The sequence below is a fragment of the Cervus canadensis genome, chromosome 2 (assembly GCF_019320065.1).
Source record: "Cervus canadensis isolate Bull #8, Minnesota chromosome 2, ASM1932006v1, whole genome shotgun sequence".
NCBI lineage: Eukaryota > Metazoa > Chordata > Mammalia > Artiodactyla > Cervidae > Cervus > Cervus canadensis.
The window spans coordinates 1,730,437-1,860,420 of NC_057387.1; the positions used below are offsets into that span (position 1 = coordinate 1,730,437).

At 42.7% G+C, this 129,984-nt stretch overlaps 1 protein-coding gene and 1 pseudogene across 6 annotated transcripts; both read left to right on the forward strand.

Annotated features, from left to right (window-relative positions):
• The first annotated feature begins 19,263 nt into the window (after positions 1-19,263).
• On the forward strand, positions 19,264-87,722 carry ILDR2 (immunoglobulin like domain containing receptor 2). Of its 6 annotated transcripts, XR_006266112.1 has the most exons (11): positions 19,264-19,398; positions 39,302-39,634; positions 40,881-41,000; positions 61,705-61,761; positions 64,811-64,957; positions 66,003-66,179; positions 74,452-74,565; positions 78,404-78,620; positions 79,751-80,426; positions 81,670-82,466; positions 84,966-87,722. XR_006266112.1 is itself a non-coding variant. In XM_043450273.1 (10 exons), the coding sequence occupies exons 1-10, from the start codon at positions 19,353-19,355 to the stop codon at positions 81,703-81,705; spliced, it is 1,923 nt and encodes a 640-aa protein (XP_043306208.1). In that variant the 5' UTR covers positions 19,264-19,352; the 3' UTR covers positions 81,706-87,722. The 6 variants fall into 6 exon arrangements, 5 of the variants coding, with proteins under 5 accessions (XP_043306208.1, XP_043306230.1, XP_043306223.1 ...); XM_043450273.1 differs by having other exon boundaries at positions 81,670-87,722; XM_043450295.1 differs by lacking the exon at positions 74,452-74,565 and having other exon boundaries at positions 81,670-87,722.
• A 22,855-nt stretch (positions 87,723-110,577) lies between these two features.
• On the forward strand, positions 110,578-111,675 carry LOC122426852 (annotated as a pseudogene).
• Positions 111,676-129,984: the final 18,309 nt, after the last annotated feature.

The following is a 129,984-nucleotide window of genomic DNA, read 5'->3' on the forward strand; positions in this document are numbered from 1 at the left end:
GGCCAGCCAGTGCTTCAGGTTCTTCCGTGCTCTACGGTTCGGTTCAGTTCGGTTCAGTCGCTCAGTCGTGTCCGACTCTTTTTCGACCCCATGGACTGCAGCACGCCAGGCCTGCCTGTCCATCACCAACTCCCAGAGTTTACTCAAACCCATGTCTACTGAGTTGGTGATGCCATCCAACCATCTCATCCTCCGTCGTCCTCTTTTCCTCCTACCTTGAGTCTTTCCCAGCATCAGGGTCTTTCCCAATGAGTCAGTTCTTCGCATCCGGTGGCCAAAGTATTGGAGCTTCAGCTTCTAAATCAGTCCTTCCAGTGAATATTCAGGACTGATTTCATTTAGGATGCACTGGTTGGATCTCCTTGCAGTCCAAGGGACTCTCAAGAGTCTTCTCCAACACCACAGTTCAAAAGCATCAATTCTTCCATGCTCCACTTTCTCTATAGTTTAACTCTCACATCCCTATAGACTACTGGAAAAACCATAACCTTGACTAGGCGGACCTTAGTTGGCAAAATAATGTCTCTGCTTTTTAATATGCTGTCTAGGTTGGTCATAACTTTTCTTCTGAGGAGTAAGCGTCTTTAAATTTCATGGCTGCAGTCACCATCTGCAGTGATTTTGGAGCCCAAGAAAATAAAATCTGTCACTGTTTCCACTGTTTTCCCATCTATTTGCCATGAAGTGATGGGACTGGATGCCATGACCTTAGTTTTCTGAATGTTGCGCTTTAAACCAACTTTTTCACTCTCCTCTCTCACTTTCATCAAGAGGCTCTTTAATTCTTCACTTTCTGCCCTAAGGGTGGTGTCATCTGCATATATGGAGAAGGCAATGGCATCCCACTCGGGTACTCTTGCCTGGAAAATCCCATGGGTGGAGGAGCCTGGTAGTCTGCGGTCCTTGGGGTCGCTAAGAGTGGGACATGACTGAGTGACTTCACTTTCACTTTTATGCATTGGAAAAGGAAATGGCAACCCACTTCAGTGTTCTTCCCTGGAGAATCCCAGGGACTGGGGAACCTGGTGGGCTGCCGTCTATGGGGTCGCACAGATTCGGACACGGCTGAAGTGACTTAGCAGCAGCAGCAGCATCTGTATATTTGAGGTTATTGTTATTTCTCCTGGCAGTCTTGATTCCAGGTTGTGCTTCCTCCAGCCCAGCATTTCTCATGATGTACTCTGCATATAAGTTAAATAAGCAGGGTGACAATATACAGCCTTGACATACTCCTTTTCCTATTTGGAACCAGTCTGTTGTTCCATGTCCAGGTCTAACTGTTGCTTCCTGACCTGCATACAGGTTTCTCAAGAGGCAGGTCAGGTGGTCTGGTATTCCCATCTCTTTCAGAATTTTCCACAGTTTGTGGTGATTCACACAGTCAGAGGCTTTGGCATAGTCAATAAAGCAGAAATAGATGCTTTACAGTTGTAAGGGGCCAACTCTGTGCCAAGATTGTGGAAGGTCTTGGGTGGAGGGGGACAGAGGGAGGAACACCACAAATGAGATCATTTCCCTCAAAAAGTTTACACTCTGATGGGGGGAGGGGCAGGTAAGATGGCAAAAGAGAACCAACCAGAATGATTTGATTTGGTTTCTGCCCTGATTCTTAAACATTATTTAAGAATATGGTTTTTTAAAACACGGTTTTTCATAAGTATTGTAAAGGAAACACTTACAGTTAAAAGGCTGAGATTTTAAATACTGCCCTTGAATAAAGTTTTATAGATTTCCTTATACAGGTCTGATTCATTTTATTCCTTTGTTAGTTTTATTCCTAGAATGTATATAGAAGTATTATATTTGTTTCTTTTTTCCATTATGTTTTCTAATTAGTTACTCCTGATGTGTAGAGAAAGGTATTGATTTTAGTGTTAATCTTGTGTATTTAGACACTGCTGAATTCTCAAACTGATTCAAATAGTGACAGTCAATTTTCTTGGATTTTCTTGGATATGTGCTTCCCAGAGAAACATCCATCTGTGTTCAGTTTGTTAAGTATGTGTATGCATGTTGTATATATATGTTTTAAAAGCAAGAACAAGATTTTAAAAATTTTTTAATGCTTTTTGTGTATCTTCTCAGATGACCATATGGTTTTATCCTTTGATTGTTTAGTATAGTAAATGATGTTGCTAGATTTTTCTGTTAAAGTATCCTACCATTACTACTACTATAACCTCTTCTCAATCATGCTTGGCATTGCTTATTTTTTAAAGTATACCCAATGTGGGATTGTTGCCTCCTTGATTGAAGTGATATTAAATGGTGGGTTTTTTTCATGCTATCCTTACAAAATGTTGGCATAAGCATTGTAATAGCCTCGTAAAATGAACTGCCATCTTTTTCTCTGTTCACATTGAAGAACAATGGCATTATCTATTCCTGGACAATTTGATAGAACTTTACTAATGAAACACTTTGATCCTAGTATATCTATGGAGAATGTTGTTGACCTTTGATTGCCATTTCAGTATTTTGCATGGTTATTACTCTTCAGGTTTCCTTACTTTCCTTCAGCTAATTTTGGTAATATTCCTCTTTAGAAAGTTGTTACATTTTGGTTTTCACTTATATTGCTATAAAATGTAGGCAAGGATGTGACACAACTAGAATTTTCACACAGTGACAGTCTCTTATATAGATAAACTTACATTTACCATCAGACCCAGAACTTCCACTCATTTAGGAGGAATTAAAAAAAAATAAACACTTGGAAATGAATTTTCATAGCAGCTCTATTTGTAAGAGCCTCAAACTGGACAACCATATGTTCATTAAAAGAGGAACTGATTTTAAAATTGTGATATATCCTTATTAGCTACCCTGGTGGCTCAGATGGTGAAGAGTCTGCCTACAATGCAAGAGACCTGAGTTTGATCCCTGAGTTGGAAAGAGCCCTTGGAGTAAAGAAAGGCTACCCACTCCAGTATTCTTGCCTGGAGAATCCCATGGACAGAGGAGCCTAATGGGCTACAGTCCATGGGGTCACAAAGAATCAGACACAACTGAGTGACACACACACTTATTAGGCTGCTATTCAGGAAAGAAATGCAATAAACTGTTGGTATTTAACATGGATGAATTTCAGGATAATTTTGTTGAGTGAAAAAAGGAATATATAAAAGGGTAGATAGATATCTTGATTCCATTTATACAAAACTCAAGAAAAGGCAAACTATCGTATAGAAATAAGATGAACAGTTGTTGTTTAGTTACCAAGTCATGTCCAACTCTTTGCAACACTGCCCCTGCCCACCCCCCACCCTCCACACCTGCCCCAGGGATTTCCCAGGCAAGAATCCTGGAGTGGGTTGCCATTTCCTTCTCCAGGGAATCTTCCCAGACCCTGATGGAACCTGTGTCTCCTGCAATGACAGGCAGATTCTTTACCACTGAGCCACCGAGCTGCTCAAATCAGCAGTTACCTAGGGCTAAGAGGCAGAGGAAGGGGATTGACTGAGGACTGACAAGAGAAGCCCTGGGTTGTCAGAAATATTTTATACCTTGATTATGGTGGTAGTAGTTACAAGTGGCATATAGTTATCAAAACTTCTCAAATAATACATTTAAAAGGTGTGCATTTTATTGTGTGTAAATTATACTTCAATAAAGTTGATTTAAAAAACAAAACTTATTGGCATAAAATAATTACAATTTTTTTATAATTTAAAACATATTTTAATATTGCTTTCCCTTTTCATTCCTAATGTTATTACTACCTCCTGTCTTTTTTTCCTCTTGCAAATGTTTATTTTACTGATCTTAAAAAAAAAAAAAAACAGGTTTGGGTTTTATTGATGAACCTTACAGTTTTCCTGTTCCTTTTTATTTCTGCTTTAAGTTTATGGAGTTCCTCTGTCTTATTTCCTTCAGGCTATTTTGTGGTTCTTTTTCTAGTTTCTTGAATAAAAAGCTTCATTCAAGTATTTTCAATTTCTGTTTACTATCGTTCTAGGTTTCTTATTTTTCCTTTTCCTGCTTTAGATGGACTGATCACTATTTTTTACTCTGCTTTTTCTTACACTGGTCTCAAGTCATGCTTTCTATTTTGCTTCATTCAGTAGCTATCTATATTTTTAAGATACTTGTTTTAAAACAAATTTTTATAACAACTTATACAGTTAGTAGGTATCCATACCCATTCTTCTCAAACAGACAAGAAGCTTAGAAAACTATTGCTTCCCCTCACTTAGTATCCCAACTCACTGCTACACCATTCCACTTGTTATTATCTGGGATTTTAGTTTTTCAGATTTTTTTTTTATACCAATGTTGAGACATGATGGAAGTATAGTAAATTAAATACATATATCTAAAGCATACAACCAGATGTTTTAACATATGTGTACAGCTGTGAATCCGTCGCCACCATCAAGATAATAAACATATCCACCCCCAAAAGTTCTCTTACTACCCCCTTAGGCTCCTTGAAGTTGCCCCACAATTAATCGATATTCTGTTCACTTGTTTTTCCTTCTGTCTTTGTTCTCTGTGTTTCATTTTGCAGTTTCTACTGTTTCTTCATGTTTACTAACCTTTTCTTTTGCCAGATCTAATTTGCTACTAAACTCATCCAGTGTATTTTTTTGTATCAGATCATTTAGTTTTCACCTCTAGAATTTTATTTAAATCTTTCTTATGTCTTCCATATTTCTACTTAACATGGTGTATCCGTCTTCTACCTTTAACATGGAATGTAGTTATAGTAACTACTGACTGTCCACTCATTCCATCATCTGTGTCATTTCTGGGTCTGTTTCTACTGGTTGATTTTTCTTATTATTACGGCTTTTATTTTGTCCTGCTTCTTTGTAAGCTTGGCAATATTTGGTTGGGTGACCATTGTAAATTTTACCCTATTGGATGCTGCATATTTTTCTAATAAATATTCCTGTGTTTTGTGTTATGTTTTTGGACACCATTTGAGTCTGGTTTTACCTCCTTTTGAGGTTTGCTTTTATGCTTAGTTATTCAGATTTAGAGCAACCTTTACGACTAATTTTCTCCTCTGCTGATATAACACGCTTCTGAATACTGTGTCTGAGAACCCATGAATTTGCAGGTTTTTCCACTTTGGCTAATGGAAACAGACTATTTCTGGCCCTGTGTGAATTTCAAGGATTGTTCCTTCCAGTCCTTTCAGGTTGTTCTTTCCCTGGCACTGTATAGTTTCCTCCCACACACGCACTGATCAGCATTCAGCTGCAGCTCCAAGGGAGATCCTCAGCAGATTTCCAGAGCTCTTCTTCGCGCTGCTCTCTTTGGCTGGTACTCTGCCCTGTGAGCTCTAACCGCCTTGGCCTGCCTAGACAACACACTCCATCTCTCAAGGAGACCACAGTGCCCTGCCTAGGTTACTACTCTTGATTCTGCATTCTGGATACTCTCTCGGAGCAGCAACCTGGGGCAATCACAGGGCTCACTCTGTTTGCTTCTGTTCTTTCAGGGATTATTCGCCTCTGCGCCCTGATGTCCAGTTTCTGAAAAGATTGTTTCATATATTTTGACCAGTTGATAAATTCATTTCCTGTTACTCCATCTTGGCTCAGATTGCTTTATCTTAAACACTTAAAATAATACGTGGATTTAACTGTTAAATGTTTAGATAGGTGATCAGAGGCAAATCTTTCTGAGATGTCATTTAAAATGAGAAAGAATGCAAAGGTATGGAGCTAGTCACGTTAAGAGTTGAAGAAGTGCATTCCAGACAGAGGGAACAGTGTGTGAAAAAGCCTCACACAATAAAGAGCTTGGTGAATCCTCAGAACAAACAGAAGATTGGTTGGTGTTGCCGAAGTGTATCCAGTCAGGTGGAGTGTGGTGCTTACTGAGGATGGAGTGACCAGCAAGGACTTGGACATGGCCAGCATCAGGGGTTCAAGTATTATCCTAAGGACGTTGGTGGTCACTTAAGAGATTTTTTAAGTGTCACATGGTTTAGAGTTTAAGAAGGTCACTCTTGATGCTAGCCGGAGAACAGTTTCAAATCAAGAATGGGCATGAGGAGATGAGTTAAAAGCTTCCTTCAGGAGTCCATGTGAAATGACGATGACCTAGAACAGAGACAAGGAGCAGACATGGAGAGGTGACCATGGTTTTAATTGTACTTTGTAGAAAAATAGAACTAGCCAATGGATTGGTTATAGAAGTGAGAGAAAGGGAGGAATACTAGGATTTTGATTTGAGTAACACAGTGGCAAGTGGTGTCTTTTTCTAAAACAGCAAGGACTGTACTAGTACCAAAGAGGGTCTGCTCCTCATAATAGCATTATTTGCTCCTCTCCTTCTTTGTTACAACTGATTTTTTTCTGGTTTTACTTAAGTAAGGTCCTACGTAAACAGGATAGTGCTCCCCTCTGAGCAGCCACATGGATCTTCCTATTCAGAAATTCTACAGGGTGGCAGGCTTTTGTTTGGGACACGCAAGGCAAGGGCAGGGGAGTCAAGAACCCAGTTGTGCGTGTGTTCACTTTGAAATGCCTATTACACATTCGAGTGCAGATGCCAAGCAGCCAATCAGCTATCTATCTGGAGTTCTGGGCTAGCACAGAATCTGGAAGTAAGCCACGCAGAGCGGGACACAGACTCATGGAAACGGATGAGATCACTAGGCTGAGAGTGAAGACAGAAAAAAGGACCCATGATGGAGTCCTGAGGAACACCAGCATTTAGAAGTCAGCTGGGCATCCGGTCCCATCACTTCATGGCAAATAGATGGGGAAACAGTGGAAGCAGTGGCTGACTTTATTTTTTTAGGCTCCAAAATCACTGCAGGTGGTGACTGCAGTCATGAAATTAAAAGACGCTTGCTCCTTGGAAGAAAAGTTATGACCAACCTAGATAGCATATTAAAAAGCAGAAACATTACTTTGTCAACAAAGGTCCATCTAGTCAAAGCTATGGTTTTTCCAGTAGTCATGTATGGATGTGAGAGTTGGGCTAGAGAAAGCTGAGTGCCAAAGAACTGATGCTTTTGAACTGTGGTGTTGGAGAAGACTCTTGAGAGTCCCTTGGACAGCAAGGAGATCTAACCAGTCCATCCTAAAGGAAATCAGTCCTGAATATTCATTGGAAGGACTGATGCTAAAGCTGAAACTCCAATACTTTGGCCACCTGATGCAAAGAACTGACTCACTGGAAAAGACACTCATGCTGGGAAAGACTGAGGGCAGGAGGAGAAGGGGATGACAGAGGATGAGATGGTTGGATGGCATCACCAACTCAATGGACATGAGTCTGAGTAAATTCCAGGAGTTGGTGATAGACAGGGAGGCCTGGCATGCTACAGTCCATGGGGTTGCAAAGAATTGGACATGACTGAGCGACTGAACTAGAAAAAGAATGGGGCTTCCCTGGTAGCTTAGCTGGAAAAGAATCCCCTGCAAAAGAGGAGACCCCGGTTCGATTCCTGGGTCAGGAAGATCCGCTGGAGAAGGGATAGGCTACCCACTCCAGTATTCTTGGGCTTCCCTGGTGACTCAGCTGGTAGAGAACCCGCCTGCAATGTGGGAGACTTGGGTTTGATCCCTGGGTTGGGAAGATCCCCTGGAGAAGAGAAAGGTTACCCACTCCAGTATTCTGGCCTGGGAAATTCCATGGACTGAATAGTCCATGGGGTCTCAAAGAGTCGGACAAGACTGAGCGACTTTCACTAGAAAAAGAAAACTTAGTGAAAGTAAGGAAGACGGGATGTCTGAGGAAGCAGGGAGAAAACTAGGGAAACTAAGAGTTTCCAAGAGGAAGTGCTTCATTCACTTAATAAATGTTTGTTCCAAGTCTATGCAGTGCCAGGCTCTACTTCAGGCACAATAATAAGAAGAACAGAACAAAGTTTATAACATAATGAGGAAGGCAGAAAATAAAGATAAATAATAACTATGTATATAATATGTTATCTGAACATTTTATTGGACAATAAGTCCAATGAAGAAAGACAATGCAGGATAAGGAAATAGGGATTGATGGAGGGTATAACTTTAGCGTGGTCAGAAAAGGCCCTATTTGAGGAAATGACATTTAAGTAAACTCTGGAAGTGAGGAAGCAAACCATGAAGATACCAGGCAAAGATCACTCCCAATCAAGGGAATAGCAAGTGCAAAGACTCCAAGGTGGACACGTGTCAGGGATGTCTGAGGAGTAGCTAAATTAGTCTGTAGTTGGAGTGAAGTGACCAAGGCGGGGGAGGGGCTCAGAGAGGATATTGCAGAGGGAGCTTGGGCCAAATCATACAGGGCTTACAAAGTCAGTCTAAGAATTTTGGATTTCAGTCTAAATGGGAGAGAAGCCATTAGAAATATGGATGGCTTCTACTTTTTAAAACTATTAATTATGAGGTGTGATTTTCAGCCAAGTGAGTATGAAACCACCCCCAAAAACATAGCATTTTAAGAGAACTTTTTCTTATGCTATTTTTTCCTGATGCTAATTTAAATTAAGGCCCTGATAGTATAGAGTGCATCCTCCAACCTGTGCTAATAATAGTAATAATAGCTAACATTCATTGAAAGCTATTGTGTCAGACTCCCTGCTAAACACTGCACAAGGGTTATCTGATCTCTCCCCTCCATAACAACCCCATGAAATGGATTCTATGATCTTCTGCATTTTGCAGAATGGGAAATTGGGGCTTCCCGAGGTCACACAGCCCATGAATGGCTCTGACCTCTGTGAGATCCCTGCTTCTTTAACACGAGTAGTCCAAGCTGTTCATTATAGATACTCAAGGATGTTTATTATACAATGCTTTGCCAAAGCAAAAAAGGGGAATTTCCAAGTTCCCCACCCTCCCTAGATGTTGCCTGAATTCACACCACATTCCTGAGTCACTCAGCCTTAAGTCTGGTTGATTTCTCACCTTGCTCAGTCTGTACACATACAACCTCTTGTCAGGTCATGTGCCTCCACCTCCTGTGTCTCCCTGTAGTGTCTCTCTCACGTACAGTTTCCTTCCCATTCCTGCCACCCTAGAGCTGAGTTCTGGTGCTTGTTCCTTCTTGGGTTCTTATGATGAGCTCTCCCCCTGAAGAGGCCTCTGCCTGTTGTCTCTCTTTCCACCAATATATCCTACATCCTGTGGCCACAATGACTTGGGTGAAATATACATCTGATCTTGTTTTTCTGCTTAGATATCCTTATGGTGGTCCATTGCCTACAGAGTCAAGTCCAGGCCTGTAGCCTGGCTCCCCTTGTTCTGACCTCAGCCTGCCTTTCCAGCCTCATTGCTGACTCACACTCCTGGCAGTAGGCCCCACTCTCACCTCAGCCCATTGCTTGTGCATCTGCTCTACCTTTTGCTCCATTTCTGCTTTTAGAAACTCTGCCCAGATCATGTTTAGGACTTAGCTCAGGGGTCACCTTTTCACGATGACACCTCTGCCTGGCACCCCCACAGGTAACTGACCCCTCTCCCTTTGTGCTCCCATCATACCCACAAATGTCCCTATGTCGGTCCTGCCACACTATCACATTCAAAGGCCATGTGTCTGTCTCACCCGCCCCAACACACACACACAGCCACACCCACATACGGCTACAGCTCAATTGAAAGCTCTTTGACAGAAGAGGCTGTGACTCATCCATCTTAGAATACCTACTCATCTTGAATTTCTGGGCAGCATAGTGTCTAAAATATAGTATGTGCTCAATGAATGTGTATGGAATAAATAAATGAATGAATTCAAGAAAGAGAGAAGATGAGGAAAAGGGACATAGGCCTTGGAACAGGTTGAAATCAGACAGAAAACATCTTGATCATCTTTGTGTATGGGGAACTCACTCAGGATTGGGAAAGGAGTACAGAATTAACAGTCTATGAGACAGCCTCATGCTATAACTCCAACACAGAAGTCAAGGCTGCTGTTTCTTAACACTAGTTTTCAAGAGCCCACAAATGACCCTTCCGTTGTTTGAGCAGCTTCCTTTCATGATGTTCAGTGTTCTGGTTCTGTTTTCCCAATTGCCTTACCTGCCTGTTTTCTGGGGGTGAGGTCATTGGACGACATACTTATTCACTTCCTTCCCTTAGGGTCCATCTTAGACCTGTGCCAGGTGAGAAGGCCTCCAGGAGAATGTTTAGGGCTGAGAAGCAATAATCTTCTAGCTTAATCACCAAGACCTAGAACCCAAAGAATTGATAAAATACAAGAAGACAGGCTCCCTTCATCATTCCCCCTTTGGGCTAAAGGATGCTGCTTGATTACTGGAATCTGCTCTGCTGCTAATTTGGGGGTCTGTCAATGCCGTTCTGATTTCCAAAGGATGCTAACACTGAAACAAAAACAGAAACAAAAGCAAAAACCAAAGATAGGGCTCATAAAAGAGCAGCAGACTTACTTCATCTTTGGCTTTTGTTACTCAGAAAAATTATAGGTTGAACTGTCAGTCAGTAAGGGCTCCCAGGGCTTCAACCACTCATAATTAACTGGATTAACAGCTCATGATTGAGACAGAATGAGAGCAGGTATACACTGGGCGCTTTTATCTGGCTAAAGATACAGGCCTGACAAAACCCCTCATCTCTTCTTGCTGGCTCTCTCCTTCCTCCAGGGATGTCCCAGAGACTGAGTAAATTGTGGCATAGCTGTACCTACTGTCTAAGCAACAGTTTCTACATTGTAGAACTATTAGGGCATACAGAAAATCTAAAGAAGAAAATACAAAGGAATGACTGTACTCCCTGATATAACCACTATTACTCTTTTGTCGTTTCCATTGACTCCTTTAAATGCATTTTCCATATTTGGGACCATGCTCTAAATATAATTTGATGTTCTGCTCTTTTTCCCTGCACATTATCCTTGGATGGACCTCTATGGGGAAAACAGAGAGAGCTAACCCAGGTGGGGGGTGCCTACTGTTGGTGGGGTCTGGCCTCAGGATGAGGCAAGCTGACATCATCTAATTCTGTACCACCCTGCCCCGAGAACCACTGCAGTTTTATTTGAAGCCTGAGACAGCAGGTTCTTGGGTTAAATCTGCTTCAAGTTCATGAAATTTTCAGTATGTTCCCCCAATCTTTTACTGTTCTTGGCAGTACAGCTTTTTAAAATTCTTTGGCATCATGCACTTTATATTTGCATTTCCTTTCTTTAAAGCATTTTCTTAATGAAACAATCTATTCTTCAATATGAAAGGGCTTTGAGATTGAAAATGTTTCCAGTTTCTAGTACAGGGTGCTTAGAGTCTTCAGCATTTGTTTGATCATATTTATTTATTTATTTAGTTTCTCACACTAATTTAGACTTTTTTAAAAAAATTATAATTCATTGAAGGTGGTTTTGAAGAGATGAGGGATGGGAAAGATAAACTGAAAAGGCAGCACAAGGGAAGGAAGAGAAACAAAACTCAGATAAGAAACACGGTATCTGTTTGAAGGTCACACCTCATAGATTCCTCCTGGAAGACCAGATCGGACAGAAGTAAGAAATGCGATATTATCTGTGTGCTTTAAAAAGACCTACATTTCTCAGAATTCATGTGCATACATGCCTATGTGCCTGCAATGAAATCATGTTTTAAAGAGGATTCAGCTGCATTATATTTATAACTATGTGGTTGCTACCGGCTACCAGCCTGTCTCCTTGCGGTGGTTCACTTCTCTTTTCTCCATGTCCTAATTCTGTTCTAAAGGGTGCAGCTTTGCTGAAGCCACCGGTCAGTCCACACCCTCTTCCCATCATACACAATTCCAGCTGTGGCTTCCTAGGAATCCTGATCTGGTCCCACACGGGCCTATGTTCTGACATTTTTGTCTCTGGGTTGCAGGAGAAAGTTTGAAGTGTTGGGGATCCAGACCCTTCCTTTGGTGGTGAAAGATGCATCTCTATGGGAGTCCTGTCCTATTTGACCAGGATAAATAATTAGAGATTAACTGGATCTGAATCTGAGGCTCATTGGCAAACATCACGTCAACATCTTCCCCAGAAAACAAAGAAAGTGATTAAGTAGGGCTTCTTAAACATTAGTGAGCTTTAGAAGCATGTGAGGAAGGTGGTTAAAATGCAGATTTCCAGGTCCCACCCAAAGTTTCTGATCTCAAAGTTTTTCGTAGAGCCTGGGAACCTGCATGTAAGCAAACACTTTCATGTGATTCTGACACTGGAAGTTCAAAAACCACGCTTGGAAGAGTATCAGGGTTCTAGTGGCATATCCTGCTATGAACACCAATTCAGCAAAATAATGCCATTGTCCCAACCTCCTCTTACCTCTGTCTTTAGGTTGCATGTTGCTAATCATTGGGTGTACCTAAAGTTCCTCGTAACCCTCCATTACCTTGGTAATAATATGTGTATTGGGGAGGGGCACACACTGTAACTTAGTCCAGTTTAGCAGTTCTTCCTGGAGAAGAAAATGGCAACCCATTCCAGTATTCTTACCTGGGAAATCCCTTGGACAGAGGAGCCTGGGATTGCAAAGAGTCAGACATGACTTAGTGACTAAACAACAGCAGTAGAATCCCCTTAGGGATAGCCCAGACCACATCCATTCAGGCACTTCCTGAACAGCTGTACCTCCCTACTTAGAAGACAGACAAGCAGGGCCCTACACAGAAAACAAATTCCCAGGAAGGTGGACAAAGTCCCTGTGTTCTGTGATAAACCCTGGCACAAGCTCTTTTCCCAGTGTCCAGACTCCTTGCTGATGTACAAACTATAAGCACACATTCAAAGCTCACTTTTATGGGCTTTCACTTTCCACTGTACATGCAAATCCAGGTTTCCTTCATCCAGTCCACCTCCCATTTGCAATTTCTCAGCTCTTATGCCCAGTTCACTTCAGTTCAGTCGCTCAGTCATGTCCGACTCTTTGTGACCCCATGAACCTCAGCATGCCAGGCCTCCCTGTCCAAAACCAACTCCTAGAGTCCACCCAAACCCATGCCCATTGAGTCAATGATGCCATCCAACCATCTCATCCTCTGTCGTCTCCTCCTCCTGCCCTCAATCTTTCCCAGCATCAGGGTCTTTTCCAATGAGTCAGCTCTTCGCATCAGGTGGCCAAAGTATTGGAGTTTCAGCTTCAACATCAGTCCTTCCAATGAACACCCAGGACTGATCTCCTTTAGGATGGACTGGCTGGATCTGCTTGCAGGCCAAGGGACTCTCAAGAGTCTTCTTCAACACCACAGTTCAAAAGCATTAATTCCTCGGTGCTCAGCTTTCTTTATAGTCCAACTCTCACATCCGTACATGACTACTGGAAAAACCATAGCCTTGACTAGACACACCTTTGCTGGGAAAGTAATGTCTCTGCTTTTTAATATGCTGTCTAGGTTGGTCATAACTTTCCTTCCAAGGAGTAAGCGTCTTTTAATTTCATGGCTGCAATCACCATCTGCAGTGATTTTGGAGCCCCCATAAATAAAGTCAGCCACTGTTTCTACTGTTTCCCCATCTATTTGCCATGAAGTGATGGGACCAGATGCCATGATCTTAGTTTTCTGAATGTTGAGCTTTAAGCCAACTTTTTCACTCTCCTCTTTCACTTTCATCAAGAGGCTTTTTAGTTCTTCTTCACTTTCTGCCATAAGGGTGGTGTCATCTGCATATCTGAGGTTATTGATATTTCTCCCGGCAAACTTGATTCCAGCTTGTACTTCCTCCAGCCCAGACTTTCTCATGATGTATTCTGCATATAAGTTAAATAAGCAGGGTGACAATATACACCTTGACGTACTCCTTTTCCTATTTGGAACCAGTGTGTTGTTTCATGTCCAGTTCTAACTGTGGCTTCCTGACCTGCATACAGGTTTCTCAGGAGGCAGATCAGGTGGTCTGGTATTCCCATCTCTTTCAGAATTTTCCACAGTTTATTGTGAGCCACACAGCCAAAGGCTTTGGCATAGTCAATAAAGCAGAAATAGATGTTTTTCTGGAACTCTCTTGCTTTTTCAATGAGCCAGCAGATGTTGGCAATTTGATCTCTGGTTCCTCTGCCTTTTCTAAAACCAGCTTGAACATCTGGAAGTTCAGAGGTTCACGTATTGCTGAGGCCTGGCTTGGAGAATTTTGAGCTTTACTTTATTAGTGTGTGAGATGAGTGCAATTGTGTGGTAGTTTGAGCATTCTTTGGCATTGCCTTTCTTTGGGATTGGAATGAAAACTGACCTTTTCCAGTCCCGTAGCAACTGCTGAGGTTTCCAAATTTGCTGACATATTGAATGCAGCACTTTCACAGCATCATCTTTCAAGTTTTGCATAAAATATCCTTGTTATGTATGCTTAGATACTAAACATTATTCAGACTCTCTTTCATGCTTTGTGTGCACATGCCCACCAGTGCACAGACACATACTCAGTATGCATACATAAATAACTTGTAGACAATAAACATACCTTGTTATATCAACCCTCTGGTCTAGATGTCCCTGTCATAATGCATAGGGCATATGCTTTGGCGTTAATAGATCTCAGTTCAAATCTACATGGAAGCAACCTAGATGTCCATTGAAAGATGAATGGATAAAGAAGCTGTGGTATAGATGCACAATGGAATATTACTCAACCATAAAAAGGAACACTTCTAAGTTCTAATGAGGTGGATGAACCTAGAGTCTATTATATAGAGCGACATAAGTCAGAAAGATATTAAGCAGAAGCTATTAAGAAGAGATGGCAAGAAAACACAGAAGAACTGTACAAAAAAGATCTTCATGACCCAGATAATCATGATGGTGTGATCACTCACCTAGAGCCAGACATCCTGGAATGTGAAGTCAAGTGGGCCTTAGGAAACATCACTATGAACAAAGCTAGTGAATATGATGGAATTCCAGTTGAGTGATTTCAAATCCTGAAAGATGATGCTGTGAAAGTGCTGCATTCAATATGTCAGCAAATTTGGAAAACTCAGCAGTCGCCACAGGACTGGAAAAGGTCAGTTTTGATTCCAAACCCAAAGAAAGGCAATGCCAAAGAATGCTCAAACTACCACACAATTGCACTCATCTCACACACTACTAAAGTAATGCTCAAAATTCCCCAAGCCAGGCTTTAACAATACGTGAACCTCTGAACTTCCAGATGTTCAAGCTGGTTTTAGAAAAGGCAGAGGAACCAGAGATCAAATTGCCAACATCTGCTGGATCATTGAAAAAGCAAGAGAGTTCCACAAAAACATTTATTTCTGCTTTATTGACTATGCCAAAGCCTTCGACTGTCTGGATCACAACGAACTGTGGAAAATTCTGAAAGAGATGGGAATACCAGACCAGCTGACCTGCCTCCTGAGAAACCTGTATGCAGGTCAGGAAGCCACAGTTAGAACTGGACATGGAACAACACACTGGTTCCAAATAGGAAAAGGAGTATGTCAAGGCTGTATATTGTCACCCTGCTTATTTAACTTATATGCAGAATTCATCATGAGAAAGTCTGGGCTGGAGGAAGCACAAGCTGGAATCAAGATTGCCGGGAGAAATATCAATAACCTCAGATATGCAGATGACACCACCCTTATGGCAGAAAGTGAAGAAGAACTAAAAAGCCTCTTGATGAAAGTGAAAGAGGAGAGTGAAAAAGTTGGCTTAAAGCTCAACATTCAGAAAACTAAGATCATGGCATCTGGTCCCATCACTTCATGGCAAATAGATGGGGAAACAGTAGAAACAGTGGCTGACTTTATTTATGGGGGCTCCAAAATCACTGCAGATGGTGACTGCAGCCATGAAATTAAAAGACGCTTACTCCTTGGAAGGAAAGTTATGACCAACCTAGACAGCATATTAAAAAGCAGAGACATTACTTTCCCAGCAAAGGTGTGTCTAGTCAAGGCTATGGTTTTTCCAGTAGTCATGTACGGATGTGAGAGTTGGACTATAAAGAAAGCTGAGCACCGAGGAATTAATGCTTTTGAACTGTGGTGTTGAAGAAGACTCTTGAGAGTCCCTTGGCCTGCAAGCAGATCCAGCCAGTCCATCCTAAAGGAGATCAGTCCTGGGTGTTCATTGGAAGGACTGATATTGAAGCTGAAACTCCAATACTTTGGCCACCTGATGCAAAGAGCTGACTCATTGGAAAAGACCCTGATGCTGGGAAAGATTGAGGGCAGGAGGAGAAAGGAGACGACAGAGGATGAGATGGTTGGATGGCATCATTGACTCAATGGGCATGGGTTTGGGTGGACTCTAGGAGTTGGTTTTGGACAGGGAGGCCTGGCGTGCTGAGGTTCATGGGGTCACAAAGAGTCGGACATGACTGAGCGACTGAACTGAAGTGAACTGAAGTCAGAAAGAGAAAGATATATATTGTATACTCATGCATATATATAGAATCTAGAAAGATGCTACCAATGAATTTATTTACAAGGCAGCCTTGGAGAAACACACATAGATAACGGACTTATGAACTCAGGGTGTGGTGGAGGAGAGGGTGAGAGAGTAACTTGGCAACTCACATTACCATATGTAAAATACATAGCCAACGGGAATTTGCTCTATGATTCAGGGAACTCAAGCTGGGGCTCTGTAAGAACCCAAAAGGGTGGGATGGGGAGGAAGACAGCAGGGAGGTTCAAGAGGGAGAGGACATATGTGTACGTATGGCTGACTCATGCTGATGTTTGACAGAAAACAGCAAAATTCTCTAAAGCAATATCCTTCCATTTTAAAAGTAAATTAATTTTTAAAAATCTTAGTTCAAATCTAACCACTGCCATTAAGGTAGCTGATCTTAGAGAAGTTAAATTCTCTATGCCCGAGTTTCCTTATTTGGATTAATTGAGATAGCTTGTAAAACATCTAGGACTATGTCTAGAACCTAATGGAACTGCAAATCCCATGGACAGAGTAGCCTGGCAGGCTACAGTTCATGGGGTCACAAGAGTTGGACACAACTGAGCATCTAAACCAATAATTGTCACGTATCTCCTTTATTTCTATTTTCTTTCTTAATTTTTGTATCTGAAAGAAAACAATCCCTCACATTTCTCTCACACAGCATCTTAGTTAGGGTTCTTAATTGCAAACTTCAGAAATCATCTCTGGCTAAATCAAGCAAAGAGGGAATGTACAAGGGCACATTGCATAGCTCACAGAATTGCTGAAAAGCCTGAAGAACCAGGTGCAGAAAATGAACTGGAACTCAGAGAGGCTTTACAACCAAGAAAACAGCCAAGATCTCACCTCAGAGTAGTCTGATGGCCTGCTATCTGCCACCGTTGACCTGTGAACACTGGAGGCTGCTGTCCCCTCAGTGGCAAAACCGATTCTCCGCTGATTCTGCCTCTTGCCTCACGTGCTCCTGGTTCAGAAAGCTCTGAGTGATCAAGGAAAGACAGGATAAATTCTACTCTGGGTTGTACCAGCATCACATCTGGGTGTACATTCTCCTTGTTTCCCATCAATTCCTCAGCAATTCCAGTATAGGCTTCCAAGCAGCCTGCCCTTCGCTTAATCAGATGATCCACCATGTTGTAGTCTGACTTGTCCGCTTGGGCTTGGGAGGCCTGCTTCAAAAAAAAAGAAGCTCTGAGTGAGAAGATTCCTGGTTGGTGAGACTGCTCTAGAGTTTTTGGCTTTCAAGCTCTAGTTCAGCTTCCATCCTTTACAATAAGAAGGGAATTGAGATGTCTGGAAGCCATGAAAGACCAGAGTAAATCCTCACCATTTCTGATATTCACATCTCATCCTCATTTCATGTATACGTACATTCATTCCTAAGGTTGTAGAGTCTCTCTCCAGGAACTCTCCTCAAGCCTAGAACCACTCTGTTTTCAGAGCAATTTTACACCTTTCTGCCTCATCTCCTTTCTTTCCTCTGCCCAGTACTTCCCTGTCCTGTCCCCTTTCCACCACCAATCCCTCAACATAACAAATCCTGCCCATTCTATAAACACCAATTGAGACATTAATTCATTTTTACTGGTGTTGCTCACTCCCCCCACTCCCCACCCCCACTGAATGGCTCCTTCCTTCATGTTCCAGGGGCACTTTCTCCATATCTCCACCATCAATATATGCTCTGCTTTACCACCAGTATTTGTTTTGTGTTTAATGGTCTGATTTTCCTTCCTCTCCTGGACCCAAGATGAGGCCCCTTAATGGCAGAAAATCTGCCTTCCTCATCTTTGTAGCTTTTGCTCTTAGCACCTAGTAGATGCTTGATACATGTTTGTTAATGTATATATTTCTTGGTCGTCTCGAAACACGTACATTTAGGATCCTTTCCTACACACACAGACAAATCCTTTTTAAGACTGAAGTGATCCATCTAAATACGCCCTGCAAACTGTAAGTGAAATTCGCTCAGACATGGCCGACTCTTCGTGACCCCATGGACTATAGCCCGCCACGCTCCCCTGTCCATGGAATTCTCCAGGCAAGAATACTGGAGTGGGTACCTATTTCTTACTCCAGGGGATCTTCCCTGCCCAGGGATCGAACGCCGATTCTTTACCATCTGAGCCACAAGTGCACCCTTTTGTAGACAGAAGGCCGAGAAGTGATTAAATGCTGGACAAATGTGAGCCGTATAATTGTTCAGTTCATTCTATATTTACATATTTTCTGTTAAAGAGCTGCATGCCCTTATGTCATAATGTTTTAACCTCATAACGTTTTAAAAGAAGAAAGTTTGGATGCAGATTCTCGCGTACCTTTTCCAATTCTGCGGAGCCCCTTGGTTTTTGGCATTGTTAATAAGGGATCAGGATGGGGGGGGGGGGGCAAGGGGGTTCAGTGAAAGCCCACACCCTCGCCAACAAGTTATGCCAAGTCGCCGCAGGTCCCTCTCTCCCAGTTAGAATGGCCCTGGCCACGTGCGTACCCAGACTCCCTCCTCGAGTCCACAACCCCGCTTCTGGCTCTGGTCCCGAACGCTGGCTTCGCTAGGAGCTGCCGGCGCTGATCGCTCCCAGCTCGGCGCAGCCCGCCCAGCCGCCTCCTCCGCACCTTCTCCCCCTTGTACTTTGTCTCTCGGCCCTGACCTCCCGGCCGCAGGGGCGTGCACGTGACGGAGAAACTTTGGCAGGCCCGGGGCGGCGGGGCGGCGGGGCGGCGGGGCTGGGGGCCGGCGGCTGAGCTCCCCCGCGCGGCGTGCGCTGCGGCGGGAAGGCACTCGGCGGGCTGCGCTGCCTGAGCGTGCGGGTGCGCTAGCGGGCTGGGAAGGCGCCGCCGAGCGCGGGGCGGACTCCGGGAGCCCGCGGCAACGCGCGTGCAGCCTGCGGCGCTGTCGGCCCGGGGCCCCGCCTGCGCTGCCGGGCCGGCGGGAGGCTGCACCCAGGGACGCCGGGGCCCCGCTCGCACCCGGCGCCGCGGCTCCGCCGCCGCCTCCGCCACTCGGTTACATAGATCCTCCATCTCAGCCGCTTCCTACTTCCCTCACTCCTTAATCTGGATGGGAAGTTGGGGGAAATGGACAGAGTCGTGATGGCTTGGGTTGCTCTCCTCTGGCTAACAGGTAAGAGACATTTTCAACCGAGACGGATAACTTGACATGTATTCCGGTACTGGTACATTCTCACCCTCCTCCCCACCCCATCCCCAGTTCCCCCCAGACTGTGTTTAAAGCTGCTTAACAGAATGGTGGTAAGTGGGGGAGGGGGCTGTGTGTGTGTGTGTGTGTGTGTGTGTGTGTATTAGAATGATGGGAGAGGCCGAGAGAAGCCCGAGTGTGTGTGTGTCTGGGTCTGTGTGTGTGTGTATTAGAATGATGGGGGAGGCCGAGAGAAGCCCGATAATCAAGTGAGCCGGCCAGAGATGCAGGTGTTTTGACTCATTCGAGATATGAGATTGTTCTTGCCAATGTGCATTTCCCTTTCCATTCCACGGTTCTCCTCAGTCTTATCCGGAGTTTGTATTATGTGAGTCCTGGGGAAAACCTGGTTGGGAAAAAAAATGAAAGCTCAGGGGAGACTGATTAATTAAGAGAACTAGTTTTCTGGAGGTTGGAGGTACACGAGTGTCTCCTTGATTCCTTCCCTGGCGAACCCGGAGCCCCAGGGGCATTCTTCTGTGGCTCCCAGGGGTGCAGGGGAGCTGGAATGAGGAAGGAGACTGGGATGGAGGCTTGATTGGTTGTGGAGTTGGGGGCCTTGCGCTCACTCATTTGGTAGCATTTGGGGAGTGGTTCCATAGAGAAGAGCCTTCCTCCGATAAACAAGTGGGAACGCCTCCTAATAAAGATAATTTGCAGAGATATTCAGAAGGTAGGGTTTCTCTTTAGCGTTTGAGTCACTTCATCGAGCTTGGACCTCCATATTTCCCCCTCCCTTTTGGTGAACTTTCTTGTCACCCTCCTGGGATCTGGAAAGGCTCGAGTTCCAAACGTGTGTTCCCACAGGATAATCTGGGAGGTTGAGAGACAGGTGGCCAGGCAGGGTGGGCAGCCCTGCCTGGGGATGGAGGGGTTAGGAAGGCTTGGATAGTCAGAGGCTGGGTCTGAGGCAGCAATTCAAAGCAAACTGGAAACCAGGTGATGGAGCAGAAAGGTGAGGACAAGAGGGGGCAGTGAAGGGCAAGAGAGAAAATGTAAAATAGCACCAGAAATAAAGTTGTGTCCCCTCTCCGGGCATTGAAGACTGGGAAAAATCAAGTCAGCAGGAAAAGAGGAACAAGATTAAAAATCTAAGGCAAGTGATTGAAAGAGGGTCAATAATACAGTTAAGAAGAAAGACAAAACCACTATTTCCCTTACACTATTTCAGAGTAAGATTATAGATTACTTCAGTTTTTTTCCTATTCCTAATGAAGGGTCCCTAACACTGGCTCTTGCCCCCTGCCAGGTTTAGGTTTGGGGGAGCATTTAGCAGAGTTAGCCACTTCTCTTGGCTGCTCTGAGTTCATCCCTCCCACATTATTCAAATCTGAATCATCTCTAATTTCAGGGTTTGGCTGATCCATGCCTCCCCACTCCTCTGGCCTCCCAGTGCCTTCCACTTCTACCCTTACTGATTCTGAATGTCCTTAATTTGCCTCTGCTTCTCAGTTATCATATTTGAGGGGAACTTTGGCCTTGAACCTCTATCACCTCCCTAAAGTCCGCTAGGCATCTGCGGAGGGGTCCTTGATTCAGAGATGCTCTTCTAGACACCCTGGGGTGTACCCTAGAAAAGCTCTCTAAGACTTGTAGGGCATGGGCAGAGGGGAAGGTATAGCCCACGCTAGAGGGTTGAAAGCTTTTTAATGCAATGGTCCCTGGAAGGAACAGTCTAGTTCAGTCCTCTCAATTTATACAAATGGAGACCCAGAAAAGCAATATTCACAGAGCAAGTTTGTGTTGGAGCAGGTGCCAGAACCCAGTTCTCTCGAGCCCCGGGCCCGTTCTTCTCCCATCGGCACCTGGAGATATTGCTCCTGCCTGGAAACAGGCAACAGGTTATCAGGGCCATCCCAGCTGTCAGAGGGCCAGAACTTCCAGGCTCTGCAAGTGAGGTGGCTCCAGAGATCCCACTGATCTCCCACTGGCACCCCCTGGTCCTAGCTTCCGCTTCCCTTTCATCCCACGGTGGACAAGCCTTTCAGTCTCAGCCAAGAGCAGGAGCTAACAATGGCGGCTGGGGAGGGGCGGGGAGGAGAGAGGAGCAGTCAAGGATGAGATGGATTCAGACTCTTCGTCCACAGAGCAACCAGGAGAGGAAAGGTAAGACATTTTAGTCCAGCCCAATCAATGAATTTTCTCTTGAGGGGGTGGTGGAAAGGGAGGGAAAAAGGAAAGGACAGATTAAAAATGAGTCAGAGAGCCAGAGGGGAAAAAAACACATTCATTCTCCCCCTCCCTCCCTTTCTCTCTCCTCCCGCTTCTCACTTCTCTCCTTTTCTCCTACTCTCCTCCCATCCACCCTCCCCCCGCCCCCCACCAGTTTCTCTGTTTTAATGCAGGCTGAGCAATTTCTAATCAACACTTCAGGTTTTTTTCCCTCAGGCTCTAGCAGCTTCTTCCTGGTCTTTCAATGCAAAAATTCTGTATTTCTTTCTGCTGTATATTTAGCCTCCTGATTTCCCATTGTCCGTGTGAGGGAGCTTCCTGCAATAGACTGTTTTGTTGTTGTTATTGTCCTTGTTGTTTTGCACAAAATAAAATGCTTACCAGCTGCTATTTTAGCAACAGGTGCCATCTAGCAATAAGACTTGAGGGTTCACTATGTCTTTGTTCCTGAATATGGGTGGCATTTCAACCTTTCTGGCAGCAGCGGTTGTGAGAAACGCCAGAACTGTGGTGACACTCTGGAAACATACTCCAGGAGCAGGCAGTGCATTTTCCTGGAGACTCTTTTGGGTCTCTCTGTGATAAAGAGTGCTTCTTCTATTAGCGTTTCTTTTGGCACCTTTTTGGTGATATTGATTCATTTATTCATCCATTCTCCAGGCATGTACCAAATACCTGTGGTTTCTAAGTATTTTGATAGGTGCTGAGAATACAGAGAGAAAAGACATAGTCTTTGCCCTTGAAGAGTGGTCAGTCTAATCAGTGACTCAAATGAGTTTTCAGATAATTTTGATATGGAGGTAAAAAGTCCTACAATGAGACCCATGAGAGCCACACCGGTGCTGTAAGGGCATGGATGAGGCACACCCACCTCAAACCTGGGGTGGGAGTCGAGCAACTCAGAAACCAACTCCTGGAAGAGGTGATGGCTGAGTTAACATGTTTACTCATGCACAACTGCTGAGTTCCTGTCACATCCAGGCATTGTGCATTGTGTAAGACAGTCGTGCATTCCAGCAACTTGCAGTGTGGTGGTGGTGACCTCAGTGAGGGAACTGAACAGTTAGGGAGTACCTCTTGCAAAGACCTCCTGGTCTTTCAATGCAAAAATTCTGTATTTCTTTCTGCTTGCAAAGGCGACCGTGGAGATATGCACCAAGTGTTGTGGGTGCTACATACAGCAGGAAGGGAAGTATCCAGGAAGGGTTGTTACCTGGTTTGTTTGCATTCAGGTAGTATGAGAATGGGCTTGCGTATAGAGAATTAAAATGTTATTAGTCCTAGAGAGGCAGGGGTTTCTTTTTTTTTTTTGTATTGATAATATATATTTTTTCTTTTTTTATAATTTTTTAATTAATTTATTTTACTTTACAATATTGTATTGGTTTTGCCATACATTGACTTGAGTCCTCCATGGGTGTACATGTGTTTCCCCATCCTGAACTCCCCTCCCACCTCCCTCCCCATCCCATCCCTCTGGGTCATCCCAGTGCACCAGCCCTGAGCACCCTTTTAAAGATTGCTGACACCTCAGCAGCTGGCGTGCTGCAGTCCATGCGGTCACAGAGTTGGACATGACTGAGCAAGTGAACTGAACTGTTACCTCAACTTCCATTATCTCCTTTTTCCATCCTTTCAACTCCCTTCCCTCCAATGTCCATTTTTCCGCATAGAAGAGACCTTTTTTGTACTGGAGCATCTTTCAGCACTTGATTACAACTCTCTCCACTTCCTACCATGAGCCTGGATGCTTTTCTCCGGACTAGGAAAGGGAGCTTGTTTCAGTATCCCATTTACGCCTTAGATTTTAGACTCATAATTCTGCTGAGTGTCTAGCTTATACAGACTTGGGTATTAGTGCTAGTAGTCCTAGTGTAACTCCATGCTAGTACTATACTATAGTCTTAGTGACAGTACCTAGTGCTTATAGTGTTAGTACCAGGACTTGGTTAGTGGAAAGAACTCTAACCTAGGATTTGAGGACTGGATTCCAATCCCATCTCCACAGATTAACTGTATATCCATGGGATCTGGGTCTTATAATCTGGTTTTATTTTTTTTTTCCTTTTGGCATGTAATTTTATTATTTCATTGAGATATAATTGACATATAACATTAGTTTCAAGTGTACAACAAGATTCCATATTTCTATATGTTATGAAATGATCACCACAATAAGTTTAGTTAACATCCATCATCTTATACAGTTACAATTTTTTTTCTTGTGACAGCTTTCAGCATTTATTCTGTTAGCAACTTTCAAATATGCAACATAGTATTATCTTACTTTAGTCACCAGGGTGTGCATTATATTGGTTTGGACTGCAGCACGCCGGGCTTCCCTGTCCTTCACTATCTCCCGGAGTTTGCTCAAACTCATGTCCATTGATTTGGGGATGCCATCCCACCATCTCATTCTCTGTCTCCTCCTGCCCTCAGTATCAGGGTCTTTTCCAGTGAATTCGCTCTTTTGCATCAGGTGGCCAAAGTGTTGAAACTTCAGCTTCAACATCAGTCCTTCCAGTGAATATTCAGGGTTGATTTCCTTTTGGACTGACTGGTTTGTTCTCTTTGCCCTCCAAGGAACTCTCAAGAGTCTTCTCCAACACCACAATTCAAAAGCATCTATATTTGGTGCTCAGCCTTCTTTACAGTCCTACTCTCACATCTGTACATGACTACTGGAGAAACTATAGCTTTCATTATATGGACTTTGGCAGCAAAGTGATGTCTCTGCTATTTAGTATGCTGTCTAGATTTGTCATAGCTTTTTTCCTAAGGAGCAATTGTCTTTTAATTTCGTGGCTGCAGTTACCATCTGCAGTGATTTTGAAGCCCAAGAAAACGAAATCTGTGCATTATATACTCAGGACTTAGTTATAAACTAGACGTTTGTACCCTTTGACCCCCTTCACCCAGCCCCCACCTCTGGCAACCACCAATCTGTTCTCTATATCATGGGCTTGGTTTTTTGTTTTTGTTTTTAAAGATTACACATATAAGTGAGATCATACAGTATTTGTCTTTCTGATTGATTTCACTTAACGTAATGATATCAAGGTCCATCCATGTTGTCACAAATGGTAAGATTTCATTCTGTTTTATGGCTGAATAATATTCCATTGTGTGTGCATGGATATAAATGTCAATTATACACACACACACATGTATAAATATATAGTATGGCATCTTTTTATCTATTTATTAAATGATAGACACTTAGGTTGTTTCCATATCTTGACTATAGGCTACTGTAAATAAAGTAGCAGTGAACATGGGATTGCATATATTATTATCTTCTAAAAGTCCATTTCTTTTTATTATTTTGTCTTTAATTGGAGGATAATTGCTTTACAATGTTGTTTTGGTATTATAATCTTTTGAATGAGGTCATGTCTTTCAGCTCTAAGATTCTTTGGTATGGAACTTTTCTCCCTTTAATTTTGATGAGTTGGAAGTCAGATTTACAGAGCCCTCAGTGCCCCTTCATGGATCACAGCCTTGTCATGGTGAAGGGACTTGCGTAAGTCAATGAAACTATGAGCTGATGCCGTGCGGGGCCACCCAAGACAGACAGGTCATAGTGGAGAGTTCTCACAAAACGGGATCCACTGGAAGAGGGAATGACAAATCACTCCAGGATTCTTGCTGTGAGAATCCCATGAACAGTATAAAAAGGCAAAAAGATATGACACCAGACAATGAGCCCCCCAGGCCAGAAGGCATTCAGTATGCTACTGGGTAAGAGCAGAGGGCAATTACTAATAGCTCCAGAAAGAATGAAGCAGCTCAGCCAAAGCAGAAATGGCGCTCAGTTTTGGATTTGCCTGGAGGAGAAAGTAAAGTCCGATGCTGTAAATAACAATATTGCATAGGAACCTGGAATGATTGCTGAGAGAAATGTCAACAACCTCAGATATGCAGATGATACCCCTCTAATGGCAGAAAGTAAAGAGAAACTTAAGGAGCCTCTTGTTGAGGGTTAAAGAGGGGAGTAAAAAAGCTGACTTAAAATTCAACATTCAAAAAACTAAGAACATGGAATCCAGTCCCAACACTTCATGGCAAATAGGAGGGGAAAAAGTGGAAGCAGTGACAGATTTTTTTTTTTTCTGAGCTCCAAAATCACTACTGATGGTAATTGCAGCCATGAAATTAAAAGATGCATGCTCCTTGGAAGGAAAACTATGACAAACCTACATAGCATATTAAAAAGCAGAGACATCACTTTGCTGACAAAGGTGCATCTAGTCAAAGCTATGGTTTTTCCAGTAGTCATGTATGGATGTGAGAGTAACATAATAAAGAAGGCTGAGTGCCAAGGAATCAATGCTTTCGAACTGTAGTGCTGGAGAAGGCTCTTGAGAGTCCCATGGACAGCACAGAGATCAAACCAGTCAATCCTAAAGGAAATCAACCCTGAATATTCATTGGAAGGACTGAAACTGAAGTTCCAATATATTGGCCTCCTGAGGCAAAGAGACAACTCATTGGAAAAGACCCTGATGCTGGGAAAGATTTAAGGCAAATGGAGAAGGGGGTGGCAGAGGATGAGATGATTAGAAAGCATCATTGACTCAATGGATATGAATTTGAGCAAACTCTGGGAGATAGTGAAGGACAGGGGAGCCTGGTATTCATTGGGTTACAGGGAATCAAACTCAACTTAGCAACTGAACAAACAAACAAAAGGTCCTCAGTGAGGAGCCACAGAAGGAGCCCCTGTTATCTTCAGCCTTTCTCTGACCACTAATGATTGGAATGAAAAACAGCAGCTGGGAAGGGAGAGCCCTTGTTAGCATTTTCAGAGGAACGAGTAGCACCCAGTGCCTGGTGGACAGGATAGGATCAACTCTAAACAATTAAATGTTGTTATATTGGGAACTGTTGAAGTGAGTCAAGTGCTTTGGGTCAGGTAGGATGAATCCTGCTCTAGCCAACGTGGCCCTCAAATGTCCCTTCTGGTCTCAACTTTTTGTTTCAGGACACACTCACCTCTTTACTCCTTCCAATTATTTTAGCTCTTATAATGACTTTCCCCCAATTAGGAATTATAAAGAAAGGTACAATCTAATTGTTGCTCTTGCTTATTTAGAAACTATAATGCTTTTCTAGTTTTGTGAGTGGTAAAGAATCTGCCTGCCAATGCAGGAGATGCAAGAGACACTGGTTCAGTCCCTGGCTCGGGAAGATCCCCTGGAGTAGGAAATGGCAACCCACTCCAGTTTTCTTGCCTGGAAAATTCCATGGACAAAGGAGCCTGGCAGGCTACAGTCCACAGGGTTGCAAAGAGTCAGATGTGACTGAGCACGCTCGCAATACTTTTTTAATGTGTTTTATGACTTTTTAAAATCTCTTTTTGATCCTTCTAAGTAAGGCTGGTTACTATCTACCTATATATAAGAAGAACAAGGCACAGAGGAAGTAAATGATTGTCTAAGTCCATTGTATCTTATTGATTAAAAATAAGAAATAATGTCACTGACTTAACATATGACTTGGTTGTTCAAATGCCTGAATCCAAGGGAAACATTTTCTAGTTAATGTGGGTGAAACTAGAACTCCTGATTTAAGGGAACAAATCCAGGTGTCTGGGCTTCCGTGATGGTGCAGTGATAAAGGATCCACCTGCCAAGCAGGAGATCACACATTTGATCCCTGGGTTGGAAAGATCCCCCGGAGGAGGAAATGGCAGCCCACTCCAGCATTCTTGCCTGGGAAATTCCATGGACAGAGGAGCCTGGTGGGCTACTGTCCATGGGGTCATAAAAGAGTCAGACATGACTTAGAGACTAACAACAGTGCAACGTGGTTATCTGTCATAGGGCATTGGGTAATGAGGCTCAGAATTCACAGAACTCAGGGAAATATTACAGGGAAAAGTGGTAAAGAATAGCATTTAGTATTTCTGATTAAATCCTAAAATCTACAGGAAAGGAGTGAATGAGGAGTGCTCCAGAGAGGCACAGGAGAGCATCAGATGTGACCCTGTGACAGCTGGCATGTCAGAGCCCATCTGGGACTAGCGGATGGTGCTGTGCGTCCAGGAGCCACACAAGAGGGAGCATATGTAGGTTTAAAATCTTGGTCTTTAAGATAGCTTCTGGCTTGCTGGAAATGAAAGACGGCATCTTGGATGACTAGAGTTCTTTATGGGCCAAGAAACAAGGAAGAACTCAGAACAGGCTGCTTCCCTGTTCTCCTCCAGCGGCTGAAGCCCTGCAGGAAGTATTGCTCTAAATTAGGAGTAGAACCTTCACATTCAGCTGGAATCCTGCATCATCACTCCTCCCTTGCCCTGGGCTCATCAGGAGGCAGTTGGGAGAGAGGGATAAGGCTCAAACTGACTTGGATTTAAATGCTAAATTAATAGTTTACCTTATTTTATTTAGCTTTAAAATGGGAAAGCTAACTTACCTTGTAGGGTTGTTGTGATCATTAAAATGAAATGATGTACAATTCCTAGCACAGTATTTGGCACATGTTATGCTCTCAATGCTTTTTATGGGCCCCAGATAGGAATATTAGTCAGCATTTTGATGTAGCAATAATCAACCTCATAATCTCAATAGCTCACAACACCAAACATTTAGTTGTTCATATTATATGAGAGCTGCAGTCAGCTCCAGATCAACTGTGAATTGGCTAGAATTGGTGGACTTGGCTCATTTCCAGATTTCTTATTCCAAGACCCAGGATGAAGGAGCAGCCACAGTGTGGGCATGCTGTTCTCCTGGTGAGGCCTCATGGCTGGTAGGGAGAGGGTACAGAGCCAAATGACACAAATGCCTTTTAAGCTTCTGCTTGGACAAGTCTTATGGCACATGTACTCACATTGCATTGGCCAAACGTCTCACCTGGCGAAGCCATAGTCTATGGAGTGGTAAGTGTACTCTGCCTACAGGGAACAATGTAAGGGTGAAGAGAGAAAACTAACTGGGAACAAATAATCCAATCTGTCAACTGACTTAAATCATTCAACTGAATGTGTTGAGTACCTACTAGGTAGCAGTTTTTAAAAGCCTTCAGGAGAGAGCTTGTTGTTATTAACAATGGCCAAGACAGATGACTAAATAGAAAATTCTTAGACAAGATGATGTGATTCTCTAGGGTACTATGACTGCAGTAAGAGCAAGAAGAAGCTTTTATAGGAAGTGATAGCTGAGGAAGTCAGGAAAGATAAGTAGGTACTACTAGAGGAAGAGTGGGATTGAGGGAAGGGAAATTTACAGAGGAGACAGCATGTGCGAAAGCCAGGAATCAAAAGAGGACATGATGTTTTTTGAAAAGTACAAATATTTCACTTGTTTTTTTTTTTAAAGTGAGTGGATAGCCTGTCCCTTCTCCAGGGGATCTTCATGACCCAGGAATTGAACCGGAATCTCCTGCATTGCAGGCGGATTCTTTGCCAGCTGAGCCACCAGGAAAGCCCCATGGAAGAGGGTGCCCCCATCTAAAATGAGTCCTTGTATTTCTGAACACCTACAGGGAGTATTTGAAAGCGTGAGAGCATAGGAGTGCTATGACCAGATGTGCATTTTAGAAATATTATTTGAACCTCAATGTGGAGGGTAGATTAGATATAGACAGACATGCGGCAAAAACCAGCTAGAAGACCCTTGCAGAAAGAGAGGGAAGACATGATGAGATTCTGAGCTCCGGTGGTGCAGTGACGATGACCGGAGTAGACAATGACAAGAGATGGAGGCAGTAATCCTGGCTTGGTTGCGTGTGGAAGTTGAAAGACAAGAGTATCAAAGATGTCTCCAGGTTCCTGTCTTGGGATTGCTGGGATGCCATTTATGGACGTGAACTAATATAGGAGGAGGAACATGTAAGGGAGGGAGATACAGGTTCAGTTTTTTGCATTATATTAGAGTAAGCCTAAGATGCTATAACAAAGAGACCCTAGTAATAGTTTAAAACTCACATAAAATAGTTTTTTTCTCTCTCCTATAACAGAAGAGAACTAGTGGGACTGAGTCTACTGTTCCCATATGTGGCTCCCAAGACTGCTCCAGTGATAGGTATTTTTCAGCTAGTAGAAGCAAGGAAAACAGAGGACCAAGTAGTTTGTTTTTAGGGAGGTGACGTGGAAATCACATACATCACCCCTCCTCACCTAAGTCCTGAATCTAGTCCTATGACCATAATTAGCTACCAGGGAGGCTAGGAAATATAATATGTGGCTGTCTTGGCTGGCCAGATTAAAACCTGGAAGGTTCTGTTTCTAAAAGAAGTGGACAGTTAGCATCTCCATCTATAGAATGATGAGTTTGGGGTGCTTGTGTAACATCCGGATGGAAAAAGAAGTTATATATTTGGGTCTGGAGCTTGGGTAAGATATCTAAACTGGAAATACAGGTAACAAGTTGATGAAAGTGGAGAAGAGCTCTCTCACAGGAGCTTTCTCTGCCCAAATGGCTGGTCCATCCAAGGAGTCTGACCCACCTGATTGAATCAGGACTGCTTCCACAGTTCCTAGGCCGTGCAGGGTAGACTGACCTCTTTTAGTAGGAACTGGAACAGCATGTAAGCCAGCTAGACATTACCCATGAGCTTGCTTCAGATCTCTGGAAGATGAGCAAATCAAATAGAAAGATGTGCTTCTAGCTTTCATTTGCACAGTGGTGGCAGAGAGTGGGAAAGCAAGGCTCAGTGGGACACACAGGACATATGCTTAATGAATGGCAAGCTCTGTGTGCACAAGGGCCGGAGTTACAGGCAGCAAATAATAAGTAGGCCATGAGCAATGCCCACCTGAGCAAGGGTGACACCAGTGTTTACTTTAGCCCGATAGAAAGGGGGAGACGCTGATGCTTTTTAGGACCCTTGGGGAGAAAACATGAAAGAATGTTATATTTTTAAAATATTTTTTAAGAGAAACCTCTAAATAGTACATCTGGTCACCCTAACCCTAAAATGGATCAAGCCATTAGGTACTGTGGTAGCAAACAAGAGAAACTGATTCTGTTCAATTTAAGCAATTGGACAGAAAGGAATTTATTGAAAGAAAATTGATTAACCTGCAGGACCAATAAGCAAACTGGAGAACTAGGCTTAGAAAATAGGCAAGCACTAAGGGAATGTTTATGATTCTTGGTAAAGCCATTTTTTATTATATAACCCAACTATATCAAAAGATGAATAGTTTCTATTTCTGGTGGTTAAAAGGTTCAGGTTGTGTTTCGTCTTTAAAAATTGAGCCTGTAGGTCAGAATTTCCCAAAATGCTTTGTTTTCCATGCTGACAGTACTAAGGGATGGACACACTGTGGACCAAACCTAGAGGAGATGCTTCAGCACTCATTATTAATCTCTTACGCTTAGAAAACCTGCCTATTAATTGTTCCTAAAACAATGTCATAGGAAATTGGGACAGTGTATTAAAAATGTGAAGACAAAAATATGAATTCCTTAAAGATCTAACTTAAAGTCAGGAAAAAGAAGATATGTATTGTCATATTGAATGAAGAAAAACTCAGGGCTCTGAAAGCCAAGATATGCTGGTGAATGGGCAATTCTGAGGGCTTCAAGAGTTAAAGGATGGATGAGCTTGATATAAAATTTCTAAAGATGCCAGTCTGTGGTGGTAATAATTTTCCATGATCTTCAGCAGCAATCTTTACTTCTCTAAAATGGGGCTGTGCTCATAGATCTGCATCTCAAAAATGCTGGCAGGAATAGCTTACAACTAGTGGGGAAAAGGGACTTGCTTTGAAAAAAAAGAAAGTGCTAAAATAAGAACAGCATTGCTGTAGATACTGCTTTTGTTATCCTTGCAAGAACACAATTCCTCCTGTATAGAATCCTTTTTTTTTTTACATGAGAATTGGGGCAGGAGCTTATTTTGCCATATGTAAGGAGGCGCTGTCTATACCTGGGGCTGATCCTCCCGGGCCTGGTAACTAGGCACCCCTGGTGATTAGTGAGATGGGGCCTGCTGCTCTGAGCGGTCACTCATCACTCTACTTTCAGGCAGCTTTTCTAGTTATTGATCAGAATCCATTCTCTGCACTGAGGACCACCTGCTGAGAAAGGCCCTTTGGATTCACTTATTCATTTCTTCATTCATTCTTTGATCTATTCCACATGTTGTGAGCTTCAGCTCAATTTTATGGCCTTGCTGTATAATGAGGATACAGAGTCAACCAAATCCACCAAGCTGGTTTTAGAAAAGGCAGAGGAACCAGAGATCAAATTGCCAACATTGGATCATCAAAAAAGCAAGAGAGTTCCAGAAAAACATCATCTACTTCTGTTTTATTGACTATGCCAAAGCCTTCGACTGTCTGGATCACAACGAACTGTGGAAAATTCTGAAAGAGATGGGAATACCAGACCACCTGACCTGCCTCTTGAGAAATCTGCATGCAGGTCAGGAAGCAATAGTTAGAAGCGAATATGGAACAACAGACTGGTTCCAAATAGGGAAAGGGGTACGTCAAGGCTGTATATTGTCACCCTGTTTATTTAACTTATATGCAGAGTACATCATGAGAAACACTGGCCTGGATGAAGGACAAGCTGGAATTAAGATTGCCAGGAGAAATATCAATAAACTCAGATATGCAGATGACACCACCCTTATGGCAGAAAGTGAAGAAGAACTAAAGAGCCTCTTGATGAAAGTGAAAGAGGAGAGTGAAAAAGTTGGCTTAAAACACAACATTCAGAAAGCTAAGATCATGGCATCTGGTCCCATCACTTCATGGCAAATAGATGGGGAAATAGTGGAAGCAGTGACAGATTTTATTTTTTGGGGCTCCAAAATCACTGCAAATGGTGACTGCAGCCATGAGGTTAAAAGATGCTTGCTCCTTAGCAGAAAAGTTATGACCAACCTAGATAGCATATTAAAAAGTAGAGACATTACTTTGCCAACAAAGGTCCATCTAGTCAAAGCTATGGTTTTTCCAGTAGCCATGTAAGGATGTGAGAATTGGACTATAGAGAAAGCTGAACGCTGAAGAATTGATGCTTTTGAACTGTGGTGTTGGAGAAGACTCTTGAGAAGTCCCTTGGACTGCAAGGAGATTTAATCAGTCCATCCTAAAGGAAATCAGTCCTGAATATTCATTGGAAGGACTGATGCTGAAGCTGAAGCCCCAATACTTTGGCCACCTGATGTGAAGAACTGACTCATTGGAAAAGACCCTTATGCTGGGAAAGATTGAAGGCAGGAGGAGAAGGGGACAACAGAGGATGAGATGGTTGGATGGCATCACTGACTCAGTGTACATGAGTTTGAGTAAGCTCCGGGAGTTGGTGATGGACAGGGAGGCCTGGCGTGCTGCAGTCCACGGGGTCGCAAAGAGTCAGACACGACTGAGTGACTGAACTGAACTGAAATCCACCAAATCCTGGTCCTTGCCCTCAGGGACCTTAGAGTTAGAAACCAAGTTTATATTGAATTTTTCAAGATCAGAAGCCAGTCTTTTAAATTTATTTCCCCAGAACTTAACACTGTATTTTAAAACATGTTTTTGAATGAATTTGAGTTAGATAGTCAAGGGCAGTTTTCCTGAAGATCAGGGGCACAGTATAAACTGGAAGAATGGTCTGGTGATCCAAGAATGATGACTCCTTCTTTTGCAAATATAGAAAACCACCTATAATCTTCAATCTTCAATATATCATCTGGTGCTTCTTTTGGTCAGGAATCCTAATTTTTACAGTTATGTTCTATATAGTATGATCCCTTACTTGACTTACCTTCTTTTTCTGTCTTTTGCTGTCTTCTCTAAGCAGTCTCCTTCCAGTTTTGGGAGATACTTATTTTATTTTGTAGCATGAAACATGGATTCTTCCCATACTTCTGTAAATGTCTTTATAAGAGCTTCAAAACACAAATCCTTTCTGGTGTCAGTGCCCAGGTTCCGAGTCCCAGCCTTCCCGCTGTGCCAGCGTCTGCTTCTCATGTATGTGCATGCCCTAAACTCAGTGCTTCTCTCTGTCCACCTCCCAGAAACTCGCGAATAACATGTTTATAATAAAAGAATGGAAAACATCTTAGTCTGCCTGGAACGAGTGTAGGGCCAAATCATGGAGAAAATCTTACATGCCATGTCAAGGCATTTGGACCTTATCCTGGAAGGAATGGGGAATCTTTTGAGCCTTAAAGCAGGAGACTGTCTTTTCTGAAAGAATATTCTAGATATAGAAAATGTGGGGAGTGCACCAGGCTGGAAGTAGGGAGACCACTGAAGAGGCTATTATAAAACCAAGAAGGTAATGAGGACTTTAGTAAGAGCTTTGGGCCCAGTCTAGGTTTGGGGCTTCTCTGGTCTCAGTGGTAAAGAATCCACCTGCCAATGCAGGAGATCCAGGTTTGATCCCTGGGTTGGGCAGATCCTCTGGAGAAGGAAATGGCAACCTACTCAAGTATTCTTGTCTGGGAAATCACATGGCCAGAGGAGCCTCATAGGCTATAGTCCATGGTGTTGCAAAAGTGTCAAACACAACTTAGTGACTAAACAACAATAAAAGCCTAGCTTCAAATCTGTCACTTGCTAACCCTCATGTGTTAGGCAAGATACATACATTCTCTGAGAGTCAGTTTCTTCATCTATAAAATGGATGTAATGATAATATCTACTTTATAGGATTTTTTGAGAGAATTAAGATGCTACATGAATGACATGTAACACAATTTCTAATATATAGTAATTCTTTCACAATTATTTCCTGGTATGAGGAATAGACACCTGATTTATTCCCACTGGGAATGACTCTAGGAATAGAGAAGAGTCAAATTGGAGAAGGATTTGGAATTGGTGACAACTGAAAGTGGGTAGAGACAGAGAGGAAATGATCAAAGCTTTAGTTTCTATCTGCAGTGACAGAACAAGGGCTGTACTGGCAAAAGAGCTGGAAAGACAAGGAAGACCAGGCTATGGGCAAGAGTTGAGGTGGGAAAAGAGAAAGTGATGTATGTTTAACTTGAATAAAGAAAGTGAAGTCGCTCAGTCACGTCTTACTCTTTGTGACCCCATGGACTGTAGCCTACCAAGCTCCTCTGTCCATGGAATTTTCCAGGCAAGAATACTGGAGTGGGTTGCCATTTTCTTCTCTAGGAGATCTTCCTGACCCAGGGATTGAACCCAGGTTTCCCGCATTATAGGCAGAAGCTTTACCGTCAGCCACCAGGGAAATCCTGTCTAATTTGAAGTATCTGTTAAACATGCAGATGAGGTTTCATGAAGTTGAGGGTCTGAGACATAACTGGTAGTTAGAAACATGGGAGAATAAGATTTCTTAGATCAAATGCACAGGTGAACATTACAAAATGGCTGAAAAATTTCAGTTTATTTACCTGGCACTCAAAGATGTTCTTATTAGCCTGTATAGACCAGCATAAGAAGTACTAGGTTTTTGACATCTGACGGGTGGTGACATAGAAAAACAAAAAAATCTATAAGAGGTGGGACTCGAGTTCAGGACACTAACCTAGCCCCAAGGCAGATCTCTCGGGAACTAGAGTCAGAGGCAGTGTTCCCAGGCCTAAACCTCAGTGTCCATAGGAGACCACCAGTCTTGGTCTTCATCCAGACTTGCTATGACTCTGAGGGGCCTGATCTGGGATAGGAGTGGGGATGCCATGAGAGGTGTTTTTTGAAGTTGAGTGAATAGCAACTTTACAATTTCAGATATAGATCAGTCATGTGTGAGTATATTGGAAACAAAACCTAGTCCTCAGGAGAAGGGCCTTATATCAGGGCCCAAGCAAGCAGGGCTGGATCTCAGGACAAGGCTTTGGTCCCAGTGGATTGCAAGCCAGGTGGAAACACAGCCTATTATAAACAGGACTGAGGGAAAGACATGTGGCTCAGTGGGTGTGGGAATTGCAGCCCTCACCCAGAACCCAGGATTAGGGCCAGAAGAGCAGTTCTAGGCCTCACCCTCCAGTGGAAATGGGCTATCCCATTTCCACTGACAGTGTTGGCCAGGACAGGCTTGGGACCTGGTGGCGTTTATCCTACAGTTTTGAAGCTTCTAGAGCTCATGCAGGGATTGACTTCTTTAGCTTTCTAACTCTTCACTCTGGCCCTAAAATGTTCAATAAACTGACATTTCCTTGAAATTCCTAGTTCTGTCCTCTCCAGCTATCCAGATGTATCCCTAGCTTAGACTCCCAGGATTTCCATTATCCCTGCGTATGTAGAAATGTCTGTGTGTGTGCACACACTCAGCGGTGCCCTGCTTCCAACTGCTAGAAGGTGTGAATGCGACTGTGTTGTGCCCAGTCATTGTTGAACACCGAGTTACCCAGTCTGCAATCACTATTCCTTCACAGTTTCTGCCCATTCTGCCCTATAACTCACACCACCTAGCTCTCGGTTGTTGTGCTCACCTAGCTCTCGGTTATATGGCTTTACAGAAGTCAACAGATTGTTATTGACAGCAGCAGCAACAACTACATTTATTGAGTGCTTACTTTACATTAGTATTATCCTAAATGCTTAGGATAAAATCTTATTTCACCATGAAACAACTCCACAAAATACTATTATTCTGGTTTTACCAGTCAGGAAACCGAAACTCCTAAGAGGAGTAATCTGCTGCAAGTCATGCAGCTAGGAAGTGGTAAGACTTGGATTCTAAATGAGGACTCGCTCTAAAATCCATGCCTTTCGCTGTCGTGCTATACAGAGGCAAATGTTTCTGAAAACATATTCTTTATTCTTTGGAAAGCGAGCTTATGTGTATGTCAGAAGAAACATACACATAAACTGAGTTGATTAACCTCTGTTAATAATTAAGGGAGTCCACGATTTTAAAAAATAATAATTAATGGTGTCCCATGGCTTGGTCAAGTGGTTAATCTCATTAACAGAGAACAGAGCTGAGAAGGAGGTTATTCTTAGTAATCATCTAATGAAGAAAACCCTATACTTAACCCTTCCCCCAACACTTTCTGTGCTGCACCTGCCTCCTTTGCTGGTTTCATTTATCCTGGAAGGGCTAGGAAATATTTCATTTCCCAAACAGAGCCTGAATAGGTAGCAGAGAAGAAAGGTGGTTGGTTAACAGCCAGCATTGTGATTGGTCGATACCTGTGATTGGTCATCCAGCCTCAGCGACTGCTCACTAAAGTCATTTCACCTCTCTGTCCCGTTTGTTACCTGGAAAATCAGACTGTGAATAAGGATTTAAAGAATTACAAGGTTAAAAATTAATGCAATAGAATTCAAGGAGAAACTGTTAAAAAAAGAAAAACACACACACACACACACACACACGTCTTTTCCTCATCTAGATTCTAGATGTGTGAGTTGGGAAGAACAGAATCAGTGACACCAGCATTTGGGGGTGGTGGAGGGAAGCAGCAGGGCCTAGGAGGTTCTTTTTTGAGCTTCCAGATGGGAATTATCTTCCCCTTGATGGCACTGATCTACATAATCTGGCTCTAATCAAACCTTTTGGTGATGAATGGTCATCAAGATTCAAGAGCCTCTGAGTGGGAGTCAAGGGGAAAGGCAGAAAAGGTAAGGGAGGGCTCTCTTTTGAGATGTACTATCTATGGGTCATGGTCAAGGCGCTCTTAAAGAGTCCTCTCTCTGCAGGCACCCAGAGAGAGAAGGTTTAACAACTCTGTTGAGTTAAGGAACATGAGGCTCATTTTCTAGGTGAAGGTTGCTTAAAGAGACTTCATTTAGGCCTTACCATTAGTGTGTAGCCAGATGAGATTCAAAGCCTTATCTCTTTGATTCCAATGCTCTTTTACTATACTATGCTGTTAATGTCATTTAAACATAAATGTGAAATCCTAGAAATTTTCATATTAATAGTCATTCATTCATTTACTTGCCCACTCCTTTATTTATTCTATAGTAGCTATCCAGCACTTAAGGTTCAAACACTAAATCTTAAATACTCTGCTGTATTCACTTCCCAATTCCATAGGATGCAGAAACCTTTTCTTCCTAACAGGAATTAAAACCTAGTTTTCACAGTGCTTTTATGGAAGAGAGGCACTAGTGAGTACAAATATGGTATCTTGCCCTTGTTGAGCGAGCTATAAAGCTATTATTCATGACTCTATAAAGAGTCATGAATAAGTGCATATTCAGGTTGTGAGAGTGAGTTTGCCTTGTGGGATGTCATCGTGACCATGGGCAGTAATGAAGGACAGTAGGCCACCCTAGGAAACTAGTCCTTCTGCCTCTGAAGTCCACCTGTAATTCTAGGGTAAAACTCTTTGCCTCAAGCTACCTGAAAGTGGCTTGGCAGCCTCTTGGTTTCACCTCTGGACCTCTTTATCCTATCTTTCTATTCATATTCCTTTTTTTTTTTTTTTTGCTTCTCATTATGATTCTGCTTCTGTTTCGAAGCAGAATTAGATCAAGCTAGAAACTCTTAACTCTCCCAGTAACCTGAAGAAGTTATGTTCTCTTTGTCTGGAGTTTCTAGACCTTACCATTGAGTTCATAGAAGCCCTTTGCCTCTCAAACACTCCCCTGGGCTTTCATTCATAGCAACTTCCCTCTCTTTCTTGGACACCAAGCTTCAAATTGATCTTTGTAACCACTTAAACTTCTCATCTGCTTTCTAGTCTCCCCCCACCTCTTTTTGGATCACCTTCAAAGCTTTTGAACTTGGTCTACTGCTTTTGATCTGAAATTCTCCATTTCTCTCAAAGCCTGCTTTCCCCCTTAATCTCTGTCTCCTTTGCTTGGTCACCAGCTAGAAGGGAAGTCACTTTCTCCTAAATTCATACTTCCTGGATTCATTGTCCTCATTTATCAAACAGTTTATAGTGTCTATGGGCTTCAGGAGCCAGGACAGCCAAATAAGACATGTTACTTACTTGACCTGACAAGTCTGATGGCGTGAAAATAAGAACTTGCGAAATTGTTATAGTGAATGTCTGGCAGAGAATGCTGGGGACGCTATGGCACAAAGGAGGAAGTGATAAATAGATTGACTGGTCAGAGAAGGCTTGACAAGAAGCCTTTGAACTGTGTTTTAAAAGATGAGGAAGGGTTTCCCAGGAAGATAAGTGAGGGAAAGGCTTTCCATAAACAAGAAACATTATGTGCCAAGATCTAGAGGTGTGATATAGCACATCCCACTTAGGGAAACTGTTAGTTTGGTGTCCTCTGAAGTTGATACTCAAACAGAGGTGCTGCAAGAAGTGAGGCTCAGGAGGAATTAGACAATGAAGCACCTTAAATGCCTTGCTGAGAACTTTGGGTTTTGTTCTAAAGGCCATGGAGGATGAGTGAAGGATTTTGAGAAGGAGATTTAGAAAGATAACCTAAACAAAAAAAAGAAAGAAAGAAAGATAACCTGAACTTATAGCAAGGAGAATGGATGCATGTGGGCAACTGCAGGTGGAGAGACCAGACAAGAGATTATTGCAAAATTATAGGCAAAAAATGAGGAGAACATGCATGGAAGCAGTGGTAGTGGGGTTAAAGAGGGGGATGGAAATATTAAAGATGTTAAGAGGTCACGTTGACATGACTTTGTGACCAACTGGGTATTGGGAATGAGTGCAGATTTCCGGACAGGGCAACCAGGTAGATATTGTGTTATTCATTGTGATAGGCGAGGGACAGGTGAGGAAGGCAAGGCAGAGGGGCCTGCCTGCGTAGGGTGAGGGGAGGCCCGGGATGCAGACGCTGTTTGGACGTCTCCGTTCTGTCTTGCAGCCGCGGCTGAAGGCCTCCAGGTCACAGTGCCCGACAAGAGGAAGGTGGCCTTGCTCTTCCAGCCCGCGGTGCTGCACTGCCGCTTCTCCACGTCCTCCCGCCAGCCGGCGGTCGTCCAGTGGAAGTTCAAGTCCTACTGCCAGGATCGCGTGGGGGAGTCCCTGGGCATGTCCTCTCCACGGGCCCAGTCTCTCAGTAAAAGAAACCTGGAGTGGGACCCTTACTTGGATTGCTTAGACAGCAGGAGGACTGTTCGAGTGGTAGCCTCTAAACAGGGCTCGACTGTGACCCTGGGAGATTTCTACAGGGGCAGAGAGATCACGATTGTTCACGGTAAAAATGCCTCTGTTTTTAAGGGATGGGAGGGAGGTTGGTTTCATTCTTCACAGGTGCAAGAGGATGTCGGCCGTGCACCCTTTCAGTCTCTCAAGACTTTGATTTTATGGGAGATGATAGCATCAAGAAGCTTTCATGAGCTTGACCTTTAGTCTGATAATAAATTTATTATTATAATAAAACAAATAAATTATAAAATATAAATAATTTTAATAAATTTTATTAAATATAAACATTTATATTTATTTATATATTTATAAATATAAATATTTATTTATATATTTATAAATATAAATATTTATTTATATATTTATAAATATAAACATATTTTAATAAATATAAATAAATTATAAAAACTAAATAAATTTATTATTATAATAAATTTATTATCAGCACTGAATTGAAATGGGTTCTAGTGAAAGCGTTCTCAGTCAAATACTTTACACCTGACACCAGCCTTTATTGCCCTTGACTCAGAAAGTAAACTTCCCTAAGAAGTTCTCTGCTGGGAAAGGGATGATGTGTCTAAGTGCAGAGCCAGGTTGGTGCACAGCCCAAGTCCCAGGCAGTTTTGCATCTGTTCCACTCTTTCTCCTGGTCCCTAAAGCTTTGGAGAAGAGAAGGTCCAAAGTCTGGTATGACCTACTTGATTCTTGGAATTTTGAAGAACTCCTGTGAACCTGTCGGGCTTCCCTGGTGGCTCAGACAGTAAAGACTCGGCCTGCAATGCAGGAAACCCGGTTTCCATTTCTGGGTTGGGAAGATCCCCTGGAGAAGGAAATGGCAAGCCTCTCCAGTATTCTTGCCTGGAAAATCCCATGGACAGAAGAGCCTGGCAGGCTAACAGTCTATGGGGTTGCAAAGAATCAGATACGACTGAGTGACTAACACTTTTCACTTCCTGTGAACTCAGCTTATTTCCAGGAGTCCAGGTTAATTCTGGAATTCACTTGGTTTTCAGGGGCCTCTGTAAGCCTGGTTGAAAGCAAGTGTTCTATTCCTGAAACCAGCCTGCAACTAGACCAGTTTCTGGGTGTGAATTCTCTCGCCTTAGGGATGCTAGTTTTTACTATTGCTTTGTTGTTTGTTTGTTTTCAGTAAGCAAACATCATGTCAACCACCATTCAGGTAAAAAAATAGAACACTGCAGACACCCAGAAGCACCCCACTTCCACCCACCCTCTGTTGCTTTTTTCTTCAAAGGACAGAATTTAGAACCAGGTCCTTCTCTTTGTGATAACAGATGCAGATCTTCAAATTGGAAAACTCATGTGGGGAGACAGCGGACTGTATTACTGCATCATCACCACCCCTGATGACCTGGAGGGCAAGAACGAGGATTCCGTGGAGGTACTGGTGCTGGGTAGGTGACAGCCCTCAGCAATATTTTCATCTTAGCCCGCTTGCACTGCTCCTTCTTCTCACTTCTCCCTGCATGTATCAACAGGTGGCACACACAGGCTTTATCTTTGGTGCACAAACTGATTTTAGAATATGGTCTCTATGAGCAGTAGCCGTATTTGTTATATTTTGTTTCTTGGCTGCTATGATCCCCTTTTTCGCATTGCCTAAATGTTTCTTCTGCTTTCTTAGTTTTTTTCTCCTCCTTTCCACTTGTACCTTTAACCCTGATTTCTTTCTGCTTATTCTTTACGTACGCTACTAGTGAGGAAAATGCCAGACACCTTTGAAGCAGGGTAGAGACAGGAATTCACTGGTGTGTTAGGATCTCTTGAGGCCTCTGGGAATCTTTTCCCATCATTCAATTATCTCCCCTTAAGGCAATCCTAAGGAAAGATGGCTGTGCACTTTTAATAATAAAAGGTACCCAGTGAAAAGAGCTCTGGGGTAGACCTACTAGTGTTTAATTGGAGGGCAAATTTCTTGAAAGCTAAAAGTGCCTGAATTAGTCTCAAAGCAAATATAATCTAATCCTTATTAATATTAATTCCCTCATAAGTGAAAACTCATTACTTTTGGCTACTTTTCTGTTTTGTGGATTAGAAGAATGTCAGTGGGAAATGACCTCCTTGTATGAAACTGAAGAACTGAGCACATATTTCATGCTCTATAAATGTTAGTTGAACAAGAAAATTGGAATAAAACATACAGAAATTAAGAAACAACATTAACTGTAGGATAAAATGTACATCCTTGAAGTGATTTTCAAAAGAAATTACATTTTTTGTAGCGTCTAAGAAACCAGGTGATAACAATTTGGGGGCATAAATAAGGTGCTTTCTTTTAGGGCAAACAAAATTAAAGGTTAATTTTTACCTGCTGTGAGAAATTCAGTGCCCAGGGAGAAAATGGAATTTTCTACTTAGGATTTTTAGTTTTACTCTATCATGACTGGCAAATCAGGTTTACTGTTGCCTTAATTTTACAGTTTACAAAATGGACTGAGGTAACTATTAATTATTAACCCTTTAATAATAATCAATGAATTGATGCTTTCAAATTGTGGTGCTGGAGAAAACTCTTGAGAGTCCCTTGGACTGAAAGGAGATCAAACCAGTCAATCCTAAAGGAAATCGACCCTGAATATTCACTGGAAGGACTGATGTTGAAGCTCCAATACACTGACCACCTGATGTGAAGAGCCGAGGCATGGGAAGAGACCCTTATGCTGGGAAAGACTGAAGGCAAGAGGAGAAGGGAGCAGCAGAGAGTGAGATGATTAGGTACCATCACTGACTCAAAGCACATGAATTTGAGCAAATCCTGGGAGATAGTGAAGGACAGAGGAGCCTGGCATGCTGCAATGAATAACTGCTGTGATCTGTAAAAGAACGGGAAATATGACATACATTCAAGAGGAAATAAAAATGTAAGAGGTTTATATTGACATTGTAAAAGACTACAGGACAGTCAGATTCAGGATCTGCTGTGCCTCTGTAAATCTGTAGGAAATAAAAAGATAAATTTCTGCCTAATAACACAACTCTAATGGTCAGGTTTGAAGGAACAAGCGGCTCATTGAGCCTGCAATTAGCTAATTGTGAACACAAGTTATTTGGCCAGTGCAACCATTTGCAGCAAAGTAATTGCTTGTGAAGGAAAAGGAGGCCAGGTAAAAACCACTTGAAATAATTTGGTCCCAGTTCTGCAAATGTGGGGAAATAATAGAGTGAAAGCCTTGTCATTAGAGGATGTGCTGAAGTATATGAAGGGCATTCCTCTGGTTTGAAACATACAGGGTAACTTGGGCAAAGATGCTATCCTCAGGACCAAAAGTGGGGTGAAAGGAAGGCTCGGATGAAAAGGGTCAGCAATGATGGGAGAAAAGATAAGAAAAATTAGTGTTATCCTAAAAAGGGATCAGAAAGACCAAATGTGGATGCTGCAAATCAGATAGAAGCAGCACATTTGTGAGATAAACAGATACACAGTGGAGTTCTTAGGGAGGAGAAACACGTCATTCTGCTATTGTTGTTGTTTAGTCGCTAAGTTGTGTCCGACTCTTTTGCAACCCCAGGGACTGTAGCTCACCAGGCTCCTCTGTCCATGAGATTTCCCAGAGAAGAATACTGGAGTCTGTTGCCATTTCCTTCTCCAGGGGATCTTCCTGACCTAGGGATCCAACCCGGGACTCCTGCTTCGTCTCCTGCATTGCAGGCAGATTCTTTTCCACTGAGCCACTGGGGAAGCCAGTATCCCACATTAATTAGAAATGTTCAAAGCATGGTAGATTTGCCATGTAAACTTTTTAGGGCAACACTGGTTGTGTTAGTTAATTAAAGGTGTTAGTCTGAAATGTAGGAGAATTTTCTGAATGCAGTATTTACTTTCCAAATGCAACATTCTGAATCTTCTTGGTCTTGACACCCCATTATGGAATTTTTCACTTCCATAATTTTGTCACAGTTTTTTAAAATTCTAATTATTTAGTGGTTATATCCTGCAGGCCTGTTCATGAGGTATTCTTTTTATGTGAGACCAAGAGAGCAGCCTGATTTCTGAAGTTAACCTCAAGGAGATAAAGACCTCAATAGGAAGATAACGGTCCATAGTTTGCTGACTACAACTGTCATGAGCCGCTTGTGGTCACTGAACTTACTATGAGGAATAGTTGGAGGAACTGGGAGGATTTGGTCTTGTGAAAGAGGAGTTGGGAAAGGGAGCATGTGAAGTCTCTCCAGATATCTGTAGTGAAATTGTATAGGAGAGATTGGAAACTTACCCTATGTAGCTAGGTAAAACTAGACCCAGGAGTGGAAGTTACAAAGGGAGGGAGTCTGTCTCAGGATAAAGGACTGTTAACAATCAGAGAGACATCTGAAGATGCAATGTTCTTAGGAGTATTAATTTCTATGTCCTTAAGAAGGTGGAAGATTTCTTTTGAGTTATTGTATCAGGTATTTATAGGAAAAGGTGTTCAACTCACTTATTTTTTAGCTTTATTTCTAATTTAAAATTATTGGTTTAAAAAGTAGATGAATATGAGTGATGTGACTACTCTGATAAATGAGAAAATGACTTCCCGGTAATTCAGTCCTCATGACAGAGATAAAAGGGTTACAGGTTGCTCACAAGAACATGCAGGATAGCATTCACTCAAAAGGAAGCCAGTGGGGATGCACTGTGGTCTTCTGTGGTAGGTCAGTGTTAAAAGAACTGATTCCACAAGAATAAGAGGAAACCTGATGGAGGCTTGTAGGAACTGGAACGAGCTCTTCTTAGAGGATGCTCACAGCATGAGGAATAGAAAACTGTAGAATTTCAGATGACCAATTAGTAAGGGAGATAGTTAAAGGAATAAATCAGAGGCAAAGTTAAGAAGAATTTGTTTTTTTCATTATACTCACAAAGGTAAAGTTGGAAAAGTTAATGGAGCAAGGTTATGAAGTGTCTTATATGTCAGACTAAGAACTTTGTGTTCCATCTGAAGACTTTGGGGAGCCAGTGAAGAAGCCACCACAGAGCAATGAAATTAGATTTCAGGATCAGAATAAAAGTAGCAGGGTAGACAATACATTAGAGAGGAGTACTAGAACAGAGGGGTCAGTTAGGGGGTACTGCAGCAGCATGCGTGAAAGGGCATGAGACTCTGAACCAGAGTAATGAACTGAGAACAGACAGCATGGAAACATTTCTGAGAGGGAAGTGATGGATTCTGAGAGCGAGGAATTGAGTCAAAAGGACACCATGATTTATCGTTAACTGGGTAGCCAACTGTTCTGTCAACCAAGAGAGAGGCTACGGATTGGAAACCAGGTTAGAGAGGCAGGAGAATGAGTTTGGTTCTTAATACATGGAGTGTGAGATGTCTTGATGACAATTAGAAATATGGTCTGGAATTCAGTGGAAAAACAGGGATTAGAGATAATAGATTTGAGAGTCATGAATGATAGTCACAACCATGAAAGAATAGATGAGTCACCCAAAAAGATTATATGAAGTGAAAAGGGCCAAGGACAGAACCTTATCAGTCTTATATTCTGGTTTGACTTCATGTGAGTGGTGACATTGGTACTGCGTGTATATTTGTCTTAATTTCCCTTACAACACTGGACCCTTCTCAGTAGCACTGGAACATGAGCTCTTCAATGGCCAGGACCAGTTCTCATTCATCTATTTGCACTGGTTTGCAGAGTTTCTAGAATAAAGAAGTTTAAGTGAATGTTTTTTTAAATGATAAATGGGCAGAATCTGTAACTAATACTTACTTTGTATGTCTTAAATATTAGTCAATGCTGCGTATGTATTTGTTGACTTATGAAGTGTTAATACAATAAATGTTTACAGTCTCAAGTGAGATATAACATCGTTTAATCTCATTGGTCATGATTCTTTATCTAGGTATTTAAATTTTTCCTAGTGACAGAACCATCAGGAAATATGGTTGAAGCCACAATACTACACAACCTGTCTATATTACGAAGCTATAGAATGCTCCCTGGCATCAATCATGTTTTCAAAAATGTAACTGCTGCTTTAGGTAATGGTTTTTACTTGTCCCAGATTTGCTTTAGTGCTTCATTTCATTTCTCAGTGAAACGGCCTATAATCATTAACCTAGGCCCTCACTTCAAAGACAGAGTTGTCCTTGTCTGCACTGCGTCCTCCCCACTGAGTATGACCTACCTTCTCTCCCCAAACATCTGAGCCATCTACGAATTGCTGCTGATGCTTCTTTCAGAGGTTCAGAAATATCCAAAGATGTGATTTAGAGAAATGCGAGGATAACCGCTGATTCACCATTAAACTCAAACACTATAACTGAACACTTTGTTATCTTTTTGATGATTCAGAAGGTAGAGTCATACTGAAGAAATGCACGTGGTGTTTAGGGTGCCTTGAGATGATAGTGACAGGTACCTTAAAAATATTTAGATATGTTTCGGATCGTAGGGCCATACCAGCAGACAGTTACAGAAGGTGGAAGTGTCCAGAAAATCTGCCACCCTGAGATTAGACATTGGTCTAGGATCAGGAACAATCTGTTTATAACCTGGAACCATGCCACTGTTAGGATAGGAATAAAGTCCCCCTGGGCAGCTCCAGCTGGCAGGAAAAGGACTTCACCATTCAGGAAGCCTCAAGTAGGGAAGTTGCTATTTTAAAATCTAAAGGCAGCTCGCCTTGTTCTTACTTCTTTCTATGCACAATGTAAGGGCCTGACCCCTTCTTTCTGATGTCTCATGTGATAGCTTGTTTTTTAAGGGCCAAAATAAAAAAGGAGGGAAAGGGCCCCAGTAAAAATATGGCGCAATGAACACTTGTGCTTCTGGACTGAGAAAAGAATAACAGTACATGAGCCTGTTTTATGAGCATGTTTCAACATGGAACAGGTTCTCTTGCCTGGGTTATCAGGATAAACAAGATGGCTTTAGCGTCCTTTCTATAATTTTGACTTTATCTAAAATATCCACAGATTGCAGAATTAATTCTCTATCTAGGGTGATGCCCAAATACTGCTGTCCTGTTTTGTTTAATACTGCTTCTGTTTTAGGGAAAGTGATACCTCTTTGTTATAAAAACCAAACAAAACAGAAAACACAAGAGAAGAAAATATCTTTTAAAAAATTCACCACCCAGAGCTAACTATTGTGTTCTTCAGAACTCTTTTAATTGCAAGGCATAGATTCTCAAACTGTCTTAGGGGAACTTTTTGGCTTGCTGCTGTTGCTGCTGCTAAGTCACGTCAGTCGTGTCCGACTCTGTGCGACCCCATAGACGGCAGCCCACCAGGCTCCTGTCCCTGGGATTCTCCAGGAAAGAACACTGGAGTGGGTTGCCATTTCCTTCTCCAGTGCATGAAAGTGAAGAGTGAAAGTGAAGTCGCTCAGTCGTGTCTGACTCTTTGCAACCCCATGGACTGTAGCCTGCCAGGCTCTTCCATCCATGAGATTTTCCAGGCAAGAGTACTGGAGTGGGTTGCTGTTTCTTTCTCCATGGGATCTTCCTGATCCAGGGATCAAACCTGGGTCTCCAGCACTGCAGGCAGACTCTTTACCGTAACCAGTAATTCCAAGGGTGTTCCTAACTTCAAGCCTGGCTGAGTTCCAGTGTCCAGATTATGTTTTAAATATCTCCATCTCCTCTGTGTTAGACTCATTCTCCAGCAGGCTGCCTCCAAATGTGACCCCTATTAGATCTTTAACACCTTTGATCTCAACTGCCTCTCTCCATAGTGTAGCCAAAGTCCTATTGTTGGGGGTGGGCTGTGCATTCTGAGAGGAATATAGGTACCACCAGCCCCAAATGAACCATATGAATTGAAGGGAAAAGGAGTAGCTTCATAAAGAGAAATGGACATTTGTTTCCAAATGAAGAAGTAAAGAATGCCAGGCGGGCAAAAACACACACTGTTAATATTTTGTGGAATTCATCAATTTCTGCTTCTTTTTAGGCCAAATGCAATGCTATTCCAGGAGGCTAGAAATAGGCTTGCTCCCAGCAGGTCCTTGTGAGTAGGCGCTAAGTTGGAATTGATTCTTCCCTGTGAAGGTAATGCAGCAGAATTACCTATGTTTTCCTGTCATGCTTCTATTTTTCCTTCCATCTCCTGTGATTTATCCTGAAGTACAGTACATATTACCTCGACAAGAGGTGGAGAAACAGGCATGCATTAAATTTTTTAAAAATCAAATTATTCACAGTACTGTGCCTGAAATTGTTATTCTGGTCTAAAATCAACTTTCTGGCCTACTAGCATTAAAAAGCCATTAAGAACATAATGAGAAATCAGGGAATTCTAGGGAGGGACATCTCAGAACTAGTGATCCACTTTAGGGATTTTTGATAGGAGTCTGTTTCTATAGCTGTGCAGAAATACTCAGGCACTCACCCCTCTGTCTGCGCTGCCTCATTTTGAATCCCGTTGTACTTCCCCCCCCCTCCCCCATTAGTTCTGGCTGTTTAGAAAGATTACCTGTTGCCAAGACTCCCCCTCCCCCTTCTCTTCCTCGCTGCCAGCCCGTGCTGCTAACCAAGGAGATTTGCCGATTAGAAGGGCTTCAGCTCAGAGAGTTCCCATGGCAACAGACTCCTCAGAGGTCTTTGTTGCCTGCTAAAACTTTGATCTCTGAGAGTGGCTGCTGCTGTTTTTCTCTAAGATTTACAAACAGAGGAAGAGGAGAAAAGAATTGGAGGAGAAGAAAAGTTTACTCCTGGCCAAAAGGAGAGAAGGAATTAATTACAGCCACGCTCTAGCCATAAATCTGGAGGTTACTCCTTTGGAACATCTTCCATTTGGACCATTTCTACATTTTCATTTGTAGACTCGATTATATTTCAGCTATTTTGGTTTCAAATGAAAAACTTAAAGTGGAGTTGATTCCTCTTGGAAGGTGGACCTATCCTATCCATCTTCAGATTTCCAGAAGAGTCGAGATAACTGCTCTGGCTGCCATGAAAGCGGAGACACAGAACTAATACCGGGAGAGAGCTTTTTAGGACCCAGATCCACTGACTTTTCTCCCAGCCCTCTCTCTTAATTCTGGCCTACTCTGTCCCGAGCTTACCTACATGCCTCTGTTGATCTTGGTTTTGAGAAGAACCAGAGTAATGTGTTGAAGGAGTGGAGAAGAAGGAAGAGGCAGAAAAATCAGCCAGGCGTCAATAAGAAGTTGATTCTGTTTAATGGCTGTCAGTGAGCCTTCTACCATCTGAGGAGTGGAGTGGGGTTTGTGGTTGCTCCAGCGACTGGGGTTCATGCATTTCACTCTTTGCAAGAAGCCTCTGATGGCCTTCACACCTCTCTACTGCGCAAGCACCACCTTGTTCTTTGATGAGCATCATGGAATGGAGTCAGTTTTGCTTCAAGTGTGACTTGTATTTGCATTATGATTTAACTTTGAACCAGTCTTTTTTGCATACTATGTCCCTAACACAGGGAGGATACAAAATAAATAAAAGGCACTGTTCTGTCCCTATATAAATTACCATCTTTTGATAAAGATAAATATTATATTTCTGAGGCAATGAGAGAACAATACAAGAAAAGTTAAAAGGTGTATTGATATTAAATATCTAGGCTACTGATTCACAAGAGGGGCCACTTTTGCCCCCCAGAAGATATTTGGCAATATTTGGAAACATTTTGGTCATCACAGCTTGTGGGATGCTATGGCATCTAGCGGGTAGAAACCAAGGAGAGTGCTGAATATCCCACAATGCACAGAACAGTCCTCCCACCTCCAACAAAGGATTATCTGTCCCCACATGTGAATAGTGATAAGGTTGCAAAACCCTGATCTTGATCAAAGGTCAATCTGGATACTGGATATGGTCCACTGTGAAGAGCATGGGCTTTGAGGGGGTCACATTTATGTGGATTCAGTGCAGCCATGTAACCTTTAATAACTAAATGTTGATGAGTCATGGTTTCCTTATCTGTAAAAATGAGGGAGGAAAAACAAAAGTTAACATGGAAAACCTATGTGAGGATTAAATAGCACAGAACACAAACTCAGTAAATGTCAGTTCGGGGCTTCCCTGGTGGCTCAGCAGTGAAGAATCCGCCTGCAATGCAGGAGACTTGGGTTGGGAAGTTTGATCCTTGGGTTGGGAAGATCCCCTGGAGAAGGAAATGGCGATTCACTGTCCAGGATTCTTGCCTGGGAAAGCCCATGGACGGAAGAGCCTGGCGGGCTACAGACGGGGGTCACCAAAGAGGTGGACACAACTGATGACTAAACAGCAACAGCAAGATGTCAGTTTCCTTCTCCTACTTCTTCCCGTCCCCCACGCCTCATTTGCAGATTGCCACCCCCCTCTGAGGGAACACTCTAGGGAATTCTGTGTTCCGGGACTCGTCCTAGAGAGCCGATTTTCCTTTAGCCTGGTCCGTAGGCAGAGGCTTTTAATGAGCCATCTGAATTGGCGATCCTGTTACTAATAGGTTCATGTTTTTCCCGATGACATCTGTGCGGCGCTGTGCAGTGGTGACCCTAATCAGCCCCGTGGGAATCTTCCTGCTAGTGGGTTTCAGGGTGTTCTGTCCCAGCATGCAATCTTTTGGTTGCTATGTTTTGGTAGCTGTTGAAAGCCCGTTTGTCAGTTAAATACAGTGTTTGCTATCTGACCTACATACAAGGATTAGGTCATACAAGCCACTCGATGAAGGCTGGAAGGGTTTGGGGAATGCCTAAGACTTGGATTAGGATCTGGATGGACTTGGAAAGACCTTAGATAGGACAACCTTATAATTTCTTGTCCAAATTAAGATACTCTTGAGAGTAAAAAGGGGAGACTTTAAGTAACTAATATCAAGACAACAGACATACAGGTGTGATGATCATCCCACCTTTAGACATGATCACCAGGAAGGTTTTTTTTTTCTTTCTTTTTTGATTATAGAGAACAGAAGAGCCAGAGGAGCTGGGAGCAAATTAGTTTCAGCTCACCTTCACCTGCTGACCCCAGGATGTTAGCAGGCATTCTAATTAGGGAGTCTATGGATGTGCACCAGCTTCCCTGGTAGCTCCTGCCAATGCAGGAGACCCTGGGTCAGGAAGATACCCTGGAGAAGGGAATGACAACTCACTCCAATATTCCTGCCTGGAGAATTCCATGGATGGAGGAGCCTGGTGGGCTACAGTCCATGCGGTCACCAAGAGTCTGACACCACTGAGCAACTAACACTTTCGCTTTTACAGGACTGTGTACGTCTCCATCCATTTAGTAGAAGCAAGCAAAGAGGTGGTGGTTTGCGGTGCTACTTGTTCACTGAAAAATGTGTGCGAAGATTTCTGAAGGGTAAAGGGCGTTTAGGCCCTTCACTGCCCTGGGTTGTTAAGAGAACAAACGAAGTCTGGAAGGCACTCATTGCCCTCCCCTCACCCACAGCCACCCGGCCCGAGCTGTGGCTGCTGTCCCCTCCCCCCTTCTTCCGTCGAAGCCTTTATCCCGCCTCACTATTTTTGCTTCACTTGTTGCTCATCACTGTGGGAGGAAGCTGGGCCTTCAATCAGTGCGCATTCCTGGAGCCCGCGGTTGCTGTGGTTACCCGGGCGGGAGCCGGAGCAGCTGGGGCAGCTCGCCTGGCGCATTGTAGTCGGGGCTCCCGGCGGCGGGCGCGCTGAGCTGGTGCGCGGGAGGGCGGGGACGGGGCCGGCAGAGGGGAGGCTCTGGGGGCCCGCGGGGGGGTGGGCGCCGCCGAAAATCGGCTCAGCTCTGGAAAGAAAGAATGGCAGCCCTTGGAAGTCGGTCAGGAGACAGTGATGGCATTTTTCTCCAAAGCCAGCTGCTGCTATTGGAGCGTGCCGCTTTTCGTTCACTAGGGGATAGTGCCTCTGAGTTTGCTCTGGGAAATGCCCCATGCTCAAGCCCCTCACACTGAGAGGAGGCTGGCCATGGAGGCAAGGGCAGAGCTCTGACCACCCAAGGCCTATCCAGTTGTGTGCCCCTGCGGTCCGCCTCGGACATCCTGGGCTGTTTTGCTGAAGGAACCTAGCCATGTTGGTACCTTCGCATCTGTGCTGGTCTGATGGATGGAGCACAGTGAGCTCAGGAAATCACAGTGGGCACCAAGAAACTCAATTTCCTTCTTCCATTAAATCCCACCCTCCTGTATGTCCTTTTGGAGTCAAATCTACCTGTCTTCAGCATTTTTTCGTCTCATGCCAAGTTGAGCATGTTATATTACTAATAATACCTTTGCATCTGTTCACTCTAAGACTAGGGAGTTGGATCCCTATAGCACTTTGCAAAGACAGTGCTTCACAGTCATTTTTATTATTACTTTTAGTAGTTTGTAGCAGCACAGTGAATACCTTTTAATTAGCTCACACTGTGTTATGTATTCAGTAATCATTTTCTGGTCACAACTTTAAAAGGTGTTGAATTGTTAACCATCTCCAACCCAAAAATTATACTTGAGTTATGTAAGTAGAGCAATAATGCCACAAACACAGATTTCTGCATTTCTCATTGCAAAGACTAGAAATGCTTCACATCTCTAACATTTCTAAATTTAGAATAAGCAAAGCTTGAGGCGGAGTGAGATATTGGGAAAAATGCAAGAATACTGGTGAGTAGACTCAGGTTCTACTCCTGGTTTGATTATTAGTCAGCTATGTGATTTGGGGTAAGATTTTTAAGCTCCCTGAACCTCAGGTTCTTGAAAAGGTGAAATGGATTATGGATTAGATGACCTCTGAAATCCTTTCTAGCAATACAGTCTGATTCTAGAATTCTGTGTGACTAGAAGTCAGTGCCTTAGGCTAAGCTTACAACCACTGCCAAAAAGCCTGAAGCATTTATTAACAGTTAATTGCAGATGGTCTAAAATTAGTCATTTTGTGGAGAGAATTCAATGTCAGAATTACTCCCTATAATTTGAAGTGAACTAAAATGAAAGGGACACAAAAAGAAAAAATACACACATGAAATGCTTACATAGTTTAAAAATACATATAAATGAGAAGCTATGTCCACATTTGTGATGCATAATCATAAACTGTATATATTGAATGCATGGTTGCCATGGGAATATACAATAAAAACAGATGTGTGTGCCCTTGGGAAATTTCCAATTTGGGGGATTCCAAATAGTCATAGAAACAACTTTAAACTTTAAAGGACCAGAGAGAAACATCTGATCTTCTCAGAGACTTAGGAGAGAAACATTCTGGAGGGTTAGGAGCTGAGACAATAGGGGTGGATATAGTACATCACTGAAAAGGGATCCAGGGAATCTTAGGAAAACTTGGAAATATGATGAACCCCAGATGTGCATTAAGCAGAAGGGGAAAGGAGGGAACCTCAAGGATCTGGGGAAGAAAAACATTCTAGATTATCTTGAACAGAAGGTTCATTTTATAATATATTGGCAAACCCAAGCAGGACTCCAAGTTAGTACATTTCAGAGAAATGGATGGAGGTATCTATGTTGTCAGCAGTTTTGGCATCACATGGACGAAAGGAAGTACTGTTTTCCCTTTTCATAAGTTCCAGTGCATAACATAATGTGTCTTATTATTACTTATTAATGTGTCTTATAATTACTTAATCAAGTAATTAAGTAGCAGATCTAAAAATCTGAAAACAAGTTTGTCCTACATCTAGAACTTCTGTACCTTCCATTGTACTTCAAAGGCTTAGAACAGAACTTGGATTTAAGTTTTAAGACTAGAGACAAAAACCAATTTGGGGAGCATATTGAATCTCTCGGTAATAATTGCCTTGAAAATACCTTAGCCTGGTGGCTTTCAACTTGTAGGGCTGGGGTAGGGTGGTGCTTCACTTCCCTGAGATGGCAAGATGGCATTAGGGGATATTTCAGTGACCTGAAGATCTTCCTGACATTGACCCCTGAGTTCAGGGCTGCTAAATATTCTCAGTACATAGCATAGTGCTGAATGAATGGGCAGTTCCTTCAGATTCTCTTTATGAGCCCATTTCCATCTGGGATGGATAAAAGGCACTGTGGTGAGCAGTAAATCAGAAGTCTAGCGTAGAAAACTGGGGATTTGCTGCTGGGAGAACGTCAAGGTCCTAATGGGTAAGGTGTCTCCTGGTGCCAGGCTCTTGGGGATGCCGCACATACACAGTCCCTGCCCCAGAGAGGTTTCCATCCTGCTGGTGGAGAAACCTGTAAAGGAATCACTGCAGCCAAGATGTGTTCCCATGAAGGTGTGTACAGTGGTCATCAGGAGCATGGAGGAGGATGTACCCTCTCAGAGCAGTATTCTTAGAGGACTGTCAGAACATATTTCAGAGTTTTGTAGACTGTGTGTGGTATGGATTTGAGAGAAGCAGAAGTTCATTAGCTAGTTATCTTAGTAAAGAAGGTAAGTACGTCCTGCATTGAGGACCTGACCAGCCAAGAAAAAGGGATTAGAACCTTGGGGAGATGTTACCAGGACATGGTCTGTTGTAAATATACAAAAATAATGCCATGGGTAGGAGAAGAGTGGGAAACCAGGCAAGGATTGTGTCTCTGAGGGAAGGCCTCATGACTAGCGGGAACCTGATGTCAAAAATGCCCCCCAAAAGCTGATGAAAACATGGAATTTGGCAGGAAGATAGTCCTTTGACCTTGGTAAGTCATATGGCACAGAAGCAGATAAGCAAAGCTGAGTTCTTAACCTCACACTGTTGGACAAGCTGCGTGGGCAAGTGTGTGACTTTCAAGCATAGGGATCGTGTCTTCTTCTCTGTGTCTCCACCTGGCACAATACACATTTCTTTATTGATTGAATGAATGAATTGGAGACATTCCAAAAATGAGCTTGTTCTCAGGAGAATGTACCAAGAGTTTAGTTGGGGATAACTTCAAGCTGTCAGTGGCAGAAAACAGCTGAAATGGGAAATCATACAGTTAAAATCTGTAAGTTATTTTATTCACAATGATTGTTTTCTGCCCTCATCATTCAACCCAAAATATGTGACTGTTTTGGGCTGTGAGGTTTCTGATGGTACGGTATGGTATGAGACTGGCACATGGATATGTGCATTACAAACTATCAGTATGCTTGATTCATTTGGTCTATTCATGTGGAAGTGTCTTTAAAATGATGGATTCTGCAAGGTTAAGGGAAAACTGAGTGCTTACATGAAAACTATTTTCTACTCATAACTTGAGCTGGGTTTGAAAAGAGTAAAGGTGGCCTTCTATTTGCGGGGTCTGTTCTCTGTCCTTTTCTTAGACATTAAAGTAACTTCTAATTGCCACTCTTTAACTGAATCCTAGAAGAATGACAGTGATTCACAAGTGTTAGTAAAGTGCGGTGGAAATCTGGAATGTATTTACTGCAGTTGTTCGGACTCTCAAAGATCAAACCCTCATTGGATATGATAGGATAGAAGAGAATGGGAAGAAAAGTTAGAGCATTTCTAACTGACAACAGCATTTCTTAGAAATTGTTAAGCAAGAAGCTGAAAGCAAAATGACTTTCAGAAATATAGGATTTCAGTATTAATCCACTTTTTAAAATGCCTTTAGCTCCAGGAAAATATAGGTCATGGTATAAAAGCCAGAGAGCTTTTCTCTCTCTCCCCCTCTTCTCCCTACTGTTGACATACCATAGTGGTATTACCAGCTATCCCCAAACTCCTACTATGTTCTGAATTTTGAAGACATTTAATTTTACCCACTTTACTGCCAAATTCTGTCACTGACACCACCCTGGGGCTAACACTGCATGGGTGCATTATGGGACGGCTTTATCGTCTTCTGAAACTTCAGCTTTTGGCTGTTGGTTCAGGGAGAATGAGAAGCCCGATGCATGTCTCTCTGTTGGAGTGACAAGTTTTGTGAACCTCCTGTCCATATTTCTTATTGTAAGTTTTTTTAATTACACATATAAAAAAGTCTAAAAAATGAAAGCCCCTTCATTGTTCTTCCATGATGCCCATTCCAGCTCCCCAGAAATAAGGGCTAACAATTTGCTGTGTCAAACTGTTGCTTTCAGATTTCAATTTGAACTTAGTGCCTAGAGCTTATATTCACTAACATTCTGTGTGTAGAAGTAGTGTCAGAACACCATCAAGATGTTGTTTTAAACAGTCTCTGGGGAAACCCAGCTTTTGTGTTTTATCCCTCATAATTATATCTGTGTTGATAGCTCAGTTGGTAAAGAATCTGCCTGCAATGCAGGAGACCCCGGGTCCATTCCTGGGTCAGGAAGATGCACTGGAGAAGGGATAGGCTACCCACTCCAGTATTTTTGGGCTTCCCTTGTAGCTCAGCTGGTAAAGAATCCGCCTGCAATGTGGGAGACCTGGGTTCCATTCCTGGGTCAGGAAGATGCACTGGAGAAGGGAAAGGCTACCCACTCCAGTAGCTGGCCTGGGGAATTCCATGGACTTTGTAGTCCATGGGGTCGCAAAGAGTCGGACACGTCAGAGTGGCTTTCACTTTCACTTTCATATATATCCCTCAGTGATTGCAAGCACATGATCTCTAGGTTTTATAGCCCCCAAACATATTTTGTATGTCTTGCCCAATGATTTTTAACAATCTATGAATCAGTTGCCAACATCTGAAAATCAGGATTTTTTACATAAAAATCTGAGGTCTGGCTAATCTTGAAAAATAGGAAGATTTGCAACCTTGAAGACACATCTCTGTGAGGTAACAATCGTCTAGAGGTGGGCAGGAGCGGCCCCTACAGACACAATATGCTGTATGCCGTACCCTTAACTGCTGTTGGTTGTATTACAGAAGGGCATCTGCACTTGTTTGCATTACCTACTGGTCCATATAAATGTACAGAGTTGAGCTTGCATCTCTAATCACTAAGTATCAGATTTGAGAGCAGAGAATGTTATGGATAGGGTGACCATATAAATAATTGTCCAAATTAGAAGACTTTGAAATTAAAAAGGGGTGTTCTTAATAATTATACCAGGCATAAACCAGGACTATCCTAGACAAACCAATATGTATGGTCTCCCTGTATATGGATCTCTTCCTTCAACTACTTCATTTGACTAATGAGAAAACTGGATCCTAGAAAGAGGAAGGAATTTGCCTGTTAACCATCAGCGAGTAAACTCATGGCAAAGTTGCCTTCATTACCCTGATTCCCAGTCCCCTGCTTTCTCCAGTAGAACATGCTCTATATAATAGGTGTGAGCACCATAGCCTCCTTCAATTTTTTATAGTTAATGATTTTATATTTATAGTTAATGATTATCACGTAGCTAATTTTCTGTGAGAAACTGTATACAAATCAATAGCTTGTATCATCGGTAACATTTCTATTATGAATGTAATTAATGATTTGGGCTACAGCACATAAAAGGATGTTTAAAACATTGGTAGGCTTGAGAACTAGAGAGTAAACACAATAAATGTCTCATTTTACTAGACACAATAAGAGATATATTTAGAAGTGCTAATTGTGCATATTAAAAAAAAAAAAAACTCTTAAGTAAGTACCTGATAACTGTCTTGATAAAAAGCAAAGTATATTGACTTTTTGATCATTGGCTATTGCCTGGTAATTAATACTAATTATTCCTTTAAGAGATGTCTAAGATCCTAAATTCCCAAATCCTTGACTACCTGTCTATTACCTTGTTGATTTCCAAGAAATATTTGTCCACAGAACACTCCATATGAGACCAATGGATGCTCTTAATCACTTGCTTGGACTTTAGCCCCGTATCTGTGTCTCTCATAGGAAACTGGACTGGACCACATGTAAACTTTATGGTTACCTCTCAGCCTTCCATGAAGGCTGAGGTCAAAGGCTAGTCAGAGAACTCTCCTTCAAGATGCCATTTTCCAGTGACCTACTTGGCCCCAACTTGTCTTTCCAAGAGACCTTGCAAGCAGCAGACTGCTCTTACCATGTCAGCTGCACAAGAAGGAAACCCTTCTTGCCAAAACCTAAAGCAGAGCTAACCTAGGGGCCTACTCTGTGCTTCATTTTCCTTGTAATGCACTCTGGTCCTGACTAACTTTTCAAATGTGGGACCATGCAGGAGACATGGCCGGGATACATTTCACTACACTGGCCTTGTACAGTTGAGGAGAGCCAAGAAAAATAAAGTGAGCAGAGTCTTCTCACCTGACTCCCTTACACCTTACCTCTGCTACAACATCTTCCTCTAGTCCTGGAAGAGCTCCTCTTTTCTTTGACTTTTGTCAGAGCTGCTTTTCTGTGGAGTGATTTGATAGAGGAGAGGATCAGTGACCAACTATGTCCTTTAGACTCAAAATATAAGCCACATACATGGGTAACTTTTTCTTTAACACACCTCAACAGGAAAAGTTGTCTTCTAAGCGAGCCAAAGAGACCAGACGCCTGGAGTTGTGCTTTGTAATAGTGATGTGTGGTCACTGAGCCTTTGAAGCCTTAATATTTTGGCTACATTGATACAAGTGAAAATATTATGAAGCTAATTTCATCTTTTTTTAAAATTTAAACAACATACCTTTTTATTTACAACAAAGCCAATTGAAAGAGCTACAAAAGGAAATCTTTGAAACAAAACACAAATTTACCGAGATAGAACTTATTTTCAGCAAACATATTTTTCTATAATATAACTGTTTACAAAGGTTTTCATATGAATTGTTTCATCCCTCCTCCCCTAGAACTGTGTGTACAGTATGCAATCCTTTCCCTAAATGATGGGGGGTAGAGTGGATAGAATGTACAGATGCATACATACAGGATGCTTCTATAGGCATGAGACATCTCTAAAAGGATTCACAGAAACTCATAACAATGGTCACCTCTAGAGATGGGTCCTGAGAAGCTGGGCTCAGAAGTGAGAAGCCTCCTTGGCACTGCATGCCATTTTATACCTTTTAAATGTTGAATTCCATGAATACAGTTTTAATTTTAACAAAAATGGGATCATACTATACACTGTAGTATAATCTCTATGTTATATGATGTTACAAGCATCTTTCCTCAACATTCCATCATGTATAGATTCTACATCTTAGCTTTATGGCTCTAACAATTCTGTTAGTAAAGATATAACAACTATGTGTCCTCCCACCAAACTAGTCTAATCATTTGAATTCTCACTGGCAATTCCGTCAGGCTTCCTTCGATATATCCTGAATTATATACTTACTTTGTGCTGGGCCCTGGTGGCTGAGATGGTGAAGAATCTGACTGCAGTGCAGGAGACCCAGGTTCAATCTCTGGGTTAGGAAGATTCCCCTGGAGAAGATAATGGCCGTCCATTCCAGTATTATTGCCTGGAGAATTCCCTGGACAGAGGAGCCTGGTGGGCTATAGTTCATGGAGATGCAGATTTAGACACAACTGAGCAACTAACGCTTTAACCTTTCACTTTGTGCCAGGCACTATATTATATATATACATGTATACATATATATAAAATATATAATAAATGTACCACTCATTGAGTCCTATCAACAATTCTATGAGACAGGTACCATGAATATGCCCATTTTATAAAATCTAAAACACAAAACTGAGGCTTAGAAAGATTAAATAACTTGTCTAAGGTCATAAGGTCACATATTCTAAAATCCATGCTCTTTTAACTTCTTTTCATCCTAGATTGAGCCCATTCAATCTAGGAGAGACAAGTCTCTGAGACTGAGTTTGTTAGTTCCTTAATTGATCTCAAAGCAGCAGCGTTGCTTGCATACATTTTTATGTGGTCTCAACAGTGAGGAAAAGAGTGGTGAACCAGGCACTCCACCACGCAAGATAAGTCCACAACACTAATAATCCTTCTCTGCCACAGCTGATGAAAATTATGCATAGCACATTTTACTTTACAAATTACAAAAGTCTCTAAAGTATATGTGCTTGTGAAAAACATATCAAACAGTCCATTCAGTTAATACACAAACAGTAATTACAATATTAAAAATTTTAAAACATACCTATGTACAAAGTTGGGGCTTCCCAGGTGGCACTAGTGATAAATAGCCAACCTGATGGCAGGTTTGATCCCTGAATCAGGAAGATCTCCTGGAAAAGGGAATGGAAACCCACCCCAGGATTCTTGCCTGGAGAATTCCAAGGACAGAGGAGCCTGGCAGGCTACACTCCACAGAGTCTCAAAGAGTTGGACACAACTGAAGTGACTTAGTATGCACCTGTGTACAAAGTTAGTTGTTCCATCAGTAGGGTCAATGATCCATGTAGGATTGCCAGTTAAGACACCTTTTTTTCCCCAACTGCCACAGATTACTCACCAATGAAACTGTGAGATGTATCAGTTCAGTTCAGTCGCTCAGTCATGTCCAGCTCTTTGCGACCCCATGGACTGTAGCACGCCAGGCTTCCCTGTCCATCACCAACTCCTGGAGCTTGCTCAAACTCATGTCCATCGAGTCGGTGACGCCATCCAACCATCTCATCCTCTGTCGTCCCTTTCTCCTCCTGCCTTCAATCTTTCCCAGCATCAGGGTCTTTTCCAGTGAGTCAGTTCTTTGCATCAGGTGACCAAAGTACTGGAGTTTCAGCTTCAGCATCAGTCCTTCCAATGAATATTTAGGACTGATTTCCTTTAGAATGGACTAGTTGGATCTCCTTGCAGTCCAACGGACTCTCCGGAGTCTCTCCGACACCACAGATACTTTTCCTTTATGGAAGAGATAAGCATTTTTTCAACTTTATGATCAGTGTATGTTTGTGTTAGTTGCTCAGTCATGTCTGACTCTTTGCAACCACATGGACTGTAGCCTGCTAGGCTCCTCTGTCCATGGGATTTTCCAGGCAAGAATGCTGGGGTAGATTGTCATTTCCTCCTCCAGGGCATCTTCCCAACCCAGTAATCAAAGTTGGGTCTCCTGCATTGGCAGGCAGACTCTTTACCATTTGAGTCACCAGGGAAGCCAGTAGCAGTTACCAAATCAACTGGAGAGCTTTTAATCATAGCATTAATTTCATTTCTTAGAGCTTCATGAACCACCTCTCCAGCTTGTCTTGCTAGGGTTACTGCATAACCAATGCATTCGTGCCAAGGGTCAGCCATCTCCTCTTGCAGGAGGACGTGAGGCCGGGACCCCGGCAGGATCCAATGCTGGGGTCTTCCAGAGGGAGAACTAATTTCAACTTAAGGGGAAAAAAAAAAAGTGCTCTTTTAATGCTATTACCAGAAATGCTAAAATTGCCAGTTACTCACATTAATTTCTGCTGGACAGAGCTATTCTATAGCATATGTCATGCCCATAAATGAAGTCAGATTCAGTTGCAGGCTTAAGAACCATAGTGACCTTTGCCGTCACAAGTCTGAAATGAGTAGAGTTTGCTAGTAGTTACCTAATAGAACTTGTTTACTCACAAGGCTGCATGTGATAGGACCTGGTAGGGACAGAAGTTCTATCATGGCCTTTACATTTACCTGGATATGAGAACATGGTGGAAGCATTGGGCCCTTCTCTCTGGATAAATCAGGCCAGTTTTTAAAAGACTGATCGCCTTCCCCACATCTCCCAGGGTGCTGTTTCTTGCACAGCTCTTTGCTTCCCAGAGCCCCGAGTCTGACAGCACCCGGAGGCTTCTGTGCCATGTCACGCAGAAGGCACTTGGTCCCACACCACGCCAGCTGCGGGCGCCATATGGAAAAGCCGTCCCATATACACTGTACAGAGTGTTTCTGAGGCCAGAAGGAATGTGGAAGAATGTGTAATTGATCTAGCTGTATCTTTTCCTTCCCTTTGAAAATTTTAATCATTGACATATCTTTAGTCTATAAATAGAATCATGTAGGGAGATAATTCTGAGTCAAAACCAAATATGTACTTTTGTGTTTATATGGACATGGGGCTGTATATGGATGTATGAAGACATAGGTTGACTATTTAGATAACAGATGTGTTTGACTTTCCAATAAAATGTGTGGATGTATAGATGAATGGAGATGGTATGTGTCAAGCAGGATTTTTTGTATTTGAAGCAAAGATTTCCTCCTTCTATAATAGTTGGAAAGAAAGTTCTGTTTCTGCTTCTGCCTGGTTTAGGTGCAGATTTCTCCTAGATGGCTGCTAAGGATTGATGGAGAAGGTCATTGTCTTGACTGAGCCCAGCCTTGGGAATGTGCCTTTCATCACTCAAAGAGCAGGAATCAGTGGCCCCATGTAGGGATGGTACAAGCTAAAGCCAGGCTTCAGGCTGTATTTGCCTTTGGAGTAACCGCTTTTCTTCTTTTCCTTCCACCTCTTCTAGGCAGAACAGGGCTGCTTGCTGATCTCTTGCCCAGTTTTGCTGTGGAGATTATGCCAGGTATTCAGTCATTTAACTCTGTATTTGCTTAATTTGCTACCCCTCCATCTGTCTTGCTTCTGCATTAGTTACTAATTGCTCCTTTAACTTATTTGCACATTTGTCTATATGTGTCTGTGGTATTTTCCAGGATGAACTAAGCCCATTGGAAGAGTCTTGAAACTGTATTCCTTCTGTTACTAGGCCCTAAAAGAATAATGGTGATTAAAAATAGGCTGAGATGGGGCCCCAGTCCTTGTATGTCGGGTATGCAGGCCCTTTGACAGTCTCAGTATCTTAGTTGCACCCAGTTGCTATAAGTATCTTTAATGGAGTTGTTATTTATCTGCATTCCTTGTTCCCTAAGTTTCATGTTTGAAAGTGAAAGTGAAAGTCGCTCAGTCATGTCCAAGTCTTTGCGACCCCATGGACTATAGAGTCCATGGAATTCTCTAGGCCAGAATACTGGAGTGGGTAGCCTTTCCCTTCTCCAGGGGAACTTCCCAACCCAGGGATCAAACCCAGGTCTCCTGCATTGCAGGCAGATTCTTTACCAGCTGAGCCACAGGGAAGCCCAAGAATACTGGAATGGGTAGCCTATCCCTTCTCCAGCGCATCTTCCCGACCCAGGCATCGAACTGGAATCTCCTGCATTGCAGGCGGATTCTTTACCAACTGAGCTATCAGGGAAGCCCAAGTTTAATATTTACCCATTCATTATTGTACAACCATGTTACTTGGAATTGCCTTTTATAACTTCACCAAAACATTTTTTCAAACTTTATGAAAGCTATGTACCCCTCCTACCTTGAAAAGTACACATTTACAGGTCTATATTGCTTTCTATACAATCTATATTGCTTTGTATACAATAACAAAGCAATCACAAAGCAATAACAAAGCAATTTAGGACTTTTTGACCTCCTAAATCCCTGGGGTCCACGGACCCTATGTGAAGGACACCTGCACCAAATGCACACCTCTGTCTTTTTCTGTAGCTTCTTTTGAACATATCAGCTAGACAAGCCAGCAATAGTTTGATGCTGCACTATAGCCCATCATGGAAGGAGCTCAGAGAGAAACAAGAATGAACTACGGGAGAGGACATATCCAAACACAGAAAGTAGAAAAGGGTGAGATTCAGTTTTGCTTTGAGGGCTTCTGCCAAAGGGTTAAGAGCTGACTAATAATTGAGAGCAACAGAAAGATACAAAATAATCCTGGCGATTGTTTTAGACTTGATTCAAGTTCTAAGAAATATCCAGAGTCCTCACAATTGAGCTTCACTCTTCTGTGAAATCTCCAGATGCTTTCCCATTAGCGGGTTAACCCAAACACAGACATTCTTCTTACTGATGTTGATCCCAAGATCACAAATAGATATTTCTTTGTGATCCACCTTATCCAGAGTTCAGTCAATTTGTACTTATTTTTTCATCAGAATAAAACCCACAGTGTTACACTGCATTGCTTCAAACTACATGTTGTATCTACAAGTCCCAAGGAAAAGTTATTGTCTTTCTCATATCTGGTCCTGGTCCTCTGAATTTCCCTCCCTTCTGACTCCAAGAATCCTTTCATGGCTAACATTTTTTGTTTCTCCAGGGCAACCTGCCAGTCTTTAATCCTTGACTGCCTGACCCAAGTTGTAGCTACCATACCACACAGCTCTTCTAGTCCTCAGGGCCCATATCTATCTCAGGTCACATTGTGTTATTATGTTAGTGCAAAGGCAAGGCCAAAGCCTTCAACTATCTACTGTCCTCAGCAAGAAGCTCTTCCAGAACATTCTGGCCTTCTCACTTCCGCCCTGAAGAGAGGGTGACCTGGTTAATTTGAGTGTATTTCTATTGGGTGAGTGAAGAGGGACACTTAGGAAATCGAAGTTGTGTGTTTTCTCTGAGAAAATTATGTTCTAAGCAAAGGTCAAATAACTTTATCATTATCACAAAACCCTTTATCTAACCAAAATGTCATATTCTCAAGCTCTAAATGAATGTCCTATTTTGTTGAAGAAATATTTAATAACTAAAATTCAAACAAAATAATGTGTACTTGACATTGGTTGCAAAGGGATTTTTGGTAGATGGTTTTCAATCAAAATGAATCGCTTTAATCTTTTGCTTTGAAAGGAAATCATGGCTCATTCCAGTCCATCCCAGGCCCCCAGCAGGACATTAGGTCTTATAGCCAAGTCCCAAAAGCATGACATCAAGTCACTCGAGGGCCACAGTCATTTTTATCTAAGCCAGATAAAATTTGTTTCCTTTCTCTTTATCTGTTGGATGGGCAAATGAATTAAATTTATATTCAGTCTCTGGCCGAGCTGTGAAAATAGCTGATGTTAAAAACATGGTCAGATATACACATTAGCCTTGCTGGTCATCACAGCCTGAACCACTTTAGTCCGTGGCTTTGCTGGCTACGTAGCGCGGTCAGCCTGCCTGTGGTCAAACCATTCTTAGGGGACAGGGACAGCATTTCTCTATCAGAGCCTATGTCTCTAGTTTTTTCTAGGAAATGGTTTTAATCTCAGTTCAGATGCTGAGCACAGGAAAGGCGTCAAGAGGCAGTCAGCAGAGAAAGCAGATGGCTACATAAGGGACCTGGACCGCCTAGAGGTGTTCTGATTTAGACCACATAGACACGGAGAACTTTTTCTCAGGACTTACACTATTAAGGGATAAGATTAATTTGACTACAAAAGATACATATTCAGGGAAATCACCACTTTGTAGCTCAGCAAGCAAAGTCCCCTGTCCCCAGCCAGGAATTTCTCTGCTCTTGTCCCCTACCTATTCTGACACCAGTCAGTAAGGTAAGCCCTCTCCCTGGGAAGGGGCCCTGAAACTGCTCCTAGCGTTTTATAGTGGACATGATGTGTGCTCAGTATGACCTGGGTAACCGTCCCTGTCCTCCACGCCCCAGCCCAGCCCTGGGAGGGCCTGCACCTCTCCGAGTCAGAGCCCCTCCTGAGTCTGGGGGCTCTGTGTCCCGTTACACGCTCCCTCTCCCAGGGAGGCCCCGGCGGGGCCGCCGCGAGTGCGGATCTCTCTGTGCATCCCTGCAGAGTGGGTGTTTGTCGGCCTGGTGGTCCTGGGAGTCGTCCTGTCCTTCGTCCTGGTGGGGATCTGCTGGTGCCAGTGCTGTCCTCACAGCTGCTGCTGCTACGTCCGCTGCCCATGCTGCCCCGACTCCTGCTGCTGCCCTCGGGCCTGTGAGTGAGAAACGCCGCCTTCCACCAGACAGCTCTGTGCCCTGAGCGCCTCGTCCGCCACCTGTCCTTCCGCCCCAGAACGCATCATCCCAGACTGCCCTCTGCTGGGAGCCCCTGACTTCCTGCGATGCCCATGCCCGTTTGCCTTCTCACACACAGGCACCTCTCCATGCCTTTGATCCACACTTACATCCCTGCATTTGGAGTTCTCTTAACACTACTGATGAAAGGAAGAGCAGGTTCAGGATGGTGAGGTTGTGGGGTAAGGCTTCTGCCCTCTCCTTGGGCATCCAAACTAGAGAACACTTTCCCTGGCCATGCCTCTCACGTGCAGAGAACTCTTCTTTTTACCAGCAGCATGTGCAAAGTACAGCCTTTGGGTCCCCTCCAGCCACAGAGGAGTCTTATTTACTCCTATGACAAAATGGTCCACAAAGGAACTCGTCCTCATTTCGGGGTTCACAATTTTACCTCCCTGGCAGCCCCTATAGGCATTAAGTTTGGCACCCCTGCCATAAACATCTTGAAGGAGAGAGACACAATGTGTATCTTTAGTATCCTTAGGAACACTGCGGATTCTGTGAGGCATCAGGTTATCTGCTCTGCTTTTGAACTCAAAGAGCAGGGCCATGTGTCAGCGCATGGCTGGCTTCACCTCTCTAGAAGAGGTTTGGATCCTCTGGGCAGTCCAAGGGCTAGGCCTCCTACAGAGGCTGAGGCAGCCCACATTCAGGGTGGTTGAGTGGGCTGCTGCTGCCCCAGGGGAGGCTGCTGTGACAGCTCCCAGCACCACTGAATTACTCAGTTGCCAGGTACCACTAAACACTATAATCCCTTATGTCACTGCTGGAGGAGTCCAAGAGGGTTGGGGAGAGTGCTTCCAATGAATCAAGTCAGGCCTAGTAGAACACACACATACATACGTGAGCCCGCGCCCGCACACACATCCAGGAGCTCCCTTAAGCACATCTTCAGGGATTCTTGATGTGAGGGTTGTGGAGGGTGGAACGATGTAATCTCTCTTGCTCTTCATCTCCCTCCACAGTGTATGAAGCAGGGAAAGCAGCAAAGGCCGGGTACCCTCCCTCTGTCTCCGGTGTCCCTGGCCCTTACTCCATCCCCTCTGTCCCCTTGGGAGGAGCCCCCTCATCTGGCATGCTGATGGACAAGCCGCATCCACCTCCTCTGGCACCAAGTGACTCCACTGGAGGAAGCCACAGTGGTAAATGCAGTTCCAGACTGTCCTGCCCCATGCTCCTGTTGGGCTTCCGCTCTGACTCCTTGCTGATAAGAACCGTCAGCTCAGTGATGCTTCTGTGGAAAATGAGTATCTCCATTCTGGAAATGGGATCCTGACAGCTGGATCAGATATCTCCTGAAATGCATGTCAAGCTTGCCAAGGGCTATAGGACATAGTTGCCCCTTGCTTTCTTCCTGGGCCCCACAATAACTAAAATCATAAGAAAGAGAGACAGTGTTGATCATTGTCTCTGAATGTTGATCATTCAGTTAATAAATAGTTATCTCTTCCATGTCTAGTGCTCAGGACTTTACCGGGTCCTCTGAGGAACACCCAGAAGTGTAGGACATGGTTTGTCTAACCAGCAGTATGGCCCAGCCAGGCAAAGAGAATGGACCTTTCCTAGACAATTAGGTGCTACAGTGTATGTACTGGGAGTTCAAAGAAGAAAGAGCTGGAATGCATACAAAGTCGTCAGGGAGGAGGTGAGATTAGACCCAGGCTTAGAGGTGTGAGAAGGATTAGGAAAGCAGAGACACTCACAGGCCAACATAGTGGAAACCCAGAGCTAAAAGAACAGTGTGTGTGCTTGACCAGCTTGTTGGTCTGGCTGGCAGACCATGGAAGAATATGGTGGAGCTAGATTAGGCAGGGTCTTGGAGCCCCTCCAGAAGAGCCTGGGTTGGTGCCATAGTAACTGAGAACCCCTGCAGCCAGGCTCCTGAGTGGCGAGGTGACATGCTGACAAAGTGCTGAGTAGGACAGAGGAGAACCGGAGACCTTGAGCCGAGGTGTGATTGATAGGTTTCAGGTGGGACATTATGATGCAGACAGAGGGAGTTGAGTGGTAAATCTGAGAGATGCTTTGACAGAGCAAGCAATCGGATGTTGGAAATCTTTAGGATGAGCCCAAGTTGTCTAGTGGTGTATATCCTAGACAGAGAAGAAATACCTGGTAAGGAGAGTTTATTTGGATGATGATTAGCGCCACTGAGGGCATGATAAATTTGTTGTTATAGGCAAGGGTAGAAGCGTATAGGGCCGTTAAAATGGAGCTTTCCTGGAGGCATCTGAACAGGACTATACAGAGTACTAACAGTCAGAACTGTGTACGGAATATGTTTAGGAGGTGACTTTTAAATCCCTAGATGTAAATGAGCCACAGGGCTGGTGAAACAGAGGTTTCTCCCCTGGAGGGCTCTGGACAGACTTCAGTGGGAAGCGGGGGAGAATGTCTAGTTTGTTTAGTGACCTGTCAGTGCTCCACCATGGAAGGGGTGGGAATCCTCAGTGAGTAATTGGTACTTGTGTTTTTTCTCTCTCAGAAACTATTAGTAGAATTCTGATGTATGAGATCGGGAATGAGTCATAGACTGAGAAGTAAAAGTTAATCATCAAGGACACACAGGGCATTAGAGAAATAAAAACAATACAGTCCATTTTCCCAGAGGATGCAGAGGGCAAAAGAGGCATTAATAGGACTTGTCTCTGCCTTTTTCTCCCAATCTTCTTTCTCTTTCCTTCCCACCAGGACCCTTCCCCCTTAGTTTTTATTGAGTAGTAATAAAATGACTATTATTTTTAGGAAGGCAAATACTTCTCTCCTGTTTTCAACTTTTTTCCAGTTCCTGCTTGTTGCAGTTCAATCATTTTGACTCCATCCTGCCATGCTAACCAACTGTAGTTAGAAGTGGCTTAAAAAAAATAGGAAAAAAATATGAGTTCACATAGTGAGAAATTCCAAGGTAAGGTGGTTCTGGGGTTGGTTAATGGAAGAGTTCAAGTGGCATCACTGAGAGACCTGCTTCTTTCCATCTTTCGTTCAGCATCCTGAGTGCATCCTCTGTTCTCCTGGACTAGTTCCCCTCCAGATCCCATGATGACTGCCATAGTCTCAGATACTATATGCATTCAGAGATGGAAAAGATACGCTTCTTCCTTGTGCTTCTTTGCCCAAGAGGGAGGAAAGCTTTTCCAAAAGTCTCCTTCCCTTCCAGCAGACTTCTACATGTCATTTTATTGGCAAGAATTATGTCCTGTCTCCATTCCTAAACCATATTGAGTTGGACCCACCAAGACTCATCTCTCAGGCCAAAACACCTATTCACCTCAGAAATGAACAGTCAGAATTCTGTTAGCCAGGAAAAAGGGGAGGATGCACAACTAGCTTTGACCACAGCTAGTCTGGCTCATGTTACCTGGCTTACTGAGTCAGAAGTGAATTCTTCATGATCCCTACCAGGCACATTTCTGTACTCATTGTCCCATGGACAGAATTACTGATGGCATTTAGCTATTTCTCCTTTAAGAAAGGTGGCTTAAGCCAGCATTCCATGTAGATTGTTTTTCAAAGAATGTTAGAAGTGTTAAGAAATGCTGATTTAAAAGATGTAAATTTAGCCTATTTTATATTTTTATGCTACTTCAATTTTAGGGTAATCATCTAGCAGCAGTAATTTTTCAGATTACATTTGTACACAATACTCTTTGAATGTTCTGTATAGTTGAAAAGGCATCTTTGATGAGCTATATATAGTATAGCCAGTTAGTTACCAAATGGGGGAGAGAGAAAAGGAATCCTGACTCCTCCTCCCATTCTTCATAGCAGCTATTTATTACCTCTTTACAAAAAAAAAAAAAAAAGGACTGTATCCTTCTGCCCTGCTCTGGGTCCATTGCTTTGTCAAGGTTCTCTTTTTATTGAATCTCCAAATCCCACCCCATTCCCACCTCATGTGTCTGGCCTTTCCTTCTTTAGTGATTTCTTCCTGTCAGCATTCAATACATGCTCAGATCTCTCGCATAAAAACACAACAATTTGCAAAACCCCTTAGTCCTCTAACGCTGTGTCCCTGTCCACTTTCCCCTCTTCACAGATAAACTTCTTGATAGAGTTTTGAATATTTAATGTCTCCTTTTCCTCTCCTCAGCTAACTTCTGTCTTGCTGTCACTTTTACCTCTCCAAAGACCAGCTCTTGCCAAGACTGCCTTATCGCTAAATCTAATGGATGCTTCTCAAAGCTTGCCCCCCTTGACTTCTCAACAGCATTTGCCACCCCTGATGATACATTCATATTCTTTGCCCTCCTCAACACTGTATTTTGTAGCTTTCCCTAGCCATTTCGCTATATGCTGGCTGTTCTTCTCTGCACATCCCCTAGATGTTGGTGTCTCTGTTTTGTCCAAGGTCCTCTCCCTGGGAAATCTTACCTTGTGCATGGCCTCAGTCATCATCTGTATGCTGATGACTGCCAGTCTTTATGTGCATCCTCTCTCCTGTTCCTCAGTCCCACATATCCAACTGCCTTCTGGACATTTCTACCTGAATGTCTTTCAAGCATTTCCAATTCAACCTCTATCTAGGAAAGGGAATTCATCTGCTGTTTCTCAACCTCAGACCAACTCCAGCATTTCTTATTTCAGCGGATGGCACTGTTATCCACCTAGTAGCCCAAACCAGAAGCAGGGACTTGATCCTTATCCCTCCCTGTTCCTCACTTCTCTCATCCAGTTGGTCACCAAGTCCTTCAGATAGGCTCTCAAAATAACTTCGAATTGGACCATCTCTACTCAACTATTCTAGTCATTGCTGCCATCCTCTCTTCCCTTGCTTGAATCCATTTTATTTTCATATCTACCTGGTCTCCACTCATCCTTCTTACAAAAGAACTGAATAGGCAAGTAGGGTTTTAAAATGTCATTTTTCAAACTAATAAGGATATATGCCTACTGTATGTATACAGAGAATATGCAAATTTTAAGCATCACTTCTCCCACAGCTGAGCTGCTATCACCCTGGGGGTGGAATCTGGCAGCTGTTCCATTATCCATAAACAGTCTTCCTTAGCTTATTAAGGTAGGACAGGAAGAACAAGGCTATAAACCCATGGATATGTGCCTCAGACACTTTTGCAAGTTCTACAAATTGGATTTGGTATTAAAGGGGAAATTAGCTGAAAAATAGTTGAATCTTAATTGGATCAGAATTATCAGCTCTAATCTTCTAACAATAAGAATTTTTTAAATTTGGCATCAAAATGAATATCCCAATATTCCTTCTCCAGTAAAAATCAAAGTTGGTGAGGCTAGTAAATTAGAGGAGCTGAAGTATGAAAACCACACCAACCAAAGGACTTGGACCAGGCTGAAATTCAAAACAGAAATAAGTCTTCCACTGACCCTGAACTGAAACATTACCAGGAAAAAAAGTCATTTTCCAAAAAATGCTGGTCTTTGGCCAATAAAGATATTGTAGGATATTTGTTATTAAATATTGTAGGATATTTCTTTTTAAAATATCACCATACCTCAGAGAGTTCTCTGATCTAAATTACAGATAAAAATCAGCCCGACACCGTTCTGTTTTCAAATCAAGAAAAATTTAATGAATGCCTACAAACTTTTTCTCAAGGAGTTTACAGTCCAGCAGAATGGTTTTGGGGGGCTTGTGAATGGAAATAAAATGAGTGAAAAATAGAAAGGAGCATGTGATAAGACTGATCTCTGATGTCAGCTCAGAGAAGGCAAAGGCTCATCTGCTTGGAGGGATCAAGAAAGGTTTTCTGATGTTTTCTCTGCTCCTGAGCATATATGTGATGCAGAGTCAGTTCCTACCACAAGGAGAGAATTAGTTATAGTGTGCTGCCCAATCAAATTTACAGCTTTTGATTAAAAAAAAAAATCTTTTCAAGGGAGAAGGGCCCAGCTTTCTAACTGCTGAAACCAGACGGACGATGCCTCTGGAGTCTACCAGTGCTCCACTCTGTCCTTTTTGACAAAGGAGACTGATTTAGATTTCTGAAATTATGAGCTGGTGTGACTGAGAATAAAAGCTGAAAGTACTGGGCCGGCCTAAAGGTTTGTTCAGGTTTTTCATAAGATGTTACAGGAAAATCCAAACAAACTTTTTGGCCAAGCCAATACATAGCACAGTAATGTCTCTGTATAATGCCAGTACTGAAAGGCAAAGCTGACATCTTCATCTGAGACTGTGAATGGTTACTATGACTTTTCAGAGGCACAATAACCTATGCATACATGATCAGTCTGTGTCATAATTAGGAGCGTAAATTGTTATAATGACACAGAAAGCAATCTAAGCTCCAATCCAAGTTGCAGTTAAGGGAGATTTCCAACTGTTGCTTGAGGTGGCGGCCTTCTCTCACCACCAGGGGACGGCTGGTACACCGTCCCATATAGCAGTACTCTTCCCCCTTTAAGTATTACTGAATGTCTGCCTTAACAGTGCTTCACATAGTAAGAACACCTAGATAAAGACACAGCTGCAGGTAGAGTAGACCCCTTCTTTAAGGCCTATAAACATGCTCCTTTTCTTAACTAAAAACGTTGTTGTTTACATTCCCTAACTTGTGTCCGACTCTTCTGCAACCCTATGGACTGTAGCCCGCCAGGCTCCTCTGTCCATGGGGTTCTCCAAGCAAGAATACTGGAGTGGGTTGCCATTTCCTTCTCCAGGGGATCTTCCTGGACCAGGGATCAAATTTGCATCTCCTACACAGGCAGGTGGATTCTTTACCTCTGAGCCCCTAGGGAAGCAGACTAAAAATATAATCATCAATAAAAATAACAAAACTTGCCTAAACCTTGCTGCTCCCTCAAGCTACCATTCAAGGCTTCCCCTTCCTGTTCAAAATTCTCCAACAAACCCATCGCATGTCTCTTCTGCCTTACTTTGTAATTCCTTGTAATACAGTTTCTATTCCTGATTTTCCTTTCATTCATTCATTCATACAAACTCACATGTTTGGGGTGTCTGCAATGTGCTAGGCTCTATGCTAGGTGCTCAGGAATCATAGATACACAGAGAGAACTGGTCCTTGATCTCAGGAAGTTTACAATCTAGAGAGAGAAATTCTACTGTAAATAATCTTTCTTAAGAAAGCATTAACCTCACACCCATCCCCAGGCTGGCACCATTTCAGCTCAACTAAACATACTATGTTTGTTTATGAATATACTCTGTGTAGAGCACCATCCTGGGCTTTACACTGAGCTAGAATGATAAGCATTCTTTCCCCTCAAGAATCTTTCAGAAGATTAGACATTTATACAAATCATTTGAAACAAATAGGAATATATTAAGGGACATATGATGAAAGTTCAAAGTAAATGATTTGTAATTTGGGGGTTGGATAGAGAGAGAAAAGAGAAAACTTTTCTAGCTAGAGAAAAAGAAAGCCTTTTGGATGAGATGTTGTTTGTGCTGTCCCTAATAATTACAAAGAATGCAAAGTGCTCCATTGAGTTGGTCTTTGTTGTCTTCTTTCTTTTTTTCCTTTTTTGGTTTATGTATTTGTCTTCTCTGACCTATAAGATTATTTAAAAGGTGAAAATTATTAGTTGTATTTTGTAGGCATGAAAACTGAGTCCTGGATAGGTCACCACTTATTTGAGGTCCTTGTGGCCCACAGGGTGCCCAGTTCCCCACTCCCCAGCCCTGTGTTTTATCCATCAGACACAAATGCCTCAGAACAGACATAGCATAGTTCCGTGGGATAATTGCATTTTAATTGAACTGTCTGTGCCTCTCTGTAAACGCCTCTGCAGAGATGGAAGGGTGCGGAGGATGATAAATAAAACCATTTCTGCTAATAATTGCTTCTGCATAAGGATTAAGGATCTAACCTCTGGGAGAAGGTGTCACTAAAAAGCGTGTGCTGAGATTCATTAATTTTTTAAGTAATTCCACAGTTGAAGCTGCATGTGGACTGCCCATCCTGTGCTTATATAGAAAACCAGTGCACCTGCAAATGGGTGTGTGGGCGTCTTCCCAGTTTTCAACACCAAGGCTGTGATTAGAGTCGGTGAAAGATGATATTTTAATCTTCCACATACATGCTTGTGTAGAGGGCTATGTCCACAGCAGGGGAACATAACCAGAGAGCAGAGAGCAGAACGCAGAACTTTCTCCAGAGACGCATGCAGTTGTTTGGTTTCTTTATGGTATTTTCCCTGCTCTGGGAATAGAGAATCTGCTTCCATCCCCATTGTATGGTCCTGGCTGGCCACATGGTAGGATAGTGCCTCGGATGCCCAAGGTCCACCTCTGGGTTCTTCCCTTTTGTCTTCCTTTTGTCTCTCTCTGCTGCTTCTGGCCCCAGACTCCAGACAGATAAGAAGCTCAGTGTGGTTGGGCTTCCTTCAGACTCCATTCCAGTCCCAGCACTGCCACTTATTGCTGAGCAAGTTATAAAACTTCTCTGAACCAAAGTTTCCTCGTCCGTGAAATGTGACTGCCAATAGCTAACTCCTTATGCAGTTTTGAGGACTCAGTGACCACGGAAGGCAGGCAGCACAGTGCCTGGCACGTTCCAGTGCCCGCAAGTGTTGTCTGTCACCCTTGCTGTTCTGTCCCCACCCCAGTCCTTTCTCTTTGTCTTATCTGTGAGTATTAGATCTGCCTGTGTCTGATCACCCTTGGGGCTAGTATTGCATTAGATTGATGCTTAAGTGATACCGGGCTTCAGCAGCCTTTGTCTCTGACACCATGAATAATGATAATGTGGAGGATGGTATTCTCTCTCATGCTTTATTTCTGTTTTGTTGTTATTAAGCCCTGAAAATAGCACCTGCCTGTAACCACACTGCAGCAGGTTGACTTAATCATGTCTAAAATATGGTATTCCCTTTCCTAAGGGGAAAATGCTAAAGAAATAATAATGGAACCATAACTAGTAATCCATGTATTTTGCATTTTATTTTGTTCTAATGTGTGTAAAGCCTGCATATCTAATATTAGCTTGTATGCATCACCTAGTTATGGAATTTTTGTACAATCTCCCAGGCAACTACAAGTTTTTAGGCCACCTGTGTGACGGTCTCTGACGTTTGGGTATCTGTCTTAAAGCTACATGTGCTTCCACCAAGTGAAGGTATGATCCTCAGACTGTAGAGTGATCTGTATCCCTAGTCTAGAAAGTGGTCTTTTTTAGTGTGAGTATACTCCCCCAGACTTTGAGAAGATGATCTTTAAGTGGAGCAGTAAGAGGTCAGGAAGTAGGAAGGAGAGGTCAGGTTACTGGAACAGAATTTTTCGTTGATGTGCCAATCCTCCATTCTAATGGAGCCATCTGGTAAAGGGTATGGTTCCATATATAGAAGAATAGGTTACTATTTCTGGGTGATTTCAGAAAGAGCTGTTAAATCTGGGACCCATGTTTTGACCAGTAAGTTACATGGAAGTCACCTTTTCCTGACTTTTTTCAGCTTGCTATCTTGTTTGTTTCTCAACAGTTCGCAAAGGTTACCGGATCCAAGCTGATAAAGAGAGAGACTCCATGAAGGTCTTATACTATGTCGAGAAAGAGCTGGCTCAGTTTGATCCAGCCAGAAGGATGAGAAGCAGATGTGAGCATCTGTTAGTTTTATGTGATCTGTGCATCATGCTAAAAGGGATTTGGGGGTGACCATACATGGGGAGCCCTCAGCTTTCAGGGTCAGAACTAGTAGGAGTGCTGGTGACACCACCCTAAAGAAAGTAGCTTTGAGTACACGGAGGAAAGAAAAAGGGGTTCTGGTGTGAATAATAGGGTGGTAGCAGGGAACTGTATTCAATATCCTATAATAAACTATAATAGGATTGAAAAAAAAAAAAGAATAGCTCAGTCATGTACCATCTTGGCTTCTGTTGCCTCTTTGCATGGGGCAGTCAGTATTGCTGGGCTGTGCAGTGGGGTTGGAACCATTTTATTAAAACAGCCTTTCCCTACTACTTCCCTTAAAATATATTCAAAATAATGGCTTACAATGTGGAGGCTTCAGTATCAGTTTTTTCCAACATGAAAGGCCCAGTTTTTTCCAACATGAAAGGCCCTAGCCTCGAATGACAGTCCAACTGCCAACTTGCCATATCAATGAAAGTAAAAGAACAAGTCTGCCAAATGAATCTCGTAAAAAAGATGCCTACATTCCTTTCAGATACCCAGTGGCAGAGACTGAGGGGCAAGCAAAAAGTCAAAAGAATGTTTTACTTATTGAGTCTGTAGGCAGCAGGGCCCCAACCCTTAACTCACCCACAGACCTTGGAGACTTTGCAGCTGACATAGCTGATTCTTGATTTGGACTCCAGATTAGTATCTATCATGAAAAGCAACACAGGGCAGGTCTGACATGGATGGGCTAATTACCAGAGGTGCTGGCAGGAGTGGGAATGTGGTCACTACGCTTCTCTCTTTGAACCCTCCTTCCCTTGGAACCAACCCGAGACTCAATGGCATTGTTGGGAAAACAGTCCCAGACTAGAGGAACTTTATTCAGATTAAGGACAACATATTCCTCCCAGTTTGCAACTCTAATTTCATCCTGTCTGAGTTGCATCCATTGCTACCTCCTCCCACCACACTGGCTATAAAAAGACCATCTCCAGATTGGAGTGTCAGGAATGCAGATGTCACTGCGCTTGACAAGCGAGTTGTAACAGTGTTGTCATGGATCCCTGTAAGGGGACAGACAGTAGAGATAGTCAGAGTTCGCGGAGAAAGAGCCCATGGAGGAAATCTGTGAACTCACAGCTCAGAGGAAAAACAGAGGTTAGAAATAAAGGGTAGATCCCGGTTTAGGTGATGTCTCCCGTCAGCCTGGATTAAAGTGGTCTCCAAAGGCCTGGCTGGCCAGAAGGAATCTTAGAGTCCAAGGGGTGGCCTGGGTCAACAGATGAAGAAACAAAAGCCCAGAAGGTTGAAGTGACAATATCAGGACTACAACCGAGGTCTGCGGATTGCCGTCCTGTGCTTTTCTGCTCAACTAGAAACTTTGGAGCCAACTGTGGATGGTGCCATGGCTGCAGTAGCAGTTTATATTCAAAGATCACAGCCTTCTAACTCTTAGGACTTTCGGATGTTGGAGCTGGAAGAGACCGAGATTGTTGAATCTACCTCCCTCATTTTATGGAGGAGGAAAGGGAGGCCAAGACGGAAAGTAACCAGTGCCAGAATTGGAGCCCAGAACTCCTGGAACCTGCAGGTTCACATTATAATAACTGCACAGAGATAAAGTAGAAATCTAAGTTCTCTTTACTTTGAGAGGTTCTATCCCTAAAGAGCAAAGTAAACCCTGGGGTGGATCGTGGCCATGGGATAGTCTTGAAGATCTCATCTCATAAAATGAGCCACACCTAGTTTCAGGTGTGGCAAAGGAGTAATAGATTCTGTGAGAAATGGGAGTTTCAGGGTCAGGCCCATGAATTTCCCAGAATGTGTGATCCTCATTCACCTACTCTTTTTAAGTAGGGGGTTACTCTGGGGATATTTTAGTCTGGAATCAGCAAACCACAGCTCCCAGAGCACATATGTTCCACCTCCTATTTTTGAAGTAAATTTTCTTGGAACACAGCCATGCCAATCTACTTGTCTTATCTATGATTCCTTTCATATTGCAATAGCAGAGTTGAACAGTTGTGACAGTAAGACTTGCAAAGCCTACAGTATTTACTATCTGGCCCTTTACAGGAAAAGTTTGCCTCTCCTGCCCTAGAGTTCCATTATTAGGTGTCTCTGAAGTGGGGGATGTTGATGTTCATGTTCACTGTGGCAGAAGTTTCAGAACAGCATACAGCCTGGACCATCCATCATATGAATGGAGAAACATCTCTTCCTCACTATCTGAAGAGATGAAAAATGTCCATTATTCCCTGAAGTTTAAGGCAAATTCTGAGCCAATAATGTAATTTTTCAATAAACACACTTGGTGCATTTTAAAGTTCTCTTCTGTATGGTTCCCAGAAGACTGGAATTCACTGGCATCGTGAGAAAAGGAAGAATCTAGATTTTATTAATCAATAGGATCTGAGTTATTTCCCTTTAAAATAGGCAGGCACTAGACCATTCTCCTTGCGAGGAGGAAAAGACTTAGATTATAATTCAAAACCAACTGATCACATGACCAAACTGAATGGCATTCCTGGGCAGCCCTGTGTCCTGGTCAAACAGGACAAGGAGGTTGTGTTTATGTCATGCAGGGAGGCCCTCCCTTCCCTTCAGGGGTGGGAACCAGCAAAATTCCTCTGCCCCTCTAAGGACTGTTGGGGATGGGGAGGAGATAAGGTAGAGGGGAACCTGACGCACACTTGTGCTTCCCACGTCTGATCTTAGTGTACCTCTCATTCGGCAGCCAGGCCCTACGCCTTATAATTGTTGATTTTGATAATAGTTTGAAGTTCAAAGGATTTTTAGAAAACAAATGGATTCAGTTACATTACAAATAGATTTGCTAGATTTACTTTTTAAGTAATGTGAAATTCAATCCATTTCAAAGTTTTATAAATAAATAGTTTCTTTTTTTTTTTTTTTCCTTTCCAGAAAGGTCCTTATTCACAAGTGCTTTTGTGAAAAGCTACTTAGGCCACCCTAAAAAATGAGAAAGTTATGACCATCCCCTCCCTTTTTACATTTTTGGGCTGGGACCAGAGCATAAGTGGAGGCCCATAGACCATAAGTGCAACCTAACCTTCCCCTTTTCTTCCTACACTTCCAAACAGCTATCCTGGCCATCCATGGCCACATATACTTGGAATAGTCTGGGGAGTGAAGAGGTCTACTCAAGCCACAGAAATGGACTTGGTACTGTTCAGGGAAAATATTCCAGGTTCCTGGATGAACATCCAGAAGCAGAGTGTGCACACTCTCTTCGTCCTGTGGACTCCATGCTCTGTGGGGAGGGGCACAGCAGCAGCTGGGATGGGGTGCATGTGAAGCACGGCATAGGACTGGCTCTGAAGGCTCCATCTTGGGACGCAGATAACAGCAGGGAAGATACTGTGATCCATGGCTTTTCTCTCTTTTTGCTCCTTTTGCCTCATGCCTGGGATCATCATGGCTCATCACTGATTTAAACAAGAAGAAGCAAAACATTTGAGCAAGGATGATGATATACTAGGAGGAGACCAGCTGCAGAGAGCCTAAGTTCTGGAAAGCCTGCCTTAGGTGGAACAATAACAATTGTTTTCCTATTCCAAGAACAGAGCATGTGGGAAGCCTCCCTCTCTGTAGGCAACTAGGCTTCCAACTGAAGCCAGTTCCTGCTGAGCTGAGAACACAAATACCATTAGTTCAGGTCTACAACCCACCCTGGACAGGACTGAGATCCTCGGGTGGGAGTTTCCCAAAGCTTCCAGTCTTAGCCCTTAACCAAGTTCCTGATCTGTCCTCCAGGTAGAAAGCTCTGTCATGCTTCGTTTTTGTCCTTGCAGATAACAACACCATCTCGGAACTCAGCTCTCTGCATGAGGAGGACAGCAGTTTCCGCCAATCTTACCATCAGATGCGAAACAAGCAGTTCCCTGTGTCTGGGGACTTGGAGAGCAATCCTGACTACTGGTCAGGTGTCGTGGGAGGCAGCAGTGGGGCAAGCCGGGGGCCCTCGGCCGTGGAGTATAACAAAGAGGATCGGGAGAGCTTCAGGCACAGGTGAGGGTAACTGTGGCAAGGCAGCTCTGGTGCTGGGTGCGAGGAGGCAAAAGCTGGGAGGCAGGATGGGTCTGAGGCTGCAAGGATCCGAGAATGGCTCTGTCTGCCCTTCTAGGTTATCCTGCCTCATCTCTCTGTGGCTATTGAACATCCCTTTCCCACATGTATTAAGCAAGGGAACACGAGGCACCATGTGCAGAAGTAGTCAGTCAAGGCTCTTTGAAGAGGGTACTCTAGACCCCTTAATGAGCCCTGCTGACATTTCTCTGCCCTTCTCATATGCTTTATCTTATAACCTCTAAAAGACCCCACCCATCATCTCTCTCATTTCTGATCATTTGTTTTGTGAAAGGTCAAATGCCAATTATACTGTTGGATTTGATTCTCATAATTCTAAAAGGCAGGCACTATCAATGTCCTCCCAGTTTTAAGTTGGGGAAGCTGAAACTTAAAAAATTCTGAGAACTTACACAGGGTCATGTGGTCAGTGAATGTGAAGGGACAAGATGTGTGCCTGGTTTGGTGTGGCTGATGCCCACTGATAGCGCCTTCCCCACTCACCTGTCCTTTATATTGAAGGACAGTAGATTTGCTCTTCTCTCAAAGCACCAACTGCGGGGTCCCTCTGGCCTGCTGCCCCGCGAGGTAACCTGCCCTCCGCTCTGAGGAAGGAAAAGGCCTCTCTTTATCACCAAATATCACAGGGCTCCGTGGGCCACAGCTGTTTGGACAGCAGGCCACATCGCCCATGCCGGCTTTGAGGGTGTGAGAAGTGAGTCAGGAGGCTGTCAGCCAGAGGGCATACCATAGTGGCCAAAAGAAGGCCCCACGTGTGTTTCAGCACCGTGTAGATCACAAAGTAGTTTTATTCACACAACCCCTTAATCCTTAACGCTAACGCACCAGATGGACGGACGCCTTGATTTGGCTGTGACTCTGAGGCGTGAGAGGCGCCTGGGGTCATGCATCCAGCCAGGAGCAGAGCCGGGTCTCCGGCCGCGCAAACTCCTGAGCGAGGCCCGACACGATGGGATCCTTAGATCCCAGCGCAAGCTCCCTGCCTCGCGCGTCTGACAGGTCTTGGGTACCTGGGCCTTCCAAGGACTGACCGGCGCCTCCTCTGCCCGCAGCCAGCAGCGCTCCAAATCGGAGATGCTGTCCCGGAAGAATTTCGCCGCTGGGGTGCCGGCCGTCTCCATGGATGAGCTCGCGGCCTTTGCCGACTCCTACGGCCCGCGGTCCAGCAGGGCAGACGGCAACAAACAGGAGCTCCGTTGCGGGAGCCGCTTCGAGCGCTCGGAGGCGCGGGCGCACGGGAGCCTCTACCAGGACGGCTCGCTGGAGGAGTACTATGGGCCGCGGAGCCGCAGCCGGGAGCCCCTGACCGACGCGGACCGCGGCTGGTCCTACAGCCCCCCGCGCCGGCGGCCGCCGGACGACGCGCACTTGCCGCGCCTGGTGAGCCGCACGCCGGGCACCGCGCCCAAGTACGACCACTCGTTCCGCGGATCCGGGCTGGAGAGGCAGGTGCGGCCGGAGGGCGCCAGCCGCGGCGGCAGCCTCGAGACGCCGTCGAAGCTGAGCTCGCAGCTCGGCCCTCGCAGCGCCTCCTACTACGCCTGGTCGCCGCCGGCCACCTACAAGGCGGGCGCGCCTCCGGACGACGAGGAGGACACGCCCGACGACACGTTGCCTCCCTACAGCGAGCTGGAGCTCAGCCGGGGCCCGTCCTACCGCGGCCGCGACCTGCCCTACCACAGCAACTCGGAGAAGAAGAGGAAGAAGGAGACACCCGTGAAGAAGACGGTGAGGCCCAGGCTGCCTCCCCGGGGGCCGGCGGGCACAGTCGCCATCCCGGGGCCGCGGGGCTGGGGAGGAAGGAGAACAGAGCGGGAGGGCCCGCCATAGATGCGCAGACGCCGGGTGGGGCCCGGGTGGAGAGAGCAGGCCCTCCTGCTTGGGGAATCCGAATGTTAGGCTGCTCTGTCCCCCACCTCCTTCTACCCAGGCAGGACCAGGTGAAGTAACTGGACGTGGAGCCCGGAGCGTTGAAAAAAAGCAGAAATAGCAGATATGTAGGTGCAGCAGATTAGCATTAATGGCCAGCTTTAAGAAGCATTTGGCATCAGGGATTCTAGGGGGTCATTCCCACCACAGGCCTTGAGGTGGGACTATCTATGCTCTATGCATGCTTATATGTGCGCTCCTCCCTACCGCCTCCTCCCTTTAGAGTGAGGGTTTGTAACTTGCATCGAATGCCGGAAGAGTCCACATTCCAGAGGTCAGTAGCCGTTGGTATTTATGAAGGACAGCTCACTTCTTTTTTTCCTTTGACGTTTTATTGAGTGTAAACTGTACTATGCCTGTATATGTGAAGGAAATCGTTCCTTCCCTGCCCAACTCATTTGTCTCTTGTGTAAGTGGCCTTATTTAGACTTTATTGTTTTCCCTCTAAATACCAAGAGCTGCCCAGTGAATCCTGCAGCCGCCTAATGTGAGCTCTGAACCTCAGAGATTGTTGGCGGACAATCACAGGTCGTTGTGGGTTTCCAGGGCGCCTCTGTGCTCCAGAGGCCCTCTCCAAGGCTGGGTGGTACTGCCTGCCTCTCTCGTGGTTTTGTTTTTCTCACGGTTCCCAGCAGCACGTTTGCTTTAGTGTATAATACAGGGAGAGAACATGGACGTAAAAAGGTCCTGGCATGATTATTAACCCCTCCAAAACAAAACCTGCAATGACCCAAGTATTGTGAGTAGAGAAGGAACTTTCAGGTGATGTCAGATTTACGGTGCACCATCCACACCAACTGTTGTGGAACTGTAAACATTTTAGATATCCCTAAAGGGGTGAGAGGTTTTTCTGTGGTCGTGGAACTAAGTTCTATGAGATGCATGTTGGCTTCAGCACCAAATGAGGCTTAGGGGCAGTAGTCACAAACTTAATGAAATGTCCTAAAAGTCAGAGTGTGCTAGGCTCTGCACAGGTGTGGATTCTTCCCAGAGAGCCATTTGTTGTGTTTCTTTCATCAAGCTTTTTCTGTTCTTTCCCCAGAGTGACTTTCCAACCAGGATGTCCCTTGTGGTCTGATATTTGTTTTCAAGACAACTCTCTGAATGACTGGGAATTGGAAACAGAACACGGGGACAAGATACAAATCCAAGAGCCAGCAGGCCCGGGACCTTCTTGGGCCACCACCTTGGAAGATTTGCTGATCTTTGCTTTGGCAAGGGATGGGGGGCAGCCTTTAAGGGAGGCTGATTCCAAACCTCAGTGCCCATCTAACTAGTTTGAGAAACTTATCAAGAAAACAACTACAGGTGAACACATTCCCACACATGGAGTTTATCACCCAGAGTTCATCCTGCCCTGTCTCCTCCCTTAGCCAAAGCAGGATTCCTTTTCCATTTCTGAAAGAGAGTCAGCTCTGGACTGCTAATCTCCAGATAATGCCTGTGCTACAGTCTGCTTTTCCATACCTCCTGTGCTGGGCTTAGAGACAGAATCGATTACTACTATTAGAAGGCCTTTACCCACAGCAGCAGAAGATAGCTTCAGGCAAAATACACCTTTTAGCCCCGTCACTTCCCAGTCACTAGTCAATGACTGTTGTTACACTGCATTCAGGCCTGCGGTGAGCTCAGTGACCATGACCTGCTGGACAATCACAGAAATGACTTCAATTTGCTGTTCTGAATGACAGTTCTTGGCTGGAACAAACAAGAGCTGTCAAAGTGGTATTTCTTTCTCCACTCTGAGAACATGAACTGCTTTTTCTCTCTTGTCATAGCGACGTGAGTCTTGGACATCAAGGGCTCTTCTCGTCCTCCCCTTTCCTGGGCTGTCCACAGGTTGGTGCCACACACAGAGCCCCATGCCCCTCTGCACTCTGATTAGGTTATCATCAGGTGCCTTTTGATAAATGCCCAAGATACACATGTGAAAGAGAAGAGGGGGGGAAAAAAAGAGGAGAAAAGAATAATGCAAAAGAAAGAAAAATGAGAAAGAATCTAAGAAGAAAAGAATGTATGGTCTCACTATATGTTGAATATGGGCCATTTCCTCTACAGGCTCCGCTGGCTCTTCTGTGTGTTTTATACTTCATTTACCATGAGTTGTTCCTGCCCATCCCAGTTTCATCATTCCAGGACACCTGAGTGTGGAGTGGGCATCACCAGGCTGCCACTCTAGATGCTCTTGGGAGATGAGGGATACTGCTTTCTCAGGAAGGAGCACTTCCTACTCCGTGTGTGCATGCTAAGTCACTTCAGTCGTGTCTGACTCTTTTCAACCCCATAGACCATAGCCCTCCAGGCTCCTCTGTCCATGGGATTCTCTAGGCAAGAATACTTGGGTGGGTTGCCAAGCCCTCCTCCTGGGGATCTTCCCAACCCAGGGATCAAACCTGCTTCTTTTACGTCTCCTGCAGTGGCAGGTGGATTCTTTACCACTAGCACCACCTGGGAAGCCCTTTTCTACTCCCACCCCTGCCTAAAGGATAGATTTTGCCTAGGTCTCTTTGGATTTCATAATTTGTATAGATTGTTTAAATTTTTTAAAAAAGCTACAAACTCTTCCCTTCTCATCAAGAAGTGCAGTCTATTTCTCAACCCCTTGAATTTGGGATTGGCCATGTGATTTGATTTAGCCAGTGGCCTAATAACAGATGTGACAGAAGTAGAAACTGACAGATTCTTGTGCATGAGGAAATTTGTCCTCTCTTGCTGCTTTGGGGAACCTTGCATCACCACCAGGTAAATAGCCTGGCTGGCCTGCTGCATGATGAGAAAAAGGGCCCAGTTACCCCCATCACCCTAACTGGCAGCCTATCAGCTCTCAGCTGATTGCAAACATGAGTGATCCCAGCCAAAACCAAAAGAAGAACTGCCTAGCTGAGCCCAGCCCAAACTGCTGATTGTAACTCAAGGCATGAGCAGCTGGTCCACTGTTTAAATATTCATTTTTCTTCAAGGAAAAAGCTGACTTTTTTTTTTCTTGTCTGAATATTTAACCCCCAAACCCCAGACTCTCTGACCTTAGGTGACTGCGAGTTCCTACTTTCTTGGATAGACTTTTGTCAAAGCTTTCCACCCCACACTCTTGTGATGGGATGCTTGTTTAGGTCAGATCACTGGTAGACAGTGTTGCTTGGTCTCTGTGTCCCTCTGCTTCAGCAGTGCTCCATCCTTTGTCTGTGGATCCGTGGACAACTGCTGAAGAAAGTTTCTTCCTGAGCATCTCTTTGGTCTTCTCTGGAACCACCTGACTGGGGCAAGGCCCTTTTCTCAGAGTACCATTGCACTGATGTCCATTTAATTCCTGGCATTTCCAAACCAGTTCTGTGTGTGCAATGAAATAAACAAGTGGCTGGGTGAGGGTCAAAAGGATGAGTTGATATCATTGCTGGGGGTAGAACTGGCCTGCCAAAGGACTTCATAATGGCCTTGGCCTGTATGAGTTGAACCAGGAGGACAATTCAGCCCACTGCTGGCACTTCCAAGGGCTGGAAGACACAAGCCATAACCCTGGTGCTGAGCTTATAGACTTGCTAGTGTCCTTGTCGTCCGAAAGCCTAGGTCTCATCTGTCTGTTTGGGCCCCATTTCCACTGGAAAAGATGATTAAAACACCAATTCTTAGTCACCAGCTTTGGATTTTAAATTGCTCAGGCAATTTTGGAGAATCTTGGGTAGCTGAAGTAGTTATTATTTCTTTATACGGAGCACTGTGTCAGACTATTCACCACCAAAGAGCCCCATAGCACCAGCTGCAGAGACCAAAAATACTGCTTTCGTTAGCCGGGGGCATTTGTGATTTTGGTGAAGGGAGCCATGGGAAAGAATTAAAATCGGAAACCTGAAGGCAACAAAACTACCGGCAGAAAATAAAAAATACAAAGATGATAACAGGCTACTGAAGTAACCTGGGTCCATGGGACCAGGTTGTCCTCGGAAGGGCTGCGTACATCACTCAGACCTCCAGGTTTCTGGTCAAGAGAGCAAACAGTCATTTCTGGGTATGTGGACAGGAGACAAGTCTGACCGGACAAGTCAAGGCAAAGCTGGCCATCCTCAGCACCCTGGCTTTTCTTAGCACATCCTTCTGTTCCTTTCCCCCTGACTAGTCCTGTGTAGAAAGTGCTTACACATGTTAGCTTCCTTCCTTTGTTTTATTGGGGGTAAAAGATTAGGCTTGTGTAAGACAAGATCTCTGTCCATGCATGCGTGTGTGCTCACTCACTCAGTCAGGTCCCATTCTTTGCAACCCTATGGACTGTAGCCCGCCAGGCGCGTCTGCCCTTGGGATTTCCTAGGAAAGAATACTGAAGTGGGTCACCATTTCCTCCTCCAGGGGATCTTCCTGGCCCAGGGACTGAGCCTCATCTCCTGCGTCTCCTGCTTTGGCAGTTGGATTCTTTACCACAGCCACCCGGAAAGCCCACTCTGTCCATGGGGACCCTGCAACGGAATAGAGGAAACAAGAAATCCCCAAGAAAGAATTGGGAGATTTTATACGTATAATATGAAATATTGCTATGGATAAATTACAACAAACCCAGAGAATTAAAGTTTTTTTATTTAAATGGGTATATTTTGATATCTAAGTGTTGTGTGTATTTGTCCATTCATCCTATTTAAAGACATGCTTAGTGATCTGAAAAGCCAGTATTAAAAAATCTGAGCTGAAAGAGGTGAGTTAGAATGGGGAGGGGTGAGAGGCAGAGGGCTGGGTAGGGTGATGCCGGAGAGTGTTTGCCTGCGAGTCACAGCTGAGTCAGGGACGCGTTGGATGAGGGGCCAAGGAGGCAGGTGCCAGGTAGATGAACTTCTCTAGTTTCTTATGCAGAAACTCATGAGGAAGCTAGGAGCATTTGCCATGGACCTGGCGCTCATGGGGTGCTCTCCATCTGCTCCTCCAGGGGTTCAGTTCTGCAGCCATGGAGTATTGCTGCCCACCTTCACTCACACAGGGAATATCTTGCAGAGATGATGGTTCTCCCATCTCCCTTTCCACACCAGGCAGACTGTGCAAACTGGGCATGGGAAATGGCTGTCGCTCTAGCCTAAGAAACATCTAGACCTAGCCACACCTGTAAATATTTCTAGTCTGAAAGACTTCATACAGGTAATCCAGTCAGACCTTAGGCAGCCTTTGAGAGAGGCTGAGGCCACTGATCATGTTGTAACCCAGCCCCTCTTTTCTTTAAAGATGGAGAAATAAACCACTGCTGCTATTAGTGAAGTCAAAAACCTAACTGAGTCTTTTCTTTTGGATTAGCATTTTCCCAAATTGTCTAACCATATAAGTTACCTGATTGCTGCTAAAAATGTAGTGTTGGGCCCTGCGCAGAAGATTAATAGGATGGGTCTGGAGCTAGGATTTGTACTTTTAACACGTATTTCAGGAGAGTCCTGTGATCACATGTATTTGGAAAATCTTACACTAGATCATACCTCATCATGTGCCCCAAACACTTAGTCCTGAGGGTTCCTTGGGCTTCGAATATTTTTTTCCAGATGTCCTAGTGCAGTCGCTCACCCTCCCTTGGGCCTGACAGTGGTGAAGCCCCCAGCAGTCTCACGAGGATGGCGGTGACTGGCTTACCAGGGTCCAGGGGTAGGAGCACTGTGCAAGGCAGAGAGAAAGGATGGCTAGGAACCCACCCTAGGAGGCTGTTCCCAACGCTTCCAGTCCTGGAATAGAGATCCTGTCGTGACAGTCTCGGATCTGACAGGAATTGCAGGTAACTTTCTCATTCCCCTGATGTCATTCTGAGCAAAACTTAGATCATGAATAGAAAGAAACAAGACCTTGGGGGAATGGCAAAAAGAAATTATTTTTTGAAAGATTCAAATCGCAGCCTGACTGGTCAACACTTTCTCCTTAAGACCCAAATTGAATGAACAAAAATAATAAAATCTATGTTACATATTCTTCCAACATCAGATTTAAATGTTGCCACAATCTTACAGGATTTTGAAATTGATTTATAGAATGTAGAGATCCAAATTTACCAAAATGGGGGCCAGGTACTTAAAAAAAGTGCCTAGGTTTTTCCTGTCAGGATCCTTCCTCCTCTTCACCTGGAAAACTGTTCAATGAAGCTTCGAGTAAGGGACTTTTAATGTGAGGATGGAGCAAGGATAGTGTGAGCTGCTTTAAGCAGCAGCCTGAGTTTTAGCACTGCTGGAGGGTGATAAGAATAAAGTTTGTATTTTTTCTATGGTGTATTACTGTTTACAAAACATTTTCACATACATTATCTCATTGATTCCTCACAGTGACCTCTGTGATAAAGGCAGGGTGGATGTGCTGGTCCCATCAAACATAATGTAAAACTGAAAATGACAAAGGCCAAGTGATGTGCCTATTGTCAAATGACTTTTTAAATCATAGAGCCAGGCCTTCTGACTGTCTCTCAAGGGTTCTTTCCAATTCCTACAATACTTGTGGGACTGGAATCAGCCCAACATCTGGGAGAAGAGTCCTGGAGGTGATGCTCACTCATGACATCACTGGAATGAACCTGTGGAGACAAGCACTGTGGGTTCTTCATCTTGCCAAGCATCGGCCCTCAAATGCTGCTGTGAAAGGAAGTCAGTTCTACTCAAGGAGACTTTCATTAGCCATGCTGGAGTTGAGAAAAGGTTTTGATAAAAATGTGCTTTAGATTTTAGAATCCTTCCTGAGAAGGAATTTCTGAGCCAAATAACAAATTCCTGTAGACTCAGAATTCCAAGGCTTGGGGTGAGGCTGGATACAGGTCCATGTAGTCTGGCCCATTTCTTTTGGGAAGGCTAAAAGAGCTACAAATAGCTTGTCTCTTACCTTGGCTTCCAAAAAAGTCACTCTGTATTAACAAGTGTATTAAGCCCTATCCAATGAAACTTTTCTTTGTGGGAATAAAGAACAAGGGAATAGAAGTGACAGCAGGACAAGAAAGGTCAGAAAGCCGCTTCATGATAGTTGCCTGCCCAGTTGTTTCTGAGCCTTGTCTGTGGCATCAAAACTGAAATGTCTGTATCACTGTTGCCCATGACTTTTTTTTCCATATCAGACATATAAAGTGAATTTGGTGGTAATGTTTAAATAAAGCGTTTTCACCTACATTGGTTATTAAGAACTCATGATTTATCATAACTATGTTTAATTATGATCTGTCATTAAATGATCTGAATAGAAAAAAACTCATACAATACATGACCTCCTCAGATTTTCTTAAGTACTGTAATGGAGAACAAACACTGCGGGACTAGAGGCAAGTACTGACAAAGTGCAGTGTACGTTTTTATAGATTTTAATAAGCTTTTTGTGGCCACTCTCACCAGTCTGCACAGACTAACACTCAGGAGGTGAGGAGTAGGACAGATGGTGGGACAATGGGATGGTTCTTAGTTCATTTGCAAAAAGGGTCCAAGCATTTGCCTGCTAGAAATGGCATTTGGGGAAGGGAAGAAGGAATCTGTCTTGGGAAGATTAAATTCTGAGGAGGTTTGGAAAATTCCACAGCATCATAATTTAGAGAAGGCAACTTAAAACCTTTGTTAGCAAAGTGAAAGTTGAGTGTTAGTCACTCAGTCATGTCCAACTCTTTGTGACCCCATGGACTGTAGCCCGCCAGGCTTCTCTGTCCATGGAATTCTCCAGGCAAGAATACTGGAGTGGGTAGCCATTCCCTTTCCCCAGGAGATCTTTCCAGTGATTGAACCAGGGTCTCCTGCATTGTAGGCAGATTTTTTTTTTTTTTTTTACCAGCTGAGCCACCAGGGAAGCCCTTTGTTAGCAAAATAAGTGATAATTACCCCCAGAGAACTCTTAATCCTCTCTTCTTGGCCAGGCCCTCTCAAAGGAGTTCTAGACTTTAGGGCCCTGGTTGAATGAAAATTCTGTCTTTGCTTGAAGCATCTGGACTCATTTCTCTTCTTTTAATAGTTAACTAAAAATGTTTACGTGTAGATTTAACTTAAAGATAGACACTAAAACAGTTTAACTTTGATTACCTCCTTTGAACTTCCTGCTATTTTATCCATTTTTAAATTTCTATCTTTCCTTTCCGCTTTAAAATATGGTATTGACTTATTAAGTGTTTGTTTAGAATCACCTACATCTTTTCTTTCTACATTTCAGATCTGCTTTTGAAATCTTCTCTTTTCTTTCTTTTCTTTTTGTATTTATTTGTTTTTAATTTTTATTGGAGTATAGTTGATTTACAATATTGTGTTTGTTGCAGCAAATTGCATCAGTTAGACATATACATATACCTACTCATTTATTCAAGATCCTTTCCCAGAGAGACCATTAGAAAGTATTGAGTAGGAAAAAAAACACACACAGACACACACACACAAAAAAGAAAGTATTGAGTAGAGTTCCCTGTGCTATACAGTAGTTGTTACTTATTCGTTACCTATTTTATATATAGTAGTATGCATATGTCAGTCTCATCTCCCAGTTTATCCCTCTGCCCCTATATTTCCTGGTAACCATTAATTTGTTTTATATATCTGTGACTCTACTTCTGTTTTGTAAATAAGTTCCTTTTCAAGATCCCACATATAAGCAATATCATTTACCATTTGTCTCTCTCTGTCTTCATTCATCCATTATGACAATTTCTAGGTCCATCCATGTTGCTGTGAATGGCATTATTTCCTTCTTTTCTCTGACTGAGTAGTATTCTGTGGTATACATCTTCATCCATTCCTCTGTTGATGGACATTTTAATTGCTTCCATGACTTGGCTACTGGAAACGGTGCTGCAATGAATATTGGGGTGCATGCATCTTGTTGAATTATGGTATATACCTAGAAGTATGGTATATACCGGGTGTATACTAGAAGTGGCATTTCTGGGTCATATGGTAGTTCCAGTTTTACTTTTTTAAGGAAACTCCATACTGTTCTCCATAGTGGCTGTGACAATTTACATTCCCAATGATAGTGTCAGAGTCTTCTTCCTTCTTTCTGAAGAAAGTTTTCTTTAGTAATGGTCTATTGGTAGGATATTCTGTCAGTATGTATTTGTTTAAAACAAAATCTTTACTTCATTCTTGTTCTTGAAAGATAATTTCACTAAGTATACAATTTTAAATCAATAGTTATTTTCTCTCAGTGAACTGAAGACATTATTCTACTGCCTTCTGGCTTTTGTTGTTGATTTGAGAAGGCAGTTACCAATCTAATTATCTTTCTTTCATAAATAACCAGCCTCTGGCTATTTTTAAGATTTTCTTGTTTCTAGTGTTTTTTGGCCTAATCAACATGTGACTGGTTGTGGATTTCTTTTTACTTATTCACGTTAGAATGTGTTGTGCTTCCTGAATCTGTGGGTTTTTCATTAATTATGAAAAACTCTCAGGCATTAATATGTCAACTATTTCTTCTCCCCTTTAAACTCTCTTTTGAGAATTCTGATTGAGTGTTTATTAGACCTTTTCATTCTATTCGTATTGTTTAAATCTATCTTTTGCATTTTTCATCTCTTTATCTTTCTGTGCTCTCTTCTGGGTAATTCTGTCAAGTTTATCTTCCATTTCACTTTTTTCTCTTTAGCTTCCTCTAATCTCCTTCCTTTGAGTTTTAATTTTAATTAATAAATTTCTGTAAGGTGTGCATTTATAAAAATTCAACTTAGTTCTTTCTCAAATCAGTATGGTCATTGGCAGTAGTGTTTTGCTGTTACTGCTATACAATTTCCTCTTATTTCTTTGAATATATTAAATGTACTAATTTTATACTTTATCCCCAGTAATTCCAATATCTGCAGTCTTCATGGGTCTGCTCATTCTCACTTGTGGTTTCGCATCTCCTTACATGTTTTGTAGTTTTTGATTGCGAATTCATGTTTGGTAAAATGTCACATTATATTGATGCCATTCAAGAAAAATATTTCTTGCTCCTTCTCTTTACCTGTCCTGTTCTCTCCATAGTAACTCCACATCTATATACATATACACAGCAGCCCTGGAGGATCCAGAAAGAATAAGTGACTGAGGGAAGAAGGAATGGAAGTGCTAAGTGGGAAAATCTAGAAAGTATATGCATTTCTCTCTAATGCAAACTTCTAAAGTAAAATGATCCTACAATAGGGGAGAGCAAGAAGTCTTAACTTTACAAATTGTCTGGTTTGATCTTTATAAAAGAGTCATCGTTTGAATTACAGAACTAAAACTATTTGGGTGAGTTGAAGGTGAATAGAATGGCATGTATTATTCAAGAGTGACCAAAGAAAGTACAGATCTAGATTTCATTCATGAAGCAAGGAAGGGCTTGACCCATAGGATTAGAATTAGGCAGTTGTGGGGGAAAAAATCAACTGTTTAATGTTTTAACCCTACTGATTTCCATTTGCTTAATGTAAGAGTCATATTTTAAAAAATAATTCTATTAATTTATTTAATTTATTTCTGGTTGTGCTGGATCTTCATTGCTTTGTGGGCTTTTCTCTAGCTGTGGTGAGCAGGAGCTAGTCTATACTTGCGGTGCATGGGCTTCTCTTGTTGAACGCGGGCTCTGGGGTGCACAGGCTTTAGCAGTTGGGGCACATGGGCCTGGTTGCTCTGTAGCATGTGGGATCTTCCCGGATCAGGGATTAAATCCCTGTCTCCTGCCTGGGCAGGTGGATTCTTTACCAGTGAGCCACCAGAAAAGCCCCCAAAGTCATATTTTTAAATACATTCAATTCAGGAAACAAAGAAGTACGCTGATTTCAGGCTCTGAAAAAAATCTTGGCAGAGGCATCCTAATAATACTCATCACACCATTTAGGTGAGTTATATTTTCTGCAGAATTGGTCTTAAGCATTTCCTGAGTGTTTATCAGGTGGCCTGAAATGACTCACCAAATATGGCAGGAGGTTGTAGAGGCGGCTAGCAAGTTGCTCAGAGAAGGGGAGCGAGTTAGCCTGACACGCCATCTAGTGGCAGACATCTAAAGGCGCGTCTCGGGTGCTAACTTTCCAGGACTCAAGGTAGAATTGATGCTCTTGGAACTGTGGTGTTGGAGAAGACTCTTGGGAGTCCCTTGGACTGCAAGGAGATCCAGTCAGTCCATCCTAAAGGAAATCAGTCCTGGGTGTTCATTGGAAGGACTGATGCTGAAGCTGAAACTCCAATACTTTGGCCACCTGATGCGAAGAACCAACTCGTTGGAAAAGACCCTGATGCTGGGAAAGATAGAAGGCGGGAGAAGAAGGGGACGACAGAGGACGAGATGGTTGGATGGCACCACTGACGCGATGGACATGAGTTTGAGTAAGCTCCGGGAGGTAGTGATGGACAGGGAAGCCTGGCGTGCTGCAGTCCATGGGGTCGCAAACAGTCGGACACGACTGAGTGGCTGAAGTAACTGTGCCTCACGTTGTCTGAGAGATGTATTCTTAAAACACCGTGTATGAATTCACTTTTGGCAAATCAAACTAAGTGCATTAGGAGTTATTTATGTAGAAGTGATGAGTCCTTGTATATGTTCTGCAAGTTTAGATCTTGCCATGTTATATTTTCAGGGTGGACTTCTGTGGCTACAGAGTTATAGTGAAGTCAGTTTACCATTAGCAAGCAAAAATTATATCCTTGAACTGTGCAGCCAAAGGATCTAAATAGTCTATTCCCTGGCTTTTGGCTGAAAAAATTTTGAATCAATATTTCTCTCTCTTTCTTCTTTGCTTGTTCACTTGCTCTTGCTCTCACTATTATGCTGTCTCTAAAAAACAAGTGGAAAAAGTTCCATAGTCTCTTACATGAAAGCACTTTTTATAAAAAGCAATCCTTGCTCTCAAGACATGTTTTCTTGTATTTTATTTACATATTTTGTGAAGCAGCCTAGCACCAATGTTTTCTTGGCTTGTTTTGGTTTTTCATGAGATGTTCAGTCTCCAGTAGAGCAAAACCATAGAGAGAGAGATGCCAACTTCTATTTAGCACCGTTCTTATAAAAGCCCTTTGTTCAACTGAATGAATCCATTTATAATGGACATTACTGCCACTCCCTGCCCCCCTCCCCCATAACCTCTGTGGTCAGGCAACTGGCTTTTCTTATTCCATCATGCCAGGGAGAGAGCCGCTGAAATTCTAGTTGAAGTTACTTTCCTTTTGCACAAGTGTTAGTAAAAAATCTTCTGGTGGAAAATAACAGAAAGCTATCTCAGACTAGCTTAAGGGAAAAAAGGAAGAGAGAGAGGCTGTTCATCAGAAAGATCCTGGGATAGATCAAGGGATGGAAGAAGAGCTGTAGGAACTGTGGGTAAATCTGTGTTGTATGTATTCAGATTCTCTCTCCATCTATCACTCACATCTATTTGACTTTTTATGTTTATATTTTTCCCATTGAGGACAGACCTTCTCTACAAGGCAGGAATATATCCAAAAGCAATTCAAGAGTTACAATTTTTCAGCTCATGTGGCCCCAGATAGATGAAGGGCCTTCCTTATGGGAATGATCTGGGGAAAGGCTTGACTGAACCATTGTGAGGAATGTGCCTTTCTTTGAGCTCATCCTGTGGCCGGAAAGACGGCAAGTCCATTTTTGATTAGAAAGTTGAGATTTGGTGATGGACTGGATCATGGGATAAGAATATTTCTCCAAAGGAAAGAAGAAGGTGTTACTAACAGAAGTGGGAAAAGGGATGTGGGGCAGACAGGACACCAGAAGGACAGGCATCCACTGCTGCATCCTGAAAGTTTCTTCTATAGTCATGCAGCTTTGAAAACCCCTTGGGCGTAACATCCCTATGCAGGGCACTAGGGAGGCTGTTTTCTTTGCAATTCAGTGAAAATCCCGCCAGAGCCTTCCACATACTGGTGTATCTCCTTGGTTACCCTCTACTCATTCTAAATTCAGAAATCTGTCTCTGGGTCACTGCCTTAGTGAAGACTTTTCCTCTCTGTCCTGAGTTAGTCTAATATTCCCTCTTTATTCTCTCCTGCTTCCAGTGTTGTCCCCCTAATAATTCACCTTCTTTGTTGTCAGAAATTCTAGCTAGTTTTAAGAGAAATACTTGATGTTGGGCAAAAATGCCTTCTCCTTTCCTTTCCTTTCCGCAGAGCTGGGGAATTCTAGTCTCTCTGTGCAGTTTCATTCTTTTCTGTACCAGTAGGAAAGGAGAACTAACTGGATTACTGAGAATCCCTGAAGCTCACCACGCCACAATTTATGCATAAAGGTGAGTGTTCACGGACCACACACACTTTTCTGGTCCCGCTTCCTCTTCCATTTCCTCTTCGCAAGATGCCCAGCACCTCTGAGCTTCCCTCCCTCGTGGGGGGCGGCACATGCGGGCTGAACCAGCACCAGGCGTCTCCACCTCAGACCACAGCTGTGTTCGCTCACATGTTCTCTCACATTTGTCCCTCAGAGCCCTCATTTGACTTCTACTCATCCTGTGTGCACGCGTGTGGCCTCAGCCACAGGTGAACAGGGTCGTGCCTCTCCAGGCCTCTAAGGCTGCTAAGACATTTGTTGATATTTGTACAGCTATAGAAAATTTACTGAAGTGTGTTATCTATACAAACAACTTTTACATTATATTATGTAACTTCAAATATATCTTTTCAAAAAATTTATTGCTTCTAATATCTCATATCCATCTGCCCATAGATTTGCTCTTCCTTTCCGCTTTAGCATTTGACACAGAAATTGAAACAGAATACTTACTGAACCAAGTGTTAACAGATTTAAAGCAGCAGGTTCTTGAGGGGAAAATCCATTTATTGAGAGATGTTGCCTCAAGAAAAGTGAATGCCATGTCCAAGATCTCCCCATGAGGAGAACTTGGAGAGCACCCGTAGAGATTCTTCAGATTTAAATAAGTCCACTGAACAAAGGTAGATTTTCACAGTGATCCAAACTCTCGTCACTCAGAGCAGGCCACGGGCATTTTCAAAAGGAAACCTCTTCTCCGGGTGTTTGAGGGCTCTTGTGTCTACTTTCAGTGCTTCAGAAGGAAAAATCTTCAAGAGCTGGCAAACAACTCTTCATCACAGCAAATGTATCTCTCATTCCAAGAAACATCAACACTTGTTTTTCTCTCAAGGAAATTTGAAACAAACAAACAAACAAAAAAAAGTTTTCAATTCTTGACTTAAGGAGACCTAGGTTTGTTATATATATATATACATATACATACATACATACATACATGTATACATATATATATATAGCTGCCAAATGCTCCTCAGAGTATAAGAAAGAAAAAGGTCTACCCAAAGACTCTCACTGTAGGAACTGTAAGGGATGAAAAGGAGCCAGTCAACTCTGGCTTGTAGTAGAAGGCAGCCTGACAGTAGGCAGAGCCGGCCGGCACAGAGGATGGGGTACTGGGGTACTGGGCTGTGTGCCAGCAGTGGGTGGGTACCAGAGCCCCTGGATCCAGGCAAAAAAAAAAAAAAATCAGCCACACATAGTTCATCCAAGAGGGAGAGTCCAAACACTCTCACACAAGCCATGTTACACCTTGATAATGACCCTCAGTTATGAAAGTCCTGATATGCAAATATTTCCTAATCCCAAAACTAAAATAAATAGTTCAGTTAAAATCAAGATACCCGGCAAGATCAAAGTCTGACTTTGTCGCTCCCTGCTTAAAGCTTTTCTGGCTCTCCACAGTCTTCTCGGCATAAGGTCAAGTGCCTTAGAAAGTACAGGGCTCTGTGATCCAGCCTCTTCCTGCCATTGCAGCTTCACTGCCATTTTCTACTTGGACTTCTCTTTTTTTTCTTTGCTGTGCTCTCATATGCAGAATCATTTGTAGGACCCAAATGCACTGCATTGCTTTGCATCTTTGTGCCTTTATTGTAGAATGCCTTCTTCCTCCTCCTTGGGCACCTCCTTACACACATTTTAAGATTCATTTTGGTTGTCACATCCTCTAGGAATCCCGGCTCTCACCAGGCTGAGCTAAGAGCCCCAGATCCAAGCTTCTCTGTCAGTGAAGCTGTCACTGCAATCAACATGAATTCAAAATGATTCCTTTTTGTGCCTGTCCACCCACTGAAATGCAAGTTTTTTGAAAGTATGCTTTTCCTGTCTCCTTCTAATCATCCTGGTATGTGGTACACAATAAATTTCCCAGTGTTAGTTGAACTAAACCAACCAAAGTGAGCTCATGTTATGATGTTCTGAAAGCTCTGAATACAGAAGGGCTGGAAAGCAGTTACTCTCATGCTGGTTGAATATGTGCAAACCTTTCCATACCCAGGTCACAGCTCGGCCAGGACAGATGATCTCGGTCACCTTGAGGCTGTCCTCATAGCCATATGCTAAAACAGAGGTTTGAAAACTTCTGAAAGGGACTTGCCAAGAAACTAGTTTCTTTCTCGGTGACATGTAAACCTAGACATGTTTGGAAGGCAGGAGATGGGGATTGTGTTCACCTATAAGCCATGGGTGACAGGCCAAATATTTTGGAGTTAGAAACACCTGATGCTATATACTGGCTGCCAACCTCAGCTTTTCACTCCAGTTGAGGATTTACATCCATGGAGGATTTTTCATGCTGCTGTGACTGAGACATGAAAGAAGCAGCCAGCCTCTGGGCCCCAAGATGTTTGTGTGTGTCTCCATCAGCGCCTAGCCCAGTCATTACTATCCCCAAGCTCATGAGAACCATGAAAGATCACAAGCTGTGTATCCAAGACAGAGACAGCAGGGTTGGACAGCTCGAGAGGCCTGGAAGACATCCTGTCCAGGTTGTGGGGAAGATGAAGCCTGAGCTGCTAGAGAAATCTGCTCAGTCACTGACAGTCTCTAGGTCTGCCCCCTTCCTCTCCACCATATCTGAGCCTCAGTTTCTTTTAGTTTAAAAGGCAACAAATCAGTGTGTTCTGTTGAATATATCAGCGTTATGAGCACCCCTTAACCTCTTTCTCTTTCAATCTGCACCAAATTCTGAACAGTCAGCTCAGTGTCTGCAACTTGTGGTATAAAACAAGGTGATGAGTGAGGCATTTCTTGGTGGCTCAGATGGGAAAGAATCTGCCTGCAATGCAGGAGACTCGGGTTTGATTCCCAGGTCAGGAAGATCTGCTGGAGAAAGAAATGACAACTCCCTCCAGTACTCTTGCCTGGAGAATTCTATGGACAGAGGAGCCTGGAAGGGTACAGTCCACGGGATTGCAAAGAGTCAGACGCAGCTGAGTGACTGATGCACACAATGAGTGAGGGCAGAACCCAGAGAACCCTGGCCTGGCGTGGTGGATTCACATGGAATGAGCAGAGTGTGGGAGAAAAGACAGTAAAAGTAACAGTCAAGATGAGCTGGGAGATTTTGGAGAGGGGAGAAAGGGTTATAGGTTATTAAAAGATATTGAATACAGTTCCCAGTGCTATACAGTAGACCCTTGCTGTTCATCTATTTTACATAGCGTAGTATATACCTGTTAATCCCAGACTCCTAATTTAACCCTTCACCTCCCTTCCTCTTTGGTAATTATAGTATTATTTTCTATGTCACTGACTTTATTTGGATAACACAAATGTGCTATCTGAGACTGATGAGTCCAAGCAACCCTGGGAGAGGGTCAGAGAAGAAGATACAAAAGAAAACTCTTGCTGGTCCTCCGTTTGTGTCTTAGAAACCCAGTTTTTTGGGCTGGAGAATGATCATAAAAGATTCTAAAACTGTCTCTCTTTTGTGAGTCAAACCTCTGATATTTTCAGAAACCAGGCCGTGAATACAAAAAACAAAATGCCTGGGCCATAAGGGGCAAAAGCAGCCTTTGTTCAGGATGAGGGACATAAGGGAAGAAAACCAGCAAGAAAAATGTGATATCTTAAGTGGCACCTGCTATCCAGGGAGACTGATTCTGGGTTGGCAGCTCTTTTGCTTGTGATTCTTTGAACAAGAAGCTTTGAATAAGCAGCTTTGTTTAACAGCTGCTCACCATTAGCTACGGATGAAGAAGAAGCTGTTTGAAGAAGTTCTTGGTTAACTTTTGCGATACTCCTGGAGCACCCAATGACTACAAGACTGATGTGGGTCAGGAGAAAGGGAGCAGGGTTTATGCCCAGTCATAGGTGTGGCTGCCAAGAACCTAGCAAACTCAGAGGACATGAAACACCCGGGCGCTTGCCAATTAGCTTGCATCGGACACATGGAGTCTGAACTGCCGCTAGTCCTAGATTGTACACCCCCTCCCCTGCCACCCCACCACAAGCCATCAACTCCAATTGCTAAGGATAGAAGGTGGCCAAATAGATCAGACAAAGCTATGAAGCTTCATTTCTGATTTTCAGTCTATTTTAGATGTCCTCCATCTATTATTTTTTCCTTTTCTTTTTCTGTCACATCACACAGCTTGCAGGATCTTAGTTCCCCAACCAGGGTTGAGTCTGGGCCACCACGGCAAAAGCACTGAGTCCTAACCACTGCACTTCCAGGGAATTCCCTCCACCTATCACTTTATACAATTTCTTTATAAGATTTCTTTGGTGTATTGCCTTAAAAAAATCAGAGTTAATCATTACTACAAAGTATAATAAAGAAGGTAGGAAAGTAGAAAAGAAGCAATTTTTTTTTTACATTCCCTTAGAGATAAACTGGGAGTTTTAACGTAGGAGTAAAAATAACTTAGCACTAACCACATCAACCCTAAAACGAAAGTCCTGCTTTTTCACCTGCTTTTTCTATCTGTGTTGATGGCCTCATCTGAGTCCTAGGAGCCGAGTCCTAGGAGATCATCACAGACTTCTCTCACTCTTCTACCCTAGCACAGGGGTGAAGTCCAGGTCCAGAGTCAGACTTCTGGGGTTCAAATCCCATTCTTGCTATTTTCTAACTCTTTGGATTTAGGCAAGTTATGAAGACCAACATCTTCTCTGAGCCAGATACCAGACTTATGCCTATGCAGTCCATGACTATAGGACTAGAGGGGCACTCACAGCACGCTACTGACATCTCATCCATCAAAACCCTCCAAGCTTTGTCATCGATGCTGCTAGCTTTGCTCTCCATAGATCACTTTTCACATGGAGGCTTCAAAAAATCTATTCCAGTCATATGGGCCTCCTTTCATTTTCTTGAACCATCTTATTCTTGACTTTTCTTCATTTTTAATATCTCAGCTTGAATGTCCTTTCTTTGGAGAAGTCTTCCCAGTCAGCCTGTCGACCTAATTTCTTTCATGGAACATAGTATTACCTAATTAACTTGAGTATTTATTGGTTACTTCTTCATGGGGTCTGTTCTCCAGTAGGAGAGAATGTAAACCTCCATAGAATATAAGCTCCACGAGGACAGTAATCCTATATTTTGTTCATCACTAGAGTCCAACACCTTTCTGGGAATTGTGTCCTGGGCAAATATTTGTTTAGAGAATTAATATAAAAACACTGAACCATAAGTGAAGTGAAGTGAAAGTTGCTCAATCATGTCCAACTCTTTGCAACTCCATGGACTGTAGTCCATGGAATTCTCCAGGCCAGAATACTGGAATGGGTAGCCTTTCCCTTCTCCAGGGGATCTTCCCAACCCAGGGATTGAACCCAGGTCTCCCACATTGCAGGCAGATTCTTTACCAGCTGAGCTACAAGGGAAGCCCAAGAATACTGGAGTGGGTAGTCTGTCCCTACTCTAGGGGGATCTCCCCAACCCAGGAATCAAATCCAGGTCTCCTGCATTGCAGGTGGATTCTTTACCAACTGATCTATCAGGGAAGCCCAGAACCATAAGGATGATGCTATTTAAAATACACACTCAATGATATTCCCTTTAATTGTCCTAGGGATAGAACACTCAAGTAAAAGAACCAGAAAATATTAGCACTATTGTTAATGAAGATCTCATTTCATAGATGAGAAACCTGAGGCTTGTCTTTTTTGTAGCTAGCTGTCCAGAGCAGCTCAGCAGTAAAGAATCCACCTGCCAATGCAAGAGACGTGGGTTCAGTCTCTGGATCAGGAAGACCCTCTGGAGAAGGAAACGGCTACCCTCTTCAGTATTCTTGCCTGCAGAATTCCATGGACAGAGGAGCCTGGTGGGCTATAGTCTATGGGATTGCAAAAGAGTTAGACATGACTTAGTGACTAAATAACAACAGTCCAGAGCCACACAGCTTATTAGTCAATAGTAAATTGTTTTGTGGATTCCCTCAAAAATATTCCTGTATTCTAAACCAGATCCTGTGAATGTAACTTTATTTGGAAAAATAATCTCTGTAGATGTAATGAAGTTAAGGGTCTCAGGATGATATTATCCTGAATTATCTGAGTAGGCTCTAAATCCAATGACAAGTGTAAGAGACAGAAGAGAAGATGCAGAAAGATAGAAATGAAGTCCATCTGAAGAAGGAGGAAGAGATTGGAGCTGTGCATCCAAAAGCCAAGGAACACCTAGAGTCCATCAGAAACCGAAGGGTCAGGGAAAGATTCTTCCTTAGAGCCATCAGAGAGAGCATGACCCTATAGACAGACTGACTTCCAATTTCTGGCCTTCAGAACTAGGAGAGGGTAAACTTCTGTTTTAAGCCTTCAAATTTGTTGTAGTGTATTAGTGCAGCCACAGAAAATTAACACGGGGAGGGGCCTGGCAAGGAACTACCAGCCGTACTTCTTAACCAGTGTACTTTCCATGAGCACCTAGTTCCCCAGGTGACTATGAATAATCACAATATAACCAAGTTCCAGATGACAACCCAACCATTAGTCCCCAAGTCTAAAGACACCGATCTCAATCCCTGACAAAACCCCAAAAGCTGAAACCTAAATAGGGATCATCTGAATTCTGAATCCAGGGAAAGTTGCCTTTTAAACCATGAAGGGAGGGAAACTTTGGGCTCTATAAGTGTCCTGCCATTCAGTCCTTGATGGACAGGCATTGTTTCTCACGGGACCACATTTCTCCCCAGCCTCCATTCAAAGAAACTGAAGCATCAACATTTTGCTCAGGTCCACCACCAATACGCAGCCCATCTCTGCACAACTATGCTGAACAAAGGCCCCTCTTTCAAGAGTCTTCTCCATACTTGAAGTGGGAGGATGTGCTCAAGCCAAAGGGGCTCAGTTCTTTTCACCAGCTCATTAAACATGCCAACCATCGCATCGAGTCTTTACCAGGCAGTCAGTGTTTACAGAGGGATTGAAATCTAATTCCCCTTGTGTAATAATAGCATTTCAGAAAATTCCATGTGGAACTCTCTGAGTAGTGCTTCTCAAACTGTTGCTATTGTTCAATCACTAACTCGTGTCCCACTCTTTGCAACCCCATGGACTGCAGCATGCCCGGCTTCCCTGTCCTTCACCATCTCTTGGAGTTTGCTCAAATTTATGTCCATTGAGTTAGTGATGAGTTGGTTATCTAAGCATCTCATCCTCTGCTGCCCCCTTCTTCTTTTGCCTTCAGTCTTTCCCAGCATCAGAGTCTTTTCCAGTGAGCTGGCTCTTCGCATTAAGTGGCCAAAGTATTGGAGTTTCAGCTTCAGCATCAGTTCTTTCAATGAACTTCAGGGTTGATTTCCTTTAAGATTGGCTGGTTTCATTTCCTTCCAGTGCAACGGACTCTCAAGAGCCTATATTGTGAGTTTAAATGACATAGGTTTCTTATTAAATATGCAGATTCTAATCCAGTAGGTCTTGCTGGGACCTGGGATCCTGCATTCTAATTGGCTACCTGGTCATAATGTTGTCAGATTTTGAATGGTTCAGAGTAGCAAGAAATAGAGATAGTCCTTGCATTGTGCTATGAAAAGTGTGACAAGTGACCATATTTGGAGCTCCTATAGATTTGTTTGCATTCTACTTTCATAGAGCTTGTCCCAAATAATTCTTCCTCTTTCCCTAGACCACATTCCATATTCACAGAAGTGTCAGAGCAAGGTGAAAGAGAGCTGTGTAGGAAAAGTTTGTGCATGCTGAGTCACTCAGTCATGTCTGACTCTTTGTGACCCCATGGACTGTAACCTGTCAGGCTCCTCTGTTCATGGAGTTTTTCAGGCAAGAATACAGGACTGGGCTGCCATTTCCTAAACCAGAGAATATTCCAGACCCAGGGATTGAATCCATGTCTCTTGCATCTTCTGCACTGGCAGGTGGACTCTTTTCCACTGCACCACCTGGGAAAAGTTTATTGATATAGAATATATAATATGCAAAACACATATCATAAAATGTGAATATATATTCATATAGAAATATACATGTACATGAAATATAATAAATGAAAAAATATAAAAAATGTTTTAAAAATATAAAAGTTTAAAATCCAAATATTTAAAGTCCAAAAACGGAGAAATATTTTATTTTCTGAAACCCAGTTTCTTCCTATGGACAACTTTTTTTTAGTATTTTCTTTATTTGTCTGTACCAGGTCTGTTCTGTGGCACACAGGATCTTCAGTCTTCGTTGCAGTGTGCAAGATCTTCCAGTTGCAGTGTGAGAACTTTTAGTTGTGACATGTGGTCTCATTCCCTGACCAGGGCTCAGACCTGGGCCCCCTGGATTGGGAGTGTGGAGTCTTAGCTGTGGACCACCAGGGAAGTCCCGACGGACAAACACTTGAGGAGACAGTAAAGAGACTTACGACTCATCTTGACTGTATCACCCTTGTCAACTCTAAGATGGTTACCTCCTCAATTACAATTTACACATAGTCACATGATCAGAAACATTTGGTTTGCAAGTAAGTGTTCAAATTCCTTCAGACTGTAAACAATCACATCTTTCCATCTTCATATCCTTAACACTAAGCACATACTAGGTGCTCAAATATTTGTTGGGAAGAAAAATGAATGTCTTTGGCATTTAAAAACATGACCTTTCATCATGTTATATTATGCAAAAGTGATAAGACGAACTCTACCTGCAAAGAATCACACTTGTGCCCTCCCCAGGCAGAAGAAAAGGTAGAAAGGGCAAAGTCATTAGCAGATAACAGATAAAAATCAGCGAGAGCTGAGGATTAATTGCACACACAGTGGGGGAGGGTGTGCTTAGAGCCTTCTGGTTGTCAAGCCTCTCCAGATCATTGGCTCAAATTTGGGCAGGAAGGCAGTTCCAAGGGCCACTTCAGGCCAGAGTGGGAAGAGAAAGGAGTAACTTGGTGGTGGTGGAGGGGTGAGGGGACGTGTAGAAAAGACAAAGACACAGGAAGACTGTAGAGTGAGAGGGAAGTGAATGGAAGGAGCAAGGCGCCTTAGAGGACAATAAAGCAGAAAGATTCCTATTTCAGCCTGTTAGTTGAGCACCGTCAAATCTTTGTCCCCAACCCATACTCTCTCCTGAACCCCACTTGTGTTGCTTTCTAGACATATCAACCCTGAGGACAATAGACTCTTCAAAGTTGACAAGCATAATACCAAATTCACCTTCCTCTGCTCAAACCTGCATCTCTTATTGGGTTTGTTATACCTTTAATCTAAAAACTAAAGTTGACTTATTTGCTTTCACCCTGCCACACAATCCTGCACTAGCTAGACAAGTTACATTTAACAGGCTAGGTGCACATTCTTCCACAAGACTGTCCTTACTTTAGATGTCAGCTACATGTTCAGGGGTTACTATGTCACATGCTAAAGAAAGCTGAGCATCGAAGAATTGATGTTTTTGAGCTGTGGTGTTGGAGAAGACTCTTGAGAGTCCCTTGGACTGAAAAGAAATCAAATCCTAAAGGAAATCAGTTCTGAATATTCATTGGAAGGACTGATGCTGAAGGTCCAATACTTTGGCCACCTGATGTGAAGAACTGACTCATTAAAAAAGACCCTGATGCTGGGAAAGATTGAAGGCAGAAGGAGAAGGGGATGACAGAGGATAAGATGGTAGGATGACATCACCAACTCAATGGACATGAGTTTGAGTAAGCTCCGGGAATTGGTGATGGACAGGGAAGCCTGGCGTGTTGCAGTCCATGGGGTCAAAAACAGTCAGACATGACTGAACGACTGAAGTGAACTGACTGATGTCACATGCACTTCTGACCAACTGGCTATAAATTGGAAGGCCTCCCATGACCTTTTCAGATTTGATCATTTGCTAAAATGACCCTCAGGAAAGTGCTATGCTTCTGATTAAAGTTCATGATAAGAAGATAAAAATCAGGACCAGCACAAAGAAGAACCGCAGGTGAAGGCGCCAAATGTGAAGTTTCTGTGTCTTCAGGATGCATCACCCTCCCAGTACATCAATGTGCATCACTAGCCATAAAACTCATGAAAGTCTCAGTGTCCAGAGTTTTTACTGGTATTAGGGTTTCTTTAGAGAGGCGTGGTTGCTGGACTCCTTGGCCATGTGATTGAAATAACTCTAATCTCTCTTCCCCTCCCCAAAATTCAGAGGTCTAGTGTATATCACTTGGCTCAAAGCCTCAACCTCCAAACTGCATGATTGGTCCTTCTGGTGTGGCCAGTCCCTATCTTGAAACTTTCTAGGGGCTTACCATGAGTCACCTGATTAGCATAACTCTGTTGTGGTCCAAGGGCCCCACCATGAAGAATAAAGACACTACTCTCACTTGGGAAATTCCAGACTTCAAGATTACCTGCAAAAAACTAGGGACAAAAGCCAAATTCTTCATTGTACAAGAGCCCTCCGCGGTCAGCCCATCACTAAGCCATGCCTATTTCCATCCTACATATCTTTGCAATAGAGCTCCTTCATTCCATCCCTGCTCTTTTAGGCCGTTGTAGGCTCTTATGTGGACTATAGCCATAGTCTACTAACTGGTCACCTTACTCTCTCACCAAGCCATCCTTTGCTCTACTATTAGAATTGTAATTATAAAAACCCACTCAGATATGCAGATGACGCCACGTTAATGGTAGAAAGTGAAGAGGAACTAAAGAGCCTCTGGATGAAGGTGAAAGAAGAGAGTGAAAAAGCTGGCTTAAAACTCAACATTCAAAAAATGAGGATCATGGCATCTGGTCCCATCACTTTGTGGCAAATAGATGGGGAAACAATGGAAACAGTGACAAACTTTATTTTCTTGGGCTCTAAAATCACTGTGGATGGTGACTGCAGCAACGAAATTAAAAGGCCCTTGCTCCTTGAAAGAAAAGCTATGACAAACCTACTGTTCAGTGTTCGGTGTTAGTCTCTCAGTTGTATCCGACTCTTTGAGACTCCATGGACTGTAGCCCACCAAGCTCCTCCATGGGACTTTCCAGGCAAGAGTACTGGAGTGGGTTGCCATTTCCTTCTCCATGGGATTTTCCCAACCTAGATAGCATATTAAAAAGCAGAGACTTTGCCAACGAAGGTCCGTATAGTCAAAGCTCTGGCTTTTCCAGTAGTCATGTACGGATGTGAGAGTTGGACAATAAAGGAGGCTGATGGGGAATACATGTAAATCTATGGCTGATTCATGTAAATGTATGGCAAAACCACTACAATATTGTAAAGTAATTAGCCTCCAACTAATAAAAATAAATGAAGAAAAAAAAAAAAAGGAGGCTGAGTGCCCAAGAATTTATGCTTTCGAATTTTGGTGCTGGAGAAGACTCTTGAGAGTCCCTTGGAAGATCAAAGCAGTCAATCCTAAAGGAAATCAACCCTGAATATTCATTGGAAGGACTGATGCTGAAGCTGAAGCTCCAATACTTTGACCACATGTTGCAAAGAGTCGACTCATTGGAAAAGACCTTGATGTTGGGAAAGATTGAGGGCAGGAGGAGAAAGGGGTGACAGAGGATGAGACGGTTGGATGGCATCATCAACTCAATGGACATGAGTTTGAGCAAACTCCAGGAGACAGTGAAGGACAGGGAAGCCTGGAGTGCTTCAGTCCATGGGGTCACAAAGAATTGGACATGACTGAGAAACTGAACAACAACAAACCTAGGAGATTAAATCAAGATGGTGGCATAGAAGGACGAGTGCTCATCTCTTCTTGTGAGAGTACAGAAAGTGCAACTAGCTATTGAACAATCATCCACAGAAGGATGCTGTAACCCACAAAAAAAGATACCCCACTTCCAAAGACAAAAGAGAAGCCACAACAAGATGGTAGAAGGGGTGAAATTATGATAAAATTAAATCCCATACCTGCTGGGTGGGCAACCCACAAACTGGAGAACAATAATACCTAAGAAGTTCTCCCACTGCTGTGAAGGTTCTGAGCTCTATCTCCAGCTTCCCAGCCTGACGATCCAGTAAGGGGACTATGAGTCTCCAGGGAATCTGACTTTGAAGCTCAGTGGGATTTGATTACAGGACTTCCACAGGACTGGCTGAAACAGAGACTCCACTCTTGGAGGGCACAAGCAAAATCTTGCGTGTACCAGGACCCAGGGAAAAGAAGAAGTGACCCTACAGAAGACTGAACCATACCTACCTGCTCGTGAAGGAGGGTCTCCTTTGCAGGCGTGGGTCAGCTGTGGCTCGCTGTGGGGATGGAGGCACTGGCAGCAACAGTCCTGGGGGTCACAAAGAAGGTGCACTTTGTCAAGTGAGTCCTCTTGAAGATTGCCGTTAACCCTTCCACAGAGCCTATAGACTCCAGGGATAGGTCACCTCAGGCCAAACAAGTAACAGGGAGGGAGTGTAGCCCCGTCCATCAGCAGATAATCAGATTCATTTTACTGAGCATGACCCTGCCCACCAGAACAAGACCCAGTTTTTTCCACCACCAATTCCTCCCATCAGCTTCATCCGCCAAAGGACAGACAGAAGAAGTAAGAAGAACTACAATCCCACAGCCTCCAGGATGAAAACCATAACCACAGAAAGTTAATCAAAATGAAAAGGCAGAGGATTATCTCCTAGGTGAAAGAACAAGATAAAACCCCAGACAAATAACTAAATTAGGTGGAGACAGGCAATCTTCCAGAAAAAGAATTCAAAATAATGATAGTGCAGATGATCCAGGATCTTGGGAAAAGAATGGAAATGATGCAAGAAATGTTTGACAAAGACTTAGAAGAACTAAGGAACAAACAAACAGAGATGAACAATACACTAGAAGGAATCAATAGAAGAATAACTTCCAGGGTAAGCGACCTGGAAGACAGAATGGTGGAAAACCACTCATAAAACAGAATGTAGAAAAAAGAATGAAAAACATGAAGACAGCCTAAGAGTCCTCTGGGACAACATTAAACATATCAACATTCACTCTACAGGAGTCCGAGAAGAAGAGAAAAAGGACGCAAGAAAATATTTGAAGAGATAATAGCTGAAAACTTCCCTGACATGGGAAAAGAAATAATCAACCAAGTCTAGGAAGCACAGAGAGTCCCAGGCAGGATAACCCCAAGAAGGAACACATTGAGACACATAATAATCAGACTGACAAAAGTTAAAGATAAGACAAAAAGCAACAAGGAAAAAATGATAAATAACATACAAAGGAACTCCCATCAGATTATCAGCTGATTTCTCAACAGAAACTCTACAAACTAGAAGGGAATGGCACGATATATTTAAAGTGATGAAAAGGAAGAAACTGCAACCAAGTTTACTCTACCCAGCAAGACTCAGGTTCAGATTTGATGGAGAAATCAAAAGCTTTCCAGCAAGCAAAATTTAAGAGAATTCAGCACCACCAAACCATCTTTACAACAAATGTTAAAGGAACTTCTCTAGGCAGGAAACACAAGAGAAAGAAGAGACCTACAAAGAATTAACCCAAAATAATTAAGAAAATGGATCATACATATTAATAATTACCTTAATGTAAAAGGATTAAATGCATCAACCAAAAGACATAGACTGGCTAGGTGGATGAAAACATGCGCAGTTATACACTTCTACTTCCCACATCACTCTACCTAACCCCCTAAATTGTGTGTAATTATTTTATAAAGTGAAAGTCGCTCAGTTGTATCTGACTCTTTGAGACCCCATGGACTATACAGTCCATGGAATTCTCTAGGCCAGAATACTGGAGTAGGTAACCTTTCCCTTCTCCAGGGGCTCTTCCCAACCTAGGGACTGAATCTAGGTCTCTGCACTGCAGGCGGATTATAATTGCAAGCCATAATGGAAACATGATTAGCCTGACAGTATACTGTAATTATCTTTTATCTTTTGTCTGGCTATTAACTGTGAAAACTTTTAATTTTGTGATTCAGTTTAGTTCAGTTCAGTTGCTCAGTCATGGCTGACTCTTTGTGACCCCATGAACTGCAGCACGCCAGGCTTTCCTGTCCATCACCAACTCCCGGAGCTTACTCAAACTCATGTCCAACGAGTTGGTGATGCCATCCAACCATTTCATCCTCTATTATCCCTTTCTCCTCCTGCCTTCAATCTTTTCCAGCATCAGGGTCTTTTTCAATGAGTCAGCTCTTCGTATCAGGTGGCCAAAATATTGGAGCTTCAGCTTCAGCATCAGTCCTTCCAACGAATATTCGGGATTGATTCCCTTTAGGATAGACTGGTTGGATCTCCTTGCAGTCCAAGGGACTCTCAAGAGTCTTCTCCAACACCACAGTTCAAAAGCATCAGTTCCTCGATGCTCAGCTTTCTTTATAGTCCAACTCTCACATCCATACATGACTACTGGAAAAACCATAGCTTTGACTAGACAAACCTTTGTTGGCAAAGTAACATCTCTGCTTTTTAATATGCTGTCTAGGTTGGTCAGAGCTTTTCTTCCAAGGAGCAAGCATCTTTTAATTTCATGGCTACAGTCACCATCTGCAGTGATTTTGGAGCCCCCAAAAATAAAGTCTGTCACTGTTTCCATTGTTTCCCCTTCTATTTGCCAGGAAGTGATGGGACTGGATGCCATGATCTTAGTTTTCTAAGTGTTGAGTTTAATTTTGTGACTATGTAACTAATACTCATTTTAATACCATTGTGTCATGATTGGTTAACAGAAAATAATTGACTTCTATATCACTAAAACAACCATTTAATGGAAAAACCTGTAAACACTTTTAAAAATCCAGATGCACAGTAGAATTATCTTGGAAATTTTTGAAAAATACAAATGCCAAGGTATTGTTTTATTTTCTCAAAAGCTCCAGAGGTAATTCTAATGAACAGTCATGTTTAAAAACAACTGGACTATATGATGACCTTTTACTTTTATCTAGTTTGTTTCATTTTTTTCTATTTTATATTCAATGCTCCCATTTCATTAAGTTTATGTTTTCCAATTTCTCCATCTTTTTTTGTTGTTGTTCTTTCTCAAGGCTTTATCAAGTGTAGTAGAAAAGCTTTTATATATGTATGTGTGTGTGTATATATATATATATATATGTATATATATATATATAGTAAGTATAATATATATATTTTAGAAAACTTATAAATTTTTACCTAGCTAAAAAATTTATGACATTTTGAGTCTACTTGTTTGACTTAATATAAGTGGAATACTAGATTTGTAATTTATAGTCACTCAAAACTTTGATATAGTTCCATTTATTTTGGCATCTAGTATTACTGCTAAAAGTCTAGAAAATGTATTATTTTAGTGATTTTTTAAAAAATATTTGAATGAGAAACTTCTAGGGCTTCCCTGATAGCTCAGTTGGTAAAGAATCTGCCTGCAGTGCACGAGACCCTGGTTCGATTCCTGGGTCAGGAAGATCTGCTGGAGAAGGGATAGGCTACCCACCCCAGTATTCTTGGGCTTCCCTTGTCGCTCAGCTGCTAAAGAATCCACCTGCAACGTGGAGACCTGGGTTCAATCCCTGGGTTGGGAAGGTCCCCTGAAGAAGGGAAAAAGGCCTACCCACTCCAGTATTCTGGCCTGGAGAGTTCCATGGACTTTATAGTCCATGGGACCACGAAGAGTCAGACATGACTGAACGACTTTCACTTTTACTTTCACAGTATTATTAACTAAAGTACAGATTTTGTTCAAATTTCAGAAAATTTTATACTAGTGTCCATTCTCTTTTCATTTTTCTTCTGTTACAAATATTTTTTAATTTTCCTTGTTATGTCTCCTTAGAAACACCCATTATTTAAAAGTGGACATTTAATTTCCAAATACATGGGGTTTTTATATTAATTTCTCATTTTTTATATTAATCTCTCATTTAAATGTTTCTTTCTCTGCAATTGCTCTCTGTGGTTTTTTAGTCTTTTAACCTTCTTGAGGCTTTCAATAGCTCAATCAAAGATCTCTCTGGCTAAATCAAAGATTTCTGTGGCTAAATCAAAGATCTCACATTGCACTTGAAAATATGTGGGTTATTTTCAAGTATCTTTTGATATTGATTTCTAACATAATTCCACAGTGATAAGGGAACAGACTGTGTATACTTCTTTCATGTCTCTGGATATGTTTCTGTGTCTCCTGGTTTATAGTCTGTGGAAACTTGAATACATTTGTACCCTTTTGTTGTGTGAAAATTGTATAAATCTTAAATTATGTTGAATTGGTTCGTAGTGCTTTTCAGGTCTACTATATCCTTCTACTTTTCTGACTATTCATTCTATTAATTTTTGAGGGTTTGATATTGAAACTCCAACTAAAAACCTTAATTTATCTACTTGAAATAATAATTGTTATAGGGGAACTACATGCAACTTTGTTCTGTATTTTCCAAGTCTCCTGTAAATGTATCACCATGCTTTCATAATTTAAAAAATTTTTAAAAATTAATTAAAAAATAAAACCCCAATCTGATCACATTCATTTCTTGCACAAAATTTCTCAGTGGCTTCCAACTGCCTATAGCAGCATAGTCCAACAAAAATATAATGTGAGCTGAACACATAATTTTAAAGGTTCTAGAGTCCGAGTGGTGAAGAAGGCAATGGTACCCCACTCCAGTTCTCTTGCCTGGAAAATCCCATGGACGGAGGAACCTGGTAGGCTACAGTCCTTGGGGTCGCTAAGAGTCGGACACAACTGAGGGACTTCACTTTCACTCTTCAATTTCATGCATTGGAGAAGGAAATGGCAACCCACTCCAGTGTTCTTGCCTGGAGAATCCCAGGGACGGGGGAGCCTGGTGGGCTGCCGTCTATGGGGTCACACAGAGTCGGACACAACTGAAGCGACTTAGCAGCAGCAGCAGCAGAGTCCGAGTGGAGTGAGCGAGCTGAGTGGTTGTGTGGGTGCCTCCCGGAGATGGGTAGCGCTTGCAGCATGGCTGACCAACTGACTGAAGAGCAGATTGCAGAATTCAAAGAAGCTTTTTCACTATTTGACAAGATGGTGATGGAACTATAACAACAAAGGAATTGGGAACTGTAATGAGGTCTCTTGGGCAGAATCCCACAGAAGCAGAGTTACAGGACATGATTAATGAAGTAGATGCTGATGGTAATGGCACAATTGACTTCCCGGAATTTCTGACAATGACGGCAAGAAAAATGAAAGACACAGACAGTGAAGAAGAAATTATAGAAGCATGCCGTGTGTTTGATAAAGATGGTAGTGGCTACATTAGTGCAGCAGAGCTCCGCCATGTGATGACAAACCTTGGAGAGAAGTTAACAGATGAAGAAGTTGATGAAATGATCAGGGAAGCAGATATTGATGGAGATGGTCAAGTAAACTATGAAGAGTTTGTACAAATGATGACAGCAAAGTGAAGACATTGTGCAGAATGTGCTAAATTTCTTGCACAAAATTGTTTATTTGCCTTTTCTTTGTTTGTAACTTATCTGTAAAAGGTTTCCCTCTACTGTCAAAAAAAATGTGCATGTATAGTAATTAGGACTTCATTCCTCCAAGTTTTCTTCCCTTATCTTACTGTCATTGTCCTGAAACCTTATTTTAGAAAATTGATCAATTAACATGTTGCATGTGGCTTACTCTGGATATATCTAAGCCCTTCTGCACATCTAAACTTAGATGGAGTTGGTCAAATGAGGGAACATCTGGGTTGTGCCTTTTTTTTTTTTTTTTGAGTAATTTTCTTTAGGAATTTTCAGCATGTTGTTGTTGAAGTGTGGAGTTGTAACTCTGCGTGGACTACGGACAGTCAACAATATGTACTTAAAAGTTGCACTATTGCAAAACGGGTGTTTTATCCAGGTACTCGCACACTATTTTTTTGTACTGCTGGTCCTATACCAGAAACACTTTCTTTTATTGTTAACTTGCTCTTTAAACTTTGTTTTAGCCACTTAAAGAAAATCTGCTTATGGCACAATTTGCCTCAAATCCATTCCAAGTTGTATGTTTGTTTTCCAATAAAAAAATTACAATTAAAAAAAAAATAAAGGTTCTAGTTGCCACATTTTTAAAAACTGAAAAGGAACAAGTGAAATTAATTTTAATAGTGTACTGTATTTAACCAACCCATCTAAAATATAATCACTTCAGCGTGTTACCTATGCATCTTTCTATTTTATACTATTTCCATTTTTAATTTACATAAATGAAGTAAAACAAAAAATTCTGCCCTTCGGTTGCATTGAACACATCTCATGTACTCAAGAGCCGTATGGTTCATGGCTATCCTACTGGACTACTGCAAGGTTAGCTTCCTGCCTGTGATATAAAGTCCTTCACATGCTGCCTCCTGCCTGCATTTCATCCTGCTTCCTCCCATCCACCCCTCCGGCCGCCAACTCAGATACTTTCTTCTCTGACCACATTGAAGCACTTCCCTCAAACAGTCCAAACTCTTTCCTAGTTCACATCTTCACTCACACGCACTTAACGGTCTGCCTTAAAACCTGTCTCTCTCCTCTGCCAGGAAATGTCACATGTATTGTTGAATATTAAACCCCAACTTTGTCTCCTCTCTGAAGAATTCTCAGACCCTCCAGGCTGAGTAAGTCATGCTCACTGGTGAGCCTCAATGGTGCTTTAATACCTCTATTTGAGCAAACCATATTTTCTGCATCACAGATTGCAACACATGATTTGACACATCAATTGACAACTAGGCAGACTACTTGAAAATCAGTTTTGTGATTATGGTACGTGTAATGTTATGTTGAAATTGTGTTTGTACATGCCTGGGTGGCTAGCTCCTCAAGGACACAGACTGCTCCTCTTTACCTCTGCGTGCCCAGTTCTAGTTCAGTGCCTGCTGGCTGTTGGCCCCTTCTCTACTTATTAAGCGAACAGATCTCTAACCCTGGATACAGCAAATACTCCTGGAAGAGGAAATATACAGACCAGTTTGTTATATATACTGCAGTTTCCCCCCTTAATTTTCACTGTATTTTGCTTAATCAAAGCACTCTTAGAACATTTGTTCCTCTTCAAGGTATACATAATTGATGACAATGAAAATTGTTACCAATTATACAAGAGTTTGTATTTTGACAGAGTTCAAAAACTCAAACTATTTAAATGAAATATGAGGACAGTATGAGAAGCATCTTCCAACTAATGTCTGATCAGGGAAGTTTTCTGAAGTCTCTGAAAACACACCTCATATAGGTACTGCTGGATTCAAGATTAAGTCATTTAAAATACATATATACCATGGTATAACTGCTTTTGAAGTTTGAAGGTTTCTTACAAAACTAAACAGTCTGAACATATACTCCAGTAATCACATTCCTTGCTATTTATCTAAAGTAATTTAAAACTTATGTCACACAAAAATCTGCACACAGATCTTTGTTGCAGTTTTACAGAGAATTGCCAAAACTTGAAGACAACCAGGATGCCCTTCAGTAGGTGAATGGATAAATAAACTGTGGCACATACATACAATGGAATATTATTCAGCACTAACAAGAAATGAGCTATGAATCCACAAGAAGACATGGAAGGATATTAAAAGCATATTATTAATGAAAGAAGACAATCTGAAAAGGCTACATACTCTATGATCCCAAACACATAACATTCTGGAAAAGGCAGAACTATACAGACAGTAAAGAGTTCAGTGGTTGCCAGGGGTTGGGGGTTGGGAGCTGTGAATGGGCAGAACACATAGGATATTTTAGGCAGTGAAATTATTCTGCATAGTACTACAATGATGGATGCATGTCCTTATGCATTTGTCAAAACCCATAGAATATATATGTATATATATGAATGAATATATATGTATATATATGAATATATATGTATTCTATATCTAGAATATTCATATGTATATTCTATACACCAAGAGTGAACGTGAATATAAACTATGGATTTGGGGTTACAGGGATGAGTCAACTTAGGTTCTGTATTGTAACAAATGTGCCACTCTAAGGCAGGATGTTGATAGTGGGAGAGGTTATGCATGTATGAGGGCAAGGGATATGTGGGAACCCTTTGTACATTCTGCTCAGTTTTTCTGTGAACCTAAAACTGCTCTAAAAATTAAAGTCTGGGACTTCCTTAGTGGTCCAGTGGTTGGGACTCTGTGCTTCCAATGCAGGTAGTGTGAGTTCAACCCCTGGCCCAGGAATGAGGATTCCACATGTCTCATGGCAGGGCCAAAATAATAATAATAAAAGTAAAAGAAAGAAAAAAAAAAATAAAGTGTGTTAAACAAACACTGTAAAATGAAGAAAATTCTGTACATGAGCTTCTCTGGTGCTTGAGGAAAAAGCAGTTTCTGCAATCCCCAAGGCTAAGCAGCCTCTCTGCATCTCTCACTGGGTAAGGTAGGTACTCAGTTTCACTGACCACCCCTACCACATTCATTTACTTCCTCATCTCCCCTCTAGACTGCAAGCCCCTTAAGGACACGGACTGTGTGTGATTGAGCATTGCATCCCCATTGCCTGGTACCTACTAGATGTTTAGTGTAAGTATGCTTATTCCCTGAATCAGAGTGTGGGCAGCTACAGAGCTGCCCTGAAACACACTTGACTGGATGCCTCACAGCACAGCCCTCTGGGAAAGAGTCCTCTGAATCAGTAACACTCTGTCCTGAGAAGATGGGGCAACTGCTTCTGGTGGTATTGTTTTGAGTTCTGCTTGAGTTGCCACCTGAAACAGAGAGCTGCTATTTCTGAAAATATCTCAAAAAAAAAAAAGAGAAAGTTAAAGCACCAGGTTGGCCTTCCTCTCTGGATGAGAAATACATTACACCAGCAAACGAAAAACTGACTAGGATCTGGCTGACCTAGTTTCAGGCCCAACTCTTTCCCTCACTGACTGTGTGGAGGTGGACACGTCTGTGAACCTGGTTCTTTGTAAACAGAATGAGCAAACACTTGGGTTGGACGAGCCAGAAGCTCTCTTTTAACTTTGTGATTTAGTACAGCCCAGCAGCAAATGAAATGCTTTTAGCCTTCATGGCCTATGTCTTCCCTGAAGCCATTTACCAGCTATTCTTGTTATGTTTCCTCTCCTTGTTAAAAATTGTTTATAATGATTTTTACTTCTTGTATAGTGCTCATATTCTCAGTTTGCCCTCACCCCCACCTCACCCTAGATTAAAGGACACTTTATACCCTTTTCTGCAGACTGCATCTTCTGTGGTTCACTTTCCTTTTGACTTTTGCTAGTGGAAAGCGTTGGCCGAGATCAGGAGGGCAGGAGAAGGGAAAGGCCATGGCTCATCTAAGTGAGCTAAGTCGTTTCAGTTGTGTCTGACTTTTGTGACCCTCTGAACTGTAGAGGCCCAGGCTCCTCTGTCCATGGAATTCTCCAGGCAAGAATACTGGAGTGGGTTGTCATGCCCTTCTCCAGGGGATCTTCCCAATTCAGGAATAGAATCCACATCTCTTATCTTGCAGGTGGATTAATTACCACTGAGCCACTGGGGAAACCCAAAGACCAGGTATTTCTTCCCTATTTTTTCTCTGCTATATTAGTTTTCTAAGGATCTTAAAACAAATTGCCAGAAACTGCATGGTTTAAAACATTGGAAATGTATTCCCCTCTCACAGTTATGGAGGCCAGATGTCTGAAATCAAGGTGTCAGCAGGGTTGATTCTTTCTGAGGCTCTTGGAGAGAATGCCTTTCATGCATTTCTCCTCACTTCTGGTGGTTCCTGGCAATCCTTGGTGTTCATTTCTTGGCTTGTTGATGCATCACTCCACTCTCCACCTCCATTTTCCCAAGGTTCTTTCCTTTGTGTGTTTCTATGTTTCAAGTCTTCCTCTCTAATCTTTAACAGGACATAGGTCATTGGTGTCTACCTAAATCCAAAATGATCTTTTCTTGAGATATTTGAAAACATTTGCCAAGACCCTATTTCCAAACAGTCACATTTTTAGGTGCCAAGGATTGTTGCTGTTTAGTCCTTAAGTCATATTCGACTTTTTTGTGACTTCGTGGACTGCAGCCCACCAGGCTCCTCTGTCCATGGGATTTCCCAGGCAAGAGTACTGGAGTGAGTTGCCATTTCCTCCTCCAGGGCATCTACCCAACCCAGGGATCGAACCCCTGTCTCCCGCATTGGCAGGTAGATTCTTTACCACTGAGCCACCAGGGAAAGCCCACCAAGGATTAGACTTGGGAATATCTTTGGGGGTGTCACAGTTTAATCCCCTCCATTGGCCCTGATGCTGTGTCCCGGGTAAAAGCAGAGACGTGTGGAGGAGAGACGTCTGGCTGTGCTTGGTCACACTGGTCCCTCTCTGTGTCCATCTCACCCTAGGAGTGGTAAGGACTTTCCATGATTTGCTAGACTCAGAGACTCCACCTTAAGGGATCGAGTAATTGGATATCCTTCTAGTCCAAAAAAGACTGTGGGAATAAAATTTATATACCTGGAAAGTAACTGGCAAGAAGTAAAAGTGAACTTGGATAGAAATCTTAAGGATGCAAGTCAAGCAAGAAGGTAAAGGGTGAATTTTATGTTTTTCTCTAAAGAAGAACCATCTCATATTTGGTTCTTTTTTTCCAGGATTCTTTTTCAGAGTTCATTGTTATAGTGCAGTATGAAAACAAGAAGTTATAATCAGTTTAAGTTAAGGACTCACCTGAAATTAACGTCATCTCCAAAAGGACATTTAGGTCCAGTATATTGCAGTTGCCACTAGGCCATTCAGGTGAGATCTAAATCAAATCTCTTATGATTTTACAGTGGAAATGAGAAATAAATTCAAGGGATTAGATCTGACAGACAGAGTGCTCTGAAGAACTATGGACAGAGGCTTGTAACACTGTACAAGAGGTGATGACCAAAAACATCTCAAAGAAAAAGAGATGCAAGAAGGAGGAGGCCTTACAAATAGCTGAGAAAAAAAGAGAAGTGAAAGGCAGAGGAGAAAGGGAAAGATATACCCAACTGAATGCAGGGTTCCAAAAATAGCAAGGAGAGATAAAACCTTCTTAAATGAACAATGCAAAGAAATAGAGGAAAACAATAGAATGGGAAAAACTAGAGATCTCTTTAAGAAAATTGGAGAAACAAAGGGAATATTTCATGCAAAGATAAGCACAATAAAGGACAGAAATGGCAAGGACCTATCAGAAACAGCAGAGATTAAGAACAGGTAGGTGGCAAGAATACACAGAAGAACTATACAAAAAAGGCCTTAATAACCCAGATAACCACAATGGTGTGGTCACTCACCTAGAGCCAGACATCCTGGAGTGTGAAGTCAAGTGGGCCTTAGAAAGCATTACTATGAACAAAGCTAGTGGAGGTGATGGAATTCCAGCTCAGCTATTTCAAATTCTAAAAGATGATGCTGTGAAAGTGCTGCACTCAATGTGCCAGCAAATTTGGAAAACTCAGCAAGGGCCACAGGACTGGAAAAGGTCAGTTTTCACTACAATCCCAAACAAAGGCAATGCCAAAGAAGGCTCAAGCTACTGTACAGTTGCATTCATTTCACATGCTAGCACGATTATGATTAAAATCCTTCAACCTAGGCTTCAGTAGTACATGAACAAAGAACTTCCAGATGTACATGCTGGATTTAGAAAACACAGAGAAACCAGTGATCAAATTGTCAACATCTGTTTGATCATACATAAAGCAAGAGAATTCCAGAAAAACATCTGCTTCATTGATTATACTAAAGCCTTTGACTGTGTGGATCACAACAAACTGTGGAAAATTCTTAAAGAGATGGGAATACCAGAGTGCCTTATCTGCCTCCTGAGAAAACCAGTGTGCAGGTCAGGAAGCAACAGTTAGAACTGGACATGGAACACCTGACTGGTTCAAAATTGGGAAAGTAGTACATCAAGGCTGTATATTGTCACCCTGCTTATTCAACTTCTATGCTGAGTACAACATGAGAAATGACAGGCTGAATGAATCACAAGCCAGAATCAAGATTTCCAAGAGAAATATCAACAGCCTAAGATATGCAGATGATGCCACTCCAGTGGCAGAAAATGAAGAGGCACTAAAGAGCCTCTTGATAAAAGTAAAAGAGGAGAGTGAAAAAGCTGGCTTAAAACTCAACACTCAAAAAACAAAGATCATGGCATCTAGTCCCATCAACTTCATGGCTAATAGATGGGAAAAAAGTAGAAACAGTGGCAGATATTATTTTCTTAGGCTCCAAAATCACTGCAGATGGTTACTGCAGCAACAAAATTAAAGACGCTTACTCCTTAGAAGAAAAGCTATGACAAACCTAGACAGTGTATTAAAAAGCAGAGACATCACTTTGCCAATAAAGGTCCAAATAAGTCAAAGCCATGATTTTTCCAGTAGTCATGTATGGATGTGAGAGTTGGACCATAAAGAAAACTGAGCACTGAAGAATGGATGATTTTGAACTGTGATGGTGGAGAAGACTCTTGAGAGTCCCTTGGACAGCAGGGAGAACAAACCTGTCAATGCTAAAGGAAATCAATCCTGGATACTCATTGGAAGGACTGATGCTGAAGCTGAAGCTGCAATACTTTGCCACCTGAATGTGAAGAACTGACTCATTGGAGAAGACCCTGATGCTGGGAAAGATTGAGGGCAAGAGGAGAAGGGGATGACAGAGGATGAAATGGTTGGATGGCATCACTGATTCAATGGACATGAGTTTGAGCAACCTCTGGGAGTTAGCGAAGGACAGGGAATCCTGGCGTGTTGCAGTCCATGGGGTCACAAAGAGTCAACACAATCTAGCGACTGAATAGCAACAGCAATAGTGAAGTCATCTGGGATATTTTTTAAAAGTATTGCATTGGAGCCTTCCCTTTGATCTACTAAGTTAGAATCCCTATAAACAGATTCTAAGTATTTTTACACTCAACTTTCAAGCCACAAGAAATTAATTTGGGAACATTTGTGGTTGAACAGTCTTGATTTGGGTTCCCCAAACAGGACTTTAAGCATAAGTACTTTGTTGGAGAGGTGACCTTCAGGGAGAGGAAGGAAGCCAGTAAGAGTTCATTGTCAGGGCAGTTACCGTTTCCTGCCATTGGCAATCAGTCTTGATGGGAGCTTCTGGAAGATTTTACAGAAATGCCTCATCATCCCAACTGAGATCTGAGAATTCTATTTACCATTAAATTCCCTTCCCATCTTTGGTTCAGCTGCTTCCAGGGCATTAACTTCCCAGAATATCCTGCTTGTCCCCCTTGCTGGGCTGAAGACAAGTCCTCAGACAGAGTTGTGGATACTTGCAGTAAGCAGCTCTGTCTTGTAAAGCTGAATATTAAGTGGATTAGAGGTGGGGCATTGAATAACATCTGCTAAAGAAATTAAAATCATTAAAGAAAAAGACAAAACAAAAATATAGACTTCCTTTCTATTTATGTGTCAGACTAAGTCAGATTGTATGTATTCTCCAAAAGTCTTCCTTCTTCTCTCCTTGCCATGGCTGAATGATGAGCAGAGTGTAACACTATTAAGTAACTTGCTTTTGTCCAATGGAAAGTTAAAACATGTGATGGGAGCACAGCCTTTAAATGACTTGTGTGGTTTGACTTGGTCTCTGTGTTCATGTCATCTACCTTTACACCTAGAAGTCCACTTTGGGGACTTGATTCTATAGAAATACAGAAGTATACAAATAAATTATGCAAAATGATAGTCTTACAGACTTGATTGTAAAGGTAAAAAAAAAAAAAAAAAATGGAAGGAACCTAAATAGAAGAAAGGGTAAATAAGTTACAGTATATTCTTTTTTTCTGATTTTTAAAAAATTTCTGTTTTTGGCCACACAGTTTGGCATATGGAATCTTAGCTCCCAACAAGGGGTCAAATGCATGCCCCCAGCAGTGGAAGCGTGGAGTCTTAACCACGGAACCACCAGTGAAGTCCCCATGTTATAGTATATTTTTACTGTGAAATGTTATTCAGCATGTCTTTACATGGAAAGATGTGAATGGTATATAAAAAAGGAGAAGGACATTGCAGGACTGTATACATTAAAAACCCTAAAAGTAAAACGTATCTCTGGGCACTGCAATTGGGAGAAGCAGAGAAAAGGAAACTGCAGCTGATAGTTTTCTAAGTGTCATATACAAAGCACATATAAGATGAAAAATGTAATGAGTGAAAGATGGAAAATAAAGGTGAGCGCGCCTTTCTTTCTCTAACACCAGCTCCCACCTCACTGATAACAGTTTCTTGTAACTCATTCCAGAAAAAATATTTTAATGTATATATTCACATGTGTATATTCATTATACATTATATATATAATGTATATATTCATAATATCTGCTTCTATTTATTGGTTCTTATAAAAATGTTACACATTGAGCTGCTGCTTGTTCTTTTGTTTTTGATGACACAGAACTACCATGCTCTTTCCATGAAGGCGTTCTTATTCCACCATATTTAATTTAGTTAACTTGTCCCCTTCTTTTGAATGTTAGATGTTTTCTAGCCTTTTGGTATTGCAAAGCAATGTAGCAATAAACATTCTTGAACATACTTTTGCTAAATAATTGCAACTATATGTATTGGGTAAATTTCTGCCAGAAGGATTACTAGTGAAAGGGGATGGATATTTTTAATTTGACAGGTATTGTCAAATTATCTTCCAGAAAGAATGCACCAATGTACAGTTCCACTAATTATTTATGAGACTGCTCATTTTCCCCTCAGGCTTGCAGTACTAGGAGTCATCAAACATTTCTATTTTCCAATCAGATCAGTAAAAAAAAAATTTATTTTGTTGTCATTGTAGTTTCTATTATTTTCATATCTTTAATTATGAGTGAAGTTTAATATCTTGTCACTTGTTTAGTGGATGGTCGTGTGCTTTTTTCTATAAACATTAGTTTCTTTTGACCATTTTTCTCCTGGATTAGTCATTTTTTTTCAAACTGACACATATAAACTCTTTGATAATTGAGGAAGTTTAACTTTTTACCATTTGCTTTGTAAAAACATTTTTCCAGTTTGCCATCAGTCTTGGTTTATAGCATTTTCCTCCATACAGCTTTTTAAAATGATTATACGATCAAATACTTTAATTTTGTTTCTTAACAGCTTTGGACTATGTTCTTACTTAAAATGGGCTTGCTTATCACAAATTATAAATTCTTCTAAAACTTTTTTATGTTTAAAACATTGATGCAGCTAGAATTTTAGTGAAGCGAAAAATATTTACTTTAACTCTGTAAATACCTACACTGTTTGAGTTTTCTAAAATGAGCATGTGTTTGGTTCAGTAATTTAAATTCCAGTAAAGGAAAAAAGCAAGAAGATAAAGCATAATAATCCAGAGGATAAGGCCTGAGACAGAAAGAGGGCTACTTTAATAGTTTTGGTCAGACACATTAATTTAATACATTGACCACCTGTTATTTGCCAGGCCCAACGCTGGTCCTGAAGACATAATAAGGGCCTAGACTGAAGGTCTGACAATGGGAACAGGAAGGAGTGAAAAGATTGATGGAAGTGTTTTAGCTCATAGAAGAATCACCATGGCAACGGGAGCCTGAATCATCACTATGGAGACACAGTGCTTAAAATTATGACTAGAGGGCTACTGTGACTCTGTTGGTGAGGATTTTGAAAAAGGCAAACAAATATGTTACAGATGTTTCAAAATGACACTGTTTCTTGCTTAGTTGAGGTTACTGCCTTGCTTTTTCCCAGTGCTCTGTTTCAGGGAGGCTAGACACAAAAGAGTTCAAAGACAACATAGGTTAAGACAAGCACAAGCTTTTTGGATGATTGCTACTCATGAATGCACCAGCCAGGGAAGAGCCTTTTATTCAAAGAATTTCCTATCCACTATGACACGTGTTACATATAAAGTGACCTGGCATCCTGGACTTCTGATCTCCAGGCTGCTTGGTTGTTGGAGAGACTGCTCAGACATTTTCTCCTCTGCAGCAACATAAAGACTTCTGTCCAGTAGTTAAAACCAAAGAGAAACTTACATATGGTTGGGAATGAGGCTTAATTTTAAAATGATATTCAACCATGGTTTGATCTATACCATTGAGCTATTTGATTACAGCCGATATGTGATAAAATTCACATCAGTGCAGGAGAGGTCAAGTTTACCATCATGCCCAAATAATAATGCCTTTTGCCTATCCTGCCCATCCCTTCTCACAGAACCTCCAGCCTCACTCTAAGGGACACTGGGACCTTGGGCAATCTTGGGGCCAGAGGGCTTCATATAGGTTCCAAGGCAGTCTGTGACACCACTGTATTTCTGCCACTACCTGGCTGGATGCTGTTCCTTGCTCTGCCTGTGGTCACTGCTCATGCAATCGCTGACCCCTTCCCAAAGTGCTCAGCCTAAAAGAGGTTTTTGCTCTCTTGCCAGTCCATTCTTAGACACTTCCCTGATCCCCACAGCACAGCTCAAACCAGGTGTGCACTCTAGGTGTGAACTTTCTTTTTCTTTTAATTTCTTGAAATTGAAGTATAGTTTACATACAAATTATATTAGTTTCAAGTGTACAACATAGTGACTTGACATTTATATATATTACAAACTGAAAATCATGATTAGTTTAGTAACCATCTGTCACCATACAAAGTTTTTACAAAATTGTTGATGGTATTCCCTATGCTGTACATTACATTGCATGACATTTATCTTATAACTGGAAGTTTGTACCTCTTAATCTCCTTCCCCTATTTCTCCTGATCCCTCACCCCTCTAGCCTCTAGCAAACACCAGTTCAATCTCTACATCTATGAGTCTGTTTCTGCTGTTTTATTTTTTAGATTCCACATGTAAATGAAACCATACAGTATTTGTCTTTGTCTGACTTATTGTATTTAGCATAATACCCTCTAGGTCCATCTGTTACTGCAAATGGCAAGATTTCATTCTCTTTTGTTGCTTGAGTCATATCCATTGTGTGTGTGTGTGTATACCACATCTTCTTTATTCATCTATCAACAACACTTAAGTTACTTCCATACCTTGGCTAATATAAATAGTGCTGCAATGAACATAGGGATGCATATATCTGATATAGTTATTGCTACACCAGCTTTCCTGTATGGCCTCTCCTTTTCCATCCCTTCACTTTCAAACTATATATATGTTAGATCTGAAGAGAATCTCTTGAGATAGTATATATGTGTATATGTATATATATCTTATTTTTTATTCATCCAGCTATATTATGTCTTTTGATTGACGCACTCAGTCCATTTATATTTGAAATATTTGTAGCTATGTACTTACTGTCATTTTGTTAATTGTTTTCTGATTGTTCCTGTTCTTCTCTGTTTCTTCTCGTCCTCTCTTCCCTTCTGACTTGATGATTTTCTTTAGTGTTATGTTTGTATTCCTTTCTCTTTATTTTTGGTGTGTCTATTACAGGATTTTGGTCTGTGGTTACCATGAGATCCACATATAAACAAGCTATGTTGTTATAGTAGTTTATTTTAAGCTGGCAATTGCTTGAGTTCAAGCACATTCTAAAAGTACCATATTTTTACTCCACCATCACATATTATGCTCTGACATCACATTTTACATTTTTTGTGTGTATCACTTAGATATAAGTGATTTTACTACTTTTGTCTTTTAATCATCATACTAGCTTTGTGGGCTTCCCAGGTGGCTCAGTGGTAGAGAATCCACAGGAGAATCTGCAGAAGGTGCAGGAAACACAGGTTTGATCCATGGGTTGGGAAAATCCCCCGGAGAGGGAAATGGCAACCCATTCCAGTGTTCTTGCCGGGAAAAATCCCATGGACAGAGGAGTCTGGTGGGGTTGCAAGGGGTTGGACATGACTGAACACGCATGCACAGACACTCTAGCTTTGTAGGTGCTTGATCCACTATATGTTTGCTTTTACCTGTAATATATATTTTTTCCATAATTTTCTTGTTTCTAGTTTTGGCCTTTTCTTTCCATTTAAAGAAGTCCCTTTAATGATTTCTTGTAGAGCTGGTTTAGTAGTGATGAACTCCTTTAGCTTCTGATTGTCTGGGAAACTGTCTCTCATTCAATGCTGAATGATAACCTTACGGGGTAGGTTTCTTGATTCTAAGTTTTATTTTTCCCCTTTAGCATTTTGAATTCATTGTGCTAGTCTCTTCAAGTCTGTGAAGTTTCTGTTGAAAAAAAGCAGCTGACTGTCTCATGAGGGTTCTCTTATATGTAATTAGTTGTTTTTCTTGGGCTGCTTTTATTTATTTATTTTGGCCAACCCAGTGGCTTGCAGGATCTCAGTTCTCTAATCAGAGGCTGAACCTGGGCCATAGCAGTGAAAGCCCAGAATCCTAACCACTAGGTCACCAGGGAACTCTCTTATGCTGCTTTTAAGATTCTTTAACTTCTGATATTTTGATTATAATGTGTCTTTGTGTGGAACTCTTTGGGTTCAGCTTGTTTAGAACTCTGTGCTTTGGGGACTTGGATATCTGCTTCCTTCACCAGATTAGTTTTTCAGGCATGTCCCTGCCCCTCTCTCTCCTCTGAGACCCCCACAATATGAATGCTAGTACACTTGATGTTGTCCTATAGATCTCTTCAGTTCGGTTCAGTTCAGTTCAGTCACTCAGTCATGTCCGACTCTTTTCGACCCCATGAATCGCAGCACACCAAGCCTCCCTGTCCATCACCAACTCCCGGAGTTGACTCAGACTCATGCCCATCAAGTTGGTGATGCCATCCAGCCATCTCATCCTCTGTCATCCCCCTCTCTTAAGTTACCCTCATTTAAAAAAATATTCTCTTAGTGCAGTTCTTACTGGGTGATTTCCACTGTCCAGTGTTCCACATCACTGATTCATTCTTCTGTGTCTTCTAACATGTCGTTGATTCTCTAGCATACTTTTCATTTTAGTTATTGTATTTTTCAGTTCTAATTGGTTCTTTTTTATATTTTTCTGTCTCTTTGTTGACGTTCTCACCAAGTTCATCCACTCTTTTGCCAAGTTCAGTGAGCATCTCTATGACCATAACTTTGAACTCTTTATCTGATGAATTGCTTATCTCTGTTTCATTTAGTTCTTTTTTTTCTGAGGCTTTGTCTGGTTCTTTTGTTTGGAAAGTATTCCTTGGTCTTCTCATTTTGCCTAACTCTCTGTGTTTGTTTCTGTTTTTTAGGTAGATCAGCTATATCTCCTGACCTTGAAAGAGTGGCCCTGAAAGATGATGCTGTGAAAGTGCTGCACTCAGTATGCCAGCAAATTTGGACAATTCAGCAGTCGCCACAGCACTGGAAAAGGTCAGTTTTCATTCCAATCCCTAAGAAAGGCAAGGCCAAAGAATGCTCAAACTACCGCACAATTGCACTCATCTCACACGCTAGTAAAGTAATGCTCAAAATTCTCCAAGCCAGGCTTCAGCAATACGTGAACCGTGAACTTCAGATGATCAAGCTGATTTTAGAAAAGGCAGAGGAACCAGAGATCAAATGGCCAACATCTGCTGGATCATGGAAAAAGCAAGAGAGTTCCACAAAAACATCTATTTCTGCTTTATTGACTATGCCAAAGCCTTTGACTGTGTGGATCACAATAAACTGTGGAAAATTCTGAAAGAGATGGGAATACCAGACCACCTGACCTGCCTCCTGAGAAACCTGTATGCCGGTCAGGAAGCAACAGTTAGACCTGGACATGGAACAACAGACTGGTTCCAAATAGGAAAAGTAGTACGTCAAGGTTGTATATTGTGACCCTACTTATTTAACTTATATGCAGAGTACATCATGAGAAATGCTGGGCTGGAGGAAGCACCTGCTGGAATCAAGATTGTCAGGAGGAATATCAATATCCTCAGATAAGCAGATGACACCACCCTTATGGCAGAAAGTGAAGAAGAACTAAAGAGCCTCTTGATAAAAGGGAATGAGGAGAGTGAAAAAGTTGGCTTAAAGCTCAACATTCAGAAAACTAAGATCATGGCATCCGGTCCCATCACTTCATGGCAAATAGATGAGGAAACAGTGGAAACAGTGGCTGACTTTATTTTTCTGGGCTCCAAAAATCACTGCAGATGGTGATTGCAGCCATGAAATTAAAAGACACTTGCTCCTTGGAAGGAAAGTCATGACCAACCTAGACAGCATATGAAAAAGCAGAGACATTACTTTGTCAACAGAGGTCCGTCTAGTCAAGGCTATGGTTGTTCCAGGGGTCATGTATGGATATGAGAGATGGACTATAAAGAAAGCTGAGTGCTGAAGAATTGATGCTTTTGAACTGTGGTATTGGAGAAGACTCTTGAGAGTCCCTTGGACTGCAAGGAGATCCAACCAGTCCATCCTAAAGGAGATCAGTCCTGGGTGTTCATTGGAAGGACTGATGTTGAAGCTGAAACTCCAATACTTTGGCCACCTGATGTGAAGAGTTGATTCATTGGAAAAGACCCTGATGCTGGGAGGGATTGGGGGCAGGAGGAGAAGGGGACGACAGAGGATGAGATGGTGGATGGCATCACCAACTCAATGGACATGGGTTTGGGTGGACTCTGGGAGTTGGGGATGGACAGGGAGGCCTGGCATGCTGCAATTCATGGGGTCACAAAGAGTCGGACATGACTGAGCGACTGAGCTGAACTGAACTGATGCTAGAAAGTGTCTGTGGGCGCTCAGTGGCACAACCCCCTGGTCGTAGGAGTCAAGTGCTCCAGAAATACCCCTCATGTGGGTGTCATATGCCCTCTTGTTGTGGTTCACTGTGATTGTTGTGGGTAGGTTGATGGGCAGGGCTGGTTGCCGGGAGTGGGGACCTCTTTGGAGGAGTGCCTGTGATGGCCAAGGCAGCCCACCAGGTGGGGCTGAATGGGCTTTGGTGGGTGTGAAAACACTCTAGGATAATCAAAAGTGGAAGTGTTATTTGCTCAGTCCTGTCTGACTCTTTGTGAACCCATGGATTGTAGCCCACCAGGCTCCTCTGTCTATGGAATTCTCCAAGCAGCAATACCGGAGTGGGTAGCCATTCCTTCACCAGGGCATCCTCCTGACCCAGGGATCAAACGCAGGTCTCCTCCATTGCAGGCAGATTCTTTATCTTCTGAGCCACCAGGGAAGCCCCTAGGATAACCAAAGGAAAACTTAAATCTGGATACCAGATGAGACTGCTTTTGGGGCCAAGGCCCAGGCTCAACCTCTTCCATGTAACAGAGGCCAGTTGCCTCTGTCAGATTTGTGATCTCTGAAGAAGATTTGGCTTCGGGACCAGGAACCAGGCTTGATCACGCAAGAGCTTTTGTGTAGCATAGTTTTATTAAAGTGAAAAAGGGACAGAGATTTTGATTTATTCTTTTGATTTCTTGTAAGAAATCAAATCATTCTTTTGATTTATTGTAACAGCATTCTGGAATGCTCTTAACGTGAGAGAGTCAATTCCTAGGAAGGTTGACAAGAAGTCCGGGGTCCCTGAGGAGGAGAAACGGGTCTGGGGCTCTCAAGGAGGAGATAGGGGTCTGGAATTCTCAAGGAGGAGGAAAGGACAAACCCCTTTTTTTCCTCTACATTCCTTAGTCTTAGTCACATGAGGTGTTTTTTTTTTTTTTTTTTTTACCTTTAAGCCTGCAGTGTCGAGACCCGGGTTGGATCCCTGTGTTGGGAAGATCCCCTGGAGAAGGAAATGGCAACCCACTCTAGTATTCTTGCCTGGAGAATCCCATGGATGGAGGAGCCTAGCAGGTTACAGTCCATGGGGTTGCAAAGGGTAGGACACGATTGAGCAACTTCACTTTCAAGCCTGGAACTAATGATTACACAACAAAAAACTCAGTTCAAACTCTGTACTAAGGATTATATAACAACAATGTATACTGCCTGAGACAGTGTCTCCTTCTTGAAAACTTTCTGACTAATCCTGTTATTTTAGAATGTATATTATGGGAGTGGGTCTGGTAAGATCTTTCTATTGTTAGTTCTAATCCTGTCATCTTAAAATGTAAATTATGGGAGTGGGTCTAGTAAGTTCTTTACAACCTTGAGACATTCTTTTGATTTATTGTAATAACCAATTAAAAAAGTATATAACTCCATTGCTTAGACTAGCAAGGGGGCACTCTCCGCCCCCTTCTGATGTCTATGTCAGAACCTTTCTCTGTCCCTTTTTCACTTTAATAAAACTCTGCTACAGAAAAGCTCTTGCATGATCAAGCCTGGTTCTTGGTCCCGAAGCTAAATCTTCTTCTTCAGAGATCACAAATCTGACACTGCTCACCGTAAGCTGTCAAACATGTCTCTCTTCCTCTATGAAGTGATTTTGTAAAATTTATTTCTGATGTGAGCTTAGCAAACATCTTGGGACTTGCTGCCTTTAACTCCGTCAGGTCAGTTTTCAGGTTTCCTAGGAGTGTTCAGGTGCCCAGCTCACGGCTTCTACCCTGGCTGGCGTGTCCTGCACTGTGAACCACTTGTTAACATTTGGGGAAAGTTACGAGGAATGACTGCACGTTGGAATCACCTGGGATTTGAAAAACACTGGCATCTGTGTTCCATTCCACAGACATGCTAATTTAATCAATTTGGAGTATGCCTGGGCATGGAGTTGTTTTAAGTTTTCCCAAGTGATTCTAACACCAAAGTTGAGAAACTGCTCTTATTAAAGTTATAATGGGGCAATTAAACAGAAATTATTCTCTAATAGAGCAATCAAAGTTCAGTAATCTTTGGCTATGACAGTTTTAAGAAATGGAGAGAGAGAAAGGATCTTTCATAGGCTCTTTTCATAGTGAAAGTGAAACTGAAGTCACTCAGTCATGTCCGACTCTTTGCGACACCATGGAAAGAGTCAGACACAACTGAGCAACCTCACTTTCACTTTCACTATGAAAAGAGCCTATGAAAGGTAGGCTCATGTCTTTCATAGGCTCCCCTGGAATTCCCCTAGCAACCAGCTGTAATTGATTCCTTTGTCTTGGTCTGATTGATTCCTAGGTATCCCCTAGGATACCATTGGAAACCACTGGAATAGTCTAGACATTAGAATAATTTGTGTGGTATATTAAGTGCTTGGTAAATGCTTATTAACGTTATTATCTGATCAGAAACTGGCTCTGCTGGGTTTTCGAACACACTCAGTGTTCTGTTTCCATTGGCACACAGGAGAAGAAAAGGCTGGGAAAGATTGAAGGCAAGAGGAGAAGGGGGTGACGGAGGATGAGATGGTTGGATAGCGTCACTGACTGAATAGACATGAGTTTGAATAACCTCAGGGAGATAGTGAAGGTCAGGAAAACCTGGTGTGCTGCAGTTCATGGGGTCATAAACAGTCGGATACGACTGAGCAACTGAGCAACTCTCGCTGACTGGGGAGTGTGCTGCCTCTATAAGGGCTCCTGCAAAACAAATGCTGAAACTTGACTGTAGCTTTTTGTGTAAAGGGAAAATTCCTCTTCTGATTTTCTCTCAGTAGTGAAAGCAGGTACTAATGCAAGTCTTTTGTAGAAGCCAAGTAGTGTAAAGCAAACTTTCAAAAATGCGAGGGATACCTATATAAGGTACTGATAATAATGGGGTTATTGTAAAGATGAAGTAAAGCATCACAAAAATATTCTGCACACTATTTGGCAGATACTAAATTCTCAGCGAAGTTAACTTTATTATGGTTATTGTGGCAAAGGGGAGAAGTTCATGGATTTGGTGTCAGTCAGACTTGGGTTTCAGTCTTAACTCTGCCACTCTGTGTAACCTAGGGCAACCTAACTGTCCTGAGCCTGTTTCCTCACCCCTGGCTGCAGTCCAAACCTCACTGGGTTACAGTTGGACTCAAGGAGGCAATGTATAACTCCAGCTGGCTTCTAGTAGACAGTCAGTCAAGGACAGCTATTATTATCATTATTGACTAGGAGCTGATGAGAAAGCAATTTCACAACAGACTGTTTGCTCACTCTCTTCTTCTGGGCTCACGCTCTCAGGGTTGGGTAACCTCTGCTGGACCCCTGTACTGCTCTGCCTTTTTTTTTTTAAACCACTGCTGTAAGACCCCTTTGGTCCTCAGCTCTTGGATTGTTCCCAAATGTAGCAATTCAACAATTTATTCCTGTAGGTGACAACATTCCCCAGAATCTGGCAATAATTTTGAACCTATTGCTGTGAGGAAACTTATGGTGGCCCAATGCCACAGTCACTGTCCACCAGTTAAACCTGAGCTCCCCAGAGGTCACTGAGCTCCAACATCCTTGGAGGGCATGAGAACTCCCACCTTTGGATGGTCAAGGGGTGTGAGTCCAAAGGCCAGGACTTCCCAGAGCCTCCTAGTCTTCAGAGGGAATGCACATAGGTTAGGGGACCACCAGAGCCCCTCTGGTGGCCCGTTGCAGCATCCTGAGTTGAGACTCCAGGAGGGGATGCCTGAGACCCACTGTGCTCG

Excerpts from the sequence above, each read along its gene's own strand:
- ILDR2 (XM_043450273.1), top strand. The coding sequence starts at position 19,353 with ATGGACAGAGTCGTGATGGCTTGGGTTGCTCTCCTCTGGCTAACAG. Across the intron at positions 74,566-78,403 it reads CAGAAGGATGAGAAGCAGAT|ATAACAACACCATCTCGGAA; the intron begins GTGAGCATCTGT and ends TTGTCCTTGCAG. Across the intron at positions 80,427-81,669 it reads AGACACCCGTGAAGAAGACG|AGTGACTTTCCAACCAGGAT; the intron begins GTGAGGCCCAGG and ends TTCTTTCCCCAG.